We start from the raw sequence: 110,298 nt of genomic DNA, 5'->3' as shown, positions 1-110,298 counted from the left end.
CTGCTAGAACTGTGGCTAAAATATGAGCAGAGTCCCCTGGGACTGCTCATGGAGCAAGAGAGGCAATACCCTTTGCCTGTGAGGAAACCTCCCATCCTGGAAGAGAACATCAGCTGAAGGTTGGAACACCCTAGCCAGGCACAAGAGGGATTGTGGTGGGATAAATCCAAGTAAAATGTCAGGGTAGAGGGACAGAGGAGCCCTAGAAGAGTTTGACTACAAGGAGCTGTGCTGCTGGCAGATGGAGGTCCCTGGCAGATACAAGAGGGAGAGGGAGTAATGGCAGAAAACATCTCCATAACTGAGTCCCTGCTGTGTGCTGACCAACAAGAAGGGTTGCTGATGAGGCTGCAGCCAGAGGGGTGCAGGGAGGCAGCTTCCCCCCGAGTTTGTGGTGTGAGAGCAGCTTGGGGAGCCACAGCTGCTGGACTGCAGGCAGCCGTGGTGGAACCAACACCGAGAGGGAAAACCACCCCCAGGAAGGTTGGTTCCCAGCTTCCCCTGGCACAGTGATGGGAGCAGCCTGACTCAGAACAGGATGTGCATGACCCAGGGACAACCCCATCGCCCCAAACTGCTGCAAATTCATTGCTTTTTCACCACCCTCAGCAGTTTCACCTGCTGATGGAGCATGAATGTTTCCCACTGTGTTTTGGGGACTGAAGAAGCTTTACTTGCTGTGAGATGGCCACAAAGTTCAGGTTCCTGGGGCTGGTGAGATGTAGTACAGGGAAGAGGAGCTTGCAGCAGTAAGGTTTGCATACTTATTTGTTTGCATACTCAAGGGCTCTTTTGGGGGGGGCAGGAGAACCCTCTGAGTAAGCCCAGCCTCAGGAAGGGGTAGTGGGACTGAGCTGCTGTGGGGAAGCATCTGCCCCCAGTGTGCTCCCTCCTCCATTACCTGCAGACACCTGCCCTGCTTCCCCAGACTGCACCCCAGCCCTCTCCTCAGGAGCCTAAACCTGCTCTGGTGCCTGCAGGGTTCTCAGCTGCAGCTTCCACACAACAAGGGTTAGATATTTGAAATAGACCCTCTTAGCAAAGATTTCCTTTGGCCTCTTTTGAGAGGGGTAAATGCTGTGATTGCAAACAGTTTGTGTATGGTTCCAAACTGGGAAGGATATGTGGGCAAGAAACAACTAGTTCATCCCCTTGGTGTATGTGGCAGTGCCTTTATTTAATTTTGACTTCTGTTTGCTGAGCACAGATTACAAAAACCCCCCACACCCTTCTTATATATACAGTGAAAATTATACACATCTTTGACCATTTTTCTTTCTAAGGAAAAGGTAAAAAAAAGAATCCTAATAAATGTATATGAAACTTGAAGCCCATCTGCCTATGTATACCCTACTAGCTAGAAAAGCAGCACCAAACTGAGCAGAAAGCTCTTGTTTACCAACATGCTTTAATGATAAATGCACAATGAAAACCCTTTTTCCCTGGAAGAGCTAAGTACCAGAAGGCAAACCAGGTTAGATGAGATTATTTAAAACAAAGCCTCCTGAGCACTACATCCTGCAATTGAAGAGTGGGAGGTGCAGGCTGCGGTCAGGCAGGACAGGCGAGGCCATGTCCCTGTGAGGGGATGAGCGAGGGGGAACAGATAAATGATGCCCTGTGGGCTCAGGTTTTGGGGTGCATTACAGCACACCACATCTGGGAATGGCAGCCTCCACAACCTGATGTCTCATTCCAGATTTCATTAGGTTTGACACTTAATTACTCCCTGTCTTGCTGGTCCTAGGTTAAATATATTTTCCAAAGGTATTGGTATATTACTGATGGTCAGCTGAACCATGGGTTTGGTTTTTGTGCTCTGGTTTTTGACACCTTTGCACTGTACAGCAATTATCCCCAGGACAGACAACTCAATGTCTCTGAAGCCCTTATTTTTTATTGTGAGGGGTGATTTGTTTCCTGTATCAAAACAGGAGCCATCATACCTGAAATCACACAGCTAAAATACAGGAGAAAGACCACCATTCTGCAATGCCTACTTTATGTACATGAACAACTGGCTTTTCTTTGCAAGAAAAACACCTATGCAGCCAAACAGAGTTGCATTTTCCCAGGCACAGAGAGCAGCATTTGCTCACTGCTACAAACCAGTGCCAGAGCTAAAGGCCAATCTCCTTTACACGGGATGGAATCTGGTGTAGGAATCTGGCAGGGCTCCCAAGCCAGGCCACATTCATAGGGGAACCGGTGTGACAGCAAATGAAGGCTGAGCCCCCTCCTGCTGCTTCCTATGGACAGAATGCTTCATCTGCCTGTGTTGCAGCTGTAGCTGGGTTTGTCACCTGCTGTGAGACTTGTTATTTCAGGTTGTGGTCTGAGCTGCAGATGGGCTAGCTGTCACAAAGATAGTTTTAGTGACAGTTCTGTTTATAGCATATAAACATTTATATGGTTCCATTTTGCTCCCATCTGCCAAAGGTTTCCTGTTTTCTCAGCCAGCAGCCCTCAGTTGGGTCCCATACATCAAGGGCAGACCCCCAACCCTTTCTGCCCCTATGGGATAATCTCTGGGGTATACAGATGGTTTTCAAAGAGCTTGGTGTTTCTCTGGAGAGGAGAAGGTGAGGACTAACTTACAGGATGACTTTGCAAGGAGGGGACATAAGAGAGGAGGTCCAGTGAGTGTTGAGGATCAGGGAGTTCCTGACCCTCCGCCTCCCCAGCATGGCAAAGGACCAGTTTGAGCTGTGTTCCTGGCTGTCACAGGCAGAGGAGTGCTCCTGGCCCCTGCTCCAGCAGCAGCCACAGCTTTGCATCATCCTGCCCAGCGCCATCCTGAACCGTTCGCCAGCAAAGACATAGAGGAAGGGGTTGAGGCAGCTGTGGAGGAAGGCGATGATCTGGGTGACCTGCAGCCCGATGTCCAGCTGGTTGGCAGCCTGACAGCTGTGCACCACCCCCCTGTAGGTGTTGATGGCTTTGACCAGCAAAACGATATTGTATGGGAACTGAGAGAGGAGGAAAGCAGTGAGGATCATGGTCATGATCTTCAGAGACTTCTGCTTTTGAAATCTTTTGGCCTGTAGGAGGGTGTTGATGATAAGGGCATAACAAATCACCATGACGATGAGCGGGAGGAAGAATCCTATGATGACTTTCAAGGCCAGAACAGTAACTTTGAAGATCACACTGACATTTGGTGGGTACATAATTTTGCAAACTGTTACGTCACCCACCTGTGTGCTCTGGCTGTAGATGAGTTCTGGGATGCACAGGCTCACAGATGTCAGCCAGACAGCCAGGCACATGAGCCTGCTGCGCAGGAGCCACCTTCGCTTACAAGTTTTAGCTTTCATCGCTTGGACTACAGTGATGTACCTATCAAAGCTGATGCAGGTTAGAAGCAAGCTGCAGCCATAGAAGTTGATCTTATACATGCTGTAGACAACTTTGCACATGAAGTCCTTAAAGATCCATCCATCGGAAGCAGCCTTAGCCCAGAAGGGGCAGGTGAAAAGGAGCAGGAGATCAGCAATGGCCAGGTGCAACAGGTACAGATCCATCATACTCCTCCTGAAGTGGTATTTGCAATAGACAAGCACGACCAAGGTGTTGCCCACTGTGCCCACAGTGAAGATGAGCCACAAAAACACTGGCAGGAAGGCTTGAGCAAACTGCCTGACCTGCCTCTTGTCACACATGAAGTCTGTGCTGTTCACTGGGTTCTCACACAGGGACAGCACCATGCTGTCATTCCTGTAGTAATCCAGGTCACTCTTGCCAGGATCTGTGACCTGCAATAGGACATCCAGTAAATTTGTGTTGAGAGGCTCAGTAAAATGTACATTTGCCCCTCTCCACCAGATGAAATTAAAATGCTTAATTTATTCCATTTAAATGAAAAAGTGCAAAGGATGCCAGTGAAACAGGTCATTTCAGATTGCTTGGAGTGTGCAGCACAGCAGAGATTTATAAAAATGACCCATTGAGTGAAAAACTCACAAAAGAGCAGTTCACGACATCCAGCCAACTTCAGTTATTAAAATGGCAGGTGGTGAAAGCATTATGTCTGTCAGATAATTCAAATCATGGTTTGCTTGGCTTCAAACACACAACAAAAGGCAAAATGCCCAGCTTGGAAAGAGGTGGAGAAGAAGTCTTTGTGTTACTGCTACGTTGGGATGGTACCAGTGGCTTGAAAGAGGCAGAAAACTGATGGAGACAAAGAGGGGGGGAAGGAAAAGGAGATGGACAGCGACATAGCTGTATACTCACAACACTTGCAGCTGCCATCTTCAGCCAGATAGCTCCTCAGTCCTGAAGGAAGCTCTGTAGCCTAGAGAAGAAAGATGGGGGAAAACAACTGATTTGAAACAACTCTGAAGCAGGACTGTGACCCTCTTCCTTGTACTTCTTCTTCTTCTACCTTTAATAAAAACCTCAACTCTTTGAAACAACTCTGGCCGGAAGATGAACAAACCACACAGAAATTGATGTCGCTGATTTGAATTATTTACTTATTTCCATTTTACAAATTTACATTTAGCCTGCATTAGGTCTTCAGCTTCTCTATGGCACTGTGCTGATTAAGTCCTTGGATGCATTACAGTTACTGCTATTTCATTTTTATCAAGCTGTAGACTCCCCAGTGTGCACATGTAAAAAGTAATCTAAGAGTACTTTATCTTGCAAAAGATTCATGAGGAAAATTGAAATTTTCCTCTTAAACTATCTAGCAACTAAGAAGGAAAAGTACCTGGCTTTAGTAGCACTTTGCAGTCAAATATTTGCATCCTCTGCAGCAAGTGATTAATCTCTACCTGCAACTTCTCTTTCCTGTCTGTGAGTTTAGACAGAGTGCTCATCACTGTTGGCCTGCAAAGCTGATCATTAAGCCACAGTAAACAAAAAAAAATATTGGGCTTTTTCTGCTGTAGATTGCTTTTCTAGTCAGTCCATTATCACAAAAGGTAGATGAGCCTGGTGGGCTCAATGCAAAACAAATACTTGTTTTCCAAACAAAGTATTCCACATGTTCTGCACCAGCTTGTCCAGAATGATGCCTTGTGACAACATAAGGTGAGTCAGTGCTACTGGGGACCTTCAACCAGCACAGACCTTTCCTCCAGACCCGTTCAAAAGCAGCTCATGTAACCAAGAGGTCGCCTTGCAGAAACCACAGCAGAAGCGGATGGAGCCAAACCTCCTCCATGGGGAAATGGCCCATGTTCATGCTCTGACTTCCCTCTGACTGCTCGTCGTGGGCTGACAAAAAGCACCTGTGGCTGTAGTTGGCAGCAGTCAGTAAGCTCCTGATTTCTCCCCAGAACTTACTTCTAACGTGTCATTGAAGCATCTGTGAAGGGTGCAGAGTTGTGTATCCCCAGGGAGCTTTTCTATGTTATTTTCCTCTAGCTGTGAGACCTACCCTAAAGGGCAAACAAAAAGATCATTGTAACTGGGCCAGCTTGGTGGAGAGAAAAAAATAGGTGATTTGTAATTTAGTTCCTTTTCCATGGAGGCTGCTCATGGGAAAGAGAGACATGAAGAGTGGAAGAGTAAGGGGACTCATTGGGAGAGTTGCTGCAGGGGGGCCAGCCTGGATGTGGCACCCAGGAGTCACACTCTGCATGTGATATTTGCTCTTTACACCTACAATTAAACTTTTTGTAGGCTAAGCTGAATGTGTGCTCCAGGGGCCTCAGCCTGATCAGACCTGTCACAGACTGTTTACTCTGCAGTTTTCATGTTTTAGGTGGCTCAAACACATGTAGTAATCTTCTCTATATTTTATTTTCATTTTGGGTTTTTTTTTCCTGGTAAGCTCTTTTGATTGTCTCATACCATCAATTTTCTGCTCATGTGCATCATCCAGTACAGGGCAAATCAGATGTTGCTCCTAGGCTGTGTCCTGCTGCAAAACACTTTCAGTGGAGAGAAAAAGTACTCAGAATTGGATTCCTCTGGGCAGCTTCTAGTGTCTTTCTGGGAGGCTGGGACAGGAATGAGGAGCTGGGTCCAGTCCTGCCCTCTCCAGGTTGACCCGAGGTCACAGTGTCCCACTGCTGCCTGCCGAGGCTGCCAGCAGGCAGGAGTCAAGATCACAGGGTCTGTCTCATGACCTGCAACACCAGGTGCTTTGCAAACAACAGCAAAAGGGAGCAGACCAAAAGTATGCCACCTTCAAGAGGCAAGGCCAGGCTATTCCTGCTGCAGAAAGTGGGGAGACCCAGGGCAGGATGGCAGACAGTCCCATAAAGTCCCTACTGGTGGCACTTCTTTATGTGACAACCATCCACAAGAGTGTGGCAGGGAAGACTTTGAAAAGGCAGTGAGAAGTGGTTAATAGAAGTATGAACTTGCACATCTTATGTCTTCTTTCTGGTAAGCTGGCATGCAAATGATGCTGATTTAAGTTCCCCTCTCTGCAGGAAGTCTGAGCACCATGGGGTTTTGCTTTAATGATGGTGTTCAGCTGTGACCAATGCTCGTTTGACTCAGACTTCAAGGAAATTTCCAAATCACAGTACAAGTTCAGTTCCAGTTATGGAGAAAAGAGTGATTCTGGCAAGGTTTTGGGTTGGGCTCTGCTGTTTCTTGGTACCGTGCTCATGTCAGCAGCAAAGCATCTCCTTCCAAGGGGAAGGAGCCCAGGATGCTCCACACTCCACTGCAAAATCTCCCCTAAGGTGTCTGTGTATCTCTAATAATTGGTTGTCATCTTGAAACTCCTCATGAAACAGCCATAGGTCTGTATGATGATACCACTGTACAGAACCTGGCCTCTTCTACCTCCTGGGCCATACTGTAGAAAAACAGAAGAGGGGGAATAGATGTCAGCCAAACCCCAGGGCACCTGCTAAGGAAAGCACATGTGAAAGCACGGGCATAGTCTCTGGGATTAGGGACTAGTTACTCCGAGCTTGCAAATGGCTGCCTGATGGTGGATCCATTAATTATCCTTAATTCAAGCAAGTTTGGCCCTTGGTATAGTGCAAGCTGCTTCAGCACTGGGAGAGCTACATTAACTGCAGTAGAGTAAATGCATGCCCATGAGCAAAGCCTCTGATGCAAAGGATCTTCACATCCTTTGGTCTCTCCTTCATGAGTCTGAACCCTCACGTTCAGAATTTAAGTGACTTTAATCAGACTAAGTTTAATTCTCCCTGGAAGCAAAGTAATAAGTATAACTTAACCCACCACTTTACAGAGCTAGTCCCACTGTACTAAAACCCCCCAGGGCAGATAAACCTGCAGACCAGAGCAGAGGCAGCTGCTCATCCTGTTCATTCCTTTTCTGCCACATGATGTTTGTTAAGTGAGTGCTGCTGACAACAGCAGCTTTTTTGCCCCCAAGAATGCGAACAGAAGCAGAACAGTGTGAATGTTAGTCCTCTTACCAAATTTCTGCCAAACTGGTTCCTGATTTGTATCCTCACTCAATGCTATCCATAGTTAAATCCTTTCAAGCAAAACCAGAGACAAGGCAGTCAGTTCTTGCAATATCAGCATACATTGTGAAATAACTTGTGAATTCCCTTCAGCTCATATTGATGCAAAACAAAGCATCTCTGGTTTTCTTACAAATACATTGCTTTTTTTTTCATCAAGAGAACTTGCAAGTAAAAAACTGTTTTTTGTTTTGTTTAAAACTAAAGCCACTAAAGCCATGTCTTCTTTTTAACTTTGCGGTGCTTGAGCATAATTTGGGGCTGATTTTTAAAGCTCTTCACTTATTGCAGGTACTATAGGCAGAGAAGTACTTAGCTTGACATTAGCTTTTGCTTAGCTGGAAAGATTTTGCAGAAACAAAACAAAATTTAGGGTTATATCCTCTTCTGAGCCTTACCAAGAAGTTTCCTTTTTTTCACAGTGAAAACTACACCATGTTTGCAGTAAATCTATCTTTTAACATGCCTATTTTCCTTTCCTTGGGTAAAAAGAGGACATTAAGCTGCTTCATTCCAGGCAGGCTGCTTGAGAGGTTCAATAACTCCTCAGATGGTCCATTTAGGGGAGAGGCTGTGGCTGCAATTCACTGTCCTCTATGAGGAGGATATTTGCAGTCAGTGGGATCAGTGCCTCTGACTGCAATTCCAGACAGGTTAGTTGTTCATGTAGACTAAACACAGGGGTCCCTGGGGATTTCCAGAAAGAGGAAACAAAAGGGGAGCATGGGTTCACAGTCATTAAACTTTTCCTTCTCTTCAGAAAGGTGGAGAGTTAAAGTAAAAAAAAAAAAAATGCTTGCAAACTGAGTTGCCCTGGCAATTAGAACATCCATCACAAAAATGCATCAGCCCAGGCCTGCACAGATAAACTCCTAAAAATAGCTGAAATACCAATTTTGGCTGTGAGGATGTGTTGCAAACACAGAGCTTGAAGGAAAAAAAATATTATTTACACTGCCCTAAGTGTAGCAACACTTTTCCTACACAAAAATAGGACAGATTTAAAATCTAGGTACTGAAGATGCACAGTTTTCCAGTTTCTACCACAAAAAATACATATACATATTTCTGTGAACCCAATTCCTGTTTGCTGGCATGGAATGTTTTAGCAATTCCTGTAAAGAGCCATGTCACCAGCAGCTCCTTTTACAGAGCACTTGGCAAGCAGGGACAGACAAACCAGACCCCAAAGGCTGGTGTTAAACATTCTCATTTCTGTTAGATCTTCATATTCCTGTGCTGTATATTCTTAATTAAATTAGGAGCTGCCTTTACCTGCCTGCCTAGTTTGGAGTATGCATTTTAGAGTAAACATTCTTTTGGCTGCATCTCTTCCCAAGGGATAGAAAAACTTTACAGATCTCAGGTCCACCTACTATTTTAGGAGAACCAATGGCTTTGTTACTCACACTGCAGGCTGGCTCATACTGTGTTTTTTAACTCCTGGTTTAACTCTCTGCAGAAGTGTGCAGGGCAAAGGGATACAATAAGGCTCACCAGGGATGAGCAAACTAATGGCACACCAAAGATTTGAGAGGCTGTGTGCCAGTGAGATCCTTAGCTGGCTACACGAGGAACTGGGTACAAAGAACTGCATTTTGAAGTGCTTCTACACACAGCATGAGGAACGAGCAAGAGAAGCTTAGAAGCCTTGGCTCAGCCCCAGAGATGCACAGTCACTGGCACAAGTGAGCCTCCAGGTAAGGATTAAAGGACAAACAAATAAAGAGGATGTGATTGTGGGAGTCTACTATAGGCCACCCAGCCAGGATGACAACACCAACAAATTAGTCTTTAAGCAACTAAGAAGTACCTGTAAATCAACATAGCTGATAACAGGTCCATTAGATTCCTGAAACACCTATACCTCTAGGTAGAGGTACTATGAGAACTGACTGGGAAAAGTCCCTCCTTGATTTGTTGCTTATTAACAGAGAGGGACTTGTGGGTGAAGTGATGATTTGTGACTTTCTTGAGTGATGATTTGCGGCTTTCTTGGCCATGATTGCTTCTTGCACCATGAAGCAATCAAGTTTAAAATCTCTGCTGACAGGGGGAAAACTGCCAGCAAAACTTCAACTCTGGATATGAAGTGAGCAAAATTCAGGCCGCTCTGGGAGCTAGTTAGTGAGGTCCCCTGGGAAAATGCCTCTTTCTGCCTTTCTGCCCAGCCAAGGCGGCAGAGGCTGCGTCTGTTCTGTCATTCCTCTGGGGAGCTGGACCAGCCCTTGGCCTCGGACCAGCCGGAGTGTGCGTGGCGCTGCAGATGATGCTCTGACCACTGGAGGTAAAGGCCAGAATCAGCTTTCTGTTCTGGCACCTATTGTGTGAGAGCAATCTTTGGAGATGTACCCGGCTCTTGATTTCAGTGCCGGGCTCCTGAGAGAGGACGACAGCGCTTTAACATGGGAAGGAGAGCACCCAGGCCCAGTGCTTCCCGTCAGGATGATGGGATGCCCAGGGGAGGTAAAGGTCAGCAAGACCTTTCAATCTTGGAAACTTCTGCGTGGGAGAAATCCTTGGATGTATTCAGCATCGGAGGTCGGATCCCAAAGTCTCCTGTGAGCTCCTGACGCTGCACGGCAGTGCTGGCACAGGGGAAGCAGCGCGCCAGCCCCAGGGCCTCGGGGGGTGTCCCGTGAGGGGAGGGCAGGAGGAGGCCGGGCTCGCAGGGGTGGAGCGCCGCTGCCGCGGTGCCGGTGCGGAGGGAGGAGGAGGAGGAGGGATGCCCGTCCTGCGCCGGCCGTTTCCCGGCGGAGCCGTCAGCTGACGCCGCCGTTTCCTGGCTGCCGCCCGCCATGCTGCGGCTCCTGCTCCCGCTGGCCGCCCTGGCCGCGCTCCTCCGGGCGGCGGTGAGTGCCCGCCTCGCCTCCCCCTCCGCCAGGGACACCCGGGGGCAGCGGGGCCGGCTCTGAGGGGCGCGGGGGCCGGCGTGGCCGAGGGAGGGCTGGCGGGGGCCTCCTGCCGCCGCTGGAGGAAGGCGCTTCGCCTCGGTCCTTTTTTAAAGCACGAGCGATTTCGGGCTCACGTGCGGCGCACGGGGCGCCGGGCTTGTGGCTGCGCCGAGGGGGAGATCCCGGAGCCGGGGCAGGGAGGGGTCCGTGCCCTTCTCCCGAGCAGGCCGGCCGCTGCCGGCCCGCCGGCGGTGTGGAAGGGCTGGCGGTGCCGCCCAGCGGGGGTGGCCGCCCGGCCTGAGCCGTGCTGCCGGCGCCGGGGCTCCCTGCGCGCCCGGGAACCGCGGAGGCCTCGCTGAGCAACCCGGGGCCGTGGGGGAACCGGTACCGACAATGCTGGTAGATCCCGTGGGAAAACGGGCTCATCCTGTGGTGCGTGAGAGGAGGGAAAGAGGTTTTTCCTGTTCTCCATAGAGTCTGTTGTAGCCGCCTTGTCCCGGGGGACACAATTCCGCAGCCTAAGGACGAATCCTCATGCTCCACAGTTCCGTGGTTTATGGCTCGAGTTGAAGGCAGAGTGATACTATTACCGTGGTAGATGTTGTAGTTGGATGGGGCACGGGTGGTTAAAGATGTATGAAAAATAGAATAATATGATGTGGGACCTTGGGAGGATTGGATCACAGTTAGTGTGCTTTCTTAGGGGTGAGGTTGATGCTGAGCCTTGCAAAATTTTGAAGGTGGCAGGCAAGAACAAATACTCTAAAAACTTGGTCGTATTAGCACTTTTGGGGGATTTAATAAGTTCATTTCAAACAGATAAAATACATAATTTCAAGAATTTGCTGCCATGGGAGGTTGTAGGACCAGATTGTACTCAACAGATTTAAAATAATGGATTTGACAAATTTAAATACATCAGGCTCATAAGCAACATCCAAGACTTTCCAACATCCATTTTTGACAAGAAATGACTGTGCAAGGATTTGCCCTCTAACATCCCTAGTGTAGCAGCTGTGTCAGCTGAAGGAGTATGAGGGAGCAGACCACAGACCGTGGCCAGGGTCCTGTCATTTATTTAAACAGCGTTTCTTGCTGCTGTTGTCCAGACAAAGTATTGCATGGTGTCTAGAGGACCTATGGACTTGAATCAGTAGGGCATTTCTTGTGCTCTTATCTTCCTAGCTCTGTGTGTTTTATGTAGATACATATGTGCATAATAGCACTATTTCTTAAGAGTAGTTTAGTAGCAACTGAGAGGGTTTGAGGAGCTGAGGCTGGCAGGCACAATTTCCCTTATCAGCCCACAGTTCCCTGACACAAGCAGTGAGGGAAGGGGTTTTTTTTAAAACTTGGTCTAGTCCTCAAAGTAGATCAGGGTCCTGTCATCACAGATATGTTCTTTTAAATTAGCTTGAGAGGACATATGTAGCAGATAAGCAACTTGGCAAACTGGGGTTCACAGACTTCTGGGCTTAGGCTTACTGCTGAGCCCTACAATGCTGCTTTTGTGCCCTAGTTCTGAGATATTTTTGGCTGTAATGATTGCTTGCTTTCTCTAAGTGTGGATTGAGAGGCAGGAAGTGTTTTGAAAATAATTGTGCTATTATGGGGCTATTATGTCAGATATGGTCTCTGTTGTATGTTATGAAAGACTACCCAAACTTTTTTCATCTATGATTAAAATAAATAATAGGTTTCTTCTAAATAGAAATGTGCAACCTGACCATTAATAGAAACACTGTGACTGAGCAAAATACAGAGAAACCAGGGAATTCTGCTACCATTCAAACGTAACTGATCCTTGCTTGTTTGTTTCCAGTCTGTGAGCAGTTATGCATTAGATTCTGTGCTCCCCTCTCAAGGAGCAGGGTGTGGTGTTTTAATCTCTTTTCAACTTGGTTGCATCCTGTTAGACCAGGATATACTAGAACAGGTGCTGAGTCTTGGAAAACTCTATATGTAGTAGAAGTGAGCTGGAAGTGAGCAGCAAAACAGTGTGAGTTTCACTGATCCTACTGATTTCCAGGGCTTTGGAGAAGTCTGATTCACAACAGCAGGCAAGGATATCTACTGATCATCTGCAGCTTCTGGGACCACAGTTGCATCTGTTCCAGTGGGGATTTCACTGCTGCTGTAGCATGTGTTAGTAGAACTTCTTGCATTTGGTAAGAATGATGTAGGGTGATGCCTGCTTTTCAGATGGAACCAACTGCATGGCAAGAAGAACAGAAATCATGTATTAAGTTAATATCAGAAGCAACTTAGTCCCAGAACGTGTATGGGATTTACAAATGCTATTATTTTTTTTCCCAGGACCCATTGCATCCCTGTTGTGAGGTACTGCCATCTACTTAGGAAGTCTTGATGAGAAAAAAGTATTTAAAAGAAAGGGGGGTATAGGGGAGAAATGATTGAGGGAGGCAGACAGGGAGCTTGGGAGGGGACTTCCAGCATCCAGTCTTTCCTGTTGTCTGGTTTACTCCACTTCAGGACATCTCCTCTATGTCGTTGTGACAATGATTCTGCATGACCCAGCATCTTGTGTATTATGTAGAGTAACAGTCCTTTATTGCAGTCTGGGAAAAAGGGAATGTGTGTAATATTTTAAAGCGGCTCATACTGGTTCCTGGTTGCAGGCTTTGTTGACCCAAGGCATCCCTTCATAACCACATTATTGACTTCTGGAGACTTCTGCAGAACAGAAGGGAGCACTCAGGAAGCAAAGATGATCTCCTTCAAGCAACTGCCCATTGAAGCCAAAGCCGCAGTGGCTGCAGGAGTGGTTTTCTTCTCCATGATGCTATCACGGAGTTACCTGGCGGAAAAACTCGATTTCAGGACGCGGCGCTGGCTTCTAAGGCTGCAAATGGCACTGTTTGCTAATACACTCATGTTGATGGGATCTCTTCATGTTTGGAGAAGCACAGTCACCACGTTCACCAGGTCTCCAGCTGCCAGCTCCTTCTGTTTCATGCTGTGGAAAATAGCTGTGTTCATGTTTCTAGCTTTGGCTCATTCAAGCTTCTTTACATTGCTATTTCTTGTTGCAGAAGAGCCCTATTTCTTTTCTTTAGCTGCCTACACCTGCTTGGGGGCCTATATTATTCTCATCTTTTTCCTATTCACTCTAGGCTCTGTAGAGCAGGCTTACAGGTTCTTGGCTGGGAGAGGCGCTAAGGCAGGCACTGGCAACAAGAACAGAACAGCACTGAAACCAGTTCTGGCAGTCTTGCTGACTGTTGTGCTGACTGTTGTTGGGCTGTTAAATGCTTCCCAGCCCCCTACTGTGAATTCAGTGGAGATTCCAGTTCACAAGCTGCCCTCCGCAATGAATAACTTGAAAGTGGTGTTGCTTTCAGATATCCATCTGGGGCCTACAGTTGGGAAGACCAAGCTTGCCATGATAGTGAGAATGGTTAAGGCTTTAAAACCAGACATCACCGTGATTGTTGGGGACCTGTCTGATGCTGAGGCAAAGATCATACGACCTGCTGTTGAGCCTCTTGGAGAACTTGATTCTCCTTTGGGCACTTACTTTGTCACGGGAAACCATGAGTACTACACCTCAGATGTTAGCAACTGGTTCGAGCTGTTAAAATCATTTAACATTCAGCCATTGCATAACGAGAATGTGAAGATTGTTTCACCAAAGAGCACTTCTGACTGGTTCTGCCTGGCTGGCGTGGATGATATTGAAGCAGATGTGTTGCGCTATTCGGGACATGGCATGGATTTGAAAAAAGCTCTCAGAGGCTGTAGCAGTGAGCATGCAATAGTGCTCTTAGCTCATCAGCCAATTGCTGCAAAGTGGGCCCTTCAGGAGAGACCAGACATAAATTTAATTCTCTCTGGCCATACTCATGGAGGGCAGATTTTCCCTCTAAATGCTGGAGCTTATCTTCTGAATCCATTCTTTGTTGGCTTGTACCAAGTTGGGCAGAATACCTTCGTCTACGTCAGCCCGGGGACGATGTACTATGGAATACCCATGAGGCTGGGCAGCAGAGCTGAAATAACAGAGATTATTCTACGTTCTCCTTGAGGAGTTTTCCATTTGACAGACTTCTAATTTTTTTCTCTTTTTTTTTTTTTTTTTTTGGCCAGTATATTGGCTCTTCTACTATGAAAGCAAATCCTTTTTCAGGGAAACCAGAGAAGATGTGTTGGGCTGAACTTCAGCAGGTTCTGTTAAGTTTGAGCAGAAAACACTAACTGTATCTTGGGCCTATGAAACAAATTTGGGACACGTTAAATTACTGAAGTAATTATGTCTTTGACTTCATTATCATTGAGGTTCTGCATTTAAAGATAACACTGATGTCACGGAGATAATGTGTGTCCTGTGCATGTTTAGTAATACCTGTGTCCTGCAGCTACTTCATGTTCCACTGTTTGGTGTCCATGCACCAGGGCATCCAATCTGTTCTTCTTACTAGTACTATCAGTTGCAAGGCATCAGTTCTGAAATTCAGTTTTATCCAGTTAAAAAGTTGGTGAGACTGACACCAAAAGGTGAAAGTAGCTGTCTTTCTCCAGCATTTCCCCAGAATAGCTGGGCATCCAGTAAATTTTTACTGGAAACAGCCCTAATAAAAGCAAATGAGGAAAATTCCAAAATTAACTTCTGTTGCTGTCTGAGCATGCAGTACCTCCTTATTTAAAGCACTAATTCCAAAGCTGAAGTACTCAGTGTCTTTTGTCTTCATTCTGTATTTTTTTCTTTCTGCCTAATTTATCCTCCATCATTTTTCACTTGCAAGAGTAAATAGATGCTATTTCAATACAATGCAAATAAATTAATGCTTGAAATTTGTTAAAGGCTTTAATATTTAAGTAAATTATGTCCTCTTTTAATGAGACTAAACTCTGCAGCAGGTGACTTCCCTAAGAGCATTTGGATGTCAGTGTCCTGGTTGTCTGATGGGCACATAGGAGAGAAACTGCTACAGGATAATGGATAGAGGATTTCTTCTCATCTTTCATAGAAGGGCTTATAATGAATTAGCATAATTATATGATTTTTGAGTAATTAGAGAATAATTGACACAAACATTCTTGTTTCTATATCTTTGCATTCATGTAAGAAAGCCAGGATGTAAAATAATGTGTGAGTTTTGCCCAGGCCAATGAAACACTTTACTTTTTCTCTCTCCTCATTTCCCACCTCATTTCTGCTGCATGAAATATCACAAACCATTAGAGCCTGGGAATCCTGCCTCTGTAGTCTGCAGCTGTAGCCGCAGCGCTTTCCTTGCTCTGCCTTTCTGGCCACCAGTGCCCGTGTTCCCCTCAGGCAGACCCACAGCATGGGGCAAAAGAGGGCGGTTCTTATCCAGGAGACTGAGGATGGGAGACCAGAGCGGTGGTGTTCAGTCTTTTCCCGCCTTCCTGTGTGATCCTGAGCCAGACGACCATAGACACTTGGTTTTGTTCTTCAGCTTCTGTTCTTATATTGAAGGAGATAGGTAGGAGTGTGTTTGAAAAGTGTTGTGGTCTTTGTAAAGTTGAGGATTTTTGTAAGTTAGATTTTGAGGTTTGACTTCATCCACTCTGAACATCTCCTTGGCAGAGCTTCTAATTCCTTTGCTGGTTTTGTACCGTGCTCATCTGTACAGACATCTTACATTTTTACTCAGGAATAACGAGAAATACTCTAAATGTGTCTCAAAGGTTAGTGGAATTGTTGGAGAAGTCAGTCCTCTTCTGAAAGACTGAATACTTTACCAGCCATGCTCTCTGCTTGCCAGATAATTTCTGTTTCCCACCCCTTATGATTTTGTATACTTTTTTTATGACTGTGTGATAACATCTGCTTAAGTATCCTAAAGTTCCCATGTGTATTCAACACCGTCCGCTGTCCATGTGGGATCCATCAGAGGCTTTTTGCAGTTGGTGGCATAGTGTCAGATGGGGAAGGAATTTTGATTGCCTGTAACCCTCAGGTTACTTGTCAACTCGCCTTCAGTTAAGAGCTGTGTTCTAGGTTTAGTGGTGCAGAGTATTCTCACCCGGCCAGTAGTCCAGGAGGATTTTTACAGTTGTTGCACTGAATGTTCTTACCGTGTTAAGAAGGCTAATTGTTAAGCCAGTTTCCTCAACAGGAGGCATTTGTGGGACTGATTTTAGATCGTGTCAGTTTCTCAGTGAGGTGCTAGTATTATTTACTTTTTTCTCCCTGCCCTCTTTATTTCTCTCTTCATTCTGATCAAGTGTGTGCAAAAACATAGAGGAAGGGGTCCTTCCATCCCAGATTTTCTTCATTACTTTGTATGTGCCTCTCTTAGAAGATAATTATGTATCCTTTCAGAAGCAGATATGCATCGTTTTAGGAGTGGTCATATTGTCATTTCATACATTCGTTGAGTTCTCTTGTTGTAATTTAGTTCTTGCCCCTTTTTTTTGTATCTCTCTCTCTGAAAGGTTGTTTGCTGGTGATTACTTCATACTTAAAATGCTTTCTTTCTGTGCCAAAAGACTCCAAAGCCTTTTATTTTGCTTTTCAGTTACAAATGGAAAGTATCCTAGATCAACTTTCCGTTTGATAAAAGGAATGAACCGTTTCTGTAATCTCTCTAATCAGCAATCTCTAACTGTCCTTCAAGGTTCTTTCTATACTTTTTCCAGTTTGATTTGAATGTACACAATGCAGACCTGTATTCAGTATTTCAGATGAAGAAAAATTGCTGTGCTGCTTATTTTTTAATTTGAAAATTTTTTTTGTAAATTTTGTGTGTGTGTGTATAATGTATTTAATCTAGAGAACTTAACTAAATGATTATATATTTCATCCTATAAAAGGCCAGTTCAATGGGGGCTGAGGAGGAGTTAATTAATGTCAGAATTAATAGCAGAATATAATGGTATCGTCACTTTGTGAAAATTATATTTATTATATAATTACTATAGAATGGATTGGAAAATATGTAAATTGTGGTATAACAAATGCTTTAAATGTTGGGATTTAATAAAACTTTATTCTTATAATCAACTATGAGGCCTCTAGTGACCTTTTATTTTCTACCAGTATGCATTGTAGCAGTTTGTGCCGAATAGTTTTAACACACTCATTATATTTACCAACAAAAAGCTACCAACAATAAACCTGACTAGTTTTGTAAGCTCTTACACCCTTACTGCTAAATGAATCATGGTGGAAAGTGGGAAAAACCACCATTACATTTGCCTAAAGCCTACTAGGAGAAAAAGGTGCAGACAGCAGGGGTGAGGATGTGGTGCAGAGAAAAGGACCACTGAGATGGCACAGAAAGGTTACTAAGAGAATATTTTGGAAGGAACAGAAGAAAATGAGTGATTTATGGTTCTCAATTTTGATACTTGAGCTTTGAGGTGGAGAAAGAGATGTTCTGTGATTGGTCTAAGAGAAGCTAAAAATCTTCAGAAATGGAGGATTTGTACCACATTTGTTTGCTTTCTAAATAAGAAGAAAACCCCCTGTTTTGTAAATTTGGAGAATGAGAGATTTTTGCCACTGATAAACAGTTCTGTGTGTTGAAGTGGGGAAAAAAAATTTGTGTCAAGAGACATGCACATTATAAAATATTGAAATAGCATTAAGGTTGCAAAAATAAACTCTTACTTGATTTAAGCAAGGACAAATTCTTTAGTTCTCATTTCCACGTGAGTATGCTCTGAGGATGTAGGTGCAACATGATACCCTTGCCTGTAAGGGTCTGAATTTTCAGCTGGGCACTGATATGATTTGGTATGAAGGAAGTGGCAACCCAAACAGTGCTGTTTGTGTTGCATACCACACGAGCAGAGCCACTACCCCATCTTCAAGGGAGACAAAGTGGGAGTGAATTCCCTGCATATTCACAAGGGTGAGTATACAGTATTGGCAGAGCCAGCTATGAATTCATGAGGACAACTCTTGTTTTTGTTGCAAGCCCTGGATCATCTACTGACAATGAAGTAATGTTGAGGAATTGATCATGAAGGAAGTCTGTTTACAATGGGTGATGAATGAGGTGAATTCGAAGTATTCTGGTAGCTTTTTCCCTGTCCACCACTGTGTCAGGAAGTGTATGTGTTGGGAAGGTGATTTACACCTATGGTCACAGCTTCAAAAACCTGACTTCTAAATGGTAACTGGTTCAGTGATTACGTCTTTCATAATTAATACCTACCTTTAATTGTTTTAAGATAGCCATGGCTCTCTGCCAGAAATGTCTGTCCCTGAGGGTGTGTAAAGTTTTTTCAACATTCATCATCTCAACAGTTCTCTACCATGAACAGAACAAGTGTCTTTTCCATAGACCTCTTGATGTGGTTAGTCTGAATGAGGGGGCTAAAATCCTCTTACAGAGGGACACCACAGCAATTTATTTCACCTCTCCTTGTTCCCAGGGATAATGGCCTTTTAATGTGTAAGGTGCTTCTATCCATAATGGTTGGTTTTTTTGATTTCTTTCTGTGTTGTTGTGTTTGGTTTCAGAGTTCTACTTAGTCGTGATCGTTTTGAAGCACTCAGCCCTGCATTAGTGCTGTGACTTGTCACAGTGCCCTAGAGTAAAAACATTTGAAGAATATGAAACATCTGCTTGGTGTCTGTAAGGGTGAATAGTTTCCTTCATGGGTACACATGGAACAATTCCATCCTAGTGCAGCATGCCCAGCCACCAAGGTGCAGGTTATAAATGAAAGATCAGGAAAAAGTCATATACATTTAAATTGAAGAGGAAGTAAGCAGCTGTACCTACCTGTACGTCCTTTGCAGCAGTAGTTTGCTTGAGGTCTAACAGCCTGGAGTTACTATAGCATCATAATTTCTTATGGAGAATCCCCACCCTTGAGTTACATTTATTCCAGAGCAGTTGGTTTGTATTTCTGAATTCTGTGGGGTCCTGCTTTTGGAAAGGCCTGACATGCCCATACCTTTGTTGAATCAAGATTTATTTATCTTAATAAAGTTAAGTAATCTTAAGAGTGGGTCCATGTTTGTGGAAACAGAGCATAAAAAGCCTGTGCTGTGCAACACTTGGCAGCCCCTTGCTTTTCATGTTTCCCTGCCAGCTCCTTGTTGTATCCTCTCATACCTGTCGCTACACATCCACCACAAAATTTCACTTGTTCACTGTTGGCAGAATGCTTTGAATTGCTATGTGTATCTAGGACATTTTCCACTATGGTTTTTAGGTTTTCTGTAAAATAATGCCTTTGTTGCAGATGGGACATGCTGTTGTCTTCTTCCTTGGAGTTTGTAGTCTTGAAATGATTGTAAAGTGTTGTCTCAGTTCCTCTGTTTAATGGCTGTCTAGGAATAGATATATTGGTTTAGCAATTTCGTCCTCCATTTTTCAGGAGGGAGTGTGTTTTCCTTGAACTGTATCTGCTAGTTTCCTTGCTCTTTTATCCTGTGACACATTGCACTGGCTCCCTTTTGCTGGTTTGTTGTGCTAAGACTCAGGTGGGCTATAGATAGCTAGAGGAAAGTCATTCACCATCTCTTGTTTTAGGACCATTGTATCTTCTATTGTAGACAACCCACAGATGTTGTATAGCCTGTTCTCTGTGTCTTTCAAGGCAGAAAGAAATTATACCATGTCTTTTTTTTTGTTTTGGTTTAGTTTTGTGTACAGAATGGAGCTGAGAGGAGTTTTGGGATTGATTATGAATCCAACAGCTTTGTCAAGGATGGGAAACCTTTTCGTTACATCTCCGGTAGCATTCACTACTCGCGGGTGCCCTCGTATTACTGGAAGGACCGCCTGCTGAAGATGAAGATGGCAGGGCTTGATGCCATTCAAACGTGAGTAGCTGTTGATTTCCAAGTGATTTGTGGTCCTGGGAGCTGTATGAGAAGTCATTAAGAGGAATGCTGCCATTGTTACTTATTATTTTTCTAGTAATAGGTGAGGAAGCTCTGGAGAAATGAAGGGTGGTACAGGATGACTTTTGACCACATAAATGGAGGCAGCTGGGCAGGTTGTAACCAGTAGTCTGTTTCCCTGATGATAGGCAGCGCCTCTGGCTTCACAACCCAAATGTGACCTGAAATGAATTGTTGGACTATGAACTTGGGCAACTATGAAACAATTGTACATGCTCTGCCTCTGCTAGGGACACTCTCTGGTCAAAAGGCAGGCTAGGTGTGAGGAGACAATAACCTCTTAGTACAGCCTGGGTTGGTATCACCCAGAAGCCTTGAAAATGTTGGTGAAGACTGCAATAACATTTAAAAGCTATTTTAAGCTATTTCACCAGAAGGATTTAAATTTAGATAAATGGATTGGGAACTATGTGTACTTCTTTTTTAAAAAAAAAAAAAAAGCTTAAACAGCTTTCATATTTTGTGTATGTGTGTGCAAAACCCTTAATCTGTTTTTCTTGTCTTTTCTGCCTGGTTGGGTTCCTAATTCAAAAGTTGAGGTGCAAATTAAAAAAAAAAATAATTCAGCTTTCCCTTATTTTTGCCATAGCTTCATTGACAAGGGAAGTGGTGCTGTGTAAGGCACAGTTTTTTCAGGCAATTGTTCTAATTCCCTAACAGGTTTGTTTTCTTAAGTCATTGCAAGGCTTAGAGCTTCTCTTTGAAACCACCTGCTTTTGTGCTGTAAAAAGTTCAGCTTCTGACAGTGCAGAGCCTGTAGGCTCGGTAGTAGTGGTTTCTCACCATTGAAATCTGTATTATTGTTATACCTGCAAGTCACATGGTTGCTTTGTACACTTGGGGATGAGACTAGTCAGAGTTAGTAGGTGAAGAACAGACAGCAGGGAGAGAAAAAAAAGTTGAATTTTTTCAAATTTAGGGTTCTCTATATATATCTTAAGACTTCCCTGTGTTGGGATGATGCAGTCACTCTGGTGAGTGGTTTTGTGGTTGTTTTTGTTGTTTTCTGTTAAGGAATCAGGTTCTTTCTTTGCTCACATTAATAAGAGCAATGGGATTAAGTAACACACTTGCTCAGGATGAAGTTGCTGGATTTGCCCAAGTAATTACTTTTTGCTGAAATAAAAGTAATTTAAAGTGGACCTGGAAATTATGCCTTTTGGTGTCTGGCTTGAAGGTCAGCCTGTGACTGACCCTATGATCAGTGACTCCCGTGATCCATAGTGTCTCATACTTCCCTTATGTCTGATTATTTCCTCCTCCTCCCAACACCCATGTGTTTCCAATGCCCTTTGTTCATTTCCAGCTTTTTCAAATAGTCCATTCTTTTTCTTTTTTTTTTTTTTTAATTGCCTTTTCATGTCTCTGATGCATCACTGGCATTTTTCCATTCCCTTTGTCACTGTTTTTCAGTGGCAAAATTGTTGCAGGGCCAGTTTGAGTTTTTTCTTGTTTCTTTCTCCCTCTTCATTTGTGATCTCTCACTAACAAGGTGGGTTTTTTCCTTCTTTCTTTTTTACTTTATTCCTTTGTTGAGACCTCTTACTCTGCTTTACTGTTTTGCATTAATATCTTTCTGCTGTGCAGGAAGGAGTGAAGATTTGTTGTTTTGCTTGTGCCAGCTGATCTCTGTTGGTCTTGGGAGACCTGAGCTGTGTCTGTTTTGGCAAAAAAGGTGCTGTGCAGCTGGCAAGTGGTTATGGCAACTGTGTCTTTAGGTGTTGTTGCTGGATCACATCATAACAGCTTTATTAGTCTCCTCTTGTTTTTCTAAGAGCAGACTGAGATTCTTTGACTTTCTCTTCCATCATTGCTCGCATCTTAATTTTTTTCTGCTATGGTGAAAGATAAATCTGAAAGTGTACTTTAGAAGCAGAAAGTGCTCCTGTGCCTTGCATTTTCTACAAGAGTCAAATCCATGTGTCTTTCTGTTTGACTCCAATCACTCTCTCTTTCTCTCTTGATGCTAAAAAAGCCCCTCAACTACAAAAAACCCCTTTTGTTTTTCTTTGAGGTTTGTCAATAATCAAGTCTTACTGCTCTTGATTATTTGAGATAAAGGTACGAAGAAATCCCAAAGAAATCTTCTGTGATTTTGTGTGATTATGGTAAAAAAATGGAAATTGGTCTATGTGATTGTGTTTTTCTTTTCTCTTCTTCTGCATACTCTTTCCTGGATCAGTAATACTGCTAACAAGGGACAGAGATACAAATTTTGTGAAGTCATTCTGGAATGAATGGGCAGCAGCACTGCTGGACTGTATGGCAGAATGTAGTGGTTGGACTCCCAATCTTCAGGCCTCACCTGAAGACTGTGATTTTGCTGCTTGGGATTTTTTTTCCAAAAGACAGGGAATGGTCCTGCTATAATTTGAAATATGGGAAGCTTCCTTGTATTATCAAGGCATTCCCAGTGAGGTTTACCACTTCAAGGGAAACAGGATCCTTATATTATGGGATTGTGCTTGTAAATACCTTGTAGATAAAGCCAACCAGATGTTCTCCTTCCTGTTCTCTGCAGCCTTTTTTCCAAAAGGCTGTCTGTGCCTTGATGCATCATTCAGCTCATGACTGAGGCAGCAGCTCCTCCTGGTCTCTGGAATAGGTGGTCAGTACATGGATATAATTGTCTGCACCTGGTAACATCTTAAGCAATAACAGAAAGTGAGAAAACAGATGACAGTAAGCTTGATCTTATATTAAAGCCTAAGAGATCAAGGCTTACCCCTTCTAAAGAGCAGGTTAAAATTTAATGTTGTGGTTGGTGTGATGTCCCAGAAGGTGGTGGAGGAGGATGCTGAGGAGCTCACTCCCTACCTCAGCAGAGGTGTCTGGTCACGCAGGTAACTGTCCTTGTTTTCAGTTTCTGAACTGTGTCTGCCAGCTGGAAATGAGTGCTGACTGAAGAAGGCATCCAGCACGGGAGCTTTGGGGTTTGTTTTGTGCTGAGTAGATAAACAATTGCCACTAGATGGGGCAGAAGATGTATACAGGATTTACTGATGAGTGGAGATGCTTCCTGGAAGAACCCACAGTTACCTTTACAGGCTCATAGAAAGCTAAATAATGCTGAGCATTTTCTTTGTTTTTCTCTATTTGTTGACTAATGAACAGAAGGGTGTAAACCTGTACAAAGTGCTTCTATGAAGGAGCTGCTGTTTAGAATATGGAATATTTAAAATTTAAACAAATTACTGTTTCTAAAGACTCAAATATGACTAATTTAACTAGCATGCTCATTGATGAAAGTAGTACCATTTATTCAATTTTGCACTATTAAAAAATCCCACCTTGATATTACAAAGAGAATTATCTTGTACATTAAAGAAGCTGAAGTGTGATTTTTTGCCTGTTGATAATATCTGAAATAGGAGAGGAAAGCTGTAACTTCTAAAGAAAGGAAGGTTATAGCATGAAGCTTAGAAATTGTGTGTAAAGGGAAAGTAAACTCAAATACAGAATAAGTACCATATTTCAAGTTTGAAAAAGGATGAGAGTTTCCTTTGTAAGTTCATTATTCTGTAGCTAAAGCAGTACAGGGTCAACAACTGACTGTAAATTTTGACAATGGTATGTAACAAATATATTCATTAAAGATAACAATTTCAATTTGAAATTTGGGACCATCATTAGCTGTAGAAAATATATTGCTGGATTAAAGTGTCTTAGTAACCATTTTTAGACCAGTGTTTAAAATATTTTTTTATCATGATTCATTATATAAAGCAATGGTTTCAAATAGGTTTTTTTCTTGTGCTTCTTCCCTTTTTCTCTGCTAGAATCTGCTTTTTTTTCAGTCTTGTTTTCAAGCATGTGACATAAATGAAAAGTGTTTCTGGAAGGATTTTTCTATCTTCTTCCATCTTAAGCGTAAGGGAGCTGGAGAAACCCTTTCATCCTCACCTCAGACAGTATTAAGTGCATTTAAACCTTAAGACTTCTTTCTGAACAAGTTCATAATGCAGTGAGTGTATTTACACATGGTTCATATATTCATTAAATGCACATGTAGTTTTTTTTACGAGTGAGTTAATTGTGCTTCAGAAACAATTAGAGCAACTTGACACAGAAATAAAATATACGACATAGAGGGGAAAATCTGCCTTTTGATGCCTGAGTGCATTGCTTTGACTCCATCCTGGCACTCAAATTTTAAGCTTTATCTTTTCAAACAGAGGCTTAAAATTTTGGCATTTGAGATGCTATAATATTCACAAAAGTTGAAAGATTATAATTTTTGTATTTGATGTTCATGTACATGTCTGTCTGTGTATGGCCATTTTAGAAGTGTACTCATGAGAGGGTCCCTGTTTTTCTTCCTTATTGAAAGCATTGTTTTAGGAACTTTCTTTCCCTCTTGGGTGGGTTTTTGCAAATTAAATGTGGAACATACTAACAAACCCAGGCAGTAAGGAAAATGTTGCTTTAGAGGATCTTTGGTAGACTAGATACAATTTTGGGAATTTTAGAAATTTTAGAGGAATGAGTTTTCACATTCCCTTGAATCCTTGCTCGGGTTGTACTCATCCCTAATTTTAGTCTGTCTGTGCTGGACTGCCACTTAGTACCATGGCAAACAAAACACAGTTTTCAAGCAAGGATTATCAGCTATAACCCTACTCATGGTATTTGGTACATTACTGTTCTTTGTTTTCAAGTGGTTTTTGTGTTTTTTTTTAATTTCTGTGAGATGTTCTGTGCTGAGGTTGTGGTTTCCTGCGTCCTGGAGGTGGGAGATAGGTGTTCTTTGAAATGGTGATCTGCTTGTTTGGCATCTTTATTACTTAGTTGAAATTAAGCTTTACTTTGTCCAAGTTCTTGGGCACCTTAACATTTCTTAACTTAATTGTTCTTCCAGTGGTGGTTTTCCAGAACTTGCATTGTTACTGGTCAGTGAAAACTTTTGGGACCTAGATGCAATATGATTTGAGGCTTAGGTGTTTTTCGAACTCTTTGCAGTGGCAGCAGCATAGACCTGACTGCCTGGTTGGCGTTCCCTGTGCAAGCTGGGTGATCCATTCATGAAGGGTCACGTGCTGTTTTGTTCTTGGCCTCCTCCTTCATGAGTGGTTTACCACATTCATCTCCTCATCAACCTCCCACCACTATACAGCTGCCAGCTGCCTTGCCAGCTTCAAAACTGTTTATTTAATTTTGGAACATGGTTTCACAATGGCACTACCAGAACCTGTTCTTGCTCTGATAGGGACTCCTGCAGACATAACCCTAATTTCAGTGTTAGTTTGAATGCCTTCTGCTGTATGAAATACCTGGCAGAAGAAAGGCCAGAGAGTTACTCCTGTCTTCTACGGATCCAAAGGATCACAGCAGCATTACTGATCTCTGGGGCATGTAGTGCAAATAACTGTTTTCCTGAATTCTGGTTTAGTCTCAGTTTCCTAATGGAAGGTGATTTTCTCTCTTAATAGGTATGTCCCATGGAACTACCACGAAACCCGGATGGGCTCGTATGACTTTTTTGGTGGCAAAGATCTAGAGTATTTCCTGCAGCTTGCCAATGACACTGGATTGCTTGTTATTTTGAGAGCTGGACCTTACATCTGTGCTGAATGGGACATGGTATACAACCTTTTGTAACAGCTCACTTCTGGGGCAAATCTAGTGCAAGTATTTCTTTAAGTGGACAGACTTACTCATTGATGTTTCCTTAGACAAGAGTCTTGGTGTAGTGTGTTAAAATCCATGCGTTCTAAGTGACTTCTTACAATACAAACTTACTCTGTTTGTTTTTTTTTTTTTTGGTTAGGAATTACTACTTGTAGAAAATCAGTTTTCCTTTCTCTGTATATGTCCTGATAAGAGGCTAAATTCTTCTTAGGATTCCTAAATTTGTCACTGTTTTCCTTTTTTTTCCCAGGGAGGTCTTCCTGCATGGCTGTTGGAAAAGAAATCTATTGTTCTCAGGTCTTCTGATTCAGGTAGAGGCATCAGAAAAGGCCATTAAAAATACACTGTAGCAGCAACTTTTTGGTTGAGGCCATTACTAGACAATTCATATTTCAGCTCAAGTTTTCTTGTGAGTAAAATCTTCAATACTTTTAGTTAGAAGTGTGCATTCAAAAAGTGTGTAGAACAATCAAAGTAGGGGAGAAAGTTTCTGACGTATTGTCAAGTTGGTGCCAAGAGGGGAATCATTGTCATCATTGAGGAAAAGACAGCTTCAGCCTTGAGGTTTTTGGATTTGCCACAGCCACTCAAAATGGGGATCCTTCTTGGCTGGTCAGTGTGCAATCCAGAAAGAGTTACAGCATTCTCATGTGCTCCTGTTTAAGAACCAGACATGGGAGAATAAGATGAGACAGGAGATTAATGTTTTTATCGGAGTGAATGTAGGGGATGAATATATAAATATCATATCCAACTTCAGTTCTGCTGACTGTGGTTAAATTATCTATTTAAAAATAGTACATAGATCAACAGTCAAATATATCTTCCTGTTGAAATGCATTAGGACAACCTGTGAGACATAATGAAGTCCTTTTGATAATTTTCCAAGTTCATCCATATTTAAAATGTTATATTTCTTAGTAAACTGTACTGGGAGCATTTATGAACAAGTAGAAGAGCACATTTGTTCAAGTATAAGAGCAATCTGTTCATTAAATGTTGTTCATAATTTACGTAATTAGAATGCTACATAAAGATGACCCATATGTAATTTAAAACAAAATTAGAAAAAGGCAGAAAAGTTGTGAAACATGTATACTTTGTGTATCACAGATTACCTGGAAGCGGTAGAGAGATGGATGGGTGTTCTTTTGCCAAAGATGAGGCCTTATCTCTATCAAAATGGAGGTCCAATCATCATGGTGCAGGTAACTTTCTGAAAATCAGATTAACCCAAGCAGCATGAATGCTTATACTGCTCTTGCAGACACACCATGAGTCTTGGGTGGTGGAGTCACAGGTACTTCTTAAGTTTCAGGTAGCTGCAAGATTCTGATTAAATACCTTATCCTAAAGAACTGAATCCACTGTTTCTAGGACTCAGAGAGCCCTCATCTGCTCTGTCAAAGTTGTTTCCCACAGCTGTATAAAGCAGTAGAGGGAACTTGTGTAACTTTTTAGATCTGAGGTTTGTGGCAATTCTCACAAAAAGCCAAAATGCATACTGTTGCCTGAAACAATCTGACAGGAAAAAGGGGAATAAGAATACCCTTAGAGAGAAGCAAAAGCAATATGGAGTAAGCCTAAATTAGCACCTAACTTAAGTTGTAAATGTTTCAGAACACAATTTTGTATGTTCATGGTGAATAGCTTCTGTCCTAAACTCCTTCTAGACAATCACTAGTGGGAGTGATTGTCCTATATTTGTAGTATTTGATCATAACAAAGCTTTATTTCAATTTCTTTAAACTCCCTGACTGGCACAGGTTTCCATAAGATACTCTTCTTGTAATATGCCCAAGATAATTTTGTTGAACAGTGTGTTTTGTCTGTTGAACAGAAGCACTGGGCAAAATTATTCTTTGGCAGAAGTAAGATGCTTATAACAGGATTTTCAGAAATAACCTTTAGGACTGGAACCTATTGGATCTGAAGCTGAAAAGTTCATCTCCTTGGAAAAGGGGCAAGATGTGTGCCTCGCAGTAGTATCACAGTTGTTCTCCCTTAAACCCTTTGGAGTCCATTTCAGGGCTTTATGGTTCATGTGAGCCCTTTGTAGATGTCTCTGTTCTGAATGTCCAGTTTTGTTATAGTTTTGATCATTTCACAACCTATTCTATGGTTTTCTTGGTCTGCTTGGGAGGTGGGTTTTAGATGTCAAATTTTTATAAAGACTCTATTATGATCACTGTAGCTAAACAGATACTTTGGTGGGGGGGGGACACAATTTTGCAGGCAAATGGCTTAGCTCTGCACAGTGATGGGCCCGCTGTAAAGTGCAGTTGAGTGGAATGAGTCTTGTCTTCTCATACTCCTCAGATCTGGAGTTAAAATGACATTTTCAATATTGCTATCAAAGGAAGAAGAGGGTTGGATTTGTGCTTTCTGTTTTGTTATCAGATGCACACTGAATTGGCTATGGCTTTACTGACTTGCTTTTCCTCTGCAGGTAGAGAACGAGTACGGAAGCTACTTTGCTTGCGACTACAACTACCTGCGCTTCCTTCTGAAGCTCTTTCGCCTGCATCTCGGGGATGAGGTGGTGCTCTTCACAACTGATGGTGCAAGCCAGTTTCACTTGAAATGTGGGGCCCTCCAGGGTCTCTATGCAACGGTGGACTTTGCTCCAGGTTGGAGACAGCTGTTTGATTCCAAAAATTCTGAGCTCTGTGTGTTTGTGGCAGGACAAACTGACTTGACTGCTTGCCAAACTTGCCTGCTTTGTTTAAATGGGGTAACAGGCATTTATGTGTATTTGACATACTCTTAAACATACAAGAATCACCCATGACCACTCAGTTAGAAAGTCATAATCACTTCCTTGCATCTTGGAATCATGAATAGCCAATTTACACTGCTCATAGCACATATCTCCTAAAAATTAGCAATAATAGTTGGCATTGATTCCTTGTATTTTTTTAATATTCCTTTTTGGTGTTGGGGTTTTTTAATGTCCTCTGTCCGTCCTGGAATCCAGCCATCCAAATACATTTCTTTTTATGCTAGAGGTTATTAGAAAAAAATTACTGTTGAAGATCATCATTAGAAATGTGCACACTGCTACAATTTGCTGTATTATAGGTCTGAAGAATGGCTAAGCATTAGTAGTGTGATCAGAGAGTACCCTTTTGATAGGAGAGTTAAGGATTTAAATGTTTGTATACTGCATGGACTTGACAAAATAGGCTTAAGGCACAAAAAACAAACTCCAAGACAGATATTTTCGGGTTTTTTATTTTGCAGCCTCTTCTGTACCTTATTCTCTCTGCAGCCAAACACATGTGCTTAGCAGGGATCTGTTTTCTTGCAAGTTGAATGAAATTGTGGATGTCTTCATGTGTACCCTTTTGTGGGATTCACATTCTCTGAACCTGAGAGAAGCAGAGAAGAGAATGATCAAAACAATTCTTATCTCATTTGCTGCTCCTGTGTTGTGCCAAAATAGAATGCAATATGGAGATTGTTTACCCAAAGTGATGGTGTTTTGCTTCCTTGGCCTACCAGGGCCAAGCACGTGTCCAGACTGTTGGTCAGCAGACAGTCACGAGATTTGTTCAGTTGAGTTGAGTGCTTGTTCAGTTTCAGTGTGTAATATAGTATAGAATAATAGTATACTAAAGTAATTAATTAGACTTCTGATATCATAGAGTCCTCCTCATCATTCCTCCCGCCAATCAGGCAAAATTACACCGATATCCTTTATACAATGGTGAGCCACTCACCAGAGAAGTTGTTTCCAGCCACTGTGCCTTGAGCCACTAGGAATGATCAAGAGTGAAACACCTCTTTAGAGATTGTCTGGTTTCTACTCTTCCCCGTAGCCTTGGTAACATAACCCCAGACTTAGACTTTCCAATGATCACTAGCAATTCTGACACATCTCAGACTTCTTTGTGCCAGGATGTCATTTCTGAGAAAAGCTGGGTTTTCAAAAGATGTGTCTCAAAAACAAAGACACATACACAGGCATGCATATGTGCCTGTATATATTTAAAATAAGTCTTGCAAGTTAAACATCAGAATCAAAAGTATTGATTCCTGTGTTTGCTGGAACACCTTTCTTGTCATGATTTTTGCTAGACTGGAAGGCAGATAAGACACCAATTTCAATAAAATGACGGACCCAGAAAATCATGGATATAGCAGCTCAATTTTATTTCTTTCTGCTTATAGGTGGCAATGTCACAGCAGCATTCTTAGCTCAAAGGAGCAGTGAACCCAAGGGCCCTTTGGTATGTATTTTCACTTGAACTATTTGTATCATGTCTAATCTTGAAGTTGTTAATCAGAGAGGGGTTGACAGCAGTGCATTGAATGATTTTAGGGACCTGTTTACAAAGACATAATTTCCAAGTCAGAAAAAGTGAATAAAGGAGCTTCTCTGTGTCTTTGTCAAATCCACATTAACTGCTGCTCTGCAAATGCTATTTTAGTCTCAAAAAGTAATGATTTTGCTTCAGTAGTTTTCCTTGCTAAGACAAATGTTTACAAAGCAGCGGAAACACTAAGGATGGTTAGACAAGTTAGTGAGATATGTGTGTAGGTAGAAGTTAAAAGCAGAATTAAAAGGGCAGATTAGAAGTTTCCTGTTTTCAGCTGCCTTAGAGGTTTTATACAAGCTATAGTGGGATGTGAGAATGCTGGAAGCCATTTTAAGAAAGGGAGAAGGCCCACTGAGGGTACAAAATTATCTCTGTGCTAAGGAGTTGTTTAGAAAGCAATTGGAAATATTTTTCATACATCCAGTTTGTGTATGCTATTCCGCAGAGAATATGTTGATTCCATCATTTATTTTAATGCCAAGCATTGGAAACACATCCTTGTTGCCAGGTTCCTAGGACTCTTTGATGCTTAAGCAATTGTTTTCAAAATGTCCCTATAAAATTATTGAAACAATCCTTTAATTCCTTTGACCTGTACTCTGCTGAAAAGGACTGATCTAGTATGTACTTTGCTGTATTTATAGTAGTTTAAAAATGGCTCAAATTAGTCAAGGTGCCTTTTTTTCCTTCCCTCTTACAGTTAGGAACCTTAATTCACAGTGCATTCTGTTCTTGTTCCCTCTTCATATTTTCCCTTCCTCTTTTGCCCTTCCTCCTTTCAGGTTAATTCTGAGTTTTATACTGGATGGTTGGATCACTGGGGGCACCGTCATTCTGTTGTGCCCACAGAAACTATAGCTAAAACACTTAATGAAATCCTGACACGTGGTGCTAACGTTAACCTGTAAGTGTGTATTCAGTAGAGCTTAATTTTGGGGGGATTTCTTTTCCCAGTTCAGCAAAACCTGATTTTATTTCTTTTTAGGTACATGTTTATAGGTGGGACTAACTTTGCCTATTGGAATGGTAAGAAATTATTTAAATTATACTAATGGTGGAGGGGAGCTGTTTATGAATTAGGTAGTAATATATTTTGTGAAAGAATAAGCTGTGCCTACTTGCCCACAGCAAAAGACATGACTGCACTAGCTGTTCTTTGTTTATTGCCAACATGCTATACCAAACCCACATGGTATGTGTCTTTTCCAAGGCTACTTCTGCTTCACTCGATGCTGTGAAACAGTTGGAACACAGAAAAATGTGTTTCTCTTCAGAATATTTCACAGAGTGGTGTAAGCTCACAAGGACATTGTCCTCCTTCAGGAACAGTTTTGATGCCAAATTCCAAACATCAAGGCCTACACTGAATTTAAAAATGTAGGAGAATCTGTCTGTAATTGGAAAGAATTCTGACAGTTGATACCTTTGGAAAAAAACCATCTCTTCCACTGCTTTTATTGCTTTTTCTTTTTTCCTCCTCCCCTAGGTGCTAATATGCCTTATATGCCTCAGCCCACTAGTTATGACTATGATGCTCCCCTGAGCGAGGCGGGAGATCTGACAGAAAAGTATTTTGCCTTGAGAAAAGTCATTGGTATGGTGAGTGTCCCCAGGACATTTTAGAATAGTTCTTTGAAACATACTCCAAACTCTCTTGTTCCTGTGTTGGTGTAAGTTACTCCTCAATATACTGTTTTCTGCAGCTGGGGGAAGTGAAATGGAACCTGACAATTAGGCCAACTTAACTGCTTCTCATTACAAAAAGCAAAAGGTCTTGCACCTCTCTAGCTATTCTTTCTGTCCCAATGGCTTCCTCCTTCCTTTTGGTGGGGAGGATACTGATGTAGGTCTGACTCTGACATGGTTCAGCTCTCCCTTTTTGCTATATTTGTTTTCTCTCAAGGTCAGTAAGGTGAATCAGGTCACTCAGTAGGATGAGAGCCAATGGGGAGCAGAGGGAGGTGGGAAGGGTTTGGCTGGGAATAGAGGTGGAGGAGGAGTGTATAGAGCTTTTTCCTTGCAGCATCAGTCAGCAATTCAGTCAGGTTAGGCTGATGACCTGATGTCAGCCCAATCTGTACTGCAGTTTAGTGCTTTGGCTGTCTGTCCCAAACTTCATGTTGAGGTTTTGGGCCTCTGAAAAAGACCAGGCTTACTCAAAAGAGCACATCTTGGTTTTGTGTTTTTACAAACTGCAACTAGTGGGTGGGACCAGCTTTGTCTTGCTGTAAAAATGCACAGTGTCTCCACAAACTGGAGATTGAAGTAGAACATGGAACCTCTGTCTGTGTTTTGAATAGCCTTGCATTGGAGGCTGTTGAGATGAGGCTTAAAAACAGGTTCCATTTGAATGCCAAGGCTCAGGCTTGTAGTCACTATCCTGTTGCATACCAGCAACATTCCTATGCACTAGAAGACATTTTTATTCTAAGAGTAGGCCTCCCAGAAGTGTACTACACTTTCTCTAGGGTTGAGAATGCCTTTATCTCTTTAACTGTGGAAGGCCTGCTGTGGATTTTTTTTCTTCAATTTCACCATTATCCCTAAGCCTGATGGGATAAATTGAAGGCATAATTTTCATGGCCTTTCAAAGGAGAGTTTCCTGTCTTGATACAGCTTTTCTCACCAGAGAAATCCACAAATTTCCTGATTTTGGGTTGTTTTCTTCAAGGTGCAAGACCCCTCTCTGAGATGTAAGTAGTAATCTAGTGCAGTGAGAGTGCCTTGATAAGATGTGAAATGTTCACTATAACCTCAGGTGTATTGGGTAATTTTTTGCTGTGGTTGGTTTGTTTCTTAATTTGCATGTCCATAGATTTTCAGTGATGTTTTCCTGTCACTACTGTGAATTCTAAACCTGTAACAAGTTATCTACTCAGTTGCAGTTTGAGGTGAAGCTGATGAAAGAAAATAAAGTTACTTGTAACAAATGACTGTGTTCAACATCTTAGCTGTGCTACAAGGATAACATTAAAGTCTTCCTTTACAGTTTCCATTAGTTAAAAAATGTAAAGAAGAATGTAAAGACTGAAGAAATTCAGTCTATAGTTTCTTTCAATTGCTGATAGCATTCTTGTAATTTTTTCTGTTGTGGCTGAAATTTCCTGCTTTTGATTTCTCCTCTTGGGTGAATACAACTTTTGTTTTCTTTAAATCTGGAAATCTTGATTGTGTTTGAATACAAAGGAGAAAAAATTAACTTCTTCCTAGAAATGTAAATCAGACTTTCATCCATCCATAACTGACACTTGACAGGGTAGCATTGGGAATTTATTGCTGTGGTCTGTTTAAAACAAAACACAAAGCCTACAGCTAAATCAAAAACCCTTTTGGCCCCTAATCAAGTTTATTAAAAAAAAAAACTGACGATGTAAGCGCTCCAAAGTTACCAAATTTGCAGGTGGAGACACTCTTCACAAGGTTGGTCTTTTGTACATGTTTATTAAAATGTAGGCTTGGATTGCTTGTTCACATGGGTATCTCATCTGCAGAAGTTTTTTCTCTAATATGCAGACAGGCCATATTTTTCTCTAATATGCAGACAGGCCATACACAGGTCTAGGTAATGAAAGAACAGATGGGAAGAGTGTCTATTAAGTAGTGGCAGGAGGGGGAGAAGGAGATAATGGCAAGGAGGCACAGGTTGTAAGTTGTAGGCACAGAAAGGAGAAGGCCAGGTTGCTGGGCAGAAAGCCACTGTCTGGTCTGCCACATCTCAAAGGTGTCCAGGAAAGGAGTGAGTGAGTGGAGGCCCTTCATCCCTTCTCTGCTGATTTCTGGTGATTATTCTTAAATGTATAGGATAAGAAGCAACCAGAAGTAGATGGGTGGTCAGAGTGTTTCTTTATGTTTCCCTGACTGTACAGTTGTCTAGAACAGGAACAGAGATGGGACCTCAGGGGTTCATGGAGCTGTGGTCTCCAGGCTTGTTTCTCAAAGACCCCAGCCCAGGCAGTAATGGAGTAGCCGGTGGTGGTGATGGAATATTGTAACACTGAAAGAAAAGGCACAAGAGGCTAATAATTCCTTTAAGGAAGGGTTGCTCAAAAAGGGTGAGATGGAAATACTATTTTACAGATTCATAAAGGTTCACTCAAGCTCCCATGAAGTGGGAGAGGACTGCAGAAAAGCTGTGGAAGAGAGTAACTCAGGCTGTAGCCACAGGAGGGCTCCAAGGGCATTGGGAATTTTGGTAGTTCACTTTGTTCATAATGCTTTTACCTTTACCTAATGTTGAATGGTTATTAAAAATTGCTCACCATATGTGATCAAGTCAAATTTTTTCTTTTAAAAAAAAAAAACCTCCATCTGAAGACTAGATGCAGCTGTAACCTTTAGGCTGGTTATTAATTCTGTAAGTTGTGAAGTGTAAAGTGGGAATCCAGTTAAAGTGTGTCTGTATTTAACTTGTGTGTATGTGTGTGTGTATGTGTGTTTTTTCTCCTTCTCTTTCTAGTATAAGGAGTTACCAGAAGGTCTTATCCCTCCAACCACACCCAAATTTGCATACGGGAAGGTTCGCCTGCAGAAGGTAAATTAATGTCTGTAATACACTGTGTATCTTTTCATAATGCTCCCTGTTTTCTTTTTATTAAAAATGTTTATGAGGGTGTCACAACAGGCTCTAGATATCCTACAAAATAAAGAGGAAAACCTTGAAAGCAAACTTTGAGGGAGGAGGGAGCAGAGTTTGGGAGTTAGGAATCATGCTCATATTAGAAAATGATCAAATGCATCTTGCCTGGCTGTTACAAGATAGTGTTTACAATATGCAGTATGTGCCTGAAGCTTTGCTGAACTGAAATCAATATAGTATTAACACAACAGATTCATAGTTGTTTAAGATAACTCATGTATCAGTAATGTAGCTGGGGGAATGTTACCATGAGACTTACAACAAAGTGTTTTTGTAGCTGGTGATGCCTCTAAAGTGGAAGGAAAAACAGGATGTATGTATTTTACATACTTCCAGACATTTAAATTTTGCATGTGGAACATTTTTGATAAATTTGAAAGTTTTATTGATAAAGTTTCTGACAAGATCTGTAGCTGATGAGAAAAATTATTTTGGTTTCCTGCTGAGGGAAAAGCACACAGAACTAAGCACTCAGAACCCAGCCTGTGTCACAGTAGTGGTATAGCTGGTCAGCTCACAAGTATCTGGGGTTTGACTGTAGCACCATTATTTTGGGACCAAGGACAATTTTTTGTGAGATACATTTGAGAACAAGGTTCCTGCAGTGAGTGAAGTGGGTGGTTTAATGGGCAACAGAGGAGACTGCAGGTATGAACTTGGCTATTTTCTTTCTGCTGGGCACAGACAAGTTTTGAGATGGAGGATTACTGCAGTTGATATGCTGGATACTGTAACCTCTAATGCTCTGATTTCATACTCTGTAATTTCAATTTGGCAGTTATTTTTCCAGTTAGTCATGTATCTCATCTCTGCAGCTGAAGCATTGCAAAATCTAGTAGTGATAAGGCTTTGCAGGCATTCTCAAGTCATTCCGCTCAAGTGGTGGGCAGAAGAACTTTTTGCATAAAAGTGGTTCTTCTGTGAAGTTGAAAGAGATCTGTATCACTTTCAACAACCTTTGAGTGTCTTCTTCCCATATGAGGTTTCACTGAACTGGCAGCTGTGACTAATTATAGGCTCTTATCTCTGCACCCACCACTATGGCTGCTGTCTAGTTGCAAGCTCTTGGCAGCCAAGTGATCAGATATTGACTCTCCTATCGTGTCATGGGTTGTGGCTCTCAAATAAGGCTGTCCAGTTTCAGTTGAATGAAGAACTTTCTCTTTCATGCCTTCAAGAAACGAGTGCTGCTGGACTCTCACAAGAGTCAGATGACCAACCTTGCTCAAATATTGCATCTTTGACCTCACCTGCCCCTTCTACACTTTATGATTTTTGAGAGGAAGCATTTCACTCTCCAGACATCAGTTTTAGGAATGCAGATGGCATGTCTAAACTGCCAGATATAAGGTTCCTGTCATGCTTGTACATATACTGCCATCTGCACTGAGAGCCTCTGGAACTGTTTTCTGTGACAAAGGTGGCCTATTGCTATGTGACCCACAGCTTAGCTACAGCAGCAGTTTGCTCTGCTGGGTTACCCTGCAACACAAGTTGAGTCTCCAATCACACAGGGTTTGTACTGTGCCAGCCCAAAGCTGCCTTCCCAACTCCTTTCTAGCTCCAGCTGAAACCAGTTTCAATGCACCTTGTTGTGTGAAGAAGCCTTTAATGTATTTTGGTGAATATCAGAGAGGGAATATTCTAAATAACAGCACTTAGCTTTGGTAACAGTAAAATTCCTAGCTATGTCATTGGCAGTGACAGTCAGTGCAAACACAGGTACTCATTCTGCAGCGGAGGTCCAGCAGTCAGCCTGCCATGGAGAGCATTGAATGAATCTACTCCAGTGAACCAACTCCCCTGACACTTTTGCAGAAAGGATGAGAAAAAAGAGACTCTGGAGTATTTTCAGGGGTCATATGGTGTACTTTACAGAGGTAGATGTAACCAGAGCAGGATGTTATCTATCTTTTTTTTTTCCTCAAGATATTCTATGGCAGTTCAGTCCTTAAGTACCAACTCCCCTGATGAGACAATTGTTCATTTTGAGCTATTGATTTATTTTAAAGAATCCTCCTGGGTGGGGAAAATATAGTTTATTTAAAAATGGTGGAAACGCTGACATTGCTATTTAAGAGCAAAGGCAGGAAAGCAGGTGATATGGAAAAACTCTTGTTGCAACTCTTGTTGCAGAAGAGAAGTGCTGAAGAGGAGAAATGAGGGCAAGCAAAGGCAGAACCACAGTACCTGGGCTCCAGAAGTGTGAACAAGATGATAGGTTTTAAGGATTTAAGCCCCAGAACTTGGGAAGCATTCTTTCGAGAGGGAAGTAAATGAATCTTAGTTCCTGCAATGTGTCCACGTGGCTCTGCAGGCTTGTGAGCAGGTGATAGTTTCTGGTTACCATCTGGGGGGCCCTGAGAAGTGCTTGGTCACAAGGAAGTGCTTGTCCTAGCACAGCAGCCTGCAGACTTATAAGTTCTGGAGAAGTATTCAGTTCTTAGGATGGGGAGAGCTCAAGCAATAGCAAGTAGCAGGCAGTGCTGGTGTGTGTTGGGGCTGGAAAGGGGTTAAGCAAACAGGATGCTCCCTGTAGTTGATATTCGTGTTGGAGCTATTTAATTCCTTTTTTCTTTCATGCTGGACTTTACACTTGGGTTTTGAGGACTTTGCTTTGGAGGATTAAAAAAGTATTGGGGTTTTTTTAGCAGTCATCTGTTGTTTTGCAGGTTGTTTTTAAAAATTTCTGACAATATTTGTAATTTTTAAGTTTACTGGTAAATTTCTCTTGTGGTTGGTACTGATTGTCCACTAAGTAGCAGTCAACAGGAATGTGTAGCAAGACCAAATCTTGTCTTGAAGGGTTTTTTTTTGTATGTGCCACTGAAGACTGAAAAGCTGAACAAAAATAAACTAGTTAAGTTTCAAAGAAACAACCTTTTACCGATCCCTAAGTGAATCATACATGGCTGACCCATATTCAGAATAGAAGCCCCTTTGGTAGCAGGGACTTAAAAATAAAAAAGTCCAACAGGCACATGTACTAGCTGCTAATACTCAGGTCAGCAAGGCACAAAGTGCCACTCAGCATTTCATTCAGCTGAGGGCCATGTCTAAGTGCTGCTTGTATTCATTTCTGGTTTTGCTGTCCACCTAGGACTAAGACTATTAATGCCCATAGAATTGTTCAATTCTATAAATTATCTTTGTCAGTATTTGTGCATCTCTTGCTTCACAGCTCTCGTTGAAGACCTGATTTAGCTAAATTTCTCCTGTGGCCTGGGATGTCCTGCATATTGCTCTAACATTACTGGCTCCCTTGGAGGGGCACAAGATAAGGAGTGGACCATGTATGCAGTCTGGAATGTGTGGGAAGTTTTACTGTATGAAAAATGATTGCAATTTTAAGTACAACTTTTAAACTGAAAACATAAGAGCAAGCTACTTTCCTCAAAATTTTGCAAGCCATGTTTGACCAACAGTCTTCTTGCACAAGTGAACGTGCTTAGTTGTTGGGTGACCCAACCTCCAGACAGTGTTGGTGTTAGCTTTTATTTACTTATGACTTGCTTGTTCCTAGCAGAAGGAACATTTAGATTTGTGTCCACATGGTTGTTGTGGTAGGCAGCTGAGCACCATGCAGCCGCTCATTCTCTCCCAATAGGGTGAGGGAGAGAATCAGAAAGGTAGAGGTGTGAAAACTTGTGGGTTGAGATAAAGGCAGTTCAGTAGGTAAGCAAAAACTGCACACATAAGTAAAGCAAAATAAGGAGCTCGTTTGTTACTGCCTTTGCAGAGGGACACGCTCAGCCTTCTCCAGGGAAGCTGAGCTCCGTCATAGAATCACTAATGTTGGAAAAAACCTCTAGGGTTACTGAGTCCAAGCATCAACCCAGCCACTACTGTGTTCTTCACTAAACCATATTCCAGAGTGCCATATCACACACCTTTCAAACAATTCGTGTGTGTTGGTTACTTGGCAAGATAAACACTGTCATGCCAAACATCTCTCCTTCCTCCTTTTTCCTCCAGCTTTTATTGCTGAGCATGACACCAATGGCACAGAATATCCCTTTGGTCAGTGGAGGTCAGCTGTCCTGGCTGTGTTCCCTCCCAGCTTCTTGACCATCCCCAGCCTGCTCTCTGGAGAGAGAAGCAGAATCTCTGTGGAGTTCTTGAATCTGTGTAAGCCCTGCTCAGCAATGACCAAAATATCCCTGTGTTATCGGCAATCTTAGCAAGAATCCAAAACACAGCCCCATGCCAGCTACTGTGAAGAAAATTAACTGTATACCAGCCAAAACTGCAGGCATAATTATGTGTACATAGACAATTAATGATGGCTTCTGTTGCATCACTGCAAAATACTGTACAGTATTTCAGTACAACTTTCTTGTAAGTTCTGCAGAAATTCAATACTTCTGTTATTGAAGTGCCTTCAGAAATTTTTACTGCTGTGAGTACTCTTACGGTATAGTTTTACATGCTTTTGAACACCTTTTTTTCCTTCTTTTTTATTAAGCATTTGAATGTAAATCTGGTATATGAGAGGTATTTGCATCTAATGTGTTACCACTGAACAGTGACACAGTGTTCAGTTACTGCTGAACAGTGACAATAATTCTGGGGCAACAGACTGACATCTTTTGTGAAAAATCTTATGCAATGGATTTTTTGAACCTGTAAGACATTAGGCATATTGTGTGCATTTTAACTAACCTAAAACTGATGATGGTGTTTGAGAGTAAATCATAGATGGGTAGAATATTCCATAATGGCAATTAAAGGCAATTTAATTGTACATATCTAAGTCCTTATTCAGCAATGTATTTATGTGTGTGACTAGCCTAAACCTTGCCCCCAGTCTCATTAAAACCAGTTCAGCTACTTACATATGACAGCCTAATTGCAGCCTTAGAGTTTCTAAAATCATTTAAGACTAAATAGGGTAAATTCATCTTGAATGGCTCTTGATGGAATTAAACTGTATCCCTACTTAGCTCAGAATGAATCCGGAGTAAATCACTGGGAATCAGTGGCATTTTCCCTAGCTTGATTCTAAGTATAAATGAGCAAAATTTAGGTAATATATTGTTTTGTATTAATCATCCAGAGCATTTGGATTTGTTTATGCAACTTCAGTGAGAAACTCCTGGGGTAGGTCTAGTTAAATAATAGAGGGTCACTTTTATTTTTATGAATGCATATCAAAATTAGAGCATCTGTTTTTATTAAAATATTGCTCTGCATGTGGCATGTTTCTTTCAGAGTTCATCAGTCATCTCTGCTATATTGTATTTTATGTGCCTGCAAGGATGGTGTAAAGGTTTGTTAACCTTCTGGACACATGGAGCTTAGCTGACTTGATGGCTGGATGTGCAAGCTGTTATATTTGGGCTGAAACTTACTAACCTTCATACATCTGACTTTTCTGTGCTGCAGGCAGGCACTGTGTTGGACGTTCTTGATGGACTGTCACGTTCTGGACCAGTGAGAAGCACTTACCCATTGACCTTTGTTGAGCTAAAGCAGGTGAGGATTCCTTCAGTAGTCGCTTTGCAGTAATTTTGTGGAGTTTATTTGAACAACCCTCTGTGGTATTACTCTTATGTCATGTCTTACACTTTGTCTAGCACACAAGTAATAGTATTATAAGGGTATCCTGGATTTTTGCATTGGAGACCTTTTCATATTCTAGTGCTCCTGTTTTGCACCTGAGGTTTTCTTCTTCCTGTGGATGTAGGTGTCTGTGTTGTCTAGGCTTTCACCTTGATTTCTCTCCTCTTGAAGTATTAATTTTCAGGTATTAAATAGCTTTTTTTTTTTTCAAATCATCTTCATAGCCCTCTGCTGGATCTGCTTCAGTAGTTCTGTGTCCTCTCTTCCTGAGGAGCCCAGAACTGAACACAACACTCCAGATGTGGCCTCAACAGGGCTGAGGAGTGGGGTGGGATCATCTTCCTTGACCTGCTGTCCATGCTTTTCCTAATGTCCTCAGGATACCATCAACCTCCTTGCCCCCAGGGCACTGCTGGCTCAGGAACAGATTGTTGTCCACCAGGACCCCCAGGTCCTTCTTTTCAGAGCTGCTTCCCAGCAGATCAGCCCCCAGCATGTGCTGGTACATGGGGTTATTATTCTCCAGGTGCAGGGCCCTGCCCTTGCCTTTTTTTTGAAGTTAGTTATTTACCTCTCCACCCAACTCTCCAGCCTGCTAAGGTCTCAGGAATGGCTATGACTTATATTCTTTCCATTCCTGATGGGGAACTTAGTGAAAATTATTCCAAAATGTTTCTGATGTAAACCATGTAGCATTTAATGGATATCTAGATAATGTTGACTTGATGAATGCATCAATTTATGGGCACTGGGTGAGAAGTGAACTTACAAGTTTTTTATTCACTTATTCACTTATTAAGGGATTTTCACCAGTTTACCTAAAGGTCACCCATTACCTAAAGGTCAAAATAAACTCTAACCTGAAATGATGTCTGTGATAGTCACTGTCTGAAGTGAATGAAAGTTAGCATTTCAGTGCAGGCATGTAGGCAGAAGTATGTGGTATATTTAATTCATGACCCAAATTGAAGCAACAGAATTACTTGGTTCATTAATCGGTTGGCCTTATTTCCTTTTCTTTTTCCTAGTACTTTGGATATGTATTGTATAGAACTACACTTCCAAAGAACTGCGTGGATCCAACACCACTGTCTTCAACTTCAAATGGAGTCCATGATCGTGCCTATGTCTCTGTGAATGGGGTAAAATCATTGTTTGCTGGTATTAATTTTTGCCATCAGTGGCCTTCATGAAAGTCGTGGATGCAGACTGGGGTTTTTTTTTCCTCCTTTCTACAGATCACCAAAGCAACCCTGATCATATTTAATCACATTAGGAAAATAAGAAAGTATATACTTGATGCATACCCAACGTTCAAAAAAAAAAGAAAGTTTATTGTACAGAATGTAAACTTAGTCTTTCTTTCCATAAGCAGGGTTTTAGCCTTGCTTAATGAGAATTAATATAAATTCATGTATTTTACAGTCAATTAATATTTGACGCGTATTGACTTTCATCACCTTTGTGTTCAGATCAAGCTCATCTTTCCTTGTGTTATGGGAATAGGAAAATATAAAACTAAATATTGTTGCACACATAATTAGAAGATGAAGCTAATGATTAAATCACTGATATTGCAAAAAATCTTTTCAGTTACTGGACTAAATTTGGGAACTTGCTTTTGTGAATCAGATGCATCAAAACCCACTATCACATCCAGTTGATGTACTGAAATGTGCATGTTGATGTAGAAGCCCTTTGTGTATGCGTGTGCTCACATGCGGGAGGTGGAGAGGAAAGGGATTTTCTTGCTCTTTTCTTTCCTTTGTCACTTTTAATCTTTTAACATAAGTTGAAAAAATAAGTAACAGGGCATTCTTGGCTTTCAGTGGTTTTTTTGTTTTCTTGTTGTTGCAATTCATATAGGTACCTCAGGGTATCCTTGAAAGGGACAAATCACTTAAGATAAATATAACTGGTCAGGCTGGAGCAAATCTGGACATCTTGGTAGAGAATATGGGCCGAGTCAACTTTGGTAGATACAATAATGACTTTAAGGTAAGTAAAATCTATTGAGTTATTGGATTATGATGGCTTTTTGTCTTTTCCATAGGTTAAAAAGAAAGTAGTGAATTAGGAAGAGCAAAAAGGTCAGGATTAGATAGCTGTAACTTTACCTAAAATATAACTAGTCAGTAGTTTCCATCTGAGTTTTCCAGACACCAAAATCAATGTGAAATTAAAAGGTGCTAGACATCTTTCAAACGTTATTTGTTTGTTCACTTACATTGTCAGCCAAAGTGACGCCCACAAAATTTTCCGGTTCAGATGAGTTTATAAATAACAATATTAAAATTGTTTCTATAAACTCAAAAATGGGTTGGAAATTGGTCCAGAACTTGATTTCATTTTGAGGCTTGTGAATCCTGGGATTGCTTTTGGAGGCTGGGGGGATGTATATATGTGTACATAAATACCCTGTTGTATCTTTCTTCTTGTCCCTTTTAATTTGTCAGCAGTGTACCCTTGCAGTACTCAGAGTGTGGCAGGGTCCATGAGCACTTCAGCATGCAAAAGTGCCAGTTCGCCCAGACTGACCAGGTGTTACTATTATCACAGAGCTTGCCTGTGCTTGTGGGTGTGTGCTACACTTCAGGACTGTCACCTCTATGCATGAGTGGCTGTGGGGGGTTGACCTTGGCTGTGCTCATTCTGTCACTCCTCTGCCATCAATTGGAGACAGGGAAAAAATACAATGTGGTTCAAGATAAGGACAAGGAGATCACTCAGAAATTACTGTCATGGTCAAAACAAACTCAACTTGGGGAACTCATTTTATTCTTAAATATATCATCAAAGAGATGCTCCCAGAATCACTGATGGGCTCAGCAGTGGGTCTGTTCCAGAGTCAGCTGGAACTGTCTTTGCCTAACATGGGGCAGCTTTTGGCATCTTCTCAGAAAAGTCCCCACTGCAGCTCCCCTTGCTAACAAACCCTTGCTGTGTAAACCCCATACCACAGAGGTACCACTAATGTAGCACTAGGAAGTGCAGGGGCAAAAAGTAAACTTTTCTGGTTTTAGACTTAATGGGATTCACCATTGCTGCATAACAGTCAATAAAAGACAGGAGAGCTTTCAAGGTGAGTCTGGAACTATGTTTGGGCTGTGTACAGTTCACAGCATGCCTTTTGTTTTATTTTTGATATTATTAGGATGCAGTAGGTAGCAGTAGTGCTAACTGTGTTCATACTGTCTCTTCAAGGTACTTTGCTTTTATCTGAGTGGCAGGGGAAGGAAGCTGGTACCCCAGTGTTTTGCCTTCATGTTGAGGCAGCAGAGACATTGCTTTTATTTATCTATGTATTTATTTATTAACTGGCCAGATGATAAGGAGACTTAGTTTTAAATTATGGTAAGAGAATAGAGGTTTAGAGGTTGGATTAAGGAGGTGCTCAGTTGCTGTGGTTGAACTGAAATTCACACTTAAACCTTTTGACTATAAAAGAGTGAAAGCAGATTTAAGAGACATGTCCATGGTGAAAATAATCCTCTAAAAGCAGGATCTTTCTGTGTAGAAAAGCCAACCTTCCTTGGATAGCTTTGGACTATGGGCATTGCTTCTTTCTGTAGACTCCATCCTTCATGCTCTCCTTCATGTTGATTTTGAAAACTGGATGTAATTATACCTTGGGTTTTAAAAATCCATGTGCTTTTGAAAATCCAATTAAGGGAAGAGGTTCCTGTCTTGTGAAACCTTGCATTTTTTAACAAAGAGGATAGGTTTTCAGGGTTTTGTTTGGCTGGAGTTTTATCGCTTTTTTGAGCTTGAAATGGAGCTAGGCATCCAGCTTTTGGGAAGGAATTTTGAAAGGATTTTGGTTTTAAAACATCCTGTTGATCTAAGTCATGTTGTTAAAAGACACAAAGGAAGGAAGAGTGTGGTTTCTGTTATTTTATGTGTCTTTTCACATGCCCACTGCCACCTGTATCTCAGTTTTACTTCGAAAATTTATATCCATATCTTGGTACACTGAGTCACTAGCTCAAGACTTTAACTCACACAATAGCAGAGAAAGTGGTATTTACTTCCTACAAATCTTCTCCAGATAAGGATCATTGAATGTATATTCTTATGCAGATCTAAGTAAGAATGTTTAGTAGGTACTTAATGTAATTTGAAGAATCACTCTGTTCAAAGTGCCTACTGATGAGCTTAGGGAGGCAGGTTAGAAAGTTCAGGCTAAAGTTATGTTGCATTACTTCAATTGGTTGCTAGACAGAGTAGAGTCTAGGTTGTATAGAAAAGTTTTGTCACGTAACTTTTGACTCTTGCAGATATTTTATTTTACATAAGCAAAATAAGCTCCTGTTCTGTAAAGTGGACTCTAGATAAAGGAAGAGAAAATCACTTAGTGCTTGTACAGATGGTGAGCCTTTTGGAGACAGTGCAATGCTTATGAGATATCACAGCAGACACACGACATAGTATCAGCTCTCCAGAGCCATGGAAACTGTGGTTTGCTTGTTCCTGTTTGAAATGTGATGTTTGCAACATAACCTGTGTTGCACCAGCTGTGAAAACCAGTTTCTATGCAGGGTCTTTTCAAGCAGTTAAAACCAGCCCCTGCCTTGCCCTGAAACACTGCTTTAGGAACCATTACTGTAACAAAATTAGGGTGTGTGCAGGGGTAACTTCATGTTCTTTTCATTCTTCTTAAATGATGACCTTACCTTGCTGTGGCATTTGGTGTGCAAGCACCCTGGTGTGCTGTGAACCACTGTGTACATGGTCCCATAGAAATGAGGTGGGATTCCATGGGCTTGAAGCTGGCTGTAAGCTGAAAGTATTTCACTGAATTGGGTATGTGCAGTGATTTTATGATACTGTATCTTGTCTGGAGAAGATTTGTGGGAAGTAAGTACCACTTTCTCTGCTGTTGCGCAAGTTAATGTCTTGGGTTAGTGACTCAGTGTTACCCAGTGATGGTATCTCAGGCTTAATGACATTTAATGTTGCTTCTCCTTTTTATTAAGTTTCAGGTTTTGGGATCATGTCCATGTAAAAGCAAAACAGAAATTTTTCCAGTTACAGCAAAAGAATTTGAAAAAAACCCTTGTGTATCAGTGAAAGCCTGAAACTCTGAAGAGGAACAGATCTTTCACAGAGAATAAATGGAGCCCTTTATTTTTAAGCAAAGCTTATAACTTGGTGAAGACCAGATGCTTGGTTTTTTGTACACAGATTGGCAGCCAGCTGTTACTTTGATTCAGTTTTTATTTGTGACTGATTTATAGTTACACCCAAATAACTTCAATAACATCAGCTAATTATATTTTTGTGTTGTTTCTTTCTTCTTCTTCCAGGGTCTAGTTTCAAATTTAACTCTTGCTCAAGATATACTTGTTGGATGGGAAATCTATCCTCTAGACATAGATGGAGCAGTGAATTATGAGATTATTTCTCCCCTTCATCACCAGAAGTCATCTGATGTCAAAGCACTAAGTTATGAAGTACCTACATTTTACACTGGTACTCTTTCAATTCCTGGAGGGATTCCAGACTTGCCACAAGACACCTATGTTAATTTTCCTGGTTGGACAAAGGTACAAGTTTTTTGCTTTAAAAACCTCAAAGTCCACTTAGAAAGCTACTGAAACTTCTATGGACAATCAAAGTCCACCTCTCTTAGATGGGTAGAAGTTGGTCATAGAGGTGGGTGTCTCAAATTTATTTAAATTACTAAGAAATAGATTCTTTGCTTTAAGTAAATCTGGGGATAAAACATTAAGAAAAGGGAAACATATTCAAAAGATACATGGTGTTGATCTAGAAATTGGAGCATCACAAAAAAAACCCAAAACCAAAACAACTGAACCAATCCACCCAAGTTTTTCAACAGTGAGAAAGATTAACTGTCAGGCTGTTTAGAAGTGTTGCATTTGATTGTGAAGGGGTTTTTGGATCATATTTGAGGTGCTGTGTTAGGAACTATGGATCCTGTTGCAAAGCATAAAGAGTGTTGGACGCTGGCTGGTGGTATGCCACAGGTATGGATCTAATGCATGGAGAAGGTTACCTGTGCCTGGACTGAATGGATCAGGGAGTGCTGCTGTGAGAGGCTTGTGGGCAGATCTTTGCCAAAGGGAATTTCTCACAGGGTTGGAGTGTAGCTAGAGCAGGAAGGAGTGTGTTTTCACAGTGCCATGTCTGAAACCACCAGCATGCTGGATGGGTGAGGAGCAGCTCAGCTGCTCCTGGTGGGAGGCACAGGGAACAGTGTGTGCACTGAAGTGCTACTCTCTTGAAAGCCTAAGTGTTTAAGTCCAGGCTTTAGGGAAGTGCCAGTGTTAGGCAGCAAAATGTTCTTTTCTGAAACAATTAATTTACTGCTATTAAAATAAAGTAGGAGAAAGAGCTGCTTTTGATCTGTCTCCACTTTCAGTATTGTAGTAGTTAAAGCACTTCACAATATGCAGAAGTCTGTGATTCATTGCATGCTCTTGGTGTTGCTGACACTAAGCTTAGATGAGGAAGTCTGACTTGGTCCCTCTTCCTATATATATGCATGTCACACAGTTGCTGAATAAAATTGAAAAAATAGCTTTTTTTTCATGGCAACTGGAATCTTAGACCTTTTTAGTAAATTCTGTCACCCTATCAGTCATAAATCTTCAGGAAGCGAGGTGGCCGTACCTGCCAGTTGGCAAACTGGCATATTTAAAATGGCAAGGTAGTCCAAGAATTCTTAGGTACTGGTGGAAATCTTTTCCTCTGATCTATAGAAACCTCTGTTTTATGTAGTTTGTATACCCTGTAAAGCAGTCCTGGGGAGAGATTCCAGATGAACTTAAGCTTGGCTGTTGAATTTATCCTTCAAGTTTTATATGGATTGGACGAGAGTTTTAAGTAAGATACCTGGAAACTGAGACTTTCAGATAACTTTACAAATGAGCAAATAAATGCCTTTTAGGTAGATAGGTATAAATTCCAGTCACTGTATGTGGGCCTTAGTTCCTTGCATGGCACTGTGTAAATTGCTTAAGTGTGGAGTGGGATTCTTAACAGGGGTTAAAATTCACCTGAGTAGTTGAAAAACCACAGAAGTAGCACCCATCAAGAAAACTGAAAGTCCTGATGGTGGTTCTGCCTTTGCAAATGCAAGGAATATAGCATGAGGGACAGCCTGGAAGGAAAGGTGCAGTATTAACAGTCATGCCCTATGTTGTAGCTTCTTGCCTTCAATGCTTTTTAAATCCTTCAGTAGTAATAGAACTTACTCCATCCTCACATGAGGAATCATGATAACCTTAAGCATAATGCCACTGAGTGAATATTTAGATTTATTGGACCTTTTATTTCTTCAAAAGAAAGGAGGATTTGGAGTCAGAACTGTTCTTGTTTTCTGTGGAATTATGGGCTATATTTGCTGTCCCTGCTAAAGGAAATCTTGCTAGTGAAGATGAAGTTCCTCCCTCTTTTATTTTGTCTAGGGCATATTTATTAGAAGATATAATGTCATAATTTGCTTGTTTGGTACATGCAAATTCCTGACTGTGGAGTCTTTAGAAACTGCAGTGTTAATAAAGACGGTTTGGAGTTTAAGTTCTTAGCTTTACTGGAAAAAGCAGCTACAGCCAGTGACTGATTCAGATCAGAAACAGAGACCTTTCTGATCATATCTCCTGCATCAGAACTCTAGTGCAGTTGATTCCCACACTAAACACCTACTTCCCACAGGTTACTGTCATTCTCTGTGAGAGGAGAGCCACTGTCTAGTGGGTACACTCACTCAACCATCTTGTGTGTGGGGAGCTTGCATTCATACCATGTTTTCTTCTAAACCTACTACAGAAAGTATTGAGTTTGAATAAAGATAAACTTGATTTTTTAAAAAAAGCATTTGAGGTCAAGGTTTATTAACACCTTGGCAGAACAGTGCAAGATAGGATCTTATACCACGGAAGTGGATACAGAGGTGAAATAACTCAACTGCATTTGTATGTTACTAACTCCTTATAAAGTTTCTCTTGTAAGTTTCATAAAATTTATTTTCATAAATACCTGAAAAAAGAAACACTAGAAAAATACCACTTAAACAGCTTGAATGGCAATACTTGTTATATTACATTTGTGCTTCTGTAAATTGTGTTAAAATATTCTGATTTCAGCTATCCCAGACAGCTTTAGAAATCAGTGATTGCAGTAAAAGTCCTACCTTCCACTGATTCAGACAATTTTTTTATGCCATGAGTCTGGTTCTCCTCTGTGTTTTAATTATCAAAGGCCAAAGCAAGAGGGAAAAACATGGATGCAGTTATCTGTTTCCATCCCTCTTCTTGACACTAAACTCTTGCTTGATATACTGTGAAAGGACACTTTGGAGGAGTAAAAGCAAATTGTTTATGCAAATCAGAAGTATATCCTCCCTCTGTGTTGCTTAAGAACCAAGACTCAGCTCAGCTCTGTAGGAATCAGTTTACAGTTTTACTAAACATTCTGCAGCCTGCCAATTTATGGACTTTGGGAAAAATCTGCATTTATGTCACTTCAGTGTCTCTATATAGAAATTAATGTTTTGACTTTTTAACTTTTTTCCTTGCCCATTTATTTTAATCTTTTGAATTTAAGGTATTTGTGATTTTAGTACAGTATTTTGAGTTAGGAGTTCTGACCACCTCAACTATAAAAAGCAAGTTTAAAAATTTGTATGCCACAATTTCATTGTACTTAAAATAATACTAGGAGATCTCAAGGCTTTTAATGATTGTGTGTAACTACAACAGTACTTTATTGCAGTGTGATTTCACAAGTACTTTTGGCGACCAAGCTATTACAAGTAAAAGAGAGCTCTGAATTTCACGTGTCTAGACAAGCTGTATCTTCCCTTGAAATCACAGAGGAGGGACTACCAAGGTGGTTGGTGCAGTCTTATACTTGTACAGAGAACCATAAGAGCCTTATGATCTGCTTTTTTCTTCTGTGACTTCATTCTCCTTTTAACAATTAGCTTCAAGCAAATAGTTTTTGGATTTGTTCTGTTCTTAAACTTGGGGCAAAAATCAGTGCAAGGAGCTTGCAGTTGTTTTTCTAGTTATTGTCATATTTGGAATTACTACAGTATTTTACCACTTTCTTTTTAAATATTAGCAATGGCTTTAACTGCTCAGGGAATTTAGGTTCTTTTGACTGTCATTAGCATTTTCTTGTACAGATTTTCTGTGCTTGTGCTCAATCAAAGTGAAAGGTGAAGGGAGTTCAGTTACTATATCAAGAATGTTACGCTTAAGTCTATTTTGTCATTTCACCTCTGACAGCTTATTAAAATGTTGTTATTTTTTCTTTCTCTCTTAACAGGGACAAATTTGGATCAATGGCTTTAATCTTGGTCGCTACTGGCCAGCCCGTGGTCCTCAGCTGACCCTTTATGTTCCAAGGAATGTGCTTGTTGCCTCGGCGCCAAACAACATAACGGTGTTGGAGCTGGAGCGCTCTCCTTGCAGCGCCCAGGCGTGCGAAGTAGAATTTGTCGATGAACCTAATATCAATGCAACCCTGCTGCATGAAACTGATAAACCCCCACTCTTTGTTAGAGAGATGTGGACGAAGCATCTATAATGATTCGAGTATTTCTTTATCTTCCACCCTCGGTCCTTTGCTTCTCTTTCCCTAAAACCATACTGTGTAACACAGGGTCTTCAAAAAAAGGAAGTTGTTTAGTTGAGGCAACTTCTTAAATCCTTCAAAGATATATATTTTTTAAAAATCTCTCATTTAAATATTGAATTTCTTTTTAAAAATAAAAGCTGGAGCTTTGAAATTTGCCTTGGACTGTGAAATTGAACTCAACTGGAAGATAATGTTTTCATCAGCCTAGTAAAAATGTAGTCCTTGTACTCCACTTACACTGCAGTAACCTTCCTATGCTTTTATTTTTCACCATGTTTTGCAACTGGAGAGAGGAGCCTACAAAAGGTGTGCAGCCCCCACTACCTTGCTGGTTTCACTTAAGTGGACTGGTAAGTCAGAGCTGCCAGTAGACAAGACACTTTCAGCTTCCCTAATCACTTTATTAGAGTATCAACATCATTTTAGTTTCATTTGGCTTACTGTCAGCATTGAGTGGACCTCATTTTTTAATGCAAGTGACTTTCAGAAAATTTCAGTTGATTTCTTATAGGACCAGTGAGAAAAACTGTGGAAGAGAGCATTCAAATGCCAGCTGGTCCAAACAGCAGTAAAATGGAGTCTGCATCTGTCCCCTCTTGGAAAGCCAATTTACTGCTTCCCTATTGCTGTCTCTGAAGACTTAAAGTAAATTGATAAGTACAAAGACGTGTGAAATTTAGGCTGCTTTGGTGGAACCACAACCTCTGACTAACCCTGCCTGCAGAATGTGATTAAAAATGATGAATTTTTTCTTTATTCTTTTTGGTTTGAGTTGGTTTTTTTCTGGTTTGTTTGTTTATTTCATTTCTTTTTTTCCCCTATTGGTCATGGTGTACCTGCTTTTCATAGGCCAGCACCTTGGAAGTGGAATGCTTTAAGTTAAAGAATTTTATTTCTCTTTTAGTCATTAATTCACATCAATTCTTTTGTTCCAGTAAATTGATGGTCTTTGTAAGTGATTGATATTTGCAAAGATGCACAGTACATTTGACTTTTTGCAGACAGAATCTTCTTTTTGATTCTTGTGATTTTGGTGTCAGTCATGCAAATTCCATGGTATTTATTCCATGATATTTAAACAACAGAAGGTGATAAAATCAAGCATTTTCATAATCTGTGATTTCTTGGAATTTTGTCTGACATTATTAAAATGATTCTTTAAAGATTAAATTCTTGCTCTGTGTGTTTGAGAAGTAAAAAAAGGATGAGAGAATTATAAGCATTTATATTAAGAGAGAAATGCGATTGTAAAGTCTCTGTGGATGAGGAGTTATTCTTGTTAATGTCTTGTTTATTTTCTCTGTTATGAAGATCTGTACAAAGAAAAATGAAGCAGCTATGTTGAGCTGACCATATACTGGAGGTGCCACCCTTTTCTGAGATGGCCAGTGCAAGATCCTGGCTATTTCTTCTGGTGAGGACCAGTGCTATCACTGGAGAAGAGGCTGTAAAAGAGCACCACCCACTTCATGTCTGCTATGTGTCTGGCATGTTTGATGGGCTTTCAAAGGAGACAAATGTGGCTCATCCAGGACAGAGCAGTTCTGCTCTTAAATTCGACCTCAAATGTCAGTTCCAGGGTCTGAGGGCTGTGTGTTCCGTACCTAGACAGGCTTGATTCTTGGAATCCAGATTCCTGGATTCCAGATTTTTTTATTTCTTGGCACCATCCCTATGTAGAACCTGGAATGTACTCTGCATGCAATTAATTATCAAGTATTAATTACCTCAGAGTTAGGCCTTGAAAGTAAAGGATGAAACAGAATCAGTTTTTAACTGATGGGTTTTGTGGCTTGGAGTGTGCAGAATGACAGTACTATTCATGTATTGTTTAAGCTCAGTGCTGTTACAGCTGTATGGCAGTTAGTGCTGTGAGGGCAGTGGAACTCCTGGTTCTCACTCTAACTTCTTTACATCGTACTTGTGAAAACACAGTGTGATCTGTGAGACTTCACTTCTCACCATAACTGTGTAATATTACTAGCAGAAGGGCTTTGCATCAAGAATTATAAACATGTATCTGATTAGTTCTAAGAATAACAATAACAATAACAATGTGGAAAGAATGGGTTTAAAGTTTTTCAAGTAGTGCTCTAGATAGCTTTAGCATACTTGTCTATTTACTGCTTTCAGTGAAGTGGTCTCCTGTCTACAGAAAAGAGCTGAAAATTGTGGCCCTGATTCCTAATCCTCTTCTACCTACATGGAAACACTGCTGGAGATGTTATTTGACTATGCAGAAGGGAGGTCCCTGTGACAAAGGACCAGAGGACAGCTCTAGGAGGAACCTGTTGCCAGTTGCTGCTGCTTTACCAAGGATGTGTCTGCAGGTGCTGCAGCTGAGTGTTCTGCCCTGCCTGTGCCCACACTGGGGCACTGTGCCCACACCACATGCCTGGGACTTACCTCAGGTTTCCTAGCCTTGGCATGGAGTCCTGCTGGGGCTGTGATACAAAACAGGACAGTGTGGCATTTCCTCCTTTGCAGCCTCAGGCAGGTCAGTTATTTTAACCTGTCCTCAAATAGAGTTCAGCCATGTCTGAAGTGGAAATGTAATCAGAATTAAACCTTCTGACTGAGGGAAAATGAGTAAGAGAAGAGGAGCCATAGGGAGTTACCTGGCTCACTTTGACCCAGTAGGCAAGGCACTGGTGGGCCTCGTTTCAATTTGTTTTTAAAAGGCAAGGTGTGAAAGCATGGTCAGACCTCTGGCTGATATCTGTGGTGTAGTTGTATGAACTATTCCAAGTGCTGGAGTTCAGCAGGATGGTCCCTCTGGCGGAGCTAGCTGCCTCCTGAAGGCCTGGCAAGAAGGAATATTCTTAATGCTGAAACTGTGGGTCCTCAAATCTTTCCTGGTGCATCTCCTTGGGAATTTGCAAGTTCTTTTCTTACACAGGAGCTGAGTAATGAGTGCAGTGTTTTCTGATTTTGGCAGACAGTACAAGTATGGTATTTGGTTGTAATTAATAAAAACCAGAAGTTTTACACTGATCACTGATCCCCTCTGGAAGGTAGGCAGATGCTTGCAATTCTGTAGGAGGATGCCCTTTGAAATCTACCCATGGAGTAGCTGTAGTGGCTCAGCTTAGCACAGATTTTTTTTTTCAGCTCTGAAGTGGGGGTTTGTAAACTTAGTCTATAATCCTGTCTGTGCATGAATGAAAGCCTTTAGATGTGATTATTTGGGATGAATGAGCAAATAGAAGAACAAGAACTGGCTGTGCGCTGTATAGCTGAATTCTGTTTCTTAACTTATGTATGAGGCTCTTTCATAATGTAACTATCTTAGTGTTAGTCAATATTTTCTAGTCCCTGAATGACAGGATTGAGACTTGACCTTGTCCTCCTTTAGACTCTCTGTGCCTTTTGTAATTTTCTGGTGCAGACAGCTCTCCAATCTCCTGCTATCAATCTCTTTGGGAGCTTCACAGTGCCTGTTGTTTTCTTTTGCGGTTTTTGGGTGAAATACTCATTTTTTGTTTGCACAGTTTGAATACTTGCAGGAGTGACTAGAAATAATCCTTCTGCCTGGACAGCAAGCGCTATCCACCTGACAGATGTGTGTCAGGTGTTCAGAAATGACAATTACAGAAGGATAATCCTGTGGTTAGCAGTGTGCTCTGAAGGAGGTGATGCTGTGATTGTACAGAATGAGAAGGTGACAACATTTTAACAAATACATGGTGAAAGGTTTGTAAGAGATGATCTAGCCCTATTTCTCTCTATGCTGAGGCAACATCATTTGTATCTTAAACATTCTCAATGTGTTTCTTTAACCTAGCCTTCAAGATTTCTTGTGATGAAGACTCCATTCTTTCCTGGGCAAGTTTTTCCAGTGTTTACTATTGGGAAACTTGTTAGCAGTAACCAAAGCCATCATTGCTGTACGTAAGCCAGTTATCACTTTCACTGTCCACAGCCAACACAAAGTGTGTATTTGTGCTCTGAGGCTGTTTTGTGCCCTCTCACTTACTTTCTTATCTCTCTTTTAACTTATTTAGAGACATTTTAAGAGGTGCAGGGTAACACAGAAGATTTAGCAAGGATGTGGAAGGGCAACCAGCTCCTGAATAACTTGGTCCAGGTGCTACAGCATCTCTTTTTGATAGAAATTACTGAGTGGCAAGAAAGTTGTCTTGCAGACTGGGACTTAAAGGCATAGCACTTAACCTCAAAGTCCTGGCTGGGAGCTCGTGTGACAGAAGAAACTGGAAACTGCAAAAGAATGGGGTCTGCTTTGGTGGTTCTCCTTCAATGAGAAGGCAAAACTAGGCAGAAATAGATTATCCTAGAACTTGATGTCATGGGCTGAATGGAAAAATGTTGGAAAACTACATCACAAGGATCTTTCTTATGCTTTTGCTGCATAAATTGTGTATGTTTAAAAATCCCTTTTCAGAAGATATTTCCTGTTGCTTGTTACGTTATCAATTATGGGAGTAGTGACCTTCCCTGCTCTGGGGGAAATGTTGAAGGTCTGTGTTACCTCAAGCCATTTCACAAAACCAGAGCTTGTTTCAGGTAATGCAATCCCCTTTCACTAGGATATATGGTGTGGCCAAGGAAATTGGGATATATTTAAGAACTCCTGTTTTGGGCTTTAGCACACACACCTGTCCCTCAGGAGACAAGTATATGCAGAGCTCCAAAGCCAGGGTCTTAGGAAGGTCCCACATTTAACTCCATAGAGTTGGACTGGGAAGCACAGACTTGTTCCTGAGACTCCCCAGCACAGTTTGATAGCAGACCCTGTGCCAGCATCGTGGTAAGACAGTTGTCTTGCACTCTGGTGTTGTGCTTACAGCTGCATGATCGTAATTTAGCCTTTTAGAATCTTTTGGTAGACAAGAGATGGGAAAAAACCGGCACCCTTATAAAAATTGAGAATTGAGTTTGAAACTCCAACTGGAGGTGCATTTGTTAAGTAGAGTGGATGTGTTGAATATCAGTGCAAATTCAGTAGGAATATCTAGGCAATATCTATCATCTGAAAGGCTTTTCCTGTTTTGTTTTTCACTGTAAGTATATGCACTATTTTATTAAACTTAGGGCTTCTGTAGGGCTCATGCTTCTATACTAATATTAACTGAGCATTTTCAGTGTTTGTAAATGTGGGCCAGAGCACAGATCTGGGTCAGAGTGGACAGATGCCTAGCAACTCATCCCTCTGATGCTGTTGCTAAGAAATTCTTACCTCTTTCCTGTTTAATTCTTCCTGAACTCTTGCTGGTTCTTCCTCTCACAGTAGGGAATTCTTATGTGTAGAGAAACTGAAAAAATTTCCTTCAATATGTCTTTATTTGTCAAAATGGAGTTGATCTCCAATCCTTCCACCTACCCATTGGCAGTTTGCAAGTTGGATGAAGATGCCTGTGCATCCAGCCTGCTTATGCCTGTCTCCTTTCTTTCCAATTTCATTCAGAGGTTCCTTTTCTCAAGTTCCCCTTGGTCAGGTGTACAGAGTGAACACTCTTTATGGATCCCTAGTCTAAATTTAGCCAGATGTCTGCCCTGGCTGTGGGCTGGTCCAATAGCACTGTCCAAAGCACTTGCCCTGGGAGAGGGTGAACTGCTGTTGTGTCTTGTGGCTGTGGGATCTGGTTTTGTTCCTGTGCTACGGGTGAAGGGGCTGTCCAAAGCATAGGATGAGGAGAAGGAAGAAAAAGAAAGTGATAACTTGCTTCTAACCTTCCTCATGCCTTGCCTGTTGCTGAGCTTTAGATCTTTCTTCTGTTTGCTAAAAGTGTTGGTTGCTCTTTTCACAGCAAGCAGAAATGGAATAACATAGAAACTGTGCAGAAGAAAGTCTTTTCTTGAGTCTTCCATGTTAAATTCTTTTTCTGGATGTTTGAAACACTGCTGTACCATCGAGGCTTCCTGGAAGACTTTAAACTCTGAGAGATGGGTCTGGATCCTGCATACACTTTACATGTTTTCTTTTAAGCTGTTTTGCTTTTTCCCCCTCAATTTTAGGATGTGGTCTGTACTAATAATAAATAGGTAAATTCAGTGTGCTGAAGAACCCAAGAGCCTTATACTGAACTCACAAGGTGTTAGCATGATTTCCTGCAAAACACTCTCTGTTGTCTTCTGCATCCCCTTCTGTGTTGCTTTGCTGGTCCTTTGATCCAGAGCAGTATCTACTTCAGAAGCTGAAGTCAAGACAATGTGGGTCTTTTGACTGTGGCCAGAGACACTTTCAGATGTGACTTTGTTTAAAGCACTGAGTCCATCTAGCTTGTGCTGAAGTAGAGGAAACTTTAGCAGAAGCAGCTAGCAGCAAGCTGCCCATTTTTAACTTTTTCTATTCTAACCCCTCAGGTCAGTTTGCTTTGATTCAAAGGCTTCAGAGGTGCTGGGGAAAAAAAACCCAACCAACAAAAAAAAAAAAAAAAAAAAAGATCCTGTGTGGATTAGCTAAATTTTTTACTCTTCTTAACGTCTTTTACTCTGATAAGAGGGACGACATACTGTGACCACCCCAAAACTAAGCTTTTTCACCCATCCTAGGAAATAAGGAGAACATGGACAGATGCCAGTAATTTAGATGCAAGAGCAGACACTACTTATGCTGAAATGAGCCAGGAGGCTTTTTGTTGTGGTTTTGTTTTTTTCTTTTAAATTCTGAAAAACTCAGTCGATGCAAAGATACTGAAAAAGAGATCACAGTAGTAGCAACCTTGACTTTCATGAAAGCTGTTTCTCCTGTTCCTGTAGGTACAGTACAAAGTGCTGTAACTGTGGATGTTTAAGCACTGTGAAGCTACAAGCTAAAAAGAATATTCAGTGTTACAAAGCATGATTTGGATTTGAAGCCTAGTGAGGACTGGGGAAAGCATAATAATATATTGGATAAAGGGTGGGTTCTTTTTTGGTTCTGATTTTCTGTTGGTTTTGCTTTCCTTGGTTTTTTGTTTATTGGCGATTTTTTTTTTCTTTTTAAACTAAGGAGGTTGGCATTGGAGAGGGGAAGGAAAATAATTTCCCCTTCTGGTACCTCCAGCTACAGGCTGTGGCCTTGCACCTCACTAAACTGTCAAAGGTGAATGATGCTGAGCTCTGTAGTTTTCAGATTTCTTAGCTACAAGTGGAGAATCTTTACATGAAAGAAGGAAGGTGAACTGTAGTAAAGGTTCAGCTTCCCTGGCTGGATGTACAAAGTGGGGAAAATTAATCCAAATCCTAATAAAATCTGCCTAACTGCAAGAATGGGCAATGTCCATCAGTACCAGCACTGCTGGTATTTGCTCCCCACCTGCTCATCACCATCTTGTCTTTCATTTTATCTGAGCAAGGTAGAAACCATGCTGGTTCTGTCAGTCATTGATAGGCATCCTCTATTTTCAGTTCACAAAACAGTAAGCTGGATGATCTCTGGTTTGCTTTCACTGTGTTTGCTGGTGAGCAAGCACCTTCTCTGGACACATAGCCGTGCTGTTGTACTTCTCCTGCAAGGTGAGTGAAAGACCCTTCAGAGATTCCCAAAGTTTCTCCTCTCTCTCAGTTTGTTAAGGATTTGGCACAGCTCACAAGAACCCTTTTGCCTCAGAGGCTGAGGGCTTTAAAAATACACAAAGATCAGTTCATTTTTTTTGTTGCATTTGATCTCTTTATCTCATTTAGTAGTACTTTGTTTTTTCACATAAGAATAATGGCACTGAGTTTGCCTAAGGTCCATCTAGCCCAGTATCTTCTTTTGAAGTAGAGTATATCAGATAATCTTTTGAGTTTCAGGACTTGAAAACTTAAGGTGAAATCTTTTTTTCGTGCAAAGTTGAGCAAGAATTTCAGTGTTTTTAAATTCTTTTCAGCACAACAGACTCAGACTTTGCTGATTCAGCTGCTCACTTGCCATGACTCAGTTTGCAAAAATAACACCCCAAAACTCTGAAGTTCATGCTCTGCAAGGCAAACTGGAGTACAGCAATTGAAATAATTTAAAAGTATGAGTTCAGTTCAACAGCCTTGGTTGGTGCTCCATAGTGTTTTCTGATTTGGGAGGTTGCTCATTTGTTGTCAGGCTGTAGACCTTTTGATGCAAAATTTTGATGCTGGTTTGGCTTTGAAAGAATGTTCCTATCCTTTCTTGTTAAGTTCTGTTTTTTCCTGGTACCTGTTTTAGTGAGTTCATGCAAATTGGTGAAACCCCCTGCTGATTACAAATGTCAAAACCCCAGTTAAATTGGGCAAGCAAGTGAAAAAGAGGTAGGGGTTTAGTCTTCAAACCTTCATGGTTCAGGACAATCACCCATTGGCTGAGAAATGTTTGGAAGAAATTGCTTAAAACCGAAGACTTGTGTTTAGAATAATGCATTTATGAAGTTGTTTTCATCTTCTGTGGAAGGAGATTAAACTTTCTGGGCTGTGAGTAGATGACAGTGCATGGTTCTTGATGTCTTGAGACAAAGCAAGAAATCTAGCAAGTAATAGACAGATTTTTGTTTCTATAATACTATCTAATTGTAGTACTTTTCATCTGCAAAATGCCTTGTTTTACAAAGGAGGGCAGAGTTTTGATTTCTATGTGGCAATTGCAAGACTCAGATTGACCAACATCCCTTGCAAAGCTAAAAGTCAAACCTCAACAGATTTTGTTTGTTTGTTTTCAGGGAGAAGTATAGGACTGGGGCTCTACAGTCTGGTTTGGGTATATTAACTCAGATTGAGAGGTACTGATATGGCTGGGTTACTTCTGCCTGGCTGAAGTCTGCACCACCATGATAAGGAAGCCAGTGTAGATGGTGGAGGGCGTTTAGTAAGGCGGTGTTAATGAAACATGGGGGTTTTTCTAAACATGGCCATTATCTGCACAAATACAGCTGGTGCCAATTGCAATCTGCCCCTGTCCACCACAGTCTGTCTGTGTGGGACTCTGCATTTGCAGTCACAAAGGAGAAACAGACTTTCATTCAAATGTCACATCTGACTGCTGAGTCTGTACGAGGTCTCACCTACTGGGTCCTCAGCTGCTGCTCTCGTGCCATTCCCTGACCAGGCAGCTGGGGCTTTTGTTGTGAAGGATCCCACTGATTTTTTTTTTTAAGTTCTTTTTTTTACTATTTCATTTTGCTTTTGCAAAAGCAGTAACTTCATGGAATCTTGTGACTTCAGGTCTAGAAAACATGGCAGAATTTTTTAAGTCTAAAATTAACAATGATACGGGCTGCCGATTTGTTCCATTGTTGGGCAGTGTCAGCTCTTCCACAGCTGCCTCTGTACAATTAATTGACAATTATAGATGGTTTTTTTACATTTCTATAAGAACCTGGAAGCCTCTATATACCTGCTGAATTATGCTGGTATCACAATTCAAGAATTTAGCATGTGCCCTCCTGAAAATTCAGGTCACATTCAGTTGTATCTTATTATGACTGAGGTCTTCATCATGAATTACCTTAGAGAAAAGGTGGGCTGTTTTTCTTCCCCCCTGTTTCTGACACTATTAATAGTTGCTCTGCCTCTGTGCAAACCCGTTCCTGGAATTAAGAAAAAAACCAACATGCAAATTAAAATTCAGCAGAATTTGCGTATCTAGTACTAACCTTGCTTTTGCAGTCTCTGACGCAAATTGTAAATAGTTATCACTTAAGAATTGACCTTTCATAATGCTAACATTATGTTTGGTTGTTTAAATTTTATTCACAGTCTCATGTTGATGGAGTCTATAAAATACTGTAGTGTTTTACACTATAGGCAGTAGATTAAAAAAAAAACCCACAGGAAAAAAATTCCTACTTTTGTACAGTAGTCTTCAGCACTCATCACTTCACTGAAATTTTGCTTCTAATGCTGGCTTTTTTCCTAAGTTTTGGTACATTCCTATGGACATGTGTAATAAGCTACTTATTGAGCAATCTGGTGGATTTATTCTATTTAAGTTGTTTAAGTGTGTTAAGGAAGACAAATCCTTGAATTTTTTTCTACAATTTTTAGTTACGTGAGGACTTCTGAAATTATTTCCCCCATCAGAATAAAATTATAATAAAAATTCAGAGCAGAATTAATGAAATACTTTGCTTTGGTAATGTTGACAAATAGGCATGACTTACTCTAAAATAGTTTTAATGTGAAGATTATAAAAATGTGGAGGGAATTTTAGGCTAAAAGGTGTTTATCATTACCTAATGCACCCACCATCAAAAATTTGCCCTTTCCATATTTTCTTTGAGTCATAGAAGTATTTGGGTTGGAAGGGACCTTTAAAGGTCATCCAGTCAGACTCGCCTGCAATGAGCAGGGACATCTTCATGAAACTGCCTTATCTAAAGGAAAACACTCTGTGGTGTTGTGACAAGACAGGCATCCCACTCGTGACCTCTGTGTGCAGAGAACGTGAGCTTAAGCCAGTGAGGAAGTGAATGGATTGACATGTGAATGGATTCCATGTGACTGTGGAGATGAGGAGGTGGCATGTGAGATTCATGCAAAAAGCCAGAGCAGCAGCAGACAGACACCAACCTTCCCGTGGGAGATTTTGGAGGTTCCCTAACATTTCTGAGGAAAGGAAGCGAGTAGTGAGTGACCTGCATGATGCAAGGGTGGACTGGTAAAGCCGAACTGAGGAGAAAACAGCCAGAATCTTTGTTTTCCTAAACCCTTCAGCCCCTTCTCTGTAGGATTGGGGAGTTTTGTGTGACACCTCATACTATGGGTTTCACTGTTCTAGGAAGCATTAACAAGATTCTTGATAGTAAGGGCAGAGCTGTTCTCTGCAGCTTCTCAGTGCTGTTTGTCTGCAGGGCCTGCAGAACATGTCATTGCTCCCTGCAATCAACCAGACATACTTGCTTTCTGTTACCAGTGCTTGTGAATGAGCAAAAAGGGTGTAAGCAACAGCAAAATCCATCCTTATATTCCTTCTATGCACTTTTTTGCAGCTTTCCCATATAGTTTGATAGCAGAGAAGGCAAGTCACTCACTCAGCCTGCAGTCATGGTCTTGCTTGGGGTCCAGTTTCAGTTTACCAGTTATAAGCAAGTACAGAGATGTGTTGTGGTTACAGAGATGTGTTGTGGTCGTTCCTCACTTTGATTAAGAAGATTTTGTGTTACTATGAGCCAGTTCTGCTCTCTCTGTTTGTGAGTAATGGTGACAGATTAAATGCTAGGGAGGGTCTCTCTCTTCCATTGTCCTTCCCAAGCCACAATACTTCTATGGAGGTTTTTTAGGGAGTGCAAAGTTCCTGTGCAAAAGAAACAAATATGCTTTTCATGCAGGGATGTCCACCCGTTGTTCCCATCACTGTCCCAGATACAAAAGTCACTTCCTGAACCTGGCTGCTTGGACCTTCTTGGAAATGCTGATTGTATGCCACTAGTCTCTCTTGAGAAGAAGCGTGCCTTTTGTAATGTCAATTTTCATTCATTCTCTGTTGTCTTAAATGTTGCTATCATCACCAAAAGTATTTTTTATGAGCATATTTTATCTATGGAAAAAGATCTGATTCTTGCAGATCAGATTCTTGATTACTTGCCATTGTTGTTAAATGCAAGCAAGCAAAAATCTTGGAATTTAAAAAAATTCTTAATGCCTTAGTAGTTTTATTTTGCAACACTTGAATTCACAGAGCTTGCATTATGCAGTTGCAGAGCTACTTATACTGGATGTGTTCTGTTACTTGTTTTGAAACAAGAAAATGAAACCCAGAGAAACTTCAACCCTTCAAACATGACTTGAAAAATATAAAAAAAACCGTTAAAAAGTACAAAAACAAAAGGAGTATGATCCATTGATAAGTCACATATTTGGGCTACATTAATATGGAGGACCTGATTTTGTTGGCCTGGAACAGATAAAGAGCATCTTTGTTTTTGAGCTTTATTTCTGTGAGAAGTGTCTTTGACTCAATCAATGACTGTCCCATAAGATGGGATTTTGTTACTTTTGTGATGGATGTTGCTGCTGGATAACTGTGAGAAAGAAAATCATCCTGGGAGCTTCTAACTCGGTGTCTCCTCAGTGGTAGGGCTCACTGCTTTAGGACTGATTTCTCCATGATTGCCATTGGCACTTGCTGTGTCACAGTCAGATGACTGAGATACAACCATCACTCCTTCTCCTTTGGTCTTATCAGTTATACAAATGCTACAAATCTCACCACTATTGTATCATTTCCAGTCTCCTCCTTTCATGACTGGAGTAGCAAAGTTGAACTTTCAGTAGGCATTGCCTTAAGCACTATTTTAATTATTATTTTGATTGATATTATTAAATGGCCCTGGATTTCTAACTGGAAATCAGGTCAGATGGAGATGTTGGCATAAGAGACAGGATGTGATGAACCTGGTCTCTGGTTGTCTTAAGAGAGAGATGTTGGATAAAACTGCAAAGAATTAAGAGCTCTTGCAGGAAAGTGTGTGTGATGTAGATCCCTACTGGCAGTTTAGAAGCATCCTGGTCACAGAGGAGGACTCTGGTGCCTGTGGAATTGTACTCCCCTTCAGAGCAGGTGTGCAGAGCTGGGACAGTGACAAGCAGTCACTGCTGGCACAGTGCTGGGACAGTGACAAGCAGCTGCAGTCTAGGAAGAAGAATTGCAATTCCTCACTGGCTGTCAGACTGAGAGGAGCAGATTGTCTGGGAGCAGGCTGCTGGCCACAATGCTGCTTCTGCACAATTAAAAGGGGTAAAGCTGTTCTCCAGAGTAAATAGGAGTAAATGTGTAATTCAGCTTTTTGTTTAGGGAGTGACTGTGGTGGCCTAAGCACGCTATGAAAACCAATCAACTTGGTATCTTTTCATCATTATTTGCATTTAATCTAATTAGCTGATTTCCTCCTTTGTCTACCTTTCTGTGGCTGCTTAGCATAACTGAAGAGAGGATGCAGGGTGGCCTTCTGAGGAACCTTGATGTAAAAATGTGGCTTTAAGAATGAGTCAGCTCTGTTTCACTCAAATGTCTATCCATCATCTTTCATGGTTCAGTGGGTTTGTACATATATTCTTCATTGCTGGAAACTCTTGTTCAGCTAAAATAACACCTTTGTCAAATGACATTTTGAAAATCCCTACTTTATTTCTGTCTCTATTAATACTATTATCTCGTCCTTTCTCATCAGCAGATTTCAGAACCCTCTCTCAAAAGAGGAGTGGCATTGTCCACTGCAGCTTGGTGCGTGTGGGCTGGGGGTTTGTTCAGGTGACAGAGGAGGAAGCCACCCATGTTCAATGAGCTCCAGCCTCAGGACCTGATTTCCTGAACCCATCAATTTACCTTGAGCTCCTCTTTGCACCCAACGCAGCAAAGCTGCTCAGAGCTCAACTTTCGGCTCAGCTTTCAGCTCAGCTCCGTTGCTTGTCCAGCACACACATTGAGCAGCTGTGGATATTACTGGGAGAGCTGGAAGAGGCTATTTGACACAGAGGAGCAAGACAACATTTGCCTGGGAGGAGTTCTAGCTGCACCAGGCCCCCTCTGCAGCAAGGGAAACGTGCACAGGCCATGGGGTGCAAAGCTGAGCGGTGACATGAGGCACATTTGGGGTTTGTGTGGGAGAAGGGCTCTGCCCGCACTGGCTCTGTTTGTGGCATTGCTGCATGGCTGCTGGGTGCACCCCATTAATTCCACAGCATCCTCCCTCACCACAGAGTTCTCCCAGACCTGGACCTGCCTGCAAGACATTCCCTGATACCACTTTTTGCCCTGGATGTCTCTCACATCACAGCTGTCAAGAGCCTTCAGCTTGCTTGTTCCTTGTTGACCCTCAATCTTGCCAGCCCAGTGCAGGCAGCCTTTCCCTTAGTCTGGAAAGCAAGGGCAATTCTTGCTGACTAGAGGGATCACAGAGCAAGAGAAAGGAAAAAGAGGCTGCAGTGGAAGCTGTCTGGCTTCCAGGGTAGTCTGTGCACCAGACAAGTGCATAGCTCAGCAGTTCCCAGTGCTTCTGCTGGCAGCATCACCTGCTGTGAGGATGATGTGCCATGCCACCTTGGGATGTTATGATGGCTTCAGTGTCATCTGTGAGAATTTGAAGCACCTCACACTTTATATTTGTCTTCCTTTTAAAAACAAGTGATGGGTGGCATAACCCACTCTTTCTATCAGTCTTTCCCAAGTGATTTACATAGTGGATTCTAAGGTTTTGAGTATTAAGAATTTATAGTCTTTTTCTTGAAAACAAAGGCTCTCTCTTAGTTTGAGTAATGCCTTCCACAGCTATTATTATCTGTATTAATGCAGATTCTTGCTTGTCATCCTCAGCAAACTGCAAATGGTAGTGCATTCCCAAAGTTATGATGGATATATGTGTGTGTGAGATTTAAGTGTACTGCATTTTATTTTCAGTCTTGTATCATGAGAGAGGTCACATGGAGATGAGTTTTCACTTAGAAACATCTCTCATTTAGAGTGAGCACATGAGCACAATGGCACTACAATATTTTTACATTTCTTCCTCAGCCCTTTCCTGAGGCATTTTAATGCCTTGTTTGCTCTTTGTAGCCTTGGCTGAATGCTGAGAGGCACTTTATTACTGACAGTGTAAGAAAAGAATTCATCTGGTTTAGAGTAAGAAATCTGAATTGTTGTTGTCCAGCAAAAAGACACACCAGAAATATCTTCTAATACATATTTTTCAACTCTCAATTGGTCTGCCACCACATTACTGATTTTTTGCCTCTTTTAAAATCATTTTTGTGCCAAAATCTAAACACTGCTGTGTGAGTTTCCTTCCTGTTACAGATTTCTGATGAATTAATATCCTGTGAGCAGCTACTGGGGTATCACACTGCTTGCATTTTACTGTTATCAAATGCAAGGATTCTATGTGTGGTTTCTAAGCTGTACACAATCTCTGATTTTACTTTCTTTTGTTTTGCCAGATACATCTCCAGTGAATGAAAATCAAATTTTGGGGTTAAGTACTTTTGGAAGAAAGGACATTAATTTTAAAATATATGATTTTAACCAAGATGCTTCAAATTTATTCACACATGCTGGAAAATAAGTTTTTTTAAAATGCTTTTATTCAAAAATATTCAAAATATTTTCCATTTAATTAAAATACAGAAGAGCTATCCTGAATGACAGTGATAAAGTAATTCAAAATGCCTATATATACACCTACATATAGGCACATATGTCAACCTGAAAGAAAATGCACCTCCAATGAAAAGTAAAGGCTTTGCTTTGAGTCTTTGTGCACATAGAGAATATATTTTGTGCTTGTTCTTAACAACAGGAGATATATCACTCCCTCTGAAACGAAACATTTAAAAGTAGCAGGTACTACTAATAGCTGCCTAAGAGTCACAGGTGAACAAGTCCTACACAGATCAACTGCAGAATAAAAACGTACGGTTGCAATCATCCTTCTTGGGTACATGAATATGTTTTCCAAGTGCCTGTGCTGATGACAAGGTGCTGTCTCACCTCTGCCCCTCCATGCAGGCCAATGTCTCGATGCTGGTGACAAAGAAGCCGCGCGGTGCTTTGCACAGAACTGAGCAGTGATTTGTAATCACAGCAGAGGAAACTTGCATCCTCACGTTCCACATTTGGGACACCTTCTGTCGGAACACTGAGAAAATCTAGAGGCACAAATAAAGCTGAAGTAAGTAATTATCTGGCACTAGCTTATTGTTAAATGTGTCTGCATTTGCTTAGCTTTTCAAAGTTCCTGCTTTTCAAAGTTCCTGCTGTTGTCAGTTTGCTTGCTGCTGAGTTCAGTGGCTGGTCTGAAGTGTGTTACAGAGCGTCTTGGTCCCCTGTAGACTGTGTGTGGAACGAGCTGGTAGATTCAGTGTGGTAAGAGATGTGAACTCCACACCACTTGCAGAAATACCCTGGTAACTGCCAGTTCCTAAAGAGCATCTTCAGGTACTTCTTAAATTTCTCCCCCATGAAGAAGTAGATGACTGGGTTGAGGCAGCAGTGAAAAAGGCCGAGGATTTCCGTTACCTGGAAAGCATAGTCCAGATTCCTGCTCACTTGACAGTCTTTAATGACTCCCAAAAATTCCAGCAGTTGTAAGAAAATAACAATGTTGTAAGGGGTCCAAAAAAAGAAAAACACAATCATGACAACAAAAATCATCTTCACAGCCTTATTCTTTTTGTCATTTCTACAGTGAACTAATGTTTTAATGATCATGGAGTAGCAAAATGTCATAATTACAAAAGGGATTAGGAGCCCTAAAATGTTGACTTCCAAAGTGGAAAAAAGCTTCCATGCTGTGAAATTGCCTGGAAATCTCGGCTTGCAGGTAGTAAAATTATGTTCATTAAAAGACTCTCTAAATACAAGCTCGGGGACTGAGGCTGAAAGAGCTACTAGCCACACAACAAAGCTAGTAATGAAGCCATGGAAGGTGGTCCTTGCTTTCAAGGAAAGCACTGCACGAACAATTGCCAGGTATCTGTCTATGCTCATAAGCATAATAAAAAATATCCCACTGTAAAACCCAACCAGGTAGATCCACGAAATGATTTTACACCAGGGAGTTCCAAAAACCCATTGGTCTACTGTGAAATAAGACCAGAATGGCAAGGATAAAACGAAGAGCAAATCTGAGATGGCGAGGTTTAGCAGGTACACATCAGTCATGCTCTTCAGCCTCTTGTATTTGAAGAGGACCATGATGACCAGAATGTTTCCAGCGAGCCCGACCAGGAATACCAAGGAATACAGAATGGGTAGGAAGGAGGCTGCAAACCTCCTGACGCCTTCTTTACTGCATAGTTTCGGAGCATCGTAATAACTATCGTAATAGTCATAAAAGGTCGAGGGTTCGACTTCAAGGGACTCTGTACTTGAAGAAATCATGTTTTTCCCCCAGTTCTGAGAAGGGAAGAATATAAAAATGTCAGAATATAAAAATGTCAGTGACTTTCAGTGCGTCAAGACCGCATGGTTACTCCACAAACCTGAATCATGAGTGACAGCTCAGGACACGACTCACTGCAGGTTCTCAGACATTATGTAAGCATTATGGGATGGATGCATGTGCACACTCGAGCAAGGTATTGTCCTTAGCATGCATGTGTGTAAGCTATGATATTTTCTGAAAAATCCTTTTGCCAGGATTTTTCTCCAGAAAAGCTGAGAGGCCTCAGGAACAAAATGTAAACAATGATTATCTGCTGCTGTGGAATGTAAGCTATGATATTTTCTGAAAAATCCTTTTGCCAGGATTTTTCTCCAGAAAAGCTGAGAGGCCTCAGGAACAAAATGTAAACAATGATTATCTGCTGCTGTGGAATGCAACAGGTGCATTTTTGATTGGTCTCATGTGGTCGTTTTTAATTAATGGCCAATCACAGTCCAGCTGTCTCAGACTCTCTGGTCAGTTACAAGATTTTATTATCATTCCATTCTACTCCTTTCAAGCCTTCTGAAGAAATCCTTTCTTCTATTCTTTTAGTATAGATTTACTATAATATATATAATAAAATAATAAATCAGCCTTCTGAAACACGCAGTCAAAATTATAATCTTTTCCCTTGTCCTGGGACCCCTGTGAACACCACCCCACATGTGCTCAGTCCTTGCAGCACTGTGTGACTTACAGGTCAAGCTCAAAGGGATGTTCAAATGGATGACAGGAAAGCAAATGGGAGTGAAAGATGTGGGCCACAAGTGCCAGCTCAGAGAGGATTAAGTTCCATGTAGAGCAAAGTAAAAAGCAAACTCACTGCTCACTGCAGTTCAGAATTTCACTCACCCACCTTTCCCATCAAGTATATATCACCCACCATAGGAAGACAGTGATAAACTTGCATCAGACTTTTCTTATGAAATTACCTTTACAGAAAGCTGTCATGTCATGAGCTTTCAATAAGGGCTTATTTTCAGTGGCTAAATTAATAACAGGAATTTGTCATCTTCATATACATGTTCTTTTCTAATAGGCAGATACAGAGTTTTAAATGATGTAAGTTGGACACAGGAAAAATATCTTGGTGACTTATGAGTCTGTGTGTTATTCACATCACAGCATCATTTTTTTAGCCTAACATACCAGAAATTTAAGTCTGAGTTCTGTTCTTACTTGTGTGTGTTATTCACATCACAAGAGGCATTTTTTTAGCCTGTCATATCAGAACTCTAAGCCCTTGCTATTTTCTTCCCCTTTGTCTTCTTTTTATGAATGTAAAGCAGAAGTGAGTTTCTTAGATTTACTTGTCTTAGTCCTGTGTGTTGCTGCTACATACCAGCAAACGTTGATTATCATTAATCTGAGACCTACTGTGTGTGTTCCCAAGCATGACAGCTTTCCAGCCTACAGTTCCATTCCATTCTACACAGAGAGGAATTTAATCTGATTTACAAGGCACAAGGACAGAACTGTTTGACACCAGTGGTGTAGAAATGACAGCTTTGCAGCAACTGCAGACACACCTGAATTTAATCTAGGTTCAGCATAATACATTTGAATACTTAAAAACATATGCTCACAGAATACACCCACTTCTGATGATGCAAGAATTCTTAAAACTGCTTAAAAAAATTACCTGAGCAACTATAAAAGGTAAATGAAAAAGTATTACATTCACACATATCATGAGTGTACATGATACACAAATGTTTGAGCAAATGCATTTTATAAATTTTACCTTTTCTCCTCCTTTCTTCTCAGATGAGGTGAAGAATCTTCTTTGCTCTAAGGGTGCAGAATCTCTTGCTTTTCTTCAGGTAGCTCTGCCAGTGAGGTGCTACCCACACAGTATATTTCACCAGATGAAAAAAGCAGATAGCACTAGGTAGTGTGTCTCTTAGCGGAAGCTTCAACTTCCTTAGACCTGCATCACAAGTATTTCTCTCCTCAGTGCTCATCAGAGACAGTCCCTTTAAGTCAGAAACAGAATTAAACACAAAATGTTTAAAAAATCCCACAGTTTCCACTGGGAGAATGATTACTGAGTTAAAGCCCTTTCATTTCATCCAACAATCATTAAAACTGATGTCACTAAGCAGAGAAGTCACTCAGCTCTAATTCAACTGAAACCGTGTTCTTTTCTTAATCTCAGAAAAAAAAAATCAAAGAGTCCTCTGTAGAGCAGAGAGGAGGCGGGCACTTGGTGGGTGTGTGGGAAGTGTGTTTCTAGTCCTTCTCTGACAGATAACTAATTTTGCAAGTTGCATTATGTAATTGTAGAAGAGAAAAACTGTATAGATAGTGTAGGGAAGGTTCCTTTTAATCACTATTGCTCGATCTTCCTAACTCCTACTTATCTTACTAAAAATAGAAATGAAGGCACGTTAATTCAAACTGCCTTTTTGATTGATGTTTTCTATTGCAGGTTTTATATACAGCAAATCTACCTCCTACCACTGCTCAGGACAAAATATAACAGTGGTCAGAATAGTGAATAAGGAGTAGGATGTGCGCACGTGTGTGTGGTCTAAGGGCAGAGCGTGCCAAGTGCTGAGGTTTACCGAGGCTCTCTGTCACAGCACAAAGCTCAGCAGCTTCTATGAATTTCTCTTGAGAGTGAGATGGGCCTTATTTGTCTTTTGGAGGATCCTGAGGAGGGAGAAGAGAGCACAGAGGACATATGGCAGTCAGATGGGATGGTTGTGAGTCCTCCCAACAGAGCAGCTGTGCTGGCAGCTGGCAAGTGCTGGTCTCCTCTGTTTCCCAGAAAAGGCCAGCCAAGCAAAAGTACAAGCCATTTCTCAACAGGAGAGCCTGCTTTCTTGTGATCAGCAGAAACTGAAAATACACAATGAGAAGCAGAAACAAGAAATCTGCAGAAGGTGGTAGTGAGAGTGGGAAGAATCAGACATTTCTGTCCACAAGAAATTATCTTTTTTCTTCTTTGCTCTCTGGTGTTATTCCAGACACAGGTATAACTTTTGTTGTTATGCCATTTGCTGCTATCTCATATGCCTCTGACACAATAACTTCTGTTTGGCTGAAGAGCTTGATGTGAATGTGATGTGAAAAGCCTGAAGCATGAGATGCAGGATTTACTGCTTTCAGGTTTTGCCAGAATAAAACAATTGTGTGGGAAGGATCTTGTCAGTCATCTTTCACAAGCTGCATCTGTAGATTTTTAAACTGGTCTCTGGGAGATCTTCCTCCTGTACAGGTTATTGCTCTGCAGATCATTTACATTTTCTCTTCAGTTTACTAGCAGTCCTTAAAGGATGTGGACATCAGATAAGCAGATAACACTGTTGTACCCATTTCATCAGCTCTGCTCACAGAAACCAGAAGCTGTTCCTCTTGCTGTTCTTTTGTCTCTGTAAGGGCCTCCTTAATCTCTTCTTTGACATGTTGTTGCACTAGAGCCACAAGTTCAGCTCTTCAGCCACAATAACTATGAGAGAAAATCTTTCTTTGAATACATGCTTTTCAGGAAAAAACACCTCTTACTCTTTACAATGCTCTCTTAGGCATTGATGTTTCTTAGTTCTGGCTGTAAATTTGTTCTCCTCAAAAACCACCATGCATCTGCGTGCTTATCTTGTCCCATTCATTATTTTCAGCTCTATCAAACTAGATATCTTCTTTGAATTTTATCAGTGATGATTTTTCTTGATTTCCAGATGAAGAGGTGAATAGAACTGAATCCAGGTATTAAATCTTTTTGACCCTGTAAGAACCCTGTTTAGCTAAGGAATGACTTCCCATCAGCAGCAACATTTTGAAAGAGGTGTTGGCCATCATCCCCAGCCTTTTGGGACCTATCCTTAGCACACAGGCTGCACTTCAGATATGCTTCTGATCTTTCAGGCATACTGTCAGCAGGGAAAAAGTCTACAGCCTTGTGAATTCCAGTTTAGAATGATCCATATGGCATGAGTTTGAAGAAAGCACCTACCTGGCACATTGCCTTTTTGCACTGTCCTTTGGAAGACTTTTGAGTAGCAAATGCACCTGCCATAATACCAACTCACTTCATGCTAAATTGCCAGATGGTAAGGGCTGTCTTTGTGAGGAAACTGAGCAAGAATGTTTCTGCAGAAAGAGGAATGCTCAGCCACAAAAAAAAAAAAAAAAGGTTGTAGTTACACATGCTGGAAACTTATGATGTGTGAACTCCAGAAAATGAAGATTAAAAAATTTATCTGCCAGTTCATGAAAATCAGGAGGATGTGAATGAATCCTGGAATACCTTCTGATGGCTTACCAATGAACAGAGTCCCTGGGAGAGCCTGCAAGAAAAACTGGAGAGAAAACAGAAAAAAAAAAAAAGAAATCTCTGAGGAAATGCGACAATGCAGAAAATAGAGGAAAGGTGTTGTGAGTGCTGGTCCTGCAATTGATTGGAGAGAAAAGAGTGGAAGAGGCTGAGCATAACTAAAGTCTCCAGTGGAGGAGCTCTGAGGTCCCTTGTAACACAGCAGCCTGTCTTTTTCAGATGCTTCTTGGAGAACCTGACAGACACTAAGAAAAGGAGAATGGCAGGAGATGGCAAGATTACAGGGAAAGGGTGAAGCGTTCCCAGTGATGCTGCTGTAAAACTAAAGGTTTTGCAGGGGAAGAGAAGAAGAGAAGAAGAGAAGAAGTCATTTTACCTCTTTACTAAATGGTATCAGGATATGTGACAGCAGTCAAATAAATCACAGGGTAGACCAAACCAGATTGGCCTGACTGGAAGGAGATAAACCTTTCATATGTGATGGTGTGTGTGTGGGGGGTGCATCAAGGGCAACAGGAAGGAACTTAATCAAAGCAAAATGTGAAACAACCCATACCATAAAAACCTTTGCTTTCCACCATAAGATTATTTCAGCCCCTCCCATCTTTTATGGGAAGTCTTACCATTAATTTGCCATTTTACAGGAGGCATAGGAGTTTTGCCCAAGGAGGAACTGGAGATAGACATTTGCCTAACCCACTGAGTAGATACTTACCACTGATATGCCAGCGCACCATCCATTCTGTCTGATCTCAGCGCTGGCCAGGGACAGATTATTCAGAAAAGTCCTCATTTGGAAGAGGCTGGCCCACAAGAGAAGGAGATGACAGTAAATAACAAGGGATAACTATTGCAAGAATTAGTATTATGCTTGATTGTGACGATTGGTGCAGGATCCAGGCTGCCAAAGTCACAGATGGACAAACATTTACCTTTCTCATCAAACCATTCTCTCCATCAGGTAGCCAGCTCCTTTGTGTGTTGTCTGGCCTTGTGGGATTCTTCTTTTGGAATTCAGGTGAATTTGGATCACAGTTTGCACATCTGTAGCTCCCATTCTTCCTTGTAAGCAAAGTGTTTGCGCTACCAATTCATTGTACAGTTCCTTTCTTTGTAATTTCTTAATGTATCCCAAATTTCCTGCGGCAAAACAGAGCAATCTGAGAGAGAAGATTCCTTAAAAAAGGAAGTGAATCATTTCTTAGTTTTAGAGACAACCACTATTGATGTTTCTCAGGTGATTCACTCACAATGTACTTCAATCTTTTTGAATGCATGAACTCCCTTTGGCTAAGATAGCTCTTTGTTCTGACAGAGAAATTATTTAAGCCAAAAACTTCTTTTCCTTGTTCAATGCTAAGATGCAATTCCCCTCATTTTTTTTCTTTCAGTGGACCAGTCCTATGCATTCTACTGTTTCTATCCACTGGTGATTCTGTGAATGGTGTCAGTCATCCTTTTCCTCAGCGTAATTTGCTTTCTTTCTACATGCTGTGCTTGCAAAGCTGCTATAGACAGAATTCCTCATTTAAAAAAAAAAAGAACTGAAACTTCTCACGTCAAACATGACAGAAATAGTCATTTTGTATGCTGAATTTTACTTAAAATAAAAATCACTGATGCAAAATCATCAAGGGGCAGCTTTAGGGATGATGAGTTTATTTTTCCTAAATATGAAATAGCACAGCAGGGAGCTTTCTTTGTCATGTTCAGTGATCTCTTAAATGTCACCAAGCAGTTTCTACAGGTAGGTTAGAAGTCTGGGCTGCTTCCACTCTGAGGAGCAGTTGATACCTGAGATTGAATTTTTTTTTTCTAAATGTCTCAGCCATCACCTAATCACCACTATGAAGTCCTCTTAAAGGCTGGTCTTTCTGGGAAAAAAGAAGAAAATAAAAAAAAAAAAGGCAGTGGTGAAAGCAGAAGTGTTCTCAGGCCACTTCTGTGATGAGTTTAGATACAGAGGAAGGACGACAGTGGGGTGTAAAGGCTTTGTGTTCTGTGTGCTTTGTGTTGGTGCCCCCAAGTCTCAAACACTTCAATTGCTGGTAGCCTTTAAAAGCTTATTAAATGACTGGCCTTATCCTGAACATCGGCATCTTCAAAGTCTCTCCTGCCATGTTCCTCCCATGGCAGGTGTAATATAAAGGAGATAAATATAAATATAAGAATATAAATATAAATATAATAGATGTAATATAAATATTAAAAAATTAAAGTATTTGCAGAGGATCAAGAGGGAGAAAGAACTAATACTTGATCTTACAGATTACTAATCTTTCCATGTTTGCCAAGGCCCAGGCACTCTGTTATCCCATGGAAAAGCTGTTTCACTGCAAGGCCTGTTCACGACAATCTGCACAAACAACTTACACAATTTTCAGTTCACTTTTAGTAGCAGGGGAAACCACTCAGGACACCAAAATAAATCTGTGAGAGGCACAACAAAAGGTTTTCATTGGAGCATCTCTGTCATCTTTGTGATTCACAGGATATTCTGATGTATTTTGTGAATTGTTGGTGAAACTGCCTGTAGTTAATTTTACATCCACAGACTTTCATTTGCTTGCAAGCAAATAAATAAAACCTCAGAGAAACTGATGTTTCTTCCATCAGCACAATGTAGTGACTCATTTTTTCTTACTTTTCACAAACATATTTTTTACACTCCGTAATTGCTCATCAGTGACTCCACTTGCTTGACTGGGGTGCCCTGCTTCAACCATGAGTGACTTTCAGGTCCAATGGAGTTTAATATTGCCACCTTCTGGTGGAAATGCAAAGAAAGCACTGACACTAAAGATGGGCAGAAGGAATGATGGAGAGAGCTTAGGGCTGTGGGAGCCAGGGTGATTACAGGGAAAGTGAGAGGGTGTGGTGACTCTGGAAATATTAGGCTCCAGGTGCTGTTAGCCTTGTGCAAAAAGACATATGCCGCTGTCTACAGTTGCACCTTCTTAATCTGACTTGAACTGTAAACCCTGGCCTGGGTATTCTGTGTTGCTTTAATTGTAACTTGAATTTTGTCCATCCCTTCACGGTAGCCTCCTGAAGCCCGAACTACCATGAGGATCTGGAGAGTAAGGCTCAGCAATGGGACCAAGAAAAAGGAACTGAACAAGAGACCAAGTGAGGGTGAGCCTTAATGATTCAAATGAGGGCTCCCTTGGGGAAAATAAATCAAAACCAAAACAAAACAAACCACAAAAAAGCCCAGAAAAACAAAACCAAAACCAAAATAACAAACTAAAACACAAAGCAAAATAAAAAACACAAGCAAAACCCCAATCAACCAAAAAAGAAAAAAAGAAAAAGCTGAGCACTGTGTGAGGATGCCTATTTTCTAGAAAAGGAGTCCAAGGGGGAAAGGGACTACAATAAAGCAGAGACTCACTGCAGAGGGGCTCTGAAGCCACTTAGGTGTTATGACCTGGTAAATTTTAGTCAGCTCCAATACTGCCATTCCCAAAACAGGCAAACCCTGCTTTGAGCCTCCTCAGATGCAATCCTTCCAGGACAGAGCAGATGTGAGGTGGAGGTCCTTCATCTGTGCCAGGAGAGCTAGCATGACATCCCTAGGAATTGCAGAAGAAGCAAACCCTGGGCGCGCTTAGCCAGCTGCCCAAGCCTGGCTGCTTACAGCCCGTTAGCAGCGCTGCTTCCCGTTTTCCTCTGGGGAATGCTCCCATTGCCTTGTGCTCCAGCTGCGGCCAACTGGCATCTATGAACTGGATCCATTGTTGCCTGGGGCAAAGTGGGGGGCAAAGAGCTGTGGACAAAGGTGGTTCAACAACCTGCTCCAGGTGCATTTTGGATTTACCATTTCCTCCTGATTCCTACCTGGCTGGAGACTGGAAAAACCATCGAAGCGGCAGCTCAGGGTTTCAAGCAGCTCTCACCTGCACGGATCCGTCCTGTTCCGGGGCACATGGGGACAGCAGCCCCATGTGTCTGACACCAGGGGGAACTGTCTTGTCACAGGAGCCATCGCCGCTCTGCTTCTTCAGCTCTGCCCGTGTCCTCCGCCGTGCCCTGCAAGTTTGGCCACTGCAATCTCTGCTGACATTTCTATGCCTCTCGGTGGCGCTGGCTTTAATTAATTAATGCAGCAAATCGATCGGCTGAACGAGAACCCCTCGTGGGAGAAATGCAGCTTCTCAGTCACCTGCATTATCCTGGCATGTTGGACCTATGTGTTGTGGGACTGCTGTGCTGCAGCTGGAAATGGGGCAGAGGCAAATGTATCCAATTTATCAGAGACTTAAAATCTGAGTGGGGTGGGAAACAGACTGCTCCAGTGACAGCAGCAGTTGGACAATGGATTATATTCCCTGTATAGTGAAACAGCAGTGCCAGAGTCCTTGCTGGCATTCTCTATCCCATTCACCAGCCTCTGCCTTCAGGGATGTGAAGTTCATGTGCTCCTTCCTGCTGATTCAAATATCATGGTTAGAAATGCGGTAAATGCAAATTGTTCTTCAAAAGCAAACCATTTTCCTCATGTCCAATGGGAGTTATTTTACAGCATTTCTTTTGGGAGAAGAATGAAAAATGCAATATATTGACATTTTTGCGTTACATATTAGTGTAACAAGCAAAATCGGACATGAAAAGTTGGTGGATTTTTTTTTCCGTTTTGAAAACAAAGTGTTAACCCTGGCCCTGTAAAGCATAGATCTTGAGGTTTGGGTGTGTTTGGTGAAAACCAAGCTCTTAGAGTGGCTACCAAATAAATTAGGAAGTTCTGCTTACCAGTGACAGCACAATTATTGCTAACTTCAACAGAAATTATATGTATGTGGTTAAGTGTCAGAAACAAATTTTTAATAGTTAGAAATTGTTCTCAATTTTTGCTTTCATAACTGAACTTCAATTTCAAAATAATAACTCTGGACGACACAGATTTTCATTAGAGTTTCAGGTGTCCTGCAGAATTAAGAAACTGAAGTGCAAACAGTAAAAGTTTGAGCAGGACTAGGTATGTTCTTAATACTTAATATAGAAATAATTTCATTTAGTGTCTGTTTTAGAAGTGGTGTGTTAATGGCCTTTGGCAAATATGCATCATGCTTGGGCTATAACTACAGAGGAAAGACATTACCAGATGGGACCTGGAAAAGCAACAGTGGGTAGAGATGGTGCAACTTCAGATTTTCTTTGAAAAATTCTCATTTGTTTTTTAATGATAGCAGGACTTGGGATTTGCATGGATCAGACTTGTTCCTTCATTGTCCTGCTAAGATAAGAGCCTTATATCACTCACAAGATCTCAATGAGGGATCCCACAAAGGTTATAGAGACAAAATGGAAATTACAGAATTTAACCCATAACCCATTAATTCATTAACAGTTTCTCTGTGAAGAACATAATTAAAATTTCAGACTATCCTGGGCCAGGACTTCAAATCCACTCCCACCAAATGCTGAATCCAAAGGAAATATGTGGGTAGTGACTGGTCCTTCTGATGCCAGTGTTGGAGTCAGCTTTCACTGCTGAGCAATTTCCTAGGCCAATGTGATGCTTTGACTGGCTGCACTTCTAAGCTTTTTGTACAAGTTTTTTATTAAAAAAACCCAAGAAACAAAAACAAAAAGGTAAATCCTATTGTTTTGGAACTGTGTTGTAATATTTGAATCAGGTGCATTCACAGTGGCACCTAAAAAAATACTGATGTCCTCGTATCTCACTGCAAGCAGTTCAGCTAAATATAGGTCTTGTTTATTCTGTTTTTAAGCAGAACATGAAATATAGTCATGAACCTGCCAAGGACATTTGGATTCAGGTTTTATTAGTTCCTCAAACTTAACCCAGCTGGGAAAAGATTTATAGTAAGTGTCAGTGTGACTCTCAAACAGTAAAAAAAAAAAGTTGATAAAAATGAAAAATTAGGATGCAAAGATAGCTCATCAACCTCAAAACCCCAAAGCCCAACACCCACCTCCCAAACCCAGAGATTTCCTCATCTTCTTTTTGCACATCTAAATTCTATTCAATGGAAAGATACAAGTGTGTGTGCATTTCCATGTGTAAATTGTCACCTGCTAAGTAAGCAAGAGTCTGTCCTTAATTTATAGCAGGTGAAAAGGTTTTATCCCCTACTGAGAGAGTGGTTTACTTTCTCATGGGTAATGGGGAAGAACTGGATATTGCTGGTCATCAGGGATGTGTTGATCAATCTAAGGATAAATGTATCATTAGTGCTCTATACAGAAAAGCTGTGCAGGTCATAAACTAACCAGGCAGTTAGAAAACACCAGTTTCCTGCTGCAGAGGTTTTGAAAGAGAAGTTGTGTCTTTAAATAAAGGCGACAATTAACTGAAAGTCCAGCTCTTAAAGAGACATCAATGGGCTTTCTGTCAGGCTTGAACAGCGCAGGGCAGCAAAGGGCAGCGATGCCTGTCTCAGCTTGCAGCTGAACCCAGACCTGGTAAAGTTTGCTACTTGCTGCTCTCAGAGCACAGGTATGTCCCATGGAGGCTGAAGTTTTTAAGGAACAATTCCACTAATACTCTTCCTGTTAATACAAACAAAATTAAAATGGTGATTTTGGTTTTCACTTGGGTTTTCAAAGATTTACTGCTACTCTTATGAGGAGGAACCTGCAAAACTAGCAGTTTGTGGTGGAGCCAAATGCCTAAAAATCCTCTAAAGTTTTTAATCTCATACAAATGCTCACATATTGAGCTACAAAACCATGAAAATAAATGGCAGACATAATAACTTGCAAATGCATGGCATAAAACTTGACAATGTTATGCTGGCAATCCTTGGAAGTATTCCATTGCACAGTGTGGCAGAGAAGACAGGAGTGCAGGATTTCAGGAGGGGCCCTTTGACTTGGAAGTGAAGGTTTTTGACAGCTTGCAGAGGACCCAGGGCTCTCAAGGCAGTCTGACTCGCAGTAGCAAGTCTGCCCTGCCAGAGGGAGATGCATCTGGAAGGAGAGGGATGCATTGTGCTGCTGATGGGTAGGATGGCTTGGGGAACCACTGGGTCAAAGGAACAAAAACCTCTCCTTTCCTGGAGAGCTGCCATCAACAGCTCTGGGCTTCCACCTTTCATTCTGCAGACAGCACATGGATCATATTTAAAGGTGCCTTTTCCTTTTCCCACTCAGTAACTCACCATTGACTGAAAAATCAAAGGGAAGTTAAATAAAGCAAGCGTGATTGCATTGCTCAGTTTGGCAATCCACCGTCTTCAGGCTGACTTCAGGCTGATAACTTCTTGTTTAGTCTCAGAACCTTCCTCTTTCTTTCTGCACATCTTGGCATTTCTTTAAAAAACTTTGTAAAAATACCATTTCTTAAAATACCACTCTCTTGGAGGGAGTGACAAACAAAGTTGCCTTATATCACTTGATTAGGCAGACTGAATTTTGAAAAAGGATTTAATTTCAAGTGACACTCATGCTACACTTAATCTTAGACAACAAGTCTGGAGTCTGGAAGCCTGCTTATAACTGAAAATTACAAAATTGAGCATAGAGAATGTATTTCCACCAAATACAAATAGCTTTAGGAAAACATTGGGTTCAGATGGGGTTTTTTACTGCAGATTGTGATGAATGTTCAGTAGCAAAAAATGGAATATTTCTGTAATTATGGGAAAATTGCTCAATGCACACACTCTCCTCCACATTTCCTAGGAAACAAGGTGGTACTAAGGTCCACAAAGAAAGGCCTTACTCCTCCCCCTGACTGTTTGAAGCAACTTTTTTGTGTTAGTTGAAAAGTGAGAGTGTTTCTTCAGATTTGGCATATTAGCAGTTCCATCAGTGTACAGAAATAGGGTTCCACTGTCATGGACTTGTTTTGTAGGATTGGTCCTTGATTTTTCCTTGTAAGGTGATCTCAGCTCCATTATTGGCAACAGTCCTTTTTCCATTCACCTAACTCTAGTCCACAGTGCCAACAAATTCTCCTTTGCTTTTGCAGCAGATGGTGGCAGGGATGCCCAGGTAAAGGACTCAGTTTTCTGATGGACATTTTGCATCCCCAGTGCATTGTTACTGCAGGAGTAACAAGGATGTTTGGAGGCTGTGCAGTGCACATGGGAAATGTGTCCTCTGGGATGCATTAAGTCTGGGTACAACTGCAGTTTTCCCTGGGGAAATCAGCTGTGGTGGGAGAGGCCCCAAAGCTTGAGGAAGGTTGTGGTAAGGAGAATGGGCAAGTGATTATTTTGTCCCCAGAGCTATTGTCTGTGATAGTGTAGTCATGGCTGGTGTTTACAACATGTGGCAAGCAGGGCATGGGTGAGAGGCAGGGACTGACCGTGCCCAGCTTGATTGTGCTGTATTTGCACCAAACACAGGGATATCCAAACCCATACTTCTAGTTACCATTGATCCAGGCTGCTGATGTCCACTGGTCAGAGCCCCTGGGGATGTGCTCTGGGAAGGGCTCCACTGAGCTCTGGCCTTTGGCTGAGGCCAAGCCCATGGAAATCAGGAGATACACCCACTGGTATCCACCCTAAAGGATGAATTAGAGATCCTTGCTCTGATTATTGCATGCTATAAACACAGAGTGAACAGGTGACACTAAACATATATTCAGAAATTACTCTCTTTTTTTAAACAGTAGGATTTTATTACATATGAAAGCACAGTTAAAACATTTGTTGCCATCAATAACCACAAAGTCACTTCCTTATGGATATATAGCATCAAAAATACACCCCTTTACTATAAAAAATATTCTCCTCTCCTAAAAGTTAGTCACCATTCATTAAAGAGATTTCTCTTCCCTTATTAAAAATGAGTTTAAGTCTATGTACATCAGTATGACATGCACATACACTGACACATGCAGAAGTTCCAGTGGTGGAACTGTTCAAAAGGTTCCCTACCCTCTTCCTTTCCTAGGCACAGAGCGCTCCTTTTGTTTCTACTTTTCCATACTCTTGATTCCATTCCATGTCCAACACTGACATGTTGTATTTCTTTTGTTTTTGAAAACTTTGCTGTTTTAGAATATTTAATGCTTAACTAGAGGCACATCAGTAATTCAGTGCAGCCTTTAAGGCTCTTCATATGGGTGAATGCAACCCCTCAGTGGCTGCTATCCCTGCAGGAGACACAAATTGACACATTTCTCCTTCTGAGACCCTTTTAGACGAAGACAGAGACGTCCTGGTCGCTGGTGTTCTGGGTTGCGTTGCTGTACACCACACTTTCTGCATAACTAACTGAATGGGAGACCTGGTAGTGACTGCAGGGCCCACAGAAACACGGGAATGGACAGTACTTCAAGCAGACATGATAAAGGTATTTCCTGAATTTTTCCCCAGCAAAGGCATAGATAACAGGATTGAGACAACAGTGACTGAATGCAATGGTTTCAGTCAGGTGCATTGCGTAGTCCAGTGACTTAATTTGGTTGCAATCTGTGAATAACTTATAGTGATTTAAAGTATCTAGAAAAATCAGTACATTGTAGGGGGACCAAAACAGAAAAAAAACCACCACCACAACCAATATCAGTTTTATGGCTCGGGCTTTTTTCTGATTTTTGCAGGACAGGAGGGTTTTGATGATCCCACAGTAGCAATAGAATATGATACAGACCGGGATGAAAAAGCCAATGGTGTTCAGCTCCATATTGCAGAACACTGGCCAGATGCTCCCCAGCTTCTCTGGGAAGACAGCAATGCAGTCATTTTCTATGAGCTGGGTGAACACAAATTGTGGCACCGACACTAGCACCGCTATTGCCCACACTCCACAGCTTACAAGAAAGCCGTGTCTTACTGTTCTGGATCTCAGAGAATAAGTTGCCCGAACAATGGCCAAGTACCTGTCAATGCTGATAACAGTGATAAAGAACATCCCCCCAAAGAAACCAATGTAATACAGGGAGGAAACAGCTGTGCATGCAGTAGTCCCAAGGGTCCATCCACGGACGGTGTTGGACGCCCAGAACGGGAGGGAGATCACAAACAGAAGGTCAGAGATAGCCAAGTTCAGGAGATAGATGTCAGTGATGCTTTTTTTATTGCCTTTCACAACGGCAAAAACCACCATTAGATTCCCTGTGAGGCCAAGAGCAAACACCATGATGTAAAATAACGGCAGAAATATTTTCCCAAACTCTTGGATGTCAGTTTTGTTGCAGAAGAAAGCATGTTCATCGTAAACGTATTCAGTTGTGACTTCTGCGTACGCTTCTGTCATGCTGAATTTGTTGGCTAGAGGTGAAATGGAAAGAGTAAAGAAAATAACATTAGAGCAATCTTAAATGTGCTGTGGTAAATACTGAAAGACTGCACCAAGCATGCTTTGGGATTTTGTCACTATTTATTTTAGTGAGGTTTGTATTACTGTGGAACTGAGGTAGTTATGTATGACGAAAGCCCAGACTCTGCTGTTACATGTACTTCACTGAAAATTAACTCTTTAGAGTAAGAAAAAAATTAATGAGATTTTCAAGGGCTGTCACATAAGCCCCTACTTATTGTAGTGCAGCAAGAGCAGCAGCGAGCTGAGATCTGGCTGAGCTGTGTGTGCGGTGCAGGGCAGCACCACGAAGGTGCTCTGCTGGTCTGTGGGCAGTGCTTGGCAGGAAACGATAGTTCACAAGTAGGTGTTGAGCAGATTCGGTGCCTGTCAACACCCCAACACCCCAACAGCCCCAACAGCCCCGTCTTCCCCTTTCACAAACCCTGGGTGGAAGGGTACAAGGCACCCAGTTTGGCCAGGCCTGAGCTGATGCTTGCTGATAAGGGAGGAGCAAGTCTGCACTGAGACAATGCTGGCAGCAAGCCTGTCTTTGATGAGGCTTTTCTAAAAATCACCCTATGATCAAAAAAAGGGAAAATGTATTGATTCTTTTCCTTGAGTAACAAACCATCTCATGACTGCTCCTGCTCTAGCTGTGAGGCTGGAGATAGGACGTCACCTTGGCTGAATCCAAAGAGACCATGGCGTGCAGGTGTGTGACCTCTGGGCTCACTGGTCTGCCTACCCAAAATCTCAGAGCACCTGTCATTTCATCTGCTCTCCTTTGGGTGGTGTTCAAGTCTCTGCAAAGATTTCTGTTTGCATGGAATAAAAAGTCCTAAAGGAGTGCAGATGTTGCTGTATTTGGTTTGTTCCCTGCTTGGGTAAAGAGCTTGGAAGCATCCATTACTTGGTCTTGCTGTAGGAGCTGAAAGAGAATGAGTGTGATACACTGTCCAGAAGCCCAGGGAAGTGATAACATGGCCAAACCAGCCTTTTAAAGCTGAGACTGAAAGAAAAGATCAGTGATAACCAAACTGTGACTAATAACTACCCCTTGGCCACATCTTCTTACAGGAACCCCCCGCTGCCTGTATAGAAGGGACTCAGTTCAGTGACCACAGGCTGTCTATGTTTACACCTCCTGTTAGTGGGAGATATAATCAGTACAGCCAACTAAGAGCAGTGCAACTTCATCCAATGCAGGTGAGGCCAAATCTGCTTTAAGACAAAACAGACTGCTTTCCAGACTGCTGACCACACTGATGAAACTTCTTTTCCTGAATGTAAGGTGAGCATGGACACACTGCTCAGTAGTAGGCGCTGATGGTGTATAGCTACCCTGACTCCTGACACTTATAGCTAAGTGATTAGAATCCACATTTCACCAACAGCAATAGTTTTTATACCTTCTGTTTCAAATAAGCCATGCAAGATTAAACATGAAATAAAGATATCCTCAGCTGTGAGACAGTTTTCTATGACATGGTGGTAACAACAACAATCTTCCCCATGAGTAGCTACTGTGACCATTCTGACATTTTCCCCTAATGCCTCATTGCCAGAGCATCGTTTGTGGTGTTGGCTGTGAAATTCTGGCCTCTTATTTTGTAGCAATATCTTAAAGAGCGTATTTTTTGTGCTAGTTGGAAATGCAGGCTCTCCATTTTAAAACATTTTTTAACCTGAATGTTCAAACCCTAATGATTAGTCCTACAGACTCTTGAAAACATCTTTGTGGTTTGCACAGGAAAAGTGTGCTAGAAAGGCTGTCTCAGCACGCTGTGCCCATGCTCTGGGGCATGGGCACAGTGTGGGGAAAGCTGTTTGCAGCAGGCAGGCACGCCCATAGGCAGAGCAGCTCTTGCAGTACTTACGCGCTTGAACTGGGAGCTGAGTCTGCATTCAGAGTCTGTGCAGCCCCTGCCTGTCAGCCCAGGGATAACAGTGGCTTCAATTCTCCAGCCTCTGGAGAGGAGGTATCTGATGCAAGCAGAGTTAAAGGGCTACAAGCTGCAAAAGCTCAGGTGCTGGGGCAGAAGCTGACAGCAATTGCAAACAAGATACTTCTTTTCTACTGGTGACATCTCTTTGCCATCTCTTTATCTGCCCTGTTGAGTGATGCAGATATGAGCAGGAGACCTCATATATAATCTCAATAACCCATCATTTTCTGCCATCCCATCCTGATTTCTTTCTTTCTGAGAGTAGAAAAAGCAGCAGGGTACCAGGTCTCCTGTGCTGAATATGTGTCACTGTCAGCCCTCCCAGCTTCTTTGCCACCAGGCTGTTACTGCACCCATCTGTGCACCCAGAGCCTACGCCTTTCTCTGTGGGCTCATGTGCTCCACAGCTGGTTCTTCACTCATGCAGCAGTGGCTGAGGGCTGCAGAAGAGACTGACTGGGGAAGGAGCACATGGGGATGAGAAGGATTTGGTCAGCCTCAACAAGAGATGTCTCAAGAGGTTTTTAGGGAGAAGGTGTAACGGTGAAGCAGACAACTTTCCTCAGGGGAATAAATAGCAATAGCCATGGGAAATCATTACTTAATATATTGAAAATAAATTTTTGCCATGATGGTGGTTAAACACCAGCACAAGGCTCCAAAGAGGTCGTGGGATCTAATCCCTGGAAGTACTTGAAACTTAGCTGGCCCTGCTGTGTGCATGGATTTGGACAAAAGACATCCAGAAATCCCATCCTCTCCTTGTGACTCTGTGGCAATGCCAGACAGAGATCGTGCTGTTTCTGCAAAGTGTTCCAACTTCTTCTCTGCCAAGTCAGCTCCTGTTTCAGACATGTCTTTCCTGGTATGACAACCAGAAGTCTCATCAGACAAAGAGGAAAAAACTGATTGAAGTTTGCTCATATCCCCTAAACATCTTCGCTAATTATGCCATCATCCAGAGAGAGCTGTTCAGTGGTGCTTGCCTTGACTGTCTGTGCTGTGTGAAATCCCTGCTCTGGAGAGAGGGAATGCACATTGCTTTACTCTCCTCTCTAAGAATCTCTAGATATGCTGGTTTCTAACATGCTTGCTCCCTTAATTCACATCGAGAAAGGCAGCTTGTTGGCCTGGAGAATTTCCATATGTGTCCATAGAAGTCACTGTGCTCTGTTGGACTCAGGATGTCACACATATAAGGAAATGCAGCTCCCACCAGGGGTTAGCCCTCAGGTCTGGAAAAATTCTGCACAGACTTCTGAACTGGACGTTGCCTGGAGAGAGAGTTGGGTGTGGGAATGGCCACCTTCTTCACTGGAGAACATTTACACAGATGTACAGGGGAAACTCCCGGCCTTAGTGAAGTAAACAGAAACATTGCTTGTGCTGGGAAATTTCCTGAAATACCTTTTCAGTCAAGTAATCTCCTCTAGCTTGCTGATGAGGATCATTTATTTCTACAGCAGCAAATTATTTCCTTTACCCTTGGATGGGTGCTTGTGGGGTCTGTGGTACCTACAGCAACAGGAAGGGTAAGATTCTGTATTGCGTGTCCAGGGGAAATCAAGGACTGCACTGTCCAAAATGACATTGGTGTTTGAATCTGCTGGCAGTCTGTGGCTTATTCACTCTCTGTCTCCTGGATTTTATTTATCAGCAGTCCCTCATATCCTTCCACCACCGCCCATGCTGCACAGGCAATGCCACCAGCACTAGATCCTCTGATACCACTTTGCTCAGTTTCAACTGATGATACTCAGTAGAAGGGCTGCAAATTTCAAAGGTCTCCCAATACCCAGCCCATGCCAGATAGGGATTATATGTTGAAATTATATTGCACCTTAAAGAGAGAAATTTAGATGTGACCATCCTCCATCCTTTCCTGTCATATATTCTCTGCCAGCCTCTCAAAGTCCACTGCAGCACATGCTACAGGTTTCTCGCCATCAGCTTCAACACAATTTTCTCTTTTATGCTTACAATAAATGTTCGCCTAAAGGGACAGAGTGAACTGAAGAGTGTAGAGGACACAGGAGGACTGCAAGGCTTTGAGGTTTCTCCACCAGATATTTTCCCTTGCTGACTACAGGAAATAGTAGATTCACTTCTGCTTCTCATGGAACTGCTCAACCACTTTTCTCTCTCTCTGGATTTCCCCATCGATTTTACACCCCACTCTTCACAAACACTTCTGCTCCCAATCATGTTTATAGCTACCTCAAAGACCATAGTCTGCAAGACCTAGACCCCTGTTTCTCAACCCAACCACCATGTTTACCCCATGAAATACAGAGGGAAGTGAAATTGCGAGAGGTCTGCAAACTCCTCGACGGAACAGAAGTTGCAGTTCAATCTTCAAACTACACTGGCATCAGGCTGGGTGACATAAGAGCAAACCCTGTTTATATGCCTAGATATCAGATATGTCAGATTCTTTCCAGGTGTCATCCCTGGCACTTCAGCCAAGTGCCATGTTACAGGCTTTACTGCCAAAAAGAGGGAGATCTACAAGCAGTTTGCCTCCCTGTGATGCCGCTCCTACCACCAAATTAAAAGAAGTGAAAACAATGACCAAATCCAGACCTCTGCTAGAAGGTCATGCTTCAGATTTGCACAATATGCTAATAAAAGTATTTCAGCCTCAGAAAGATTTTCACACCTTAGTCAGCATTTCTGAGTGATGCTTACACACTTTTCTCATGCTAGAAAAACATGTTTTCAGTGCACCCTGAATAGCCTGATGGGAAGCTGTAGGCTTTGTGAGAACTGTGGTAGTGTGTTTTTATACTTTGGAATACTTTGAAGTAGTTTGGTTTTTGTATCCCTGCAGTTTTCCCAAATAGTTTACCCCAGATTGTACCCCTTTCCCTTTACCTATGTAATCCCTCTCCCTTGATGAGATCACCCCCAAATCCCCACCCTGGCCCTCTGTCAATCACTCAGCATCCCATTCCCTCCATCTAGAAGCTTCGGTCCAAGACATCGACTGACAGCCAGAGGCCAGGGGTCAGCCCCTGAGACTTGTTTAATACGCTGTCCTAAATGTCCATCCCTTAGTACCCATCCCTTAGGGTCATCTATTGGTTGGTAAAATGTAAAATCTACTTTTGGTTTCCACCTCCCTATAAATGTAACCCTGGCAGTCTCCCGGGGCTCTCGCAGGAGGCCCCCTGAGGTGCAGGAGCTCCCCTGGCTCCTGAATAAACCCTTGGATTTACCCCTGCTCGGAGTCGGCCCCTTTCTCCCACCGGTGTCTCTGGCATCTCTCCTGCTGCAGAGGTGACCGGCCCGGCTGCCCTCGGCACCCTTGGGGCACACAGAGCGTCTCCCTCCCGCCGTCGGCCGTGCCGGGGCTGCTGCCCCGCTGTCTGCCGACCCGGGGCTGGCCGGGGCTCCTGAGAGGCTCCCAGGGAGACTGAGACAGCCTCCAAATCCCCACCCTGGCCCTCTGTCAATCACTCAACGTCTTGGACCGAAGCTTCTAGATGGAGGGGATGGGATGCTGAGTGATTAACAGAGGGCCAGGGTGGAGATTTGGGGATGATCTCATCAAGGGAGAGGAATTACATAGGTAAAGGGAAAGGGGGTACAGTCTGGGGTAAACTATTTGGGAAAACTACAGTGATACAAAAACCAAACTACTTCAAAGTATTCCAAAGTATAAAAACACACTACCACAAGAACCCCTGTGAAACCTACAGGTGTGTGTGTTTATCCTTTTTTCACCCTTAGATCTGAGCTGTCATCACCCAACCCAAGTATAAATGCTTTTGCTTTTTTGCATTTGTAACTACACCTACCTGCTTCTTATCAGCTGGTGATTCTCAGCAAGAACACAGCAAGGGATGACCTCAGGCACCTCCAGATGAAATGTTGAAGCTCTGGTGGCACTTCTAATACACAAAAGAAAGAGATTAAAGTAAATAACCAGAACTGGGTGAGAACTAGGAGGAGATAGCACTCTGGGTAAAACTTACCCAGCCTGGCCAAGCAGCTACCACAGAATCATTAGACTGCCACAGACACCTCTACCCATGGTTTAGATGATACACCACCCAAAACTTAGGTGTTAGGGTTAGTACATTAACCAGAAATGGGGCCTGGTTGTTAGTCCTATGCCCTGCTAGTTCCTGTAATTCACTTAGTTTATTTTTCAGAGCAGGGTGGTTCCATTCACAGGCAATGGCCTGTGGAGCTGGCTGGGATCATGTTAGATAGCCAGGGTGAAAAGCAAGTCCATTCCCCAAATGTAGTTACTTTAAATCTTAAATGTCAGACTTTCATTCAGTCCTGAAGTGGGGAGATGTTCTCCCTATTCCACCTCTACATGCAGATCTTTGAAAGTGGGACGCAAGGTGAGAGAGCTTATCTAACCAACCTTTAACTCAGGCAAAATGAATTTATTAAGGGGCAGAGCGCAGCTAAGGCCAATCTGTGTGGCTTTATAGAAGAGGATTTTTAGTTTGGGCATCTGATGGGATTGCAAGGTTGAAAAAGGGAGCTGTGTGGGTGAGTTGGAGCTCTGACTTGCTCTGCATGCTTATTTGGTTAACACATGTCTCCAGCCTAAAGAAAGACCAACAAACCACTGCAATGGGATTTGGACTAGTTAGATATCAGATCTCAAAAGAGAGGCATCCATGGGGGAAGCCTTGATGAACTGGGAATATTGCTTGTAAAATGTCTGTGGAAATTACAAGTTGAAAGCCAAAAACTCTTTGGTGTTTTCATCATTATTTTGAAAGCACGTTGGCAATGAGAGCTGCCAGGGGTATGTGATAGAAGGGTTACAGGATGGAGAGTGATTCAGACAATCTGATTAATCTGGGGCTTTCTGGATGATTCACACTGGCCCTAATGGAGCCAAATGTAACCAAAGTGACATGCTTGGGAGTTAAACACCACGGGCCACGTCTCAACAGTGGGGGCATATCTGAAAGGAAACTGGACTGCAAGAAAAGCTAATGCAACCCTCAGGTGTTAAAAAAGCCTCCAGATGGGAAGGAACAAAATAGGGATGATTTTACCATAGCAGAGCTTGATTCAGGGGTTGCAGGCATAATTTGGTAACACCTGATTTCATTTAGCATAATCATGCTAATTATTTGAGCGGGATTAGCTATCTTTTACAGTGATGAAGGGAAATTCAAACCAGAAACATGCAAGACAGGAATAAGATGAACATTTTTAATAGTGAAAGGCTAATGACTGGAACAGACTGCCGGTAGGAAAAGGACATTTTTGCATGTCTGAGGCTCTTCACTTTGAGAGAAGGTATGAGTCTGAGAAATGGATTTAGGCCAGACATAGTGGAGAAGCTCAGCAGGAGGGTGCTGGATTAAATCCTACAGCCCTTGATAGGCAGGGAGGTAAATCAGGTTGGGGCACAATTCTCTGAACAACCATGACTCTTTTAGTAATAAATGACTGCAAAAGCTAAACCCTTTGAGCTCTGCCCAGCACCAGCTAGCTCAAATCCTGGGGTGTGAGCCCTGGGAAGAAGCAGGGTCCTGTGAAAACCATGGAGCAGCTGCTGGCGTTGGGTTGGCAGTGAGGCTACCACGATGGCTGTGGAAAGAAGGCAGCACAGTTTGGAGATGTTATTATCAAATAGCCACCCTGTTGAAACCTGTGCATTTTTCCACCTAACCAGTCCTTTTTTCCTTCCTCCCCTGCTTCTGAGTGAGTGTGGAGTCATGCCACATGCTCACTGTCCCTCAGTTCTTCCTTGATGACTTTAAGGTGAGGAAATTCCTTTCTTCGGTGTTTCTTCTTTCTTCTGTCATTTACTCTCAGATCAGCTGGACTGTTTCTGTGGCCCATCAGAATTCTGCAAACCTAAAAATTGCTTTTCAATTTGGGTGATTTAATTTATGGAGGCTTCCCCCCAGAAATCTGAGGATAAGTTTTTCAAAAGCAAGTAGTTTTCTAGGATGCTTTGTTATTGAATTTTCCAATTTAAAGTGAAGTTGAAGGTGCAGAAACGTGATGCTGAGGCTTTCAAAAATCAGGCCACTTAAAGTGTGATAAGTATATGACTCAGAAATAGAAGGCAATAAAACCACTGCTGATAAGAACATGACTGAATATTGCAGAGGTCTTGGGTCCCCTTACAACAGTATTTAGGACAAAGATATTTAAAAAAATGCCAGTTCCCTCATCCAATCCTACAGCTTCTACACCAATACCACAAACTAAATTAGAAGCAGACACCACTAGCTGCAAATGAGAAGCATGTAAACCTACAAATTTAAACCAGTGTTTTTTGGTGGAAAAATGTATTTGGAAAGATCAGACTTAGATCACGGAAGGCAGGAGGAGGTAATGCAGAGTCCAAAATCCCTAGGGTCTCTCTCACCTTTGCCTAGGGCATTATAGTTTTGGAAAGTGCTTTCTCAATGATGCTCCATGCATACCTGGAGGTAACAGCAAGTAATGAGAGTACAAGATTTATATTAGCCCATCACATCAAAATCAGGTATATTCATAAAGAAAACCCAAAACCATGGACTTACTGCTGGATGTCTGTGCCAATGTCAAGGGCTACATCACCTGTCTTTCCGAATGACAATAGAGGTATTATTTTGAACAAGATCTTGCCCTTGCTCCCTCTGGGCACTGGCCAGGCTGGTGGCATCACTCAGGGTGTTTGTGCTGCCACCACAGCAAAGCAGGCACAGGGGACTGAACCCAGATGTCCTGGGCACATCCTGCCCCCAGAAACATCCCCCCACTTGCTGTTCTCTTTGCCCCACCAGGCAGACTGGCTGTGAGCCAGTTGGAAGGGACGGCCTCACCACAGCAGCGTGTGGTTTGCTGCGGCCAAGCTAAGTCCTGCCAAACCCCTGGCAGCTCACCCCCGTGGTTGCTGGTATATTTATAGAAAGAAGTGAAGCTGTCAGTGGTTTCAACTCAGCACTGGGGAGACAAAGCCCCTCTGAGGCTGACAGAGTGGATATGCAGGAGCCTTGGTGCCTGCACAGTTAAAGGAGCAGGGAATAGCTTCATGTTTCAGGGCATGACCAAGTCTCTTGAGCATGGAAGCTGTTTCAGAAATGACTCCATGCATTTAGGAAAGATGAGCTGACAGTATGACTCAGACTCCTGCATCTCCCCTGCATGTTAAAATCGAGTGCAAAACTCACTGAAACGGTTCTGAAATTTGCACCCATGTCTCTCAGGATGGTCTTGATCCTATGACCAGAAGCAAGGGACCTCTGCAGAGCTTCTGCAGCCTGAGACGGTTTCTCAGCAGTGCCCTGCTGCCAGGGATCAGCCAGGGGATAGGAAATTAGATAAACAGTGAGTATTGTTGAAGAGCAGTGTTTATTTTGGTCCTCACAGAGGCTGGGGAGCACTTTAACTCAGCTACAGGGGAAGCAGTGGCAGAGCTGAGGGAGCAGGTGCCCTCTCAAGAGCTGCCCCCAGGGAACTGGGTGTTTGGGGCTGTCATCTGACAATGGTGACTGGATGGTGACTGCCAGGATCAGGATTTTTTTGGAAAACTTATTTCACAGTTATTTCATCTAGCCTGTAAGCTCCCCTAATTGCCCTTTCTGCTTGCACAGTTGCTCAGGCACTCTGTATCTATTTTTAAAAATGTATAACTGACCATTTTGCCAGTGTTTTCTCTTACCTGCTCTTCCTCAGTATTTCTTTTTCCCAGGCTTTCTCTTCTGAAGCAGCATTCAAATTTCTTTTGTATTTTCTGTTAAAGGGACAGCAAAAGCAGGTGATTATTTGTAGCTATGAGCGCTGTTTATACTTGTTTATGGTTACTGTTGGCTCTGTTCTCTCACTGCCTTTTGTGGCATCTATTTGCTTCCTGTCCCCACTCCCTTTTTGTGATTAATAATTTCAAATTGCCTCAGCATCCCTGAGAAATCAGAGAAGGCTCTTCAGCAGTGGGAGTTCTTCTAAATTATCTTCTCCATCATTTCAGAGAGCAGAGCACATTAAAACTTCTTGATTACGTATGGATGAAATTTACGTTTTCTATGGGATTTAGTCTCAATTTATTATGTGTTGTCTTTTGTCAAATTTTAGCCTTTTTTTCTCCCTGTTGGACTTTTTCTGTACTGCCCAAACCCTTTTGATTCTTTGCAGTTGCCCTCTTTCATTCTGTCACCCAGTTCCCTGCCTCTGGCTGCACTGCCAGCACGCAGGGCTTGCCCCAACAGACCAGATTTTGGCAACCACTGCTGTGGATCTGTGTTGATATCACACAGTACTCAGTGGGTTGCCACCACTGTGGCATTACCCAAATGTCTCACCCAAACCGGCAGACATCTTCATGTAACATCTTTCCTGTGGAAAGTTGAGTCACAAGAAAATCAAGTATGTTATACAGAAAGGTAAGGGCTGTCAAATGTCTTTCATTTCCATTGCTCTCTTGCTGGTCTGTCTGTATCAGATGCTTTCTATTGACTCTACCAGATTTTCTGCTTTGGGCTGTCTTTCAGTGTCAGTGATGTTTTGGATGGTGGTTCACGGACTAAAACTAGAAGCAAGCAATGCTGGTGAGTTGTGCAATCTCTGCAGACATCAAAGAAAAAACTTCTAATGAAGTAGAAGAGCTGTATCTTCTTGCTCTGTCCTTCTAGGTTGATGTTGCACACTAGTCATATATCAGCATTTACTAACCTTGAGGATTTCTATCCAGGGTGAATATTCCTCGTACCACAAGATGGTCTGCCACAAATAATTAGTGACAAGTAAAATTTATCTGCCCTGGTTCACTTCGTTAACAGAAGTGCTTCCCTTTTTGTTTTCACAGTTTGTAAACAATACCCACATCATCTTTACCCAAATTAAATATCATTTAGGTTCCAAGCACTAAGGAGTGAAGAATTTCCTTAAGTTCATGAGACACCATTTTGTCTTATTTTGCTCTGCCAAATTATAGGGTAAATATAATTGTCTCTTACCTTAGTTCATAGCTGCATTGAAAACCAATGTTTTCTTCGAGATGAGCCTGTTTGGATTCAAATGTATGTTTCCTCTTCTCTAATGCTCATGCCTACATGAACGTGTTGGCTTCCTGGGCTGAGCTTCGGGGCTGAGCTGAGAGAACACTGATATGCTGTGCTGGGGTCCTGCTGGCTTCTTGTGAAATTGTCAAGTAGGGTGCAGCCACTCAGAGGGACAGAAGCACTTACAGGGGACAGGATTTACACAGAGGCAGAATTGCCTGAGGTGCCACGACAGCATGTCAAAGCTGTCACCCCCTTAGTTTCCCCCAGTCTATGCAGAATGAGACATTTTTCACTCAGACACAGAACAGTGTGTAGAAGTACAAGTTTGGTACAATAGCAGATGCCTTGAGCTGTGGGGATGCAGGATGCAGCACAGAGGAGTACAGGTATGGGAGGGTAGAAGATGGGGTGCAGGCTGGCACTGGGGAGCCCCACAGCTCTACACAACTCTCTGATGGTCAGATAAAAAATGCAGACCTGAAGCTGGCAAAACTGGATTTAGTGGTAACAGAGAGAACAAAATTAGTGTCTAACTTCCATAAGGGACACTGCCTGTGGTAGGTTGTGTACAGACTAGTGAAGAGAGAAGGTATAGAAGCATGTTGGAAAATATAGAAAAACGATTCAAAACAGATCCTGGAAAAAAAAAAAGGAGGAAAATCAGGGTGAACATTGCACTCATCCCAGGGAAGGACTGGAGGTGCTGACAGCTCTCTCCAACACCTCAACTTCACCACAAGCACCAGCCTTAGGACCCAAAGGAGCAGGGATAAGGGTGAGCATAACATCAGGAAAGTAGAGAGAAACTATGTGTGTGCAAAAAATTGAAGCTGCAATAATGTTCTTACTCTTCTGCAAGCAGCAGATTAAAAATGTTAACAATTGGAGCCTTGCACTCACAATAAATTCTTGGCTCTACCTATGATACATTGTGCCCCTTCTTTGCCTGTAAACAAGATTTTAAGCATAATGTCTCTCTGCAGCCCAGTGGAGTCAGAGGGTTTAAAATATTGGGATGTTCATAAATCAGGGACCCTTCTTGGCCCCTGGCCTGAGCACCCTGCTCAGGGTTGCACTATGGGTGCAGCACTACTGGGATGCTGTGAAGCACATTGCCAGGCACCACTGGACACAAAAAGCAGTTCCTCTGGGCTGGAACAGGGCTGGAGGCTGTGCAGTGGGTGTGCTATGAGAAACAGACATTGCATGCTGCTGGCTGCAGTACCGATACCAAGGCCCTCCAGGACACAAGGAATGAGGTCCTGGAAACACCCCCAGGTACTGCCCTTGCCTCAAAAGTCAAGGGAGATTAAAATGCCTTCTCCCCAAAGGCAGAGTTGTGCTGTCTTCAGGCAGGCTGACTTTGGTGGGATTTTGGGGGTGTAGAGTATCTTCCAGGTTGCCTGAGCTATTGCTGGTGGATTGATTAGCAAGTTGCCAGGCAAACATCTTCATACAAGTTCAGTTCTGGTATTTCTGCCAATTACATTCTGTGCTTTTTTACTGTATTATGCTTTATCTAGCAAACGTTACATCCCCAACAGCTACATAGCAATGTAATTAAGGTGAAACCATGGGCCTCCAACGTCAGCCAAAATATGCAATTGATGTCAGCCAGGTGGGCCAGGAGAAGCACCTATGGAAATGATCAGGGAACTAATTCCTGGATAGGTGTTAGCCAGGGACAGCAAAGATACGCTGCTGGAAATAAAGTTTAAAGGGTAGGGAATTATATAGGGCCAGAGCAGTGAATTTTCAAAACTCACCTTTTTCTCTGACAAGTGCCAGCAGACCACTTTAAAAACAGATGTAAAGCGCTCTGCACTGTTTTCAGGAAAACATCAACAGGCTGGTTTCTCCCCACACCCTGAAACTAGGACCTATGACTACCCAAATTATGAACTTTTAACTTTCAGAAAGATCATTTCTGGTAGATGGTATTAAGGTAATGTTCTCATTGTGTGAGAATCCTGAGTTGAATGAAGCTTTCCTCAATGCCAGCGATGGTCTGATACTATCAGAGCAGCACTGCCCTGTCCGTAGATGTGCTAGACAGATGTGTAGATGCTGTTTAGAGGACATCCAAATCTAAATTTGTTTCCCATGTCGTCATGGGGATGATGAAGGGCTGTGTCCCTCCATCCCCCACCTCCCTCAGCCTAATAAAGAAGGCACAGATAGACCAGCAGGAGCTTCCCCACTGGGGACCTGCACAGGCCAAGCTGGTTTGCTGCTGACCTGTAAAAGGTGGGCAGAACCCAGAGAGACACAGCCACCCTCACCCAGGTGGGAACCTGCTCCTGGCTCACCAATACTCAGCACAGTAGCTCTGGTGTAGCTCATTGCAGGCAAAACCCTCAAGAAGGGGTGGGGGAGGCTCAGGACTTCCCATATGTAACAGCAGGAGAGGTTGTCCCCAGGCATTGCTTACCTCCAGGTAGAAGGAACCTCCTAGCAATAGGGTTTTCCTGAAGGTGGTCATCAACCTCTTCCTCCTGTGCTGCCCAGAATTTAACTGGAACCAAGCACAGAGCAGGCTATTACCCTCAGAAAGAAAGGAAGTTTGCCAAATTTTACCCACACAGGTTTTATCTGGAGACTTCAATTAAAGAGAAACCAAGTCAAGCTGACTCACAGAGATCCTCAGCAGGTGTCCCTGGGAGACACAAAAGGCTTTCTGCTGTATTCTGCTATGAGTGATAAACCTAGATAAGAGTGCTACTCATTATTATGGTGTGCACTTGTAGTGCAACACAGACAGATGTGAAACCAATACCACCTGAAAGACAACTGCCACATCAACCATATATTTCTCCATCTTCAGCCTCTGTTCACACTCATATTGAGGACAGCTCAGGAATAAAAAATTCTGAGGAAGCTGCTGAAAAGATTTTCATTCAGGTCCATACACAATAGATGAAAACATCTTTTGTTTCTCCAAGCTAAAACAAAAAAGATGTTGCGCCCTTTGTAACCAGAGAGACTTTTCCTGGGAAGGGCTAGGTACAGTCTGCTGCTTTCCCAGCTGGGAGGCACACATGATTTTACAGGAAGAAATCAAGAGTAAAGGATGTATGTGCAGGGACACTGTGGTTAAAGCGGGGCAAACACCCAGTTCTTTTTATTCCACCTCCCTCTGAGTGGCCTTCCAAATTAGAAAACTCATTTCTCTCGATATCTGGGGAGACCAGAGGTACTTCAACACCACTGGCATCTCCTCCTGCTCTGTGGCCAGGCTGCCAGGTCAGCTTGGGGAGGCAGGGTTTTGCACAGTATCACTGGCAAGTTCAAGCTCTGTGGACTAAAGCACTCAGTAAAGAAAGGTCTAGCCTGAAGGATCAAAATGCTGCTCTCCCCAGCACACTCTGCTTTTGTTGCCATGGAGGAAAGCCTGATGGTGGTGATTTTCTACAAAAGGAGGCTCTCTTGGTTCTCAAGAGTTTCACTGGAGTCCATTCTGCAGGCCAGTGGGGAACGGTAGTGCCTAGGGGTACCTGCACCATCCTCCCTGATGGAGCTCCCACAGGAGCTCTGGAGGGCAGAGCTGCCGGCAAGGTACAGCAGCACGGCACACACCATAGCCATGACTGCACTGACCCCTGCTGGACATTTTTTCTCTTAATTTCTTCAAAATTCTTATCATTTCTGTCAGCTGGGTAGAGTCGCTTCTGGAGCTGCATCCCCGCCACATTGGCATCCTGTTCCTCCCATGCGTCCTGCAGGAGAGCCCACCTGGCAGCTTTTGGTGCAGATGTCAGCACCAGCTGCTCACACACAGACACACACCAAAAATCACAGAAATCATTTCTGTGCCTCACTTTTGAGAGAAAGCCCAGAAGAGAGAGCCTCATCCCTTCATGTCACTGTTCTGCAGAGATGCAAGAAGACAACTGAGCTCTGGTGTCTTTCTAGCCACCAGTAGGAGATGCATTTATTTTACATTGAAAAGGTGGGGATGCAGAAATTACCCAGAGTGAGGAAGAGAGAAGTCATGTCTAGGAATGAAAATGTTTCATCCTGAGGGCTGCTGAAGGGAAAAGTGACAGAAAACTGAATGTTTGCACAGTTTCTACAAGCAGAAGGAGTGTGGCTCAAACAGACATCAAAAATTAAGAGAAACATTTGTTCCCCCATTAGGAATGTCACAGAAAGGATAGGGGCACTGAAACAGTTTAGTGTTTAGGCTCACTCACGCCTTGGTGACCCCACTGTGCTCCTGAGCTCCAGCTGTCACACAGATGTGGTGCTGTCCTGCCCTGGAGAGGTGGCAGAGGCTCAGCCAGGTCTCCTGCAGGTGTCCCCCTCCCCTGGGATAGGTGATGTGCCTGTGAGTTGCTTGGACCCGCCTGTTTCAGGGTGTACCTGAGTTACACTGATCATGCACAGAGCATTGGGAGGCTGCCCTGCTTGTGAGGTCAACTCCAACAGTTACAGCAAGGCCCAAGAAAGATGGGAAGAAGCCTTTGGCTGGGCAACCACATCCCTTCCCTGCCACGCTCATCCAGGGAGGAGGAATGGCTGCAGAGCCACACGCCAGCAAGCTCCTGTTCAAGATGCTGAACAAAGAAATGCCTTTCCTTCCTCCTTCCCTCCTCCCCCTCCCCTCTCTCTCCCTTGGGCTGCTTATGAGAGCTGAAGCTGTTTGGTATATTTGCACCAGCACCACCCCTCTCTCTGCCGGGCTGCAGCTGAGCACACTTCAGGGAAGGGTGGTTCTGAGGACACTGAGATGTGCAGGGATGGCTGTGCAAGATGTGCATGAGTACAGAGATGCAGACATAGGGAGAGAGGACAGTGGAAATGCTGCCTGCCTTGCAGTGAGCATGGACAAAGACCCAAGGAAACCACCCAGCATTGCTCTTTGCTCTCAGCCCAGTTGAATACCTGAGCATTAGGGAACAAGGCCTGTTTCCTCTATTCCTTGTTGTACAGGAAAGGCAGCTGGTTTGCAAACATTTCTTGCTACACTGATCTCTTTACCTTGCTGCACGGTCAAGGTTGGTGCTGACTCAAACACCAAGGGCAATCAATACTTTTGCAATGTCCTGGCAGTGTGTGTTAGGCCAGGGCTCTGTCCTTCCTTCCTTCTGTCCATCCTCACATTCTGCACGCACATTCACATCTTCTCTGAACTCAGGCATGTGGAGGAGCACAGAGACTGCACATCCTCCAAGGGTGCCAGGTGTAGAAAGGGATGAATATCTTGGCAATGCAGACCTGCATACACGTCGCACATTCATTAATGTTAGTGGGAAATCTGCCTGGATATCGGAGCATGGGCAGGAAAAACTGTTTGCTGGGGTGACACAGCTGGTGCTGCTGTTTACTTGGTGGTACTTTTCTTTTGCATAGAGCTCATCCAACATGGTAAGTCTGACCCAGCTGCTGACGCCAGCAGTACACTGGCTAGAAAGCACAGTGGAGCCGCAGGGACACCCGGAGGCCCGGAGAGCTATGTGGGGTCACAATGAGGCCCCAGCAGACACACACGTCAGCAGAGGCTGTAGGAACCCAAATCAGTGCTATTCTGAGGTGGGGATTTCTGTGACCTGTTTCCGTACATTTTGGCATTTCAGCCAAGTCAGCAGAAGCACAGGTTTACCTAGAGCAGAAGCACACTGCTCACAAGTCGTGCGTCAAAACTGACGCACTACAGTAGCAGCTTTGCTTTGCCCAGCATTACTTGCTGCCTTTAAGGGACATTAACATTTAAGGCATGTTAACCAAAAATGAATATCAGCCCACGCATTACAGTTAAATCTGATATATTCAGACTAAAGTTATAATTACCTTTCAACTTCCCAAACTATTTTTATATCTGGACAGAATAGCTAAAGTCATGGGGTTTTTTCTTCTTCTGTCATGAGGCACCTTTCTGGACCTTCTTCTTGCAGGGTCAGCAATTTCCATGCTGCTTCAAAATTGGTACACATACGTTTGTTTATATAAAAAGTGTTTTCAAGAGGCTGAAAATAAAACAGGATTCTCCTGGTATTTATGATACAACTAACTTGGGGAGTCAGGCTCGGGGAGTTTCATGTATGCTAATGTAGAGGCCCATCCCTGCACAGGAGCATCCTTCAGCTAAGAGAAGAGTGGGACACAAATACTCTTAATTAACCTTTCTTTTTCCCCTCCTTAGAGTTTTGCCTGGTTCTGACCTCCAGCTGTAGCTGGATGCTACCACAGCAGAAAGAGGCAGAGTTGTGCTGCTTGCTGGCAGGGCTCCTCCAGACAGGACCAATTCTGTCCCATCCTCATCCCCAGACTGTATCCACTGGCCTGAACAAGTGACCTGAAGGCCAGAGATTCTGCCAAGGATGTAATAAGTTTGTCTCCACGTTGCCTTGGGAAGGAGGCTTCAGCATAATGCCAGAAAAAGCTGGATATGGACTGGTTTTCTTACTCCAGAATATTTTACTGTTTTGGGACAACAGACTATGATTATCTGTGCTAAAGTGGCAGTCCTGCAGCTCAGAGCTGAGATGAGGAACATCTCTGCTAGGTCCCACTTGACACTATTTTCTGAGGGATCTAGCAATATCATAAGCTGGCATGCCCTCCCTCATATATCCCACTTTTTGCTGCTGCAGTTGAACAGCATGGTCCTTAAGCATGCCCATACAACTGCTGCACATTTGCAGTGTGGGAAGTGATGAGCACCCCCGATGCCACTGCAGTGCTCCAGCCTGTCAAGGCCTTTCCATCCAGATATTCAGAGAGCATCATGAGTGGCATCAGAGAAAGTCTCCATCTTTCTAAGAGGCCCTTTGCAGAAGGGAACCTCTGGTGTGAGTAACACCAGTAAATCAAAAGAAAACAAGCATGTACTTTAGGTTTAGGTTTGAATGTGGGTAACAGTTACTCTGGTCTCTCTTTTAAGATGATGGGCTGAAGCCAAAACAAGATTACATCTGACTGTTTCATGTGCCAACATCATTCTAAATCCTCTTTAACCTGCATTATCCCAGCAGAAAGAAAAAGCAAGATCAGGATATGAAGGTAAGCAGCAGATATGAGCAGGAGCCATACAACAGCTGGAGTGGAACAGCTGTGGTGGAACAGCTGCGCTGGGTACCTTTTATGCAAGTAGGTGAACAGACACTGGAGCTATGCAGGATGTTTTAGCCTCAGCTTCTTGTGATCCCTGCTCTTGGGAAAACCCTAAAATTTGGCATTTTCCTCAAGCTGTCAGCTTCCACAGATACAGGAAGATGTTTTCTGCTCTCAATGCCCTCACAGGCACTGGAAGGGCAGCAGACTGCTCCAGGCTCATCCCTTCATAAAGCAGAGGAGCTCTGTGTCCCACAGGGGTGCTTCTGACCACCCAGAGCAACAAAGGGTAGCTCTTGCCAGCAAAGCACTCTCTGGATGTGGGTATCACCTTCTCCCTTTGCACAGGAAGGCAGCAATACCAGCTTAAAGCAGTTGGGCAGTGAGGAGAGGTTGAGGTCAGGTCCAACTCAGAGTTCCTAGTATTGATAAAATAGAAGCCAGCTGCCTCTGGCAGAAAAACCCTTTAAGCTGCAGAAAGCATCTCTTGCTTCCTTGCTAGAAGGTGTTGTGGCAACAGCAGGCAGGATGTCCTCCAGTGTGAGCTCAAAAAGTGAAAGACTTTGCAAAGAAGGCTCTGCATGTTTAGGCTACCCTCATGCCACTGGGTTACAGCCCTTGTGGGGAAGCTCTGGATCACAGCCTCCCTCCAACAGCTACATAACAGCAATCAGTGAAACCTCTGAGCAGAGGGAGATGTCCCCCAGCAGACATGCTCAGAGAAAGGCCATCATCATCTTGCCAGCACCTGTCCCAAAGTATTTGCACAAGGGGTGCAGGCTGAGGCTGCTGAGGCTGCAGAAATCATCCCCATCTCTTGTGCTTCAGCTGAGTGAATTGTGCTCTAGAGGGCTCATACTGTGAACCTGCAGGGGAGAGAGTTGGTGCCACCTCTTGCCCACCACCCTTTGGCTTTGTCCTGAATTTTTGTGAAACCCCTTCTAGAGAACCTGAGGGTTTGCATATCCAAAAAAAGCCTGGCTGGAAATAAGGCACCTGAAAGGTAGAGACTGGACTGCTGTGCCAGGCAGTGATCCTGCTGCTGGGACCAGGCAGCAGCACAACTGAAGAGGGGGCAGAGAAGAGGCAGCTGGAAGGACTATCAGTTGTGTAGATCAGTCCAGGACAGAACGAAATGCAGATGCTGACACAAATAATGATGAAACAGGTTCCTCAGATGTAAAGGTAGTGCAACTACACTGCACACAGTAACTTTATTATGAAACTTAAAATACGGTCATATCTTGTAGGGACAAATAGAAGAGAACAAAAAGCTTTAGAAAACTATTGCATTTATCTAACAGTATTTGCACATATAAAAGTACATACATAAATATATATATATACACACATATATATGGGTATATGGGTGTGTATTTGTGTATATATACACACATTGGCAAGTATAGATATGCATGTATATGTACATAGCTCTCTCTATATAGATACATATAGATATGAATGGGTAGCCATTCACATCTATAAAATCAGTCATTCCAAGTTGGAACAGTAACTGGAAAGTCAACCCCAGCTGCCTGCTCAAGAGCAGTGACCACACTGGCACACCAATTACCAGTTCAAAAAGTTCAAAAATGTACAGAAAGTTCCCTGACAGGGACACGTGAGAGATCACATCCACTATTTTTTCCACTCTTCAGCCTTTTTCCTGGTAACAATTTCTCCATCCATTCCTACAGCACTCATTAATTCCTGTAGGGAGTTGTTCCTTGACATTCACAGCATCATTTCTGAGCTACAGCTTCAAACCCTCCCAGCCAAGAAGCTGCAGGCCCTGGTATCAGATGGGGGGTCAGGATGATACCTAGATATTAATTCATATTGATTTTACCAAAATATGGACAGCATTTATTTCTTGGTTGCTTATCCAGCTCACTAAGCTCTTCTGGGGCTGGAAGCACTGTTCAGATCTGTCCACTGGGAGCCAGGCCCTCGCATGACACCTTAAGCTTGGGCCCCATTTCCCTCCAAAGAGCAGGTTCCCCCTCCTGGAGTGAGTCCCATCCCTGCTCACAAAGCCATCACACTCTGCTGAGACGAGAGAAGGAATGGCCAAGTGTCCAGGGTCTGGAAACATCAACAGTTCTTTTCAGTACTCAGTCTGAAGGCAGGATGGTATGTTTCTAAGGTACCTCTCCATGCTGCCCTGGCAGTAAGGGAGTCTGCTGGTAATTTCACAAAGCAAGCAAGGCAGGCATGTGCTGCGAGAAAGGGAAGATGATGCAAAAACAAAACCCTCTAAAAATGAGAACACTAAAAGCAACCATAATAAAAGCCAAATCAAGCAGCTGCTTCTATTTTTCATGTCCTAAAATGTTGCTCAAACAGTCCATGGCTGTGGACCTGCAGTTGAGGATTTCTCAATTTTAGGTCACCTGTCCAGGATAATAGTTTTGGACTTGTTCTACAAGACAGTGCCAACAGAAGACAACTGTGAGGACTTGGTGTGCAGAGAGGAGTGCTTGTCCAGGCTGCGCCCACTGAAAGCCCCGTAGCCTTTGCAGTTCGACAGAAAACATACAGATTTTTTGAAAACGACACAGAGATGCTTCTTGAACTTCTCACCCACGAAAGCATAGATGACTGGTGTGAGGCAGCAGTGGACAAAGGAGAGTGCCTCAGTCAGCTCAATGGCTAGGTCTAGCCTTTGGCTTGTCTGGCAATCATCAATGATGGACATGTTCCTCAGAGAGTCCAAAAACAGCACAATGTTGACAGGGGTCCAGGAGAGAAAGAACACAATGACAACAATAAAAACCAGTTTTATTGCTTTGTACTTGTTCTTGGTATGGCACTTCTGCAGGTTTTTCAAGATGCTGTGATAGGAGAAAATGAGGATAACAACAGGGATTAGCCACCCCAGGATGTTGACTAAAAAATTACTGAAAGTCTTCCAGCCATTGTTGCCACCAGGATAGTGAGGGAGGCACTTAATCTGGTTATTGTCATTCACTTCCTGGAAAAAAAGTAAGTCTGGCATTGATGCTAAAATGGCAACTGCCCAAACAACCAGACTAGTGATAAACCCAATGGCAGTTGTCCGGATCCCCTGGACATGGAGGGAGTGGACTATGGCCAAGTACCTGTCAATGCTCATGATGGTTATGAAGAAGACATTGCTGTAGAAACCAATGAAGTAAACTGAGCTGATGATTTTACACAGCGCATTTCCGAAAGTCCACTGGCTCACAATGGAGTACTGAACCAAGAAGGGCAGGGAGAACACCAAGAGGAGGTCAGAGACAGTCAGATTCAGCAGATACACATCAGTCATGGTCTTGATTTTTATGGAGAATGTCAGAATCCAAACAACCAAAGCATTTCCCATGAGGCCTGCCACAAACAGTATGGAGTACAGCACTGGAAATAAGGTAGATGCAAATGCTGGAATACCTTCAGGATGACAGATGATGTGTAGTTCTGAGTAGTAGAAGGCATATTCATAGGCTGCAGAGGAGTTAGGTGTTGGTGAGATGTAACTCATCTGTTCAAGGACAATGAAATTCATATGAGCCGAATCTCACATTAGCAGATATACCAGGCACGAGTCAGCTTACACTAAGCTACGTGAGGACAAAATATATGTGCCACAGCTGCAGTATAAGATGCAAATGAGGAATGAACATGAATGATTGGCTATGTCCTGTTAATACCCAGGATGAATCCTGGAGCATCATAGGGGCAGAGGAGATCAAGGAAAATGCAGCTGTGGTGGTAAAAAAGTTACCAGCGTCCTCCTGCTGGCTCCATGTGAGGCCATGGCCCATGCCCGAGTCCGGGTGGGTTACATGAGGCCAGAGACAGGGAGCATCCTCAAACCAGAAATGACATGGGCATGGCCAGGAGGCTGAGAGCCCCTGATATGGGTTTTGGGGTCCTATTTTATGTTTCCTTCTGAAAGGAGAAAGGGAGCATGTCCCAGGGGGAAACGAACATGTTAACATTCATCTCCTAAAAGCTCTGTTTCTAGTTAGCTGAGTGCCAGAAATAGGATGCACCAGTATCAGTGGCATGTTCCCTTCCTGCTCACCAGCCCCTTGCAGCTTGCCCACCTCCCAGGGCAGTACTTGTGACAGTAAACAATTAAAGAAGATGGATAGCAGCATCCCTGTCAGGATGTCCTCTATAGGACACTCCTAGCACTACCTCTGCCCTCAAGGACATTCTTGTTCCACAAGCACAGTGTCATCAGCTAAAGATATTTTCACCCTGTGTTTTGTTTCTTTCCAGAGAGCGACAATCACACTGATTTCTTCTGAATGCCGATTATCTCCACCAGTACTGTGTCCCCATAGGAAAAACTGAACCTCTAAGATGTGCTACTGGCCCCAGCTTGTAGGAGAGCAACCCGGTAGGGAGTGACTCACCAATATGTCCTCAGAGCCATCGCTGCCCAGCAGGTCTGTCAAATTCTGCTCCATAATCCAACACTGTGTCTGAAAGAGTGCAAAAAAACTGTCTTTAGAGCATGCATTTTTAAGAAGCGGGCATACCTTTGTGCATATAGGCTGGCAATATTTACCTTAGCTTATGCTGCAATGCCAAGTCGCAGGAAAGGTCCTTGCTGTGGCAGTGCACAGTCCTAAAATAGCTTTTCCTCTGTGTGACCTGTGTCACATTAAAGATGTATGAAACCCCAAGCCAGTGTGTTCAGCCCCTGTACTTAACACCTACAGAACGGAAATGTCAGCTTTATCTTCTGTATGATCACAAAGTTTTCATTTTGAGCATTTACATTCTTCAGTGGAAGAGATCTGCAATTTCCTCCACGTCTTTGAAGTGCTCCTGTGCATGTCCTGGCCCTGCTGCTCCTGGTCTGCAGTTCCGGTTTCTAGGAGAGAGTAAGTAATGCTGTCTCTGCCCTGCTCCTAGGACTTTTGGTGAAGATGGCTGAGGGGGATGGTCCAATACTGCCAATATCCAGCAATGTTTGCTTTAACATTTCATTTTTCCTTGGAAGGCACCTTCCCCCCACACCCACCCAAGCACAGAAAGGAATACCTAAGGGAAATGGTCATAGAATCATAGCTATTTAGGTTGGAGAAGATACTTAAGATCATTGAGTCCAACTGTAATCCTAACACTGCCAAGTACTTTTAATCTTTCTTCCCAGAACACAAACGCTGCAAGATGCTCTCACAGACTAACACTGAAATAAAGCCCTGAACAGCCATGAATTCCCACCAACTCCACCACACACCTACTGTGACCTCATCCAGACCCAACACAGCTTCCATCCCACAGCTGTCCCTGATCCTCCCCACAACACAAGATACAGGGGAAAGAGCAGCCCTCCTGAGCAACAGGAAACATTTGAAGTGTATATTATCTCCTTAAATACTGCTGCTCCTCACTAGAGCTTGGTGCACTACTGAAACTCAGGCAAGTCGTGTTGCATTAAGAAACAGACAGGACTCAGTTTCCTCAAGCAGAAAAAGCCAATTCCTTATTCACATAATTAATTTTCATACAGTTTTCACAGACCTCATGTTCAACTCCAATTGGCTGCTAGTTTTCTTGCGACTCAATTAATTGGTTAATAACTGACATTTTACCTTTCCATCAAATCTCTCTATTCTTGGATTTTTTATATATTTTCTTCACTGATTCTCATGGGACAGATCTATTGTTTATGCAGGTGCAAACTTATTTTTCTTACTAGAATATGTTGTTGTGTTAACTGTCTTCATTCTTATGACTTTTCCTTATAGGAACTTACAAGCTACTGCTAGCTTAACTAGAGTAGCAGGGCCTAAACCATATTTAATAAGACCTTTCTTTTATAATATTTCTACCTGTCTGCAACAAGTCACATATATTTTTGTTCATTTTTGAACAAACAGCACCTCATTAGGCATAGATGTGCTGCTAGAATTTCCATTTGGAATGGTCTGTTGTCTTTCTCAAACCCGTTGGATGTCCACCTTCACTCACCATCACTCCAAAGGCAGAGGGATAAATTTCTGTGAACCAAGAAAATCTGCAACTATTGCATGTGTAGCAGTGGATGGCTTTCCTTGGCCGTGGTGGGCAGTGTGACATAGGTCAACGTTTTACATGTGAGTCAAGCCATGACAGCCAAGCTCTTCTGGGTATTAATTCTAACAAAACCTGAAATTAGGAATTAAAACCAGAAACAAACTCTTCTGTTACAGGCAATGTTACTGGCAGTTGCTGGCAGTGTTAAAGCTTGATCTCCACAGCCCTAATGCAGGATTAACACCGTACTCACAACTCTGTTGGTGCTAAAGTGGCAAAAAACAACCAGGAATTATTCAATGCGGAAAAAGATGTGTCCACCAAATGGGAACTTGGCAGTTCCGCGCCTCTCATCTTTCATCTCCTAAATAGAGATGAGAGGCTATCAGAGCACAAGGACGGCAACATGAAGGGACGCGGCTCCCTCTGCTGGGCATCCCTGCAGAATTGAGGCACATCCTTGCAGAGATGTGTGAAATCAGCAGCGCTGTTTCACCTCTTTGTTCATCATGAGGCTTATTTTCAGGAAGAAAACGCTTCCACAGCAAGATAAGAACCTGGAGACTGCTGTTGTTTCCAGGGCTTCACGCTGGATGAGCTCTTTCCTGGGATGCATGCCATTTGGCCAATATTGTTGCAGCCCATCTTGCTTCAGAAAACTACAAAAATGTCAATTGTTGCTTCACCCAAAGATGTGGAGGGAGAGGATCTAGACACACCATCCCCAGTTCCATACAGAAACATTTCAAATGCATCACTTGAGTTTGTCAGCCTTACTACAGTTAAGCTTACCCCTCTAAACAATCTACTTACCCAATCCCATCCAGAACAGCCAGAAACACGTCAAGAGAAATAGCCAAAGGGGCTTTTTCAAAATGACACATACATCCCAGACAGCTATCTGGGTTTACAAGGAAAAGTTTTGGTGGCAATGGGGCTGCAGGGCTGCCTGATGTGAGAAGATGCCAGAATCTGCCCCCGTGGTGATAGCAGCCTGCGGAGGATCAGTAACAGGACATCACACCATGATCAGTATGATGAAGTGAAGCCAATTTATTGCAAAAAGCAAGCTATATTTATACTCTTCTCTAGTGTTCACGCCTCAAGCTAATACACGATTGGTCAAATCCTTCTACGCATGCATTTTAATATTTTAGCTAATTTTAGTTAGTCTTTCTTCTTCATGCGTCTCGCTGCGGTTTTCTTGTCTGCCTTTGCATCCTGAACCTTCTGCTTCTGAGTGTGTTCTTCTTCTTTCGTGTCCTTCAAGGGCATTGTGACCTTACTCAGTTTCTATGAAGGCTGGATTGTGCATATGTTGCATATGTCCCTTGTCCTGCAAAAAACTCTCAAGAGTAGCCAGTTCCAGCTGACTCCAAGATGGCCCTGCCGCTGGTCAAAGCTGAGCCCATTGGTGATATTGGTAGTGCCTCTGTGATTCAGAAACACTGTGCAGCAGCAGCTGTGAGAGAGTGAGAATATGTGAGAGAAATGCCCTGCAGAGGCCACAGTCGGTGAAGATGGAGAGGAAGGAGGAGCTCCAGGCAGTGGGGCAGAGATTCCCACGCAGCCTGTGATGATGCATGTTGTCCCTGTGTTGGTGCACAGTGGAGCAAGACGGGAGGTGGGGAAAGAAGCACTAGGAGGGAAGGGGACAAGCTGATCTTCTTTTCCATGAGTCAGCTGACACAGTTAGCTAATGAAATAAAAGGCATTCACTCAAGGAGGGAGCTGCTTAACAAGAGAGGAGCTTGCCAAAGGGAAGAGGGAGTCCATAAGGAAGTGCTTTTGCTAGCCTGTGTGTTACATTTTCTCAGAAAAGTGTGTTCTCTCTTTTTCTGGGGGGCTGCTACAAGGCAAAGTGAGCACAGGAGAAGAAGTAGTTTGTGCATAATGGCTACTGCTGCACAAAGGGTTTTCTTTCTCGGAACACCTGGAGCATGACGTTCTGGACGTGTCATTCCTTACTTGGCCAAGGCACAGCAAACAGGCAATTCTTAGAAAAGCAGCTTCCAAAGCTGAAACTCGCTCCTCCCAGCTCCTCCAGTTTTGTTGTTGATAAGCAGTGTCTGGCTCTGAAGGCACTGCAAAGCCACAGTCTCAGGGCTGGCACAGGTCTAATATTGAAACACTTCATTTTAGTTCTCACTTCTTCAATGCTCTGGAAAGCCAGCCTCCCTCTGCTCTGGGCCCAGGATGTGGATGAGCAAGTGGAAACACCAGCGACAGCGGTAAGGACGCATCAGTGTGCATCTCAGGTTTCTGAACAACAGGTATCCATAGGAAGCTGGTTTTGTGGGGAAGTGGGAGGTGTGAACAGAGGGAAGACACGAAAGCTGTCATTATGAACTGACCCCACTGCCCATGTCTGACAGAGTGCACTGGGGCTCAGCTGCTGGATACAGCACAGAGTGCTGGAATATAGAGTACAGCCACTGGAACTGAGTTAACCATGGTGACCCCAACTTCAGGCTGTGGGACGGTTGGAGGTGAGGCCACAAAGTTGGAGCACCTGTTCTGTGAAGACAGGCTGACAGTATTGGGGCTGTTCAGCTTGGAGAAGAAAAGGTTGTGTGGAGATCTCATAGAGCCTTCCAGTATCTGTAAGAGGCCTACAGGGAAGTCAGAGAGGGACTCTTCATCAGGAGCTGCAGTGATAGGACAGGGAGTAGCAGGTATAAATTGAAAGAGAGGAAATTTAGGTTAGCAATTAGGGAGGTTTTTTGGGTTTTTTTGTGAGGGTGGCGAGACACTGGAACAGAGAAGCTGCCGATGCCCCATCCCTGGCAGTGTTCAAAGCCACACTGGACGGAGCCCTGAGCAGTGTGGTCTAGCGGGAGGCGTCCCTTCCCGCAGCACAGGGGCTGGGCATAGATGAACTTCAAAGATCCATTTCAGCCCCTTTCCGTTCTACCATTCTACGAAGAACGTCCAAAAGCCGTGACAAACACGCGATGCCGGGGCAGAAGGCCCTGGACAGGAGCCGGCTCCCGGCTGGGGCCGAGCGAGGCCGCGGCGGCCGAAGGGTTACGGGAGCCGCATGCGCCGGGCGGGGCGGTGCTCCGGGCGGGGCCGGCTCGGGGCTGGGCCTCGCCGCTGCCCGCCGCGCTCCGGGGCTGCGGGCCGCGCTGGGATGCCGGGCCGGGAGGCGGAGGTACGGCTCTGCCGGGTCGGGTCGGGTCGGGTCAGGCTGCTGCGCCGGGCCTTCCTCGCTCGCTCTGCCGAGGAGAGTCGGGGGCAGCGCCCCGGTGGGAGGCGAGGGGACTCGCTGCGCCCTCCTGCGCTGCTGCGTTGTGTTGCGCGGCCTCGGGGCGGCGGGGGTGCGGGCGGACGGGTCCAACCCCGTGACGGTGGGTCTGGGCGGACCTCGGGGGCACCCACTGCTGGCTCGGAGCGTGCCCCGCGCTGCTTCTGATCCGCCCGTGCTTTCTGGTCTGTCGTGATTCTGCTGCGCCGAGGGGCGCAGAAACTCTTTCTTCATTAGCAGACACCGTTATATGTTTATAATAATATAAACCTTCTCTAAACACCTAAAAATCTTCACGCTGCCGTGGGCCTTGTGCCTCCTGCGGTATTATTTCCCGAGAAGTGCCGGGCGGCCGCAGCCGCTGTGGGGGTAGCAAAGGCAGCGTCAGCTGAGCAGGCCGTGCGGTGCTTTTGAGTGCGTTCGGGCCGGGTCTGGGTCTGGGCAGGGTTCGGGTCTGGGTCTGGGTCTGGGTCTGGGCAGGGTTCGGGTTTGGGTCTGGGTCTGAGTCTGGGCAGGGTTCCCCGCCAGGGCCCCTGGCAGCGGGGGGACCGTGGTGTACGCCTGGGAGGGAAGGGTTGGAGGTGCTGCCGGCAGAGGTGAATGTGACTGCGGCAAAGGTACAGGTGGGTAGTGGGAAGGGGACACCTATTTCCTTTGCTGTGGCAAAGGGTAACCAAATGGTTCCTAGTACATTTGATGTTCAGAAAACTCTTACCCAACCACCGAATTTCAGGGAGATTCTGGAACAATCTCTCAGAAAAAGCAGAGAACCCAAAAAACACAAATAAAACTTGATCAGCCTCAGAAAAGGCCTGGAAAAGCTTCCTGTACCCTAAGCAGCTGTCCTTAGCATCTGGGGTCAGCACACCTCCCTACCTATAGCATTCAACGTATCTGCTGAAATGTTTCCACTTGTGCCACTCTTAATTAAATGGCCATTTAAAGTTCCATTCTTCCTCTTCCAGATGCATCCAGTCCTAAAGGCCTTTGTGTGCGGCTCCATCAGTGGCACTTGTTCCACGCTCCTCTTCCAACCCCTTGACCTGCTGAAAACCCGCCTGCAAACTCTGCAGCCTGCTGTGAATGGGTGAGAGGAGGGGGATGTGTCTGTGTGGGGGGCCTGGAGGTGCTCTGCCTAGGCTTCTGCCTTATTTGGTGGCTGGGGCTTGGAGTTCAGAGTTGTAATCTGGGAAATCAGGCTTTGTAAAAGAGGAGGTATATTTTTATATTATGGAGAAGGATTGTTATTTTGCTCCAGAAGAAGAAAAATGACTGTGAGTGGTTGTGAATGCCACTGGAATAACTTGTAACCTCAACATTTGTTCTCATCTGAGAGACTGGCGTTTGCTGGAGTAGCTAACATGCTACTCCAGCTAACATGCTACTCATGGGGTATCCTCTGCCTGAAAAAAAAAATCCTGTGTGGTTGTCAGATAATTTTTCATGCATGCAGCTTGGTGTAGTCAATCTACAATCTGCTGCTGCTAACAAAGAAAGTGAGCAACTTAAAATGCTAATTGGTGTTAAAAGTTGTGAGATACAGAAGGTGATGGAGCAGCCCTGGAAAGAGTGACCAAGAAAAGCAGACTGAGCTGAGGAAGAGCACCTTGGAGGTGCTGAGTTAGTGCACAGAGATATGAGTGAAAGGGGTGGCTGTGGAGTACATCTGCCAAGGAGCAGAAGCAGGTCATTGCTTCAGTTCCTGTCTGGTCTTTATTTCAGGTCTGGTCGTGCTGGGATGGTAACGCTGCTCTTTAGGGTTGTTCGTACTGAGAGTATTCTGGGGCTCTGGAAAGGTGTCTCTCCAGTAAGTGGCTGGTTTAACTCTGACTTGTAAAAATAAGTAAATA

General features: G+C 42.8%; 7 protein-coding genes across 7 annotated transcripts in view; 3 read left to right on the top strand and 4 right to left on the bottom strand.

Moving 5' to 3' along the window:
• Window positions 1–2,594: 2,594 nt before the first annotated feature.
• On the bottom strand, window positions 2,595–4,254 carry CCR9 (C-C motif chemokine receptor 9; the record flags this gene model as incomplete). Its single annotated transcript, XM_084207975.1, has 2 exons — window positions 2,595–3,755; window positions 4,237–4,254. The coding sequence occupies 2 exons, from the start codon at window positions 4,252–4,254 to the stop codon at window positions 2,595–2,597; spliced, it is 1,179 nt and encodes a 392-aa protein (XP_084064101.1).
• A 5,893-nt stretch (window positions 4,255–10,147) lies between these two features.
• On the top strand, window positions 10,148–50,977 carry GLB1 (galactosidase beta 1). Its single transcript, XM_084221088.1, has 16 exons — window positions 10,148–10,264; window positions 19,897–20,078; window positions 25,589–25,739; window positions 26,038–26,098; window positions 26,901–26,995; window positions 28,237–28,417; window positions 29,961–30,019; window positions 30,892–31,013; window positions 31,095–31,135; window positions 31,596–31,708; window positions 34,566–34,640; window positions 40,131–40,220; window positions 41,336–41,449; window positions 42,174–42,305; window positions 45,614–45,853; window positions 49,605–50,977. The coding sequence occupies exons 1-16, from the start codon at window positions 10,211–10,213 to the stop codon at window positions 49,863–49,865; spliced, it is 1,971 nt and encodes a 656-aa protein (XP_084077214.1). The 5' UTR covers window positions 10,148–10,210; the 3' UTR covers window positions 49,866–50,977.
• On the top strand, window positions 13,035–14,953 carry TMPPE (transmembrane protein with metallophosphoesterase domain; the record flags this gene model as incomplete). The annotated part of the gene is made up of 1 exon (XM_084221099.1): window positions 13,035–14,953. The coding sequence occupies one exon, from the start codon at window positions 13,035–13,037 to the stop codon at window positions 14,349–14,351; it is 1,317 nt and encodes a 438-aa protein (XP_084077225.1). The 3' UTR covers window positions 14,352–14,953.
• A 14,627-nt stretch (window positions 50,978–65,604) lies between the features above and the next one.
• Window positions 65,605–66,681, bottom strand: LOC311162672 (C-C chemokine receptor type 4-like; the record flags this gene model as incomplete). Its single annotated transcript, XM_084221111.1, has 1 exon — window positions 65,605–66,681. One exon carries the CDS (start codon window positions 66,679–66,681, stop codon window positions 65,605–65,607), a length of 1,077 nt encoding a protein of 358 aa, XP_084077237.1.
• A 13,442-nt stretch (window positions 66,682–80,123) lies between these two features.
• LOC311151582 (CX3C chemokine receptor 1-like) lies at window positions 80,124–81,185 on the bottom strand (the record flags this gene model as incomplete). The annotated part of the gene is made up of 1 exon (XM_084202140.1): window positions 80,124–81,185. One exon carries the CDS (start codon window positions 81,183–81,185, stop codon window positions 80,124–80,126), a length of 1,062 nt encoding a protein of 353 aa, XP_084058266.1.
• Window positions 81,186–101,626: 20,441 nt separating this feature from the next.
• Window positions 101,627–103,826, bottom strand: LOC311154494 (C-C chemokine receptor type 8-like; the record flags this gene model as incomplete). Its single annotated transcript, XM_084207075.1, has 3 exons — window positions 103,745–103,826; window positions 103,590–103,658; window positions 101,627–102,706 (listed from the first exon to the last, which is right to left on the bottom strand). The coding sequence occupies exons 2-3, from the start codon at window positions 103,641–103,643 to the stop codon at window positions 101,627–101,629; spliced, it is 1,134 nt and encodes a 377-aa protein (XP_084063201.1). The 5' UTR covers window positions 103,644–103,658; window positions 103,745–103,826.
• A 4,455-nt stretch (window positions 103,827–108,281) lies between these two features.
• SLC25A38 (solute carrier family 25 member 38) overlaps window positions 108,282–110,298 on the top strand; it is an 8,599-nt gene continuing 6,582 nt past the window's right edge. Inside the window, exons 1-3 of the mRNA XM_084216766.1 lie at window positions 108,282–108,355; window positions 109,414–109,535; window positions 110,171–110,255. Of these exons, the coding sequence (XP_084072892.1) occupies window positions 108,335–108,355; window positions 109,414–109,535; window positions 110,171–110,255 (228 nt within the window). The 5' untranslated portion in view covers window positions 108,282–108,334. The remainder of the gene's footprint in view (window positions 108,356–109,413; window positions 109,536–110,170; window positions 110,256–110,298) is intronic.

Source organism: Fringilla coelebs (assembly GCF_963513975.1).
Source record: "Fringilla coelebs genome assembly, chromosome: 1".
Classification (NCBI taxonomy): Eukaryota; Metazoa; Chordata; class Aves; order Passeriformes; family Fringillidae; genus Fringilla; species Fringilla coelebs.
Note: the sequence above shows the minus strand (reverse complement) of the source record. Positions and strands in the feature narration are given on the sequence as shown.

Excerpts from the sequence above, each read along its gene's own strand:
- GLB1 (XM_084221088.1), top strand. The coding sequence starts at position 10,211 with ATGCTGCGGCTCCTGCTCCCGCTGGCCGCCCTGGCCGCGCTCCTCCGG. Across the intron at positions 28,418-29,960 it reads AACGGTGGACTTTGCTCCAG|GTGGCAATGTCACAGCAGCA; the intron begins GTTGGAGACAGC and ends TTCTGCTTATAG. Across the intron at positions 31,709-34,565 it reads TGAGAAAAGTCATTGGTATG|TATAAGGAGTTACCAGAAGG; the intron begins GTGAGTGTCCCC and ends TTCTCTTTCTAG.